Raw genomic sequence first — 144,179 nt, forward strand, 5'->3', positions numbered from 1 at the left:
GAAGTCTGGAGAGGCTACAAAATAACAACAGGTTGGCTTTCAGGGAGAAATTCCGTGAATTGTGTCTATCAAAAATCTGAGACCTTTTTTTATTGAGCAACTGGTCTAAGCCACATCTTGTACAGAATCTTGTCTGTAAAATCATAGTAATGTACTGAGAAAAAAAATACACAGAAAATTAAGACTAGAAAGATTTATCAGTGGCAAATGTAATGGAAATGGGAAATGGAAGAGCCCAGACTTTCATGCATCCCATTGGTAGGCTGCATGTTTTTAAAAGAAGTGAGCAAAATATGTAACCCTAAAATCTAGCCTGTCTTATTACACTGTGAACATTAACAAACATGAGTCATAGACTCAGGGGACACTATGCAATCATACTCTGCTTTCTGATGGTGTAAAGTATATTCAGAAATTTTTCCTCCTCTAGTATGAAATATTTACCTTAAAACAAATCCTAAGAACTCACTAAAAATAACATCAGTCTCTCCATAAATAATAGACTCTTGACTTCAGGGTTATTCTAAGGCTGAAAAATCAAGCTGAATGTTGGTACAAATACCAGCAGAGGCCATAGTAGGCCTTTTAGCCTATAGTAAGTCAGATTTTATCCAAAGGGTGCTGCAGAAGATTCAGCTTGTTAGGGTTGGATCATCCTTTTGTGTCCACCAAGGTTCTTGATGAAACACAGGGCAGCTGCCATAACAAATGGGAAAGGAACTGGCTTAGGCAGGAATCAAATGGATAAGACACTCAAATATGTGCAGTGAATAGGAAAAAAGCTCATTAGCTACAAGGAAAAAGAAATGTGCACACCAACTGCTCTTTAATGCCCTTCCTGAACTCATTTTGATCAAAAAGCAGTGTACAGACTTGGGATTTGAAAAACAGATGGTTGAATGGGAGACTTCTTTAAGCATTGTCACCACTTGCGTGAAGACACACGGGACTCTGGAAATAAAGTCATTCATTGTAAACCTTCTACCATTTATTGCTGTGATTCCCTGAACTAGTAACTGGAACAAAAATGAAAATACACTTCAGTCTTGTAAGAGGAATGAATAGACCAGGATGAAAGTTATCTCCAGGGAATCAGCTTATGAAGCTGAATCCTTTGATGGAACCTTCCTATTGGAATGTACTAGGAAACCTGTAGCAATGGGAGCATGGACTAAGAGAAACTGGAGCTAGTGTAGAGAAAACCTCTTCATTTACATAGCTTTAAAAAGGCAGGTTAAAAACCTCTAAACTCTTGTCAAATCCAGAAAGTGCTTTTCCATGCTCTTCCATTCTAATCGAACCAACACTGAGGAAAGCACTAGCAGCACAAAGCAGGCAGAGTTCATGCAGCTGATGTGTGCCTTGGCTATCCTGCATGGCAGAGCTTGCAGAAAGGGCCTGGAACAGCAATGCAGTCTCAAATGTGCCCGTCACAAGACAGAAGGTGTTTTCCTGCAAGTATGGGGAAATCTATAGAGAAAGCATCTCATATTTTGATTTATATGTGAGATTTCTAGCAAATTTGTGCTGGAGGTGTCCATGGAAAAACATGTCCTGTTGTTTACCTGGTGATTGGCACAGAATCAGATTCTTTCACCACTTCTGGTGCCTGTAAAGCATATCTGACATGTGGAGCATATGATCCCCTTTCCTCTCCTCCCTTCCTTCCTTTCAGGGTAATAGGAGTGAGGGCAGGCCTCCCATTAGCGTCTGTTAAAGGTTTTGGGAGGACTCCCATTAGCGTCTGTTAAAGGTTTTGGGAGGACTCCCATTAGCGTCTGTTAAAGGTTTTGGGAGGACTGGAAGGTCTTCCTGTAACCCCAGGCATAGAGAATATCTAAGTGGAAGGAGGAAGATTCCCTGCTAGAGACCTGGGATTCTGAAGATGCTTAGGTCCTACAAAACTCCACAGCTTCAGGCTGCAAGGTCCAGACCTTGTCAGCTAAATAAGATTAGTCCTAATCTGTGTATTGGGGACATGGCCACAGGGAATAAAATCATGTGGGAGGACAAAACTCTAAGTCCCTCCTGCTAATGGCTTGTGCAAGAGCCCCAAATTCTACCTTTGCTATTCATGTTTCAAATTCTGTGTGTCTGTGTCTTTGTTGCCATAGTGACAGAAGTCACTGAGAATATTTTGTGGGTTTTTCTTTGTCACGGATGCAAAACATCACTTGCCGTATATGTTTTCTGTCCCTTCCAGTTGCGTTTTTTCTTAGGCAAAACCTTCCCCCAGAGTTTCTTTAAAAATTGAATTAATTAATGGAGTTCACTGTACTTATGTTCAGTACCATCAGGCACTAAATACAAACATACAGAAATACATATTAAAGGACTCGGGCTGAATATCATGATTAAAAATATGTTTTAAGTACTATTTGTTTTTATTCTCAGTGACCAAAAGGGAATCTCCTGCACTGAACACAAACAGTTGTAAGTGCCTGAACCTGAACCTCACACTTGGTGTCCTTATGCAAGGAAGAGGCAGAAAGGGAGAGGAGAGTGGAAAAGTTCGTGGGACTGGAAGCATGGTGTGCTTTGATCTGCAGTATGTGAGGAGGGGAGTTCAGTCATAGGTGCTGCTGTCTTGTTCTGTGGGAAACACAGACTAGGTCAGTGTTTTGGGCTGTGCACCATGAAACAGCTGAAAAGTAACAATGACGATTCATAGTAAAGGAAAGAAATTGTTTGAGACTGAACAAAACCCATGGACTTCATTGAAAAATATTGCTAGAGCATATTAGTTTTGAGTATATCTGGTGTGGTGGAAAGAATAAATGGATTTGAAACCCATGAACTCTATTAGAAGAGTGGTGTAACATGGCAGTAAGATGAAATGTCTGTGAACGGTAATGTAAAAGGTGAGGTGCAGGCAAATGTACAAAACTCACATTCATCAGATTGATAGGTCAATTCGTGTGAGAGGATGCCTGAACTCTACTGTGGATCAGTGAAATGTATTATTTTTATGCCTCTCTAATTAACTTTCCTAATGTCCAAGCTGACATTTTAATATAACATCTGTAGTGTCCACATATAGATAAGACAAGCCATGACGGGAGTATCATGGGATCTATAGTGCCTGGCAGTTCCAAACATACTGTCTTGGCTCAATATCTGAATATAAAATAAATTATATATATTAATTATATATGCATCTCTGTGAAATGTAAAGGGAATGTAAATCTTCATAGACTGAAACAGTTAAAAAGTTAATAGTGTGGTTGGATATTAACCTTATGGAAAACACAAGTACCTTCTAGAAACCAATTATTTGCTGCTCTAAAATAGCCACAGCTCTCAAACAATGAGTAAGGGTGGAGACTTCTCAAATGAGAAGATTAGTTGCCAGTGAAATTAAGATATTATCTCAGCTTTCTGTATTTCAATGTTCATACACATTTGGAAATAAAGTGTTGACAGATGGTTCTCATGAACTACATCTGGAAATATAAGATGCCAAAGCTGAGTGCATGAATATCGTTCAGATAGGATATGATGGAAAGATTCATGGGCTCAGGATAATATCGTATTTCCCTAAGTTAATTGAAGGATATAATCATGTTTGATGCAGAACCAGATCAGTATGAGGGAAATGTATCTGTCAGATATGGGTAAGAATTTCCTTGATGGCAGTGATATTAGAATTTAAATAGGCCTTTGCCTTTCTATGTTAGCTTCAAATGTTTGGGTATGGATGAAAATGGACTTTTTCTCTTGTCTTACAAATACTCTCACTCTTAAATAAATTCTCCCTGGAGACCCTTCAACATGAGTGGTCAGGTAATGTGTCACTCAAGACAAAATTGCAGGATACAGGTAGTTTGCAATAAATTAGGTGGGTTAAAAAAAATCCTTGTTTTTTCCCCAATACTTTCAATTCACAAATTTTATAAGGAAAAAAAAAATCAAAAAGTCCCCTGAGACTATGTATCCTTTTATAACAGCTAGCATAAATGAACTCACTAGGGAGAAGGCTAATTTCTAAAATAGTTACAATTCCTGTAAAAAAAAGGACAGATAAGCTTACTTTGTTAATTTCCCAGGCCTCTGTCTAATCAAAAGCAACAGGAGGAAGGCAAGAGAAAGGTTATTTCCCACATGAGATGGGGTGGGGGGCGCAGTTTGTTGTGTTTATGTGCATGTGTTCAAGTATTTTCTGTATAGAAGCAACCAAGGTAAGTAACCTGTGGTGGTGACCACATTGCTTCCAGTCTGCTGGTTGGTCTGCTGGATGCTCCTCTGAGAGAGCATGAAAAAGTGAGATTGCTCTTGTTAACATGTATGGGACTATGTTGGCTCAAATGTAAAAGACATAGGTTTTTTTGCTTTCAGAATTAAGCTTGGTGTGCTACAATAGACCTCTGGGGGAAAGGGAGGTACTACAGCATGTCAGGTACTATATAAGAGGCAAGAAAGGGAAATGTAAACATATGTATCCTGTTTGCTACCTATAGGGAGAACAAGAGTTCAGTGGGCAATACAGTTTGAAGCTATAGTCAAACTCTAGATGAACAATTCAAGAAAGCTGGTTTCCAAATCATCTGTTGCAGACCATGTCCAAGAGAACAGAGGAGAAGCCTGACTCATGTTTCAGTACAATCGACAGTGGAAGGATCTCCAGCCTTTTTCCATCTGGACCACTACCTTTCACCACAATGATGCACAAACATTGCTTTTGTGCTAAACTAATACATAATTTGGACTATCTGAGAAGAGTCACTTAAAAGCCAAGTAAATCTTAAATGCTCTATCACTGCATCAGTGTTAAACTTTGTGGTCTTGTGCCTGAAACACCTCAGGAGGAGAGATATTTCTTTCTGAGCTATAATTTTATCAGAATAAAATTATACACAGTACCTCTTCATAGCTGGGCATAAGCAATTAAATCTCAACCTAATTAATAATGACAACTTTCTCTAGCTATGCAGTTATATTCATTCTAGAAGCAAGCTATTCAGGACTTCCTAGAAGAACGCTCTTCTATACTGGCTACTTGGTTGGAATTATTTTCTGAAATTAAAGTCAGTGTATACTACCTGCTGATCTTGATCCATAGACTAGGATTTGTTTTCCTTCTTTTCTAAAACTCTGTGTTTATTAGATTGCAAGATCCAGCTTTCAAATTTGGTTAACATTTCACTGTGAAGCATCTTTACAAAAGATGTTTGAAATCTCAAGGTAAGTTGTTGATGTGCTTTTTAACATTGCTGTCCTCATTAGGAAGCAGCAGCACATCAGTTTTTCCCAAATTAAATAAGGAGACTGGATGTTAACAGTTCTCCCTGATGCAATGCAAATAGCCTCTGAACCTAGCAGGACACTGCATGGTATGTATTTTTAAAAGCATAATGCACCATGGGATTTCTTAACCAAAATGAATAATGGAGAACAACAAGCAGCCTTTTAGTGGTTTCAAATTGAATACTACTCCTATTTTTCTCCTTTAAATGGAAAATAAACAATTAAATGATTAAGAATCACCATTATTAATTTACTGCAGACTTGCCAGTTAAAAAACAATAGATCACACAGTGTAATTTTCTGCTGCAAACAAATCTAAACCCAGATGGGGACATTAGGCATCTGATAAACTGATCTGTATAATAAAATGAGTTAATGGCTATATTTGATTTTATCCCCGTCTTATCACTTCACAGTGTAAATGAAGCCTTTGAATGGGTATGGGTTTTCATTTGAATGAAATTAAAATTAGGAGATCTGTAAGTATTTGCAATGGAAACACACAACAACAAAGCTTTAATGGAATGGTCAAATACTGCTTTTAAATTCCTGTAGAGTATTACCTGAGGAAATTGAAGTATTCAGAAAACAAAACTAAGGAACTTCAGTCTGTCTCCAACCTATCTCACTTCATGTCAAGATAACCTTTAGGAAAGATTTTATACACCAGTGTTGCATCTATAGCAGAAAAAAGTGTAGCCTCACTGTAAAATATAAGAAACAGTTTTCAATTAATTCTATAATGTAAATTACTAAAAAAAGCATAACTTAAGAGCTAATGGAAAGCACAGGGTATTGGATTTAGAATACTGTTTAGAACTTAAATTACTTTCTATCCTTTTTTAGTTTAAATAACTAAATGTATTTTTATATGCAAAATTAAAATTTATGTACTTATCAGGTAATTCATCCTTCTTGCTACCAAATTCCTCCTGAAATCAATACATGATTGTATTATTTTTTTCAAAACCAGTTTCAATGCAATGGTCCTATCTAATTGCAATTTATGCATTTTTTCTTCTTTGCATGAATACAGGGAAAAACATCTTCCCTATTCACTAGTACCTTCTCCAGAAGCTCATTGAGTAGAAACAAAATCATGGTCTTTCTGTGCACTCAGCCTCTTCTGTAAGAATCCACGAACATTGCTACCAACTCAGATGGCAAAGCACATTATTTTATAATTTAATTCAGTTTTCTGTAAATTGACAACATTGCAAAAGAGAAGAAATAGCTCTGGATACCTCACACAGCAGAACTGTAAGGAAATACAGATCTTCTCATGTGTAGCTTGTGAGTTTACTTTGGAAAGAACCTCAGCACTTACCCAGTCTGCACAGGAGGAACAAAGCTTTGCTGGAGTGGTACCAATTTCTATTAGCTTTGCAACAAATCCCCCACACAGCTCATGTTCCAGCCTTCTCTGAATTTCTTTTTGTTAGCTTGCTTTTTTAGCTGACTAAATACGCTTTCTGAAAATCACAGAATCAGAGAATTGTTAGGGTTGGAAAGGACCTCTGGACATCATCTGGTCCAACCTCCCCGCCAAGGCAGTGTCACCTAGATCAGCTGACGCAGAAACTCATCAAGGTGGGTTTGAAATGTTTCCAAAGAGAGAGACTCCACGACCTTCCAAGGCAGCCATTTCCAGGGCTCTGCCACACTCAGAATAAGAACTTCCTCATGCTGAAGTGAAACTTCTTGGGTTTTAGTTTGTGGACATTGTCCCTCGTCCTGTCACTGGGCCCCACTGAAAAGAGTCTGGCACCATCCTCTTGGCACCCACCTTTGAGATATTTGTATACATTAATGAGGTTCCCTCTCAGTCTTCTTTTCTCTGGACTAAACAGGCCCACCTCCCACGGTCTCTCCTCATAAAGAGATGCTCCAGACCCTTTATCATCTCTGTGGCCTCCGCTGGACACTCTCCAGAATAAGGAGAAATGAGGTTGACTACAAGCATATTCAATAACAGAATCAAACACTCATTTCGTTTTCTGTTATCTACTTACATTTTATTACAGACTAATATGAAACCATCTCATATTTATACTAGAATTACTGTAATTATTTGTGAGCAAACTTAAACCAGTCTTGGAAGTTTATATTTATTGCAAGCAGATTCACATCTCCTGCTTATATATTCTACATAAGGATCCAAACTGTGACTGAATATAAACAAATTATATTTGGTTGTCTACAGAAATTAAAGTTAAAAATAGCACTGAAAAGAAACTTTACAGTAATGTATTCACACACTGACTCTTCAAATCAAATAAATGAAGTAGTATAGAATAATCTAAACATTAGATTTGAAGGCTGATTTATTTTCAAATAAATGCACCTATAATTGTACAATTAAAAATGTCAGTATTTGGTGCTGATGACTACAGACATCTTTAATGTTTAATGCACAGATAACTACCCCCCAGCCCCCACACAGCAACTTTCGCAGATTCTACTTTACATCAAATCATGAAAGGACATCTAAAATGCAAAGAATAGCACGGAATTTATGTCCAAGACAACACAAATTGAAATCCTGTGAATCTTCATAAGGTAAAAAATTAAAGCTATATAAACTGATTTTTGATTATTCTGCAAAGTAGAATCACGTACGTTTTCACTTTTGTAATACTTTCACAAGTTTCCATTAAAGCATTTTTTAGCAGAGACAGTAGCATGAGCACAATGATCCCACTGGCTTCCAAAAGAAAAGTAGTGCACTTCCTCAATTAAACAATTTTTTCCTTTTATTTTTGCAAGCCAGTTGGGTAAAGACAAACAGGCTAATGCAAGCAAGAAAGTAAACTGTAAGCTTTTACAATAAGTGGCTGAACAAACAATTATTGTACATGGTAGAATGAAAAAGATCTTTTGCCACATGCCACTGCAGGTATATATGAACTTCAGTGGCCGAAAAGCTCGAAATACTTTCTAGGTCTTCACATACATTTGGTTAGCGCTTACCAGTTTCAAGACATTTATAGAAGCAGTTATGGAGACATTATGCTGTTAAAGCTGCAATAATTTAAACAAGGCAAGTTAGAAAGTTATATAGATTTTTAGACTTTTCCTCTTTAATTCTTTTTTTCTTGATACATACAAATTTGTCTCCTTTCCGTGTCCCATCCATAATAAACACTATAATGTGTTTTGTTCTAATATCTGCTTTTTCATCTTTGTATCATCTGATCCATTTACAGTGAAACTCCAAGTTAACACCTGCTGAAGTGGACTAAGTTTGCATGGCAATAGTAACAGGGACTGAAGCAAAAACACATCAAGTGAAGCTGAGTTGATGTTTTATGGTTTTTCCATTAAATGGTTCTATTTTAACAAACAAACAGCACCAACCTTTAAAGGGAAAAGTATTGCTAAATCAAACCATTCTTTCTCCTCCAAAAAATGTCATGTTTAACTGAATTTGTCAAGCACGTGTATAAGTGTTTAAGCCTGAACGATGTTGTCAATAATTTCTAAGCGCGGAGCTACACGAGGTTTGCAATGAACTGCTTTGTTAGTAGGCAGAACGGGAATGCAGCATTTCAAAAGCATCAAGCAAAAATATCCTTATTTAAGGCTAAAAGATAGAACTCATGAAGTAAAAAAGCAGGAGGCTTTATAGAGTAAAAAAGCTCACAATAATAGTATAGCACTGCAAGTACAGCGCTCTAATCGCGGCTACCACAAATCCCAACAAAACATCGATAATTTGGATGAATCTGACAGAGAAACAGAGTTGTACTTCTAAGTTGACATTCATTAGAATTTTAACATTCAGCCACAACTCCACTCTAGGCTAAATTTAAGTGGCCAAAACTCATAGGTATAAAAAAAGCCTTCAAAACATATACTTAAAAAAAATAGAAATGGTGTGTTAACAAATGTATGCGTAAAACAGATTTATAAATAGCTACAGTATGAAAAATATTTCAGTGCAAAGGCAATTTTAAGATTTCTAAAAAATACATTACAAATAATTTGTTAACTACACACAAGAAATTTGTCACTGCTACTGGTATAAAATTTATACCCATATTAACCTTTTAAAAATATATACACCAGTGTTTTATGCAGGGGACGGTTCTAACTGACCAACATTCAAGTCTGCAATGGCAAGTATATGTACATACACCCACACGTGTATGTATTTCAAAATGCTACTGCTATAAGGACATTCTTTGAAACTTAAAAGTGCTATATGTTAAATGATACAAAACATTTGTCTGTGGTGCTCACCATTAGACTTTGTAAAATTCTGTTATCTTTGGTATACTGAAGATTTCACAAATCACTTGACAATCTCTGCTTGACCCAGGACTTAAATAATAATAATAATAATTCCCTGTTTGTTTAATATGAGAATCACTCAGAATACTGTGAAGAAAATTTCCTAGTAAGTTGGTTTTTCTTTTATTAAAAATTAAATTAGGAAGTAAACTTATTTTGTCTGTTTTTTCTTGTTTAAACACAAAAAGGGAAAAAAAATTTCTCTGCCACTCTAGTCCATTTTAAAGACAACTAAAAATGTCTTTGCCAGGTCTTCCAATAAAGGCTGCAGGTCTGATTCCAAATATTTTGTTTTCACATTGAAATAAATTTTTAGCTAATGTCCTCACAGAGGTATTGAATGAGGATGGTTATTAACCAGTTCTAACCATCAGGCTGAAATTGTCTGAAATCGGATTGCTCCTTCAGATATTTCTGCACCCCAAAATAAAACACTGGACTAAAGAAACAAGACAAGGACACTGCTAAAAGTTGAATTAGTACAAGGTAACATAAACGTAGCAGAGAAAACAGAAGTGCAAGTTGGCTGCCATTCTTGAAGTAATTCAAACAGAATCCTTGCAGTCAAACTAGTTCCTATATCCCAACTATGGTTCAACTGTTCGTCAACAGCCGTGTGCCACCGTGTGGTTTGTTTGCAAAAGCTGCGTGCTTTGTAATACATCTACCAAGCCATTTAGCCAGTATTTAACCATACAAACACACACACACACAAAATCAAAATTAAGAGGATGAATCCAGATAGTAAAAGATGCTCATTTGGAAAAACAACTTTTCTTCTTTTAAAGAAAAAAAACCAACAAACTATGTCAAAAAAAAAGCTTAATATATAATACTTTCTGCTATGTATATTTTACAATTACAGGAAGTGGGAACACCAGGTAATCTGCATCTTTGACAAATTCAGAGATCTTTTAGGCAAAATGCTTACATTCAGTTTTTAAGTAGATACCAACACTGAGGATATTTACCAATTGAACAGCCAACTTGACTTCCTGTAGTGTGTGCATATTCCACACAAGGATTGTCTTGCCTATCTTTCTACAGGGGACAACCAACTGAAAACCAAACATAGCCCTGATTTGGCCACTTACAAGAAAGTGAATATTAGAGAGTGTTTCTTGAAAGCAGATTTGCACAGAGGAAACACCAGTTTGTTCTACAGGAAGAGCAAAGAAAGAAAAAGGACAGAGGAAAATCAGAAACAGCATTTGTTAAATACGCTTTAGGAGACTTTCATTTGAGATAACTGAGGTCATTGCTTCTGGCTGAAAATTAAAACTGTTGATCTCAAAATGTAGGTCACTGACTGAAACTATGCACTTCAAGTAACAAAGAAAATTACTAAAGGTGACAGAAGCAGTAAAAGCACAGAAGTCTTGACACAGGATGAAGAGAATTTTCAGTGCTACCAGTCTCACAGTACCAGACTGTGCAGATTGTTCATTGCTCCAGTAGTTCAAAACATAAAAAGAGGCCTATTGGCCTGGAAGGGTTCATACTTCTAGCTCTTGATCCTGTTTGTCTGAACACTACCTCAGACAGCAAAAGCCACATATAGTTTAATAGATTTCTGTGACATGTTTGTTTCTGAAAAAAGAAATAAACAAAAATACAGTTTTTAAAGGCTTGACTTGGTGTTCTGTCATATAGACGTTTCCAAACCTGACCCACTGTAGTGGTAGCCTGCACTGGAATGGCAATGCTTATTGGAATAGCCAAAGACAGATGGAAGTACTGAATAATCAACGCCTCTCCAGTGCGTAAACATCATTTTTTTAGAATGAGAATTAGACCTTCTTGCTGGGGAATTGCTGCAGTCACTGCTCCTGTATCTTGGGCTTTTCAGACAGGCAAGAGGTGTGAATTCTGAGATGTGCTCCTGACAGTGCCTCGATGCATTCTGTTAAAGGGGAAAAAAAGAAACAAATGCACAGTAAATAGACAATTTTGGAACCAAAAGTATATAATTGTGTTCTTTTATAGGGCCATTGTGCTCTTGGTACGATAATGGCTTTCACTAGAACACCACTCTGGCTATTTGTTTCATGTGAAAGTATAACCTCTCGTGTTATTTTGCCATCAACCACTTTCAACATCATCAATTTTAGATTCAGATGTACAGAACCAGGCATGATTTTACACTTAACCTCTAAACCTGATAATGGGCTCTTTGGAGAAGAGATGGAGACAACAGGACTGCTTTCATATCAAAGTGTTTCAAATGAAGTTTATATTCTCTCCTGGTACATCTTTTTATCTCTCAACTTCTTTAGTCAGGACTTTTTACGGGGAATTTTAAGACAAAATACTTTGCCCTGTACTTCCAAAGAGAGGGAATTCTTTACAGTTTGTGCTAACAGATGCAAGTTCCAGAGGTTTAGTGGACTTGCTTTGTACTTCTAAGCAGTACTGAATTTTAGACTGGCTTAGGTTACATGTAGCATCTATACTATAGGCAACTCATACTACACAGTCTAATTGTCCATTAAAATTTATCTCTATCACATAATCACTCCACATATGGCAAAATTGCCACTTCCCCTCAGGAAATGCTCAGGACTACAGTAACACCATGGCTGCATGACAAGAGCCTGGAACATGTGTACGAACAGAAAGAAAATTAGCACAGCCCTTTGCCCAGTGAGTTGATAAAATTCTTCTCACTAAATGCACATAAAATTTCCAGGCATAGAGGTTATATGATGGTATCTAAGACACAGATTCATTATAAGCATGATTGAAATCAGTGTTATCAATCACTCTCCATGAGCACTATATATGCCATTTAATCCTCTATTCTTAATTGTCCTCTTCCTTCTTCCCTGTTAACTGGAACACAGTAGTGAAAGGGACAAAATCACAAAATAAATATTAATGATGCAATTCATAGAACTTTGGCTGAGATTTCACATTACACTTCAATGCCAGCTACAAGCTTGAAACACTATTGCATAACCAAGAGCAATCAGAAAGCTCTCTTACAACAGACACTCTTGGAAAAGTCAAAAAACTATAATGAACTGCTCACCACCAGTGAGGTATGGGTTCTTTTAAACACATATATAGACCAAATATCAGTATGAATACAGAAAAATCAGATTAGCAGATTTTTTTGTCTGAAGCTACTCAAGAAAGCTGGGGTTCTCTACTACTACTTGTCTAACAGTCATTAAAGCAAATCAAAGAGCACCCATCAGCTATCTTGAAGTTCTACAGCCCACAGAGTACATGACATTTTCCCTCTTCACATACTGATGCTTTGCACCTTCACTAAATTCCTCATGTGCTGCTTTTGGGGTCAGGAGAGAATGTAGGAAAAAAACCAGACATGGCATCCAGATGGGAATATATTTGAGTAAAAAGTGTACTTTCTTACTTGTTCGTGTAGTCAGTGGCATGGCAAGGAGATGATGTAAAGCAGAGAACTTCATTCTGCTGGCCTAATGTTTGGGGAATTTAGGAGCTCACCACTCGTGTTGCTGTCTCATATATTTGGCAAAACTCTCTTGATTTGAGGCAGTGATGCAGCAATGCCCTGGTCTGTTCGGAACATGGTACTATGGTGGACACTGTCAGATGTACAGCCCCAGCCTTCTGACCCAAGGTCCCTTTCACAAGTAACTCACTGTGACAATCTTCATGTATTACTGTCTGCATTTGGTCTATATATGTATTTAAGAGCATGGATAAACTGGGTGAGAATTACCTCTGTCTTTATGTATTCGACACTATTGTTTTATCCCAAGAAAGATAACAGTTCATACGTGTAATGTGAGTTCTTATAGAAGAAATGTCCTATAACACCTATACATAACACAATGTATTTACAGGACAGGAGTAGGGGTATATTGATTTATTGTTTTGCCTTACACAATTAAGTTTCCAAGACAAAAAGATCTTACCTGTGGCATGGAACATCTCTTGCAAAAACTAGGCTCTCCAAGTAAAACACTGATTTTGTATCAATATTGATCAAGTACATCAAAAACTCTGGAGGAAACAGTTGATTTGTAAATAGCACAGTTCACCAATAGAAATTAATCCAAATTGGCAACACGTACAGTACTGTTACCTAGCTTTGATCTAATTATGGCTCGGAAGCTGAAATATTTCCTTCAAGAAGTGGCCCATCGTTGTTCGTCAGTGCATTTAGGGCTGTTTTATGTCTCACACTCCTCTGCAAGGATGAGGAAAAACAGTGAGACTTGCTGAATACAAGAGGGAAATGTGAATGAATTGTATAATTTCTAAGTAACTGTTATAGCAAACTGTAAAAATGATGGATTTTCTGATAGATTAAAAAAGGACAGGTTATCCAGTGTAAAACAAGGTTTGTACTTCTGGATCCTGAGGCTAATCCTTTGAGCCACTCTGAGGATGTTTTTAATTCCATTTCAAACTCTGTTAAAAATACTTAATTACTCTCTAAAGCACTAAACTGACTAAGTACCGTGGGCTGTGTGTCCTGCCCTTCTGACAATAACTCGTACTAAACAGGTGAGGTCCCCGTGATACAGTGAGGCCAAATCAAGTCCGAATTAAGGAGTGGACATCCTGCTTCACAACTCCCCAGAACAACTGGCTTGCTGAAGGGAGTGCCACACACCAAAGTGATGGGGCTGGTGCTAATGAAGGCTGACTTACAGCTCAGTCATTACACTGAGGGAAGAGAGGGCCAGGGAGTTGCCAAGGAAACTTCTTGCACAGGATTCAAATATCGCAACAGCGAGATCCATTGCCTTGTTTTCCATAGAGGAGCCTCACAAAGGCAGCAGTTTTCTGGTGACCAGTTTTCTAAGCACCCTGTGCAGCTGTTCAATAGCAGCTAAGCCCATTGAGGAACAGAAGAATGATGAATCTCCAGAAAGGCTTCCCCAGGCAAAAGTACCACTTCGGGTTTCCCCAAGCGCAGCAAGAGGTAGAGATCTCATAAGGTGGCTGATGGGCCAAGCTTGTGACTGAGTGAAAGCGAAGTAAAAAATCATCAAAAAATCATCAGTCAAAAACAAAGAGAAAAAAAGTATTTCTTAAAAAGGGATGGAAGCACAGAAGACATTTATGGCTCAGGAACTAAACACCTGGTATTTCAGCTACAAAATCCTTCTGATTGCTGAAACACTGTCAATCGAAGTGACAATTATAAAAATGGAAATAGGATAATTTAAAGTGAATTCATATTTTCCCTAAGACAGAAGTTGAGCTCCTGCTATTAATGAAAGAAGAAAAATGAAAAGGAAAATATAATCAATATAGACTGGATATATTAAAAAAAATACCCTAGTACTTTTCAAAAGTAAAGGCTGAAAGAAGCCTCACAGATGCACAGTTAAAGCCCAAAATTCAGCTTGTTTCATTGAGCCAGAGAGTTGCAGAGACTAAGCAGAATTTGACTGAAATAACCAAAAGGCAACAGATTCCTCCAAAGCTTTTGCAAAATTAATGTTTTAGCCCGGGAAAGACAACAGTTCATATGTGTGTGTATATATATAGTATACCAATATCAATATACATGCACATATATATACATACACTTGTATGTACATGTATGTATGTTTATACACATACATATATGTCTGTAGGTGTAAATGTATATATCCATATATCACTGGAAAGCTCTCTCTCAAAAAACAAACAAACAAAAAAATCTCAGAACCATATCTGGAGTATGTAAAAACACCTGAATGTCAATGATGGTAAACAGTCACTCACCACACACCAGAATGACTTGCAAATAAATGAAAAATAAGAATAGCTTCAAAGGCTTTAAGCATTCTTATTGCCTGAGGACAACTAATTTACAAGTCTGGAAGGTGGTTGTTAGTCCTATGTTAATCTTTTCAACTGTTCCAGAACATCTTTTTTTTTACAAAAGAAGAAATATAACTTATAGGAATACAGTAAATTTTAAAATAATTGTTTACAAGATCAGTTCAAACCAATCTTAAGGCACTTAAAAGCCACTTTTAGCCAGAATTTTCAATAGTGAAAAAACTGTATTTTCTCTGTGACTTATGTAATTACAGTACATTTTAATGACTACATATTTTTGAAGGGGGAAAAATAGGAAATATGTTTTTTATCTTAGCCAAGTTTTCTTGAAGACTGTAGGGTGTAAACAAGATTTACTTGCATTTCTTCTACTTTGATGTTATATTAAATAATGGCACATACTTCTGGGTCTTCTGAGCTGTTTTCTTTGTAGAAAGAGCACAGAATTTTATAGAAGTGAACACAAAAAAACCTCAGTTTCAAAATGCATGCTAGGAAAAAACTTTTTTAGTAATAAGTTGCATTTTCCTTTATCACAGTGGAGAAGATACATTGATGTATCCCAAGGATTGCTTAAATGGTTTCCAGTACCCCATTTTCTGTATGATGGTAGTAATATCAGCCTAATCAGAATTATCACTTCTTTGTGTGGCAACTATTCCATTTATTCAGGTACAATGGAAACACAACATGCATTCACCTACAGACAGACCAATGATTAAAATGGGAACACTAAAATTCTGGATTCTTGAGGCAGAAAGGTTCTGTAAAATGCAGTAACAATAGTGACAAAAAATGATAATGACACTGATGGACTGCGACAACAATTCATAAAATATTTGAGATAAACAGAAGAAGGAAAAATTGTACCAAAAAGTAGTCTTCAAAATATAGCTGAGATGAGTCACAAATGGAGACAATGAGTAAGGTAAATAACTTCTGATGATAAACATTTTACTGTCCTTTGAATGAAATGGCCAGGCATGCAGAAAGGCAGAAAAAAGTCACCTTTTGTTCCATTAGAAACTTAGACTGCTTGAAGTCTGAGAAAGCATAAAGATGGTGGACTGCTCAACAGAAAGGCACTGATGTTTAGTCTGATTTCCCCAGATGTAGGAAGCAACCGTGCACATCATTTATGTTTAAAGCAAGGTAGCAGTTATTTAGACAAAGCGGATTGGAAGACAGGAAGAAACAAAGAGAGGGAAGAAGAAACACAAGGCATATAACTGGTTAAAAGTCACAGATTTTCTACTAAATATTAAAAAGTGAATACTGCAAGCGTTGAGCCCAAAGTCTGCTTTACAATTGATTCATTTTCCAGCACTAATGCAAAGTGTCTCTAAGAAACGCTGCAATACCTTTGTTAGGGGCTTTTATTCACTAGCCTGTTTCTTTGCTTTAACCTATACTCATTCTTTCTCTTTAGACTTTTAAATTAAGCATGCAGAGCCTATACTGAGATTAACTTCTTCCAGAAGTAGCACATATGGCAAGGATGATGTATCAAAGATCTCAGAATGAAAAACCACTAAATACTGATGTGCCTGAGAATGCTTTTCTGCTATTCTTTATTCATTCCTGCCCTCCTGAAGTGAAGCATTATTACACCTCTACATTCTAGGAATACAAAACAATGGCAAGGGGTTTTACCTTTACCAAAGGGAAATTTTATTTTTCTTGGCAGTAAAGCTCCTTTATTCATCTCCTCTTAATGCAAAGTACCTTCTCAAATAAACATCAAAATGCTATCTAATCTCTACAGTTGCCAGTAACTCATTATTTTAACCTACCAATGGCAGCCAATGGACTGAAAAGGGCAAGGGCAGTAACATTAAGGTTCAACACCTCCAGTGTCCTTTACATTCTAATGTATGTATATATAAAAGCTTACTGGGGTTAAAATAGAGGTAACATTTTCTGTTGAGGCTGATTTAATGTCCCCAGCATAGCACCATGCTTCTGACAGAACCTGGCTTCCCCTCCAGCCTAACAGAGCAGGCCTGTATTTACACAGTGGTTCCTCTCTTTTGGCTGAGCAGATGAAAGGAGACAATAGACTTTAAAATCCTCTTCCCACTGGCATAGCAAGGTACATTTACGTAGAAATAATGGATCAGAACAGGTAAAATGTAAGTTGAAATATAAAAGAGGAACAGATTGTTAATACGATATTAATAAGTTTTAATGCATGTGGTTTTGTAAGAGGCATCAATCAGATGCCAATCAATCATATATTATCAGATGTAAGTGCCTTCTATCTACCCTCATAGAGATCCCAATCCCCTTGCCCTTATCTCTTCTAATCAGAAATCATGTTGAGCCATGCACCTCTCTCCCACCATCCTCATCAGCTGATTTTCCTGTGGTTTTTCATAAGGAGACACCAGGGTTGCCCCAGGATTCAGGTTAATACTACCATGTAAATAAAAGGCAGTGTCTTTCAACACACTGCTGAGACACCACAGATGGGGAACCCCTGTTCTAATCTTGTCTCTGACCTTGAAAGAGGACTAATTACTAGAGACTTGTGAGACAAAAAAAACTAACTTCACAAAGAAAAATATTTTTTACCTGGATTCTTTCTGTTGCTGTAGGCCACAACTCTCTGCATAAGACCTTCTTCAAAACATCTGGAAGAAGGCTGACAGTTATGAGCAGAATTATACCCAGCCACGCAGGACCACTAGACAGCATTTGCATGAACACATAATACATCCTCTGATAATTGAGAAAAGGCCTGGTAGGAAAAAAGAATAAATAAACATTACACTTCAATACACAAAAGAAAGACTGACAATGTTAAATATAAAAATTATGACAGTGTAAAATACTTCAGGTTCAACTTCCCAGTTTGTGGGATTTTATCAATCTCAGTTTTCTCAAAAGGAAAGCTAAACATGCACCGACTGGAAAAAACTACCTTTCTCTTGTCTTCTAGGCTGCAGAAAATAGCATGTCCCTGCCATATTGTCTCTCCCTTGCAAAGATAAACTAAGTTACACTCTTATTCTGTTTATGCCCTTCCATGTACTCTTATCGTGCCCCAGGTATTTTCCACCTTTCTTCTCAGTATCCCACCCACCATTTCCCTCTTTCCTAAGGCACACTTGTCTGTATGCATCTTTAGAGTAAGGTTCATTAACTGTACCTATTTTCATACCTCTCAGGCTCCCCTAAACATCTCTGATGGTTTCATGTTATGATCCCTAACCTCGTCACCACATTGTTATCTAACCACACTTTCAGTATCTTCATTTCCATGCCTCCCTGTATCCCACAGCAGTTGGATGGTTACTAAAATGCCAACACTACACCACTACTGGGAATCAGAGGCCATGATTACTGGGAGCAAAAATCAAGGGACAGTTTGCAGTAACAGTAAAGCCCTACCACTGGGGCAGTTTTCTGATAGTTTCCAAAATTTGATAGCTTTTGCCTTCTAAAAAGGTAATCCAGCTAAAATACATTGTTGCATGTAAATAGTACACTCTAATACACAGCAAAGCTGGCTGGAAAACCTAGCAGGGAAAATGTCGCTTCTGCAAACTGCTTTCCTCTTGCTGCTGAAGAAACTGAGATCTGATCTTACAAGGAAAAAAAAAGAGGCTGCTGAATATCCAGCGAGATAACAGGCAATTGCAAAAGATGCTCATTTGCAAAAGACACACTGAAATACAAATCCTTTCTCTAAAATTAAATGGCATCTTAATCACCAGGAAAGAGCTGGCCTCTGCCTTCTCTCTAGTCCCTTGAAATGCTATATTTATGTATACAAAGTAGAACAGTTCCAGACAAGTTATAAAAGATAGCCTTGTAACTGGGCTCTACACAGTAACATTTTGCTCTACAGCTGCAAAATGCAATTTCAAGTTCCTGACAGCAATCAGGCACAGTAAGGAGTTGAACTTGTTTCAACTTGATTTCCTTCCCAAAAATTTCAGTTTCAAGTACATAGGATTTTTAACAAGAAAAAAACCCCAACACTTTAAATCAGCTATGTACAAGAGTTACACTAATTTCTAAACAGCTTCTTTCCAACAGGAATAAGTAGGTGCTCAGACACCTACAGTAAATCTATTTTGCTCAGCAGGAGGCAAATAATGAGCTGAAACACAGGACTCCTGGCCACCCACATCACTTCCATGTGAGCTTCACTCCCTGACTCTAGTTTTGACGGCTACAGCTAGTTCCTTCCAAGACTGGCTGGCCACCAGCTGCATAGACATGACCTGCTCTGTGACATTTTGTCTCAGAGAGACAGCCTTGGCTCCTTGAACCAACTCTTGGGCTGCTTTTGACTGACACTACAGAGATAGACCCAGTGGTAGTCTGAGGTCTGATATTCTTCTTGTATTCTCCTTTAAAAAGATTTCAGCAGATACTCAGTGAATGAAGAGCTGAGAACTCTCCAATTAGCATTAATGATGTGATTAAAATGGAGTTCCCCAATGGATAAAGGCTAAATTTAAACTCTGTTTAGGACAAAAAACGTGAAATATAACAACTTTATGTTTCTGAAAAAACTTTTGCAATGCAATTTTGATTAGGGTTCATACCAAATAATTCCTCCCCAGAGCAGAGAAAAGATAATGTAGAATACCAGTGATCCCCAGATCACGAAGTGATTTATCCATGTCCAATAGTGTGTATCTAGTGCAAGCTTAAAAAAAAAAAAAAAAAGAAAAAAAGAGTTCATATGATGTTGTTACTCTCTAAAAGCAACAGAACACTCAGCAGGAAATAAAACAGAATTGTACTCTTTGAAAATAGGGATGAATTCAACACAGAATTAGCCAAAAACATTTTTAAGTTTTGAGCACAGTTAAGAAGGCACAGATAGAAAAATCTATATTTAAACTAATACAAGGCATGGTCATAAAGAGAAACAGATATAACTAAGCAGCAATTAGAAAACAAGCTCTAATAAAATTTCAATGGATAAAACACAGCACCCCTTACCTTCAATGTAACCGTGAATACAAGCACAGTAAACACCACTGTTCCAAAGGTCCAATTTCCAAACATCTATAAAAAATGGTCCAAAGCAGTTATAGGCAATATTGTCCCCTACTTTGTGAATTGTCCAGAATAAACATCTTAAAGCTATGCAGTGCTTTGTATCATGAACTGACACCTAAGCAAAAACACTGAATTCCCTACATGATCTATCCAGTGCAAAGCATTTTGGTTTCTTGCTCTTGTGTGTACACACCTCAGATTTCATATAGACAGAAAAAGATCACAACAAATCCTCTCAACCTGAAGTTCACAGGTACGTTTCTTAATAAAGATCAAGTGTAGCACAGTTAACAAATCCCTAAGATTGACAAATGAGCTGCAATAATTTCATCAATCTTCTTGGATGTCATCTTTTCTCTGATTTCCCTTCTCTGCTGTCCTTGGCATCCAGTAATTTCTCGGAGGTTGAACAGCATATTGAGCAGATGAGTAACAGTATACAAAAAGAATGCGATAACCATCTAAGCACATAAATGTCTACATACATTTAAAGATAAAACACTTCTAAATTGTGTTTGATTTTCTCCCCACCTGCATAACAAAATAAAAACACTTCAGCTTTTCAGGTGGGCAGCAATGACCATTAATGCTGATGGAGGGAAGAACTGGTCACAAAGGGTTGCTTAGACTGCAGTAGCTATTGGATGACCAGGTTCAGGATTCAGAGAAATGTTGGGAAAGTACGCAACAATTACGACACTGTATTTTAGAAGACACTTTGTTTGATTCAGAGTATTGCACCCATGGAAGAGAAGAGTGTCCAAGAGACCTGAATTATTTTGACAGAGAACTGCTGATATCTCATGAACTCCCTTCTGCAGGAAGACACGGAATTTCAGCAGAAGACCAAGTAGAATGTTTCTCAATGAACAAAAAGGCAAAATGAGAGCATACAAGAGATGACAATATGGGCAGGAAGCAAACAGGTAGCATAAAAGCATTACCTGGGTACAGAGGGAAAAAATTCACAGACAAAGGTCAGCTCTAACTAGGATTAGTGAGGGGTGTTGAGAGTGACAAAAATGATATTTAGAGACATCCTTGTTTCAAAGGGAAAATGAAAGTGGAGTGGTAAGCCAACCTAGTAGAAGGTGTCACAGAAAATGCTGAAATATGCAATACTCTGGATCGCAGTCTTCACAACCAAAACCTGCTTCTTGCATTTAACAGCAAAGAATGGGAAGGAAAGGAGCAGCCAACAGTGTGGGAGCAGCAGGTTAAGGAGATGTTAAGGAGTGAAAGCAGTGAATGCAATGTATTTTGAATTTAGCAAGGCATTTGACACTTGGACAATAACGAAGCAGGATACATGGACTACTACTAGAGTTCAAAATTGGCTGGACCACTGACTCAAGAGTCCTTGATGTCTGATTGGCTGCTGGTAATCAGTGAACCACACTAGAAACAGCTACTGGGGCAGATATTGTGGATCATTCCTGCCAGTGGCCTGGATGGTGACATAGAGAACATCATGAGCAAACTACCAGGTGATACAAAAATAGAGAGCAGCTGACATAATGAATGACAGTTTCAATCCAGAGGGACCTACCTCTGCTGATTTGAGAATCATGCCAACAGATATCTTATGAAATTAAATAAGGAAAAGTACAGAGATTTACATCTACGGATGAGTAGTGCCATATACTGGAACCGACTGGCTGAGTAATGGCCCTGCGGAAAAGGAAGTTGCATTGGGGTCACAAGGACTCCAGGCTGAATACAAGCCTATATTGTGCTCACTCTACACATAAGGGAAACTGCAAATGGAGCTGCACTGGGAGGAACAAGGCCACTGAAGAAAGGTTATTATTCTCATCTACTCAGCTACAGTGAGCTTGAACCTGGAACATGGTACTCAATGTTGGGTCCCTCAGTTCAGGAGCAATGTAAACAAAAACGGAAAGCATCAAATGGCAGGCAACCAAGATAGTTGGCAGCCCATGGTTCTTCTGCAAAGAGAGTCTGAAGGACTTATTTAGTCTGGTGGAAGGAAGGTTAAGGAACAACCTAGCAGTTGCCCACAAATATTTGAAGAAGAACTACAGAGACGAAGAACTGGAACAGACATCTCCTCAGCAACAAGAAATATTCTGCTTGGATACCGTGAGAAACTTCCTCCACCATGAAGGCAGGAAAACACTGGAACAGGTTGCCCAGGAAGGCTACAGAATTTCCATCCTCAGGGATATCCAAAACTTGAAAAAGACTAGGCAAAGTATTAAGCAATTTGATCTTAATTAGCCCTGCAAAAAGCAGGGATTTGAACTGGATCACATCCCATCTAAATTTTTGTGTATGAGCTAGCCCAGTATTACATCATAGGTGTGTGATCACACAAATGTGCTGCTGTGTGACAAATTCCGAATAGAGACCACAGCCAGCCACAAGAGAGAAATCTGTAGGAAACTAGGCTGAGAATGTCATCAACTGGGAATAGAAAATAAATTTAGAAATAAAGAAATGACTGGCTGAAAAATTATTTTTCTCAGTAACCATTTCACTGTTTTAAAATTATTTGATGTGTGACCAAGTGTTTAGACACGAAATGAAATTCAGGAAACTTTCAGCATTTTGACCTTTTACTTAGATATGTAATATAGTAATTTTATAGGCTCATGCCATCACTGTAATACTTCCTGCACCCTAAAAAACCCGTGCAATTAAAACTGGCCAGGAATCTGGATCAGAAGCTTCCAATTATGCCGTTTATCGACTTTCCTCTTTCAGTTAAATTTTACAACACACTCATGTCATATTTGGCATCTCTCAGAGAGCCTACTGTCAGTCTAAGTTTCTGCATTTTGAACACATTTTCAATATAAGCTGCTAGATGAAATAAAAGAGTTGAAACAACCTTTCTCTGTGTTCATCAGGCTAGATAGACAGCATTGGGCTGCAAACAAACCCTTTAACTACCCATCTTACTGGCTCAGAAAATGAGGTCATAGCACAGAGACACAAGACTCCATAAAGCTGCTGATCTGGCACAGAGAAAGGTAAATGGAACAGTATGGGAAGGTGTGAGTTTCAGCAACTCACAATGCCTTTTCAGCATTGAGTATCTCAAGATAGTACTCATGCCTTCAAGCCTGTTTGTTGCCACTAGTTTATTATCAAGGCTTTTTTATGTCCTGCTCCCAGCCTATCCAAGACCTCCCCTCCTCTTTCTGTGACTGTATTTGCTGCTCTTCCATGTTCTAATTCAGCATTCTACTCACCTACCTTCCTTCCTGTTGTATTGTATTTGCCATTCTGTTACTCCTTTTAACTTAAGTCTCTCTCAACCCAGCTTAACAATTCTACTTAATGTACTCCATATCAAATGTTAAAATAAAATTAAAAAAATCACACAGGAAATAAATTTTATTATATGGTTAAACTAAGATGATATTTGGCAATCTGCAATGACTTCTACGGTGCCTTCCTTTCCTCTTACTTTCTTATACAACACCAACCATCAGGTCATATCCAGAGTGGAACACCATACACACAAAGAAACACCACAAATTAATAACAATTAATAGGAGATAAATCTCCAGCACCCATTTTAACAATTTGGAACCTAACTGGAATCATTTTATAACATTTATGACATTGGTATTACCACCAGCTTTTTTATCTTCTTTCCCGCTTTCTACCTGTTCCATAATAACCTTGTTGCAGCAGCAAACCTTTCAAATCTTCAAATCCTTCACTGACTTTTTCCAGATGTAAGCATAATTTAAATACTGAGAAATAACCATCAACACCTACTAGCATCCACGTATGTATGAACTCACATAAGTACCACTATTTCTGAACACTTAACATTTTCAAGCCTGTAAATCTCAAATTGCAGCTCAGTATCTCTAAGTCTTATAATAAACACAGCTATGTGTGCTGAGTTAACAATGAATTTTCTAACAGTCAAGACACTCAGGACTCAGAATGCCTCCTAAAGCAACATATTTTATCATCAAATATTAACATGGGTATCTAGTTGTAGATATAAACATTCAAAATTTGAAAATTAGGCATTAGTCTGGCTTCAGAGCCTTAGAATTTGATTGAATGTGCACAGAAGATGACTAAAATTTCAAAAAGGAGCACAGTATGGAATATTTGTAATATATAAACTGTTTACAAAATCTGTACAGGTATGATAACTCCAATTTTCAGGACCAAAGATATAAGCTAATGCAGAATTTTGGACATCTAAAAGAAAGCACAATGGCACCAAGAAAAGATATACTGCAGTGTACAGTTCTGTCTGATGGAAATGCATTCTGTCCTTAGAAAAGCTCCTTTTAACAAGCATTCTCTCACACAGTAGAAGTTCATTTCCCTAACAGATGTCAAAAAGGTGGTTTTTAATAATATCTGAATATTGCATTTCTAGCAAATATTTATGTTGCCTGTAAGCAACAAAACTGTGTACAGTTAATTTTCTCTCTCACTTTGAGGGTCTTTTCTAAAGCCATTCAAGCACATTATAGCATCAAGTGTAACAGAAATTTCCGTAGCAGAGATAGTCAGCAACAAAACGCAGCTTAAAGAAAAGCACACAACAAAATAACAAAATGCAAGGAAGCAAAAAGCCTTTTTAAAGTTCATGGCTCTTTATCACACCTCATTTACATCAATATATTTTATATAAAGTTCCTTCTATTTTAAGTGCTTCTAAAGTAGCTATAAAGAACAATTCTAACTATAGGTTTAAGTGATATTTTATTGCTCTTTACCAGATTAATTAAAGAACAGTGAAAGATGAAATGGATATCATGACAAATCCACAATAGTCTTACCATGTGAGTGCTGGTTGTCATTAGCTGAGGATAGGAAGAGAAGCAAGTAGCAAAAAGAAAAAAAGCACACAAATAAAATAGACCAAAATATCAATGGATAAAATAAATAAAATGCAAAAGTTCTTAAGATTTGCATTCATGTGACTGCAAAGCAAGCAGAGATACATTATTTTAAGCTGCCATACGTAAAAAATAATTAAACTACTAAAAAGATTGTTATATTTAAGATCTTTTATGATCATTCATAACTACTCTACCAGAAGTCTTTTGATATGTTAAGCAGATATTCATCAGATTTATGGTAAGCATGAAACGGAAAAGTCACTATGTAAATTCAGAAGGAATACTTGGAATTTATGATATATATTTCTCCTAAGTTGTATCTAGTTCTATGTCTCTGCTTACTGATACACAGTGTGTCCCACTACATAGTTCAGACTTTGCCAAACAAATAACCCATCTATCTGACTGTAACTCATAAAACAGTTATCATCTTGCATGAAATATTGAAGAAAACAATTAAAACTATGTTCAATTCACAATCGACATTAAAAAAAAAATTGCCACTGGTTGACTGATCAAATCCAACACTAACCTGTCCATTGCTGGTCACAGCTGTGTTGTCAAACAATAAATAGGCACCAAAGAAAAATACCGCAGCATCAAACACTCCTAGGAATGTCCAATAAATAAATGCACGCCAGCGCAGCAAAGAATTCTTAGCAACATCTCTGTGTAAAATAAGATACATGTATTCATTATCAGCAGGTTTGAAAATCCCAGACAAACAATGTCATTCATACTGGTTTTTGAAACAAAAACAATTGAGATACTGCATGCAAAACCACATGACAACTGTCTACCACTTCACCAGTAAATTCTTCCTGAAAATGTCCTCTTCATTTATTTTCATTTCCTTCTGACTGAACTGTTTCAATTGCTGCCTGTAATTCTGCTTATTTCAACTGTATGGTACACTCCTCTGTGCTGCACCTGTTTACTTCTCAATATTTTTACAGAAGGTATCGCTATTCCAGTATTTGCTGAGCATGTGATGATCCACTGTAGATATGAAATGACAACACTAGAGGTCTCTGAAGACTTTGTTTTATTTCCCATGGCGTATTTATATACAGACTATTGCAACAAAACAAAACATTAATTTTATGTGGAACACGCAAAAGAAGCGGTTTGCAGTTGACTTGAAGCTTCAGGTCAAATAGTACTTCTTGAACATTTTCCCATAAAAAATACAGGAACTGGTCAACAGCATAACTCTTCATTGGCATGTATTTTCTTACAACAAAAAAATTTAAATGTTACAACTTTAGCTCTTGTCCACAGAATGTGTATGTATCAACTTGGCATACAGCATAAAACACATCAGAGTATATCAGAATACAGTTAAATGAAGACCCTGAATTACAGAAACATTTGCTACCAACCAATACTTTCACCATATGAACTTTAAAGACTGTCTGATGACCATACAAAGTAACTTCCCCCTGCAGATTAATACAGACTGCAAAGCCATATATGGCAAACAATAGGCTATCTGGCCTGGAACAACTGTACTATTGCCCCAAACACCTTAGCAATAGGTTCTGTTAAGTATCAAACCCCCAAAATTTCTGACAAATACCCTCTGCTAGCTTTCAAAAACCAAAAAAAGTCTTCTGATTTACTATTTTTAAACTAAAACCACTTAAAATATAAAAGGAAAAATAAAAATATAGGGGCTGAGTTTCAACCGTAATCTCTTGTATTCCTCTTCAATTTCATATCAGTGTACTGATTAAACTTTGGGCATCTAATATTCTTTCAAAAAAATGGTTTTCCTTTGATTACCTACTGTTAACTTTCCCTGACATGCACTGTGTTTGCAGCTACAAGGCTCAAAACTGGGCAATGTCCCTAATTTAGATGGCCAAATGCAGTTAATTGGCAAGAAGTGTATTTCAAGCGGCTAAGAACCTAAACAATCACAATTCCAATCCCCAGAAGTGAATCAACAATAAGCAGAGGACAATGCTGGACACCACACAAAATACATCCTCTGATACAACACTTTATCACTCAGTCCTCTTTTCTTTCAGAAGAAAACATGTATAGGAAAAGACCAGTATGTTTTCTTTTTAAAAAATACTTCTGTTCCCCATGGTTTGAGGAAATAAAGAGTGCTAAAATAAGTCATAATTCTATTTCTACAAAAATTTCTATTTTGCTCTCACTCACTTATAGAGCAAATGAGTGGTGTGGTTTCTAATTATACACGTAAAACTACACTACTGTACTTTGTAGACTATGCATGAGGCCTTCAACCCTTCTATCGCGGTGTATCTTGTGATACAGAATCCTGAGGACTTCAGTTGTAACAGAGATAGATCCCACAGCTGAGCAGTCAAGACTTTGGGGCACAGTGTATTAATTTTACCTGTACAGGGAAGGCTCTCTCTTGAGCGTGTCTGCGCTGACATGTTGTTCCATTAGACCATAGAAGAGGATAGGAAGGGAAGTGAAGCTGATATTGTACAGTGTTAGATACGCAGTATCGTATAAAGTCTGTAGATGGAAAATAAGGAAATCAGGTATTTTAATTTAAAATTAAATCTTCATTTAAAATTAAATCCTCCGCATGACACTTGATTTAAAATTAATGAGTCACTTTTTCAGGAAAACAAAGTGATATTCCTTCAGAATGGAGGTAGATATCCCTGAACAGTTCTTAACTGATATAAGACAACTCTGCACTTGTATCCCATTCATCTGGAGGAAAAAAGATAAGCTAAAAGATCCATACGATCCACATACTGGCCCCTCCTATTGCTTAAGCTGCAAGACCAACTCCAAACTACCCAAACTGAACAACAGTTGATTATCTTCTAGAGGAAGAAACTCCTCTCTGGCACATCCACACCCCCCTCCTCTTTTATCTCCTCTATATAACATGGAGACATGCAGAGAGATAGGGGGAGTACTCCAGAGGTTCCTCAGCTGTGGGTGACTGCAATGAGCCATACAAAGAAACATCACAATGTCTCTTTGGTTCTTCTCACTGAACTACCTTTTTACACATGTCACTGTAACTAGCCCTCAAACCTACCACATCACCTCATAAAAAGAGTTGTTTATTTCCCAAAACCTATCTGGCAATCATTTATGCTGGAAAAATTGCTGTCAAAACCCCCTTTTTGATTCAAAATTATATTTAGCACTTAAAAGAATAAAATCAATCTAAATTTTCATCAGCATATGCTTTCATATCTAAATCCTAATGATGCTTGATAAAAACCTACAAAGTTTTCAGCGGTCATTTGAAATTAAAACTAAAACAGACAAAAAATAGTTCTGTCATTTTTACTCCTCCTGGAGCCTTTGTTTTTACATATTTGACAAATTCAAAGCAACAGTACTATTTTCTCCCAATTAAATCCTATGCTTGCCCAATTTAATCCTGAAAATGTAAACCTTTTTGGTCTAAATTGGGTCATTCATTCCTTTGCTTTTTGGTCACTCACTCGGAAAAAAAAACAAGAGGTAGATATTTTCTGCACAAATTAGATGAGAGCAAGGAGAAGAGAAAATAAACAAAAATTTAGGAAGGAGGATACTGGATCCTATCCTGAGTGATGACACTTTTCTGGTCAGGAGCAGTTCACTTTTCCTCTATTTTTTCTGTTTTTATTTTTTCTTTTCTACTAATTGAATGCTGCTATTTGTCTGAAATTTGTAATTTATACTCATATACACAAGAGAAAATGAGTTTATTCCTCCATTTTCATTCTGGATTCTAAAAATGAACGACTAGTTCAAGTACTCACCTTTCAGGATTTCCTCTGTCCTTGTCCAATAAGCTTAAACCCAACTGACTCTACATTTCCATAGACATTGCACTTTGCATTGCCATTTCTAAATTTTGTGTTCCTGTATTCCTTGACTTGGAAAATAACATTGCTTTTTTGATAATTCATAAAATTGATTTCTGTAACTTAACTGCAATTGCCACTGAAAACCATCTGAATCAAAAGTGATGCTCTCCTTTTTAAAATGGGTAAACTAATACAAAAGTTTTCTCAGGAGGATCCATTTTTTAAAAAAAAGCAAGAGACAACATGACACTGATGGAAAAAGAAAAACTAACCTGTTGTGAAAACCCACAGAAGAACTGATATAAAAACTGAGGAAAAATGAAGCAGACATTCTGAAAGACAAAGTGACAGTCATCAACTGAAACGCAAGCACTAATTTATATGCTGTACAATGCTATAGCTATGTATATCTTAGTTTTATAACACTGGTAAAAGTGAACACTGCAGAACAGTAGAAAAAGCTGCATATATTAAACATCAACAGTCACATCTTGCAGTACCACCGCCAAGAAAAACACTGAAATGTTTTGAATGCAAACTTATAAGGCTACAGTTTCAAAACTCAAGGGCAATGGAATTTGTGATCCAGGAGCACAGTTCAGTTAAGGCAAGGCAAATAAAGGACAATCCACAGGAGGACACAAACCACAATAAGCAAGCGCAGGCATGGTTTCCAGCAAAGCAATTTAAAGGTGTTTCTAGCTGTGACCACAAACCTCATCCTCTCCTAATTAGACATACAGTCAATCACTAAAACTTTGGATTATCCTCTGACAGTTCCTTTATATCTTCCACTGCTTACTAAAGAATTTCAATTGGATCCCAACTGTCTAAAGAGGGGGATGCTCATTATAACCTTTCTCCACCTACATTATCCTAATGAATTCAGCATAACTTAATTTACATTAGTTTCTAAGTTCTCAAATACTATTTCCAATGTGATTTAGAGACAATCCACAAGGTACTGGAAATAAGAACTGTCTGAGATGAAATTTGTAGGAGACAAAAAAATAAGACAAGGCAAATTCTGGGTTTAAATATAACATACATTACAGAACATATCTATGTACAAGCTATTTATTTCACTTCATCTTCAGGATAGAAACAATAATCCCATTTCAGCATTGCATGTGGCACTCAACAAAATCCCTACATGGAATTACTGCTGTTTTGTACCATTGGCTGGGAAAACTGTATATAGTTAGGTATTACCATGTAAGCTTTTGAGATGTATGTAATTAGAATAAGCGTTCTCCTACCTTATAAAAGAAGTATTGCACAAGTTCAGATATCCTAACATAATAAAAATGCCCATGAACTAGCAACATCTTTTTCAAATGTTTAAATTTAGGTATTGCATAGTCACTGTTTCTTGCTGCTTGACGACCTTCTTTGCCAATGATTCCTTAAAAAAAAAAAAAAAAAAAAGATGAAGCTCTTTAATAACTGAAGGACTACTAAAAAGATACGATTACTTGAAAAATTATATAATAACGCTATGACACTGATCTCATGGGAGATCACCACTGTATTTCATACAATTTGTGGGATAAGTGCGTTGGAAATTGTCTATAAAATGTATAACCTGATTGAGACTGCCTGTTTTTAAGAAATAAATATTTCTTGTCATTTCACTTGAATTAATATTCTAAAATGTGTGCTTACCTATACCAACATGTGCTTCTAGAATCATACTGACATCGTTTGCTCCATCACCAATTGCTAATGTGATAGGATGCTCCTTTGATAACTTAATCAATTTCACAATCTGGAAAAAAAATAGTGTTAAAAACTCTTCTCTATAATGGTTTGCTTATTTTACATGAGTGTAAAATTAAATAAAAATTACCAAGGTGGTTGTATAAGAAATTCCCTGAAGGGACATAAAACCAACATTACCCAATGCAACTACTATGCATAAAGATCACAGTTTCTTCATATTACAAAGTATTTGTTCCAAACATTTTTCAAATACTTCCAAACTACTTTGAGAGTGATGGAAAAGGAGGAAGGAAGAGCAGAATAAAAGATGCTGTTGAGACTGCTTAACGCTGTGTAAGTGCATTAATAAATTAAGAGGGTTCCAGAGACAGAGTGTTCAATTTCAAAGAAATCCTGAAATTGAAGACTGAAAAATTCTGCTTCCTTAACTGTGAACTTTTTTCTTACTTATTTAAGAAAATATAATAGGACTCTCTATTTATCTAAACACTATTGACATAAAAACTGTCCAAAAATTTCACGTCAGATCTCTCCATTACAAACTGTCACCTCTGTAAATTTGGTACTGAGTCAGTGGCAACTAAAAACTTCTACAAACTTCCAGACAGCTGATGTGCTGGCTAAACACGTTTGTTAATGTGATTTAGGGCTACATAAGCTGTACCTGAGCACTGAGATAAAGACATGACCATTTGAAAAAAAACAAGGAGTGCATATTCCAATGTTTGTTTCCTTCAGAAGTTCTTCAGCTATCTTGAGATGTTTCAGTAATGGAAGGATATGTTTTTACTTGATACAAACAACAAATGCAACAGTCAGGAAGTACTTAAAAATTATAATGCACACATTTTTTTGTCTGGATTCTTCTTTAGTGGTTTTCCACTTACATGAAAAATAGAGAAAAAATATCACTCTACAGTAATAAATAATGCAGGTTCTTGTAGTGTCAACAGATAGTAGAATATTCAAAGCTTGTTAGGTTAAAAGGAGAGTAGTTAGTTCATTTATTAAATATGTTCATTTATCAGCATGTACCAACCATAAAATTTGCACAATATGTACATAAATCAAATTCAGGTGCACAGCTGGGTGCCATTTTAGCATATCATTATCTAAATTGCTTGCCAGTAGAAATTCTCCCCTCCCTTTTTTTTTTTGCCTTCTCCATTTTAGAAGACACAAAAATGAATGGTAACATCTTAAGTTATCATCATAAGTAATACAGAGTATTAACCTTCGATAATTATATATGTGCACAGCTAACAAGCAATTATGAAATCAAACACAAACCTGTGCTTTTTGCAGAGGTGCCATTCGACAGCATAACACTGCACTGCAATTCCTGCAAATTTCAAGAAAGAGCTCTCTGTAGTTACCAGAGCTCCCATCTTGTCTTGGTTTCATTATTAATGATAATGCTGCTCCATCAATAATTAAACCATAATCTTGCATATCAGTTGAAAGTCTGTTCAGGGATAAAATATAAACTAAGAGTCACTGTAGAATTCTCAGACATATTTAAAATCTGGCAACAGTTCTTATGAGAAAATGAATTAATGAAAAAATAATGAGTATTCAATACAGCAAAATTAATATACCACTAAAGGAAATTTCTAAGACCAATATTTATGACATTCTAAAATTCTAGATTATGTCGAAAATATTCAGTGCTTTACCAGTTCAAGTACAGAAATCTGATACCTCATTGACTTCACCAGTTAGTATGAGTGTATAATTAATGACCTTACAGTTTGGTTTGAAAGGGCTCCAAGAACTGCAGTGAGGTAAACCAAGTTGCAGGAATAAAGTTAATTTTGCGGACATTCCATAACATGGAGGAAAAAAGTTAGAGGGAAGGACCTTTTATACTCCTAAATCCACTCTGATGAGGAAAGTAGTAAACAATGCTTTGAAAGAAATGCTGGAGAGACCTCTTGGCCTGGATAGATAAGACCACTGTCCACATTTATAGCATGGGTACTTGGCATTCTGTGGTGGTTAAGTCTAATACAGGTATAAGATAATTTTAACCTTATAATATAATAATTATATATGTTACCTATAATATTACAATATACTATTATATACATAAAAATCTATTACCAGTATCCCTGCTAGAAGCCAACCACACTTACATGAAGCACTTTATCACAGTTAACAAATGCTGAACAATGCAGGGAGATGGTCTGTACTACAAGAGGCATTTTCTGCAGCATCTGAACAAGTTATTTCAGAGCGCCCTTGCTTTTGCCTGCATTACACAGCAGCCTCAGGCTTCAGCTCAACAGTGAACATTGTATAAACATACACTGAAGTTTATTTTTGCTCTCGGTGCTCCAAGGTTATACGACTGTGCATGGCATTTCAACAAATATGGTTTCATCAGGATCAGTGTTTGTGAGGAAAACACCACATTTATTAACAGCAATGTAGTTTAGGTGTCTCCATCTTCACTAGCAGAACACAAGCTACTTTTGGCAAATAATATCAGGTACCATAAGCTATGTTTAATAACAGTTCACAGATATGTTCAGCACTTTGCTACCACTGGCACAAATAGAGCAACTCCGTTAGTGTACAATGATACCAATTAAAAAGTTACCAAGTTCAGGCAGAGTACTGAATGTCTGGCATATTACCATGAAATAGTTTCAGCCTGAATTTGAATATAAAGGCAGAATCCTGCTGTTACTATCTTAGCAGATTCTCCAACTCAGGGGCCAAAGGCAAAAAAATTCTAAAGAGTTTTAACATTTAGAAAACTGGCAATGCACAAAAAGTTAAACAAACATGTTTAATCATACCTTGTAAGGTCTACGGAACTTAAGCTAAATGTGGTACAGATGACATAGAAATATTTGTTTAGCTGAATGAACAAATGTTCTTGATTAGACCAATGGGGTTTGAAGTGTAAGGAGAGTTAAGAAAAATGCTCTGGCCCAGAGATTTAAGCTGTAAGGCTAAGAGTTCTAGAAACTCTCTGCTAAACTAATATCACAAATGCTTGCTAGCTTGTTGCTCCTTTACTAGAAGCTGATTAAAAATGCATATTATAATGTATTTGCTGGGTGGTTCCATATTAAAAAGAGAAGCAAATAAAATATACACCATTATGTCTGGAAGCCCCGTAACTTCTTTATGTCTTAAGATGATAAAAATGCTTTAGAATTCAATTCTTGTTTTTACCAGGGGATGGGGAGGGGGGGCAGGGAAAGCAAGCAATGTGGATCAGCTATAAACCTTCAAATAAGCAGCCTAATTTACTGCCTGTATGAGACTTAATTACAGGATACCTATTTTTTTTCTTTTTAATGCTATTTTCTATCTTATTCCATGTTATTTTTCACTTCTATATACATGATACCTATCCTTCTACAAATATTCAAAATACACAGAAGTCAATGATTTCTTTACAATTTGGGTCACTTGAAGTATTTTTACGTAGACCAGAAGATTTGGTTCTTATCTGTTCTGTAAATGTAGCATAATCTTCCCTAGAAAGAGCCACATATTGCTGCTTTCTGTGGCCTTGGTCTTATCAAGAAAGTTATATCATATACAAACTCTGATTACATGAATGCATCATATCTACTTTCTTTTTAAAAGTTAGAAACAGTATTTTACTTTGTAACATTTTTTTTCCCCAAGAATAAACAGTTTTGCAGTGGAAAAATAAGTAATTGCAGTATCAGTTGTGATTTTTTTGAAATAATTAAAGCAATAACACAAGCAAGATAAAGAATCATGACTGAAAATTTAAATTTACGTAGAACAAACATACTTAATTGCCATACAATAATTCACAATTCAGCAGCAGAAATTGAAACATATTTTGTTGTTGTTCCTAAGGTAACTAGTCAACATTTAATTATGAAATGTAGAGCAGAGCATTCCTGGCTTGAAAATCCAACTTTTTCCTTACCCTGAGAAAGTATCCCTGGTTAAGCTGCCATTGTGTCTTAGGACAGTTTTGCTTAGGTCAAAAAGCACATCGTGTAAACTCTGTTCCTCAATTTTCTTTGTGGTTAGCTCAAGTATTTGGGTATTTCTTCGGAAGAGTTTGCAAGCATAGCAAGTAGCTGCAGCAGTCTCCATTTTGTCTCCTGTTAGAACCCAAACTTTAATTCCTGCTTTCTGGAGTGCTTCAATAGTGTCAGCAGCTTTTTCTTGTAGTCTGTAAAGTCAGTTGACAACATATATTAATGGATTGCTTGGAAATGAGAAATTCAGAAGGTCTTACTGAAAGAGTCCAAATAAAAAATTTCAATAGAAATTATCAGATAAAAGAATTTTCCCCTAACTGTGACTCCAAAAATGTCTAAGGGACTAGTACATGTTTTCAAATCTTTTAGAGATCTAATGATTCTTCCTTTATTTCCTCAATGGCCATATTGTAGTTCTTCCAAATCTTTCCCCTATAATTTTATCAGTGAAGTATTACATGAACTGCTTGCAAATGGCTCGAATACACTGATTTTTGTACACCTAACCACTGTTACTAGCTTACTAAATTATAAAGTTACCATGTGTAACTTTACTAAGCTAAGGGTGTGGACTTGATTCAAATAAAGGGTTTTTCAAATAAATCTCTAATGCAAAAAAGGCTCTTCAATTACTTTGATAACATCACTAAACATAAGAAATTAAGAGACATACTAACCGATCTTCAACAGCTGTAGCACCAAGTAAAATTAAATCTCTTTCTATCTTCTCATACACTTCTGCCAATTTCTTGTCCCGATCCTGGAGGGCCAACTTTGCATTCTGAAGCAGCTTCTGTACTTTGCTATATTCTTCTGCTGTGAGTTTTTTATACGCAACACACAATGTTCGCAGTCCCTCCTAAAGACCATAATCAAAAGAAAATGCATCTTATTGAGCACTTCTCAGACTTCTTGTTGTTTATGCTGGAATATTTGAAAAATGAAAATCATTTTACTACGAACACAGAACATCCCACTACTCACATTTATAGTGAAGTGAATATAGCACAGACTGCTACAGAACATGGTTCAGCTTGATTCTCTGCTGCCCTGGAAGCAGTTACAAACCTGAGAGACAAATCTCAATCTTCCAGAAGAGAAACAGCTCAGTGACACAAGTGGATGTATTAGATTACCAGGGAAGGGAGAGTCAAGATAAAGATTTCCTTCTCTATGTTTATAATTAGGCAGGATGAGTCAGAATAAATAACAATAATATAAATAGTAGCTCTGCAGAGTCTGATTTTCATGCTGTGTTGCAGCAGAGGCATGAACAGGGACAAAATATCACAGACAGCGTTGAAAGTGAAAATCCAACTGTACCATTTCAGTCAAGTGAAAACTAGAATTTAGCTGTAGGTGTTTCAGACTGCATTAGGCTTCTGGACTGTGTGATGAATAAGAAAGGGAGTATATAGACTGTGTAAGGTGGGGAAAAGCTGCACAGAAAAGAAGTTTTGACACTTCAAATATACATTGCCTCTCACAACAGCATTTAACTTGCACTTTATCTTCTTAAACTTTAATTCTGAAAGTTTTTCTATAGTTACTTATTACCAAATCAAAGATGGAGAATTATTAAAATAGCTCCCTGCTTCTTGTTATTGATAAGGGCAGGTGGTAGGTGTATTTTCGTTCAGAGGCCTATTTCCAATTATCCATGATGAAAAAATAGCTGTTGGTCTGACTTTCTTTCTTGTCAGACATGGGATAGATACGATACATAAACACTTCTTTCAATTTCATTAACCTCCTTCACTTGGAATTATCATTCCGCTGTTTCATATACTACAGCTTAGCAAAGCATTTGGAAAGTTTTGAAGTTTCCCTTCAAAATAAACGCAGGTGACACTGTGGGTTTTTTTCTCACATACATGTAACAACACTTTTTTTTAGTTTGAGTACTGGATGCCAGCAAATGTTACGCTATTCTTGAGACCAGCAGTCATATTGCATTGCAATGAGTTCTGTATATTTTTGGACACACAAAATCCAGTATTTCACAACTACCTTTTAGATAAAACTAAGTTCTCAATTTGTTTTAAAGGTGATCAGCCAGTTCACAGCAAATTTTTAGCATGCAAAAATCCAAGATAGGAATGATCACTGCACTGTTTCCCCAGAGCTTGTAAAGAAATCAAAGACAACAAATCACAGTTGCTAAGGTTGGGGACTGAAACTAGCAATGAGATTTACAGTTTTTCACTTTCCTTTCATTCAAAAATTATTTCGAACAACCACAACTGTGAAAGTGCCATACTAAAAAGCTAATTGATGACCTCTGGTTTGACACAGAGTTGTGCATATCTAATGCATTCATATTGCACCACAAGTACCATGTGGAAGATAAGATGAGGGACAGATGCAAATAAGGGAGTAACACAGACTGCTACCCACAAGGCATGAGTGAACCTTGGCACAGAATAACCTTGGTGCCTTGGAAGACAAATCTGTTAGCAGATAAAGCAGGAGGTCAGAACACTTGATTTCTATTTGATACTGATATCAAGTGAACATATCAATAAAATGCAATCTTACCACTGCATTGCGTTCTACTCGGGATCGTACTTGTTCAATTTTGCCTTCTTTAACCCTAGGAAATATGGAGGAATCTGCTCCCTTAGAGAACAGAAATATATCACCTAAAAGAGACAGCATATGGAATTCAAAATGACGAAATATACTTTCTTCAATAAACATCCAAATTAATTAGTTTTCAAAATGCTTTCTTTCAACTTTTCAATAACATTTGCACCCATGCTAGTACCTGGTCCCCTATTTTATAATGAAAGGTACACAGACTGTGATTAATGCCTAATTCTTTGATAAACCCGAAACAAATTCAAGTGAAACAAAAAATCTAAAAAGAAACAGAATGTGAAAGTCCTACCTGTTGAAGATTTAACAATTACACTCATTCGCCGTCTCACAGAATCAAAACTCAAAACCTCCAATAATTCAAACCTGAAACAGAAGTTGAATTAGTTTTTAAACAACTCTGTTTTTCCTGATCCCTAAACTGATTATTATGACTTGAAGCATTAAAACATGACTTCTAATGTGGAAAATTATTTTGAGTACTGTGGAATATGAAACTAGTACAGAATGAAACAGCAGGTTACAAATAATAAATAGAGGAGGCCCCCAAGATTCCCTGCATAGTCAGCAGAGTACCCATGCAGGAAGACCCAGATATAAACCAGACCTAACCAGTAGACGTCTATAGAAACATAAAGTAACATTTTCAAAAGTATGTACATCCCATGGAACAACTGTACTACTTAAATGTTATTGAAAATTTCACTCATATTATGGTCTGCAAAATTTATTCTACATGTCAAAGGAAAGAAACAAAAAAAAAGTACCTGTTTTAAATTTCTTTGAACTAGCTATAAAAAATTATTTTACAGATATTACCCTCCTATAAAATTCTACAGATTGTGAACAACAAATTGGGTAAACACCATTTTCTATTAAGAAAATATTATTTACGATATAAAAAAGAAAAAATACCCATAGCTTTTAAAACTATTAGGAACTATGAGATTAGTTCATAAACCCCACACCACATCTTTGCTGTTATATCAATATTTTTTACTGCATATAATATCAAACTACTAGACTAAGTGAAAATATAGAACTCCAGGGTTTATTAAAATTACCAATATTTTATTTTTCTACTAAAAGGTAAGGTTTCTGACTTTCCTGATTAAAAATTAATGTATAAAGAAGTATAATGGCCAGTCTCTTCGCGAACGAAGAACCGGGGAAGGTTTTTACACCTTCCAGCCTGCGCATTGGATTTTTTAGGTATTTATTAAACACATCAATAAGAAATCTTCATCAATTTCATTATATTTTTAACCACTTACTTTTCTATGTTATTTTCCCGATTTAATATCTCCATAAAATTGTCCTTCAGCCTTAGATAGGTGTACCCAAGTCTGTAAAATCAAACACACATCAAGAGAATGAATACAACAAATATCTAACTACCCGGTTAAAGCATGTCATAAGGTTTTAAGACCAAGCTTATATTCTGAAATAAACCCCCATAACAAACCAACACCAAAATCCCAAACTGTTTTTAGTTGGTTTTAGAATATGAATAATTATGACTGCATGTTAAGAAAATTATCAACTCTAGATTACTTGGTGCTTGTTATTACAATTTTTGTGCTCAAAGCAATTTTGAACTTCAGTGATTAGATCTACAGATTAAAAAAATTTAATACCTAATTACCCACATACCTCTGTATTCCTTCAACTAAAGCAACTTCATCAGGTGATGATGATATATATATACAAGGTCTTCTTGAGAGCTGGTTTTTCTTCAATCCATCCACGCTGTCATCATCTTTTACTTGAACAGTGTGACAAAGACAAAGAGCTCGGAAAAATAGTTCCTCTCTCTCCTAAAAAATAAAAAGAATGGTTGTCATTACGAGTTATCATTTTTAAGTATTGCTTTGAAAACTTTTCTCTTGGAAGGTGAACTGATTACTGCTGTTCTTTATCAAAGGCAGTGTCACAGGTTACCTTCTTTCCCCATGGTAACCACACAGCTGCTTCATAGCTTCTTGTACCACTAGTCTTGCCCTGCAAATCAAGCTTCTGGTGCCCAAAAGAAGACAGTGTGCAACTTCTGCCTCCTCTGAGCACCATGGTGTGGCTTAAAGTGTTTTTCTTTTACTTTTGTTTAAATTTTAATAACTTATATTAATTAAATACTGGTCAAGGTACAATTTAAGAGCCCTGAGTCCACACAGAAGGATGCAGCACCTGGAGCACAAGTCTTAACAGAGAGTACAGATTTCAGTCTCTTAAGCAGCTTAAACACCTCTCACAGCTACATAAATTACTGGAGCACACACATTTTGGCACCTGGAGCCAAATGCTTTCTAAAAAATTTCAGATTATTTGGTAATGACAGCTTCTGGCATCAGAAAGGTATTTCTATTTCATGGATACCTGGCTGCGTTATACCCTTATTTTCGTGCCTGAAACCTATCCTTGTGTACTCTTAAATACAAGCTGTCACTATAATTCCAAGATAAAAACACAGCTTACTTCAGACCACATTCTGAGCACTATGGGTGAAGGGTATGGCCAAAGTATTATATTATACTGTACTGATATATATAAAAATATATTCTCCTTTGGCTGTGATTATCCTACCCATTTACACACTGCTCACCTGCTGACATGTGAAGACTCCTTAACTCTCAACTAACTTTTATTTACATGGCAAAAGAGCCACAATGTATACATGCTGTGTGCAGCACACTTCAGATGTGGCTATATTAAATCACATTTTAAAGTCATTTAATTTGATCATAAACCATTCTTTGGCCACATCTTCGTTCAGTGATGACTAAGTAAGCGTTTGCATTGAGCACTCTTCCCCTTGGAGGAGTTTCCTGCCTTGCTTTCCCCTCTGTAGCTAATGTTAGACAGAAACCAGTTACTACATTTCTTTTATTAACCAAAGGAAGTTTTCTATTTTGGGGTTTTAATAACATCTGCAATAAGTTGAGAAACTTCTTATTAAGCCTTTATATCTCACTCTAAACTAGAAAAGGAAAAATGTCTATGAAGTTATCTACTTTGATTAGTGAAATTAATGGATGTTGTATTTCTAACATGCCCTTAATCAGTACAGTTCAATTTTCCTGTTTCATTGTAAAAAAACAAGAGCACAGAAAGAGTTATCATACCTTTCCACTTCCTCCTGGAGATGAATCAATCATATCAATGCCTGTACAATCATGGAGAATTTGGCCATTGCAGATAACATGTGGTACATAAACATGCCCTTCAATACAACATTCTATGAATTCCATGTTATTCTCAGTTAACGTTCCTGTTTTATCTGTGAAGACATACTCAATCTGCAAATGAGCACAAATTAAAACCAGCAGGAATATAAATAGAGATCTCCCATAATCTCTTAACAAAACTGAATTTATTACTGGGTTACACCTTCCTTTAAAGACCTTTCAGAAAAGGAACACAACCATTTCTTTCAGCAGTTATCTTCACAGAAATGGAAACAAAATGCACACAAATTTAATTTCAAGAGATTAGTATTTAATGCACATGCCTGGATTTGCATCAGTTACTACCCTAAAGAACAGTCTTTAGGGCAGCATCAGAATTCCATGTTACAATTATGTTAGATTAAATGAGGATTCTGGACACATAAAGTTGTACATATGGGCAAGGTTACCACTCTGGAAACACTCACTTTGACTCAATATTAAACCACCTAAAAAAACCCCACCTTTAAGTAACAACTTTAAAATAAACTACAGTAGAGACAGTTGGAAAAAAAAATTCTCATTCAATGAAATTTACCTGTCCCAATTCTTCATTGAGGTCAGAAGTATTCACTAGCGGTCCTAGACCTGTGTCCTCATCAAACATTTCCTCATCCCACGTAAGGAAGTAAGAACCAAGAAATTTCTGCATTTCCACAGTGACATACATGGATACAGGAATAATGTAGTTGAAAAGAACCATAAATGCAAGGAAGTCTGTAAAAGCTCGAAGAAACTGTCAAAAAAACAAGATGAAAATATTGATTTTTCATGTACCATCAAAACCAGAAAAATTACTAATATGTATTTACATATTATTTTTTTCAAATAACTTTAAAACAGTAAGCAATGCCTTTCACAGCTCACAGTTCAACATAGGATAGTTTATAACTATCACAACTAATTTGGCATGAAATTAAACTTTTTGACTTTAAATTTGCATTTTTCTTTAGACATACAGGTGTAGAATACACTTACATAGCATTGTGGTAAAGTTCTACAGCAACTAATGAGAGTGGTGAAGATGCATGTGAGAACAAGGAAAAAAATAACATGTACATTTACAGATAACCAGAAAAATACTGTAGAACTACAGCAACTCTTCCAAGGGTTACCAAATTACGTAACTTTCAGGCAGATTTCATTAAAAAAAAAAGGGATTCCTTTCCCTCTCTCAGCACAAGCAGAACATGTGCAGACACCCTGGCTCAGTTGTTTCAGTGGTGGAGCTGTAGTCGACCTGCTGAGCAGGTTGAAGTAGTGCTCCTGCTGGTAATGAGAAATCCAGAAAATGCCTGGTTTGCACGTGCATTTAGGGTAGGGAAGCAAATTTTCCCCTAGTCTGATGAGAAGGATTTAGTTAAATAATACTGTGCTTTCTGTAGTGCAGGGTTCAGTTCATTACTTTGGATCATCTGGGTATCCATTCTGGGCAATGACCTTGTTCCTGAAAGAACATCAGCCATTGGTAACTCCTGATGCTGGCCTCTAGCTCTCCTGAGGCAGCTATATGAAACCAAGCTTTTGAGAGATATTTTTATAAAGATTCCCACAGCAGATTCTTTTGAACAAGTCTGTTACAGGATTGCCAAAAGCTGTGGGACTCCTTCCAGTCTGTATTTTTCTGCAAGAGGTTAGTTCTTTAGTAATTTCCATAAATGACAGGCAACTCCAAAACAATTTCATGAAGCTTTTTATACTAAGCCAGACATTTTCTCATCAGTTAAATTCACCCACACAACTAAAGGGCAAAAATTTAATATACAAGCTTTCACAAATACACTATCACCATTATTATCAAAAAAAAGCGAAATTTATGTACGTATAAGTAAGCAAGCTGTATACACTTTTCAGTAAGATCCTTATAAATTAAGGGTTTGGAGAATTATTTTTTTGTATTTTACTTTACTTGCATACCAAATTTCTTTTCCTTTCTGGTTCTGTTTTCTGATTATACCATGGCTCATCACGAAATGGTTCACTCTGCCAGACATACTTCAGAACAGTATTTATTAGTGCTTTACTGATGAGAATACAGAGGTATACAATAAGAAATACATTCATTGATCTAAAAAAAAAAAAAAAATTCCATTAGCAAGCATATAAACTATAGAGTTTATTCAAAATGTACTTGTGCTTCAGCCTCATCTTTGCTGCAAGTTTACCAATACTAAGATGGTATATAACTTCTCTATGGTGTTTTTCCAATGAAGAAAAAGATTGAGAACTATTTTCTATTTTAAATGTTAACTGCTATAACTGTTTCCAAAATGTGACACATTACCAAAAATAGCATATTAGTGAAAATAATAGCACAGTTACAGAGTCATAACAGAATAACTGGGCTTGCCTCTGCAGACCTTTGTATGCCATTTCTCTGAATCAATATAAACTCTCTCACGTAAGTACTTTTATAGAAATATAAAACCATCAAGAACATTTTGCTCAGTAGCTGCAATGTTTTAACCCTACACAGATCTAAAAAAAGAATAAGAACATTTTGCATTTAAAATTATACTTTTATTAATGATGGGCCCAAACTAAAATCCATGGGTTACACATTAATAACAAAAGAAAGAGACACATCATCATCGCTTAGTCACTGCATAAGAGAAGGGCTGTCAGCTGGTCAGTACATGTTGCCTCAATAAATGACATCTTGTTTTTTACACGGTTGGACCCCTTACTCAGAGCTGATGATTTCAAATAGCAGGGTAGGACTAGAAAATAACCTAATTTAAAAACAGTAAGCAACCAGTGTCAGTTCGTTCCTTAAGGATAGCAGTGTCTTACTTTCCCATCACATATGTCTGTATGGAACTTGTTAATTTTAGCTAAACTATGAAAAACATGCCACAGAGAAGCACTGTTACTGCAGCTCACCAAAAGTGAAGTGCATTAAAAAAGATATTTTTACTGAATTCAAGACTTAATTGCAATGAAAAGCATTGAATGTCAGCATAATAAAACAGACAGCCTTGGAAAACTGTCAGTAGGCATGCTCTAATCCGTGAAAGAAAAGTCTTCTGGTACAGCAAAAAGTCATGTCTTAAAAAGCTAGGCAATAAATTGAAGTGGCTTTATTTTTTAAACATCTAACATTAATAATAATTCAATATTGAGAACATTTATATGACTGGTATTATAACTAAAAATATTCAAAAAGAAGCAAAATCGTAACTCTTACTTTTTTTTTTTAAAATTTAAGTCAATGAAACATACACTTAAAGAAAAAGAAATAAATCCCATTTTCACCATTCAAACATGCAGTTTTCAACCCCCAAAATAAATATTAGAAATTTTACTTTTCTACAGCAGATCGCTTCTGTGATTTTGCCTGGTAATTTAATGCCATCTTAGTTTCCATGCCAGTGTAGATAGCAACACCTGAAATGAGACAATTTGTTTAATAAAGACTGTACAGTACAATAACTTTAAAAGAGCACAATTCACTAGATTATTATACTCTGGCATTTCTTTATTTTCTTTAGTCTGAGGAAAAAAAAACAAATATTTTGATGATACCTCAAATTATAAATGGCTTTAATATCTTGGTTCTAAGCGGGAAATTTTAGGCAGCATTTAAATTACAATCCAGTCACAGTTTTCAGCTGCTACAGTGTTCCTGTGTAGCATCAGTACCCCTTATTAAGAAGCTGTAAATCAAGTGACTTAAATCATATGCCCAGTAGTAACTGCAGGGTTATAACCTTTTTTGATGTCTGGTTATTAATTTGGTGTCCATTCAAATAGTCAATACAAATATTTACCAAAGATTCTTTCTGTGTTCTTTAAAGTGGCTCCTCTAAGGAGCAGATTTTCAGATCCTAATGGCCTGCAAAACATAAGTATTACAAAATAAACAGTTAGTGCAAAACATCAGACCTTGGTGAAAGTCATGTAAACCAGGAAATTAGTTTTATTCAAATACTTTTTTTTTTTAAATAAACTTACTAGCAATATGTAAAATTTTAAAGTGAAAATAAAAAAAATAATAATCAGATGCCTAAAATTAAGCTCATAATTTCACAAGGTGAATCTTGAACCAATGCACCTGAAAACCATATGTGTAGGTACATAAATAAAGATTCTTCATCCTAATTGCACAGTTCTTGTTTTTAAAAATACTGATTCAAGTCTTTTTCAGGTTTATATAAACTACAGCGTTCTGTATGTTAAAATATTTATTAAGGACAATACACTTTAAGTATAAATGGCATATAAGATAGCTTTAGAGACTTCTTGGAAACACTTCAAAGCATGTTGATTTATATAGGTAAAATAATTTATTGAGGCATAAGGAAATTATTGTAAGGATATCCATGCAGTTTAAATAATATTTTTGGAGCATGATATGTAATAAATAAATCACCATAGGAGTTGAAAACCAAGGATTACTTTATAGACAGGCTGCATGAAGAATTATCAGATTCTATCTATACAGCAATGAAAAAAAACCACGAGAAGTAAGTCCAGTGTTTTTGAATGTTATTCACGGTGTTCTTGTGGTATAAAACTCACCCAAAATGACAAATTCTAAACAAACAGGAACTCCAGGGCCATAATTCTGATGTATAACCTGAAACTAGTTCCAGGAGACTACTGGAGTGACATTACATGAATGACACAAATCAGTTGACAATTTTTATGGCAGATTGTGACAGAAAATAAGGTATCTGCAGACACATTGAGGTTAGGAAGGCACTTAGGCAGAACTGAGGAACTCCCCCACATGCTGGGGTCTAGGATATCACCCGAGCAAACAGCTTTCCATCCTATTGCTTTGCCTCTATGTGGCAAGGACTCGAACAAAATCAGGTACAGCAAGCTGGATGTTGCCTTCCTTGCACACACAGCACTGTGGGCATTTTAGACAAATGTAACAACACCCTTAGTAAAATTAAACATGATTTGACAAATTCAAACTATTCAATATCTAAGAAGAAAAATGAGAGAAATAAACAAGTGATACTACTCATATTGTTATACTACTCATATTGTTATACACTACCAAGATCTCATGCTAATGAGGCAGTACTGTACAAGTGTTGTCGAGATCCTATCAACATTTATTTAAAAACTATTTACTATTTATTTACAACTATTTACAAACTAAATAAATTTCAATTAAAACTGAAGTGAACAAAAACAAAAATATAAAAGCAGAAAAATATGATTGGAAAATGAAATATTTATGATTTATGAAATAACAGTCGGGAATATTTTAAGGAAAAATATTCTATCATTAAGACAAGGCAGAACCAAAGTTAATTCTCATTATTGATACTTATTCAACTGTGAAAATGTTTAAATGTGTAGAAACTCTGGATTTCCCTACCTTGCAATAGGCTCATTCCTATCATGGTAAACATTTATTCGACCAACAAATCTGAAAGGGAAACATATAATTAGTTTAACAGCACTGCTAATAGATTGTTTGAGAAATTTTCTAGAAAGTATTTATCACAGTGAGCATTTTCCAATTGAACAAGCTCAAATTATCCAGAACATGAACAAGAACATAGAGATACATATTGATATACATTTAAAACATTTAAATATAGAAATATACAGAAGGGGAAGTCATTGTAAATTTTGCATATAAAAAAATATATGAGATTATAAAACTAGGGATAAATCTTCTAAGTAGACCCATGAGCAAGAAATAGCAAGAAGTCTTATTCTCTAAACTGCCTGAGATAAGTCAGTGTAATTACTATCCTTTACAACATCTAAAGCCTACAACTGAATTAAAACCAAAGCATAGAGCCAGTAAGTAATTTTCCCTCTGAATATCTCTAAGTACATCTTATCTGCATATGGTGGGTTGACACTGGATAGCTGCTAAGCACCCATTACCCTCTTGCTCCTTCCTTCTTCAGCAGGACAGGGAAGAGAATCAGAAGAGCAAAAGGAAGACTATAACAGTTTACTAAGTGAAGGGAAAAAAACAAGTGATAGAAGGACAACTACTCATCACCTCTCCCATCAGCACGCCCATTTTCAGCCAGTCTCCAACAACAGCTACTTTGGAGAATATCCCACCCCAGTTTTCTTGCTGAGCATGACACTACATGCCACAGAATATCCCTCTGGTAAACTGAGGTCAGCCATCCATCCCCAGCCTCTTGCCCACACCCAGCCTATTTGCTGGAGGGGCAAAAAGTTTGACACTCAACAAGAGTTTGTCAGCAGTAGCTAATACCCTGGTGTGCTATTAACACTGTTTTAAGAAAACTGACACAAAGAAAACTGACTCCATTCCAGCCAGACTCAGTACACTGTATTTGCAAGACCACTGTCCAAGTGTATAATCTCAAATCAAAGGTGATTAAGACTGACATTATGATTGGTAGACGGAACTGTGGGGAGCTGGTGGACCTGTTACCCTAAAGGGGAACCTCTGAAGTTCACTGGATTAAGGAGCTGTCTGCTCAGAGGACATACAACTCATTAGGGACACATCTAAAGACAATGTATGTCTGTTATGATACATCACACTATGTGCCTTTGGAAAGATTCACCATTGTAGTTTGTTGAAAGATAAAGTGCCAAGTAAAAATCAGCAGAGATATAAGTTTTCTACCAATAAGCATTTTCATTATTTATCTGTCAACAGCTGTCCCAACAAATTCCACCATCTAAGATAGCATAAGCTTCAACTTTCAATCATTTGCTTTATGAGTTAGGTATTTAAAAAAGGACCAAGCCTTTGATGGACTTCATTTTCTACAGAATCTGTTCCCATGCAGATTTTTAGACCAGTTCCTTGGTCACTGAGATCGCAGAAAAGAAGTGCCTTAACACCTCAGAAACAAGAAATGTTTTCTCTGCATCTTTTAACAACATTTACTGTCAAAAGAGAGCATTTTTGTTTGTCACCACATTGCTTTCTGTGTATTATTTCAGGTATTTTTACTGTGGCAGAAAAAGCAAGTGTTTTCCCAATGATATGGGGCTTTTTGTCTTTCACTATTAAGGAAGAATCCTGAAAAGAGGCTTCTAAATATTTATAAGTAGGTTTAGTGAAATTTTGTCAACACTTTTGAAAAATATTGAGTACTGCCTGACTTTAACAACTGTAGAGGTTTTTTTTCATGTTCTGCACATTTAGTTTTTAAGTGTCTTGCTAATCATGGTGGTTTCATGCTATAATTAGTTAATATAATTAGTTAATGTCTCAAGGCACGTGATCTGAGGTTAACAATAGCAAAAGTAAATCTGTATTTCAAATAGTCTTGACAATTTACATTTTTTTCTGACCAACTTCTTGTCAAATTTGATTAAATTAACAGTAGCTTAATCAGCCACATTACAAGGTAAAGTTCTCATACCAGAAGTGGAAGCATTTGCCATTTTCTTATTGTTCATCTGTGCTTGAATGTTATTATTAGTTTCATTCTGTAGTTTCTTTACAAGAATCTTTTTAAGCCACTTCAGCATTTTGAGAGTGTTACTTTACTTAAAACTAGATAACACAATCTGTAAATCCACTTAACTGGGCACACATAAACTACAATACTCCGCAATATGCTGAAAGCAAAGGAATGAGTGATGGTGCCATAAGCAACCTCTCTGCATCGTAGAACATCCTCTCTTTCCCTGGAGACTTCTTGCAAACTGCATGTGGCATGGGGCTCCCTCACATACAGACCGAGTAAGGGTGCCAACATCAAGAAATATATTAAGTATTAGTAAATCTTAATTTCTTTCTTATTTTTAGATTAACAAGGAATTGATGCTCTAAAATTTTCATCGCGCTCCCCAGTGGATCGTTTTGTGTGACCTCTGGAGACCACTACCCCTCAGCACACCTGAGGGTGAATGACGCCAGAAAAGAATATGGATGAAAGACTAACCTGACTTCCAGCTCCCTCTGGGGTTCCCTCTAACCAGACAGATGCACACAGCACCTTTTCACTATGACATTTTTTATAATTTATTGCTAGGGTACCTTAAATGAAACAGGTAAAAATTATTTTCTTACTTATAAAGATCAGGTTGAGGTTGTTCACATTCAATGGTAGCGTGTAGTGCATCCATTTCTTGTTCATTGTGAAATGCCTTCGTATCTTGAACAGCATAGTAAGTCTGGAGTGAATAAAATGGTGTAAATAAAATAAAAAAGGACAGATATACAAGACAGTAATTTGCACATGTACTTCAATTTGGCATGAAATAGATTTACTCACTTTTACATAAGAGTTCATAGTTCAAATAAGAGGCAGCGTTAAATGCTCCTACTTGGGCATCATCTTACACGGTCTTTTCCAACCTTAATGATTCTATGATTATGTGCCAGTACCTTGCACTGTACTCACAAATCAAGTCACAGTGAAAGCATTTAAGTACAAAAAAGTTAGTGCACTATCTCCGCAATCTACATTCCCAGACTGGACACAGAGAAAACCACAAATAAATACATTTAAAAACTTTTTATAAAATAATGTTACTTTTAGAGAAATGAAATCAACTGGTAGAAACACAGATTACACAATCTAGTGTATCTGCTCACACATATAAGCACAAAGTCATATTGTGATCTGTGTAAAAAATTAAATGCAAACTTTGCCTTAAAAAGAAAACGTAGAACATTGAATTACTTTATGGCTGGATTCACCATCCAAACTAGTTGTTGTAACAAAACATGTTCCATCTCCTCTACTACTTGATAGAAATATTAAATCACATGGGAATGTTTCATCTTCTTTTACCATTACAATATCCCCAACCTAAGGAAAAAAACAAAAGAAAATAAAATGCATTTTATATAGCAGCCCAAATTTCAGATTTCAAAACTAAAACCTAGATTCACACAAATATTTTGAAAATTCACCAACTTCTATTTACATTAGGATTTTGCCATAGAGCAAAAAATTACAGAAAAATCTCTGAAAACCAGAATTATACCTCGTGGAATGACTGAGGTCTACCTCTCCTCTCAGGATTAACCATTTTGCAAGTACTATCTTATTAAGTTTTGCAACACTGTTTGAGAGATGGAAGACATTATCCCTGTTTTAGGACTGAATACGACAAAATATTGTTTCAAAACAAGCTGGAGATGTGAGCTACTCTCATTGGCTCTTGAGGATAAACGTCTAGCTCCAAATATTACAGTAAGAGATAGAAAAAGCTAAGAATTCCAAGTCTGCCAATGAAAACAGGATACATTTTTAGAATTTGTGACAAGGTGTCCATCCTATTTTTATCCATGTTTACAGATGAGCAAATGAATTTTTATTCATGTAAACGTAGGCAGTATTTTGCAGCATGTTAAAGTGCCACAGAACAGTCAACCAACTACAAATTCAAAATATTCCTGCAAATCATTCATTTGAGAAAAAAGGCATTTGCTACATTTTTGTAGGTTACCTTTTTCAAATAATTATAAACAAATTAACAAGTGAAAAAGACATACTCCACATCTTAAGAACATCAGAGTTTCAATAAAAATACCATAAAAATATGTAATTCTTGCAACGTTTCATGTAGGTCAACATCTGTTCAATATACTTTTATGTTATAATTCATTACAATAAGACTCAGCTTAATCATTGTTCTTGTCATGTGCTCATTAAGTTAAATTCCAATATCCTCAGCAGTTGGCAGGAGTCAGTTAATTCTAGTTAAGCAAAATAGCCTGACAACAATCAGCAACATTAGCATCTAAAAATAAAATTTTAGAATTATGATAATAAATTAGATTTATCTATTTGTAGATATGCAAAAGGTGGTTTTTTTTCTTAACCAATAGTGATGAAAAATTGCAGATTGTACACCTGACAGAGGAGAACAGAAGCTATTTATCATACTTGCAACTATCAGGTATGAAATTCTCTTTTTCCGTAACCCAAAACAAATAAAAGTACTAGCCCACAGCATCATATTAAATGAGTGTTCCAACAACATTTGTCACTGTGTCAGCCAAAGATCCAAAGGGAGCAGAGACAGGTTCTTTTCAGTGGTGCCCAGTGACAGGACCAGAGGCAACGGGCACAAACTGAAACAAGGGAGGAATCCATCTCATTTTCACTCTGCACTGAAATAGGCTGCCCAAGGAGGTTTGGGAGTCTCCCTCCTTGGACATATTTAAAACCTGTCTAGACATGGTCCTGAGCAAACAGCTCTTGGTGGTCCCGCTTGAGCTGGGGTGTTCAATCAGACAACCTCCAGAGACGCCTGCCAACCTTAACCATTCTGTTTCTGTGAAAAAGAAACCTCATCTTTTATCAAATCTCTTCTTCCTTTCTTGAATCAAATGTCTAAAGGCTTTAGGTACAGAAAGGTTTACCTTTATACAATCTAGTTTGTTTTCTCATGTTATACAGATCAGAGAATTTTCCCCATATTTACGGATATCCCTTTCCAAGCAAATATTTCCTATGTCTGTCTCTCCTATCATTTCTTTGCTCAATATACAATCTCTGAGAGGCAAGGAATAGGGTTAAAATTAAGAAAACATGGGAAACAGATTAACTAATTGAATTCAAACTTTAGTTATGTAGTATTTTATTATTTTTGTTTGGAATATTTAACAGGTTAGTTACACACATAGAATTCTCAGCATGTGACATCTTAATCTAGGAAGCCCTAGACAGAAGCTACTACACTCAAATGAAGGTCACAGCAGAGAGGCTGTAAACACTCTTGATGCCTTTATGCCCAAACACAGCAGAGCAGAAAAAGATACCCCAAATAAACATATTAAAAATAAGAAAATTCCAAACACATACCTATCAAATTTTCTGAGTTCTAAAGAAAATAATGATAAAAAGTTAATCTACTCATGAAAATGGAAAAAAAAGAAGCAGCAAAAATTAATTTCTGAAAATAACCTTCAAAATCTCAAGAAGGGAACACATCAGCATTCAGAAGGTCAATGAAAAGACTGTGGTTTGACAGGTAATGAAGAAAGCATTCAGAATGTACTGTGTATATATGTACATCTGTACACAAAGCACTGAGCATCACAATCATAATTAATAAATTATTGATGTGCATGATAGTAGTTATGCCTCATCCCTGAGACTGGTCAAGATCAGTTTGGATGAGGCTCCAAATAACCTGGTTTAGTGAAAGCTATCCCTGCTCATGGTAGAGGGTTTGGAACTGGATGATCTTTAAGGTCCCTTCCAACCCAAGCCATTCTATAATTCAACGATAATCACAGATGACAGAAATGGAGTAAAGATAAATCATGAGATTATTTCAAGGTAAAAACTAGAAAATTATAGGAACATTTATAAAAGGAGTTTAACCAGGCAGAGAAAGCAGAAACATAATAGGTTATAAAAATACTTTATTCAGAGGCATTAAACTAAAAATCAGTATATTGTAGGTCTAATCTCCATTAAACGCAATAAATGTTACATCATCATACTACATTTCTGTATAATTTATTTTACATGTAAAGTGTGTAAAGCCTGACTCACAAAACCTGTTAGATCATAGTTACTTACTCTTAATTTTCGGCTTTGCTTTCTAACCAGTTTACCATGCTGAATGAAATGAACAGGGTATTGATTTATTGCATTGTCAGCTTTGTGTCGCAGCCAATCTTCGTAACCCTAGAAAACAGTGAAGTGGAATGATGCAGTGATGTACATTTGGCTACAAAGACACAGAATAGCTCTAGTTTGCAAGAAAAATCTTATAAATTATCCTTGATCAAGATAAGGAAAGAAATACTCTCACTAGAACAAATTGTGATACATGTCAGTACTACAGTCATGCTGGACATCTGTGAAAAAGAGCATTCACAGTTACAACTGTGGTTACCACTGGTCAACAACATTATGAAGACACTTTGACGAATAGGGATGTTTCCAATGTGTAGAACAGTTTCTGGTATTAAAGCGATCATCTCTTGCTCATGCTCTATTGACCCTTGAGTAAATGCAAGGTACTTATAAAAGCAGTTGCCAAGAAGATAGAAGTGTACAAAATATATCTGGGAAGACTGGGACTTGATCCTGCAAGATGATAAAGAGATGACCTGACTAGAGGTGCTTATATTTCCCAACTGTCATACAATTGAGTCAAACTTTTTAACCCTCTATTACAATATATACAGTCAGGAAGAATTTTTCAAAATGCTGTGCAGCGAAACCTATTTTTATTGTTCAATTATCCTATGAATTTGTGTTTCAGAAAAGCAGACAAAGTAAATAAAAGACAGGGAATCTGCAACTTTCCATTGAAAAGGTGCTGCCACACGATAAAGATTAGGACTGACAAAGTCACCAGTGGTTAAGAGACAGAAAATACCATTTGTAGTCCATAGCATTTTTACATATAATTCACTTGAGCACATTTGAAAATTCAGCATAGAACAAAAGTATCACTTCCTTAAATGCTCCCAGAGATAATCTGGGAACTCATAAGAGACTTTAAACTTTAGTGTATTATACTTCCAGGGGTTGGTACAGCTCCTCAAGCAGGTCCCAAAATCTACATCAGTCACTGGGAGAAAGACCCAAGGAGACAGATAAAACTGTAGTAGTGGCACAGTGTGCCGTAACCTGGGCTTTGGTAGGTCATTACTAAGAGTAAGACTTTAAAATTTAACATTTCAAATCTTCATAGCTGGAAAGCCACACTAAAATACTAGTTCTTGCATGTAGCACAACTTGTACTCAACAAGAAGAGTTGAATTCAACTACAGAATATACTCAACTATGTATAGTTAGCACTGTAAAGAAACAGAATCACAACTCGCCATAGTTTCTTTGAAAACTCACGAAGGAAAAGTCTGCATTTAGCACTAAGACTGCAAAGGTAATTGGTTATCTATTAAGGAACAGTCAAAATTATCCTCCATTTTGGGTCTGCCTAGAGTGGATCTTTGCAGCAGTCCACATGCTGCTGGATTTTGTACTTGGGGCTAAACCAGTCTTGGTTACACCCCAGTGCTTCAGCTACTGCTGAACAGCACCTGCACAGGATCAAAGCTTTCTCTTGAACTTTTCCCCACACAGACCAGCAGGCTGGGGGTGGGCAAGAAGCTGGGAGGGAGCATTGCCTGGACAGCAGACCCAAACTGACCTGACTGTTCTCTTTAATTTTACTTTTGCTCACTAAATTACTCACCTGTTTAATAGCTGTTACAGTGATGACAAATAAAAGTGGAAGTCCACTTGTAACTGGACTAGTTGGTGTATCAATAATTAACTGCAACAAAAGGAACATAAAGTTTCTGGTTATATTTTTGTGAATGTAAGCATTCAATCTTTCAAGTAAGATCTTTCAAGTAATCTTTTCACCAATATGTTACAAGGTAGCAAGGCCTTGAATTAAGAAGAAGAACACTTCAATACAACTTTAAGAATATATACTATAGTGACAAAAATTAAAAGTTAGATGCTATAAGGAGATACAGCACTGTAGTTAGACCACATTAACATTCAGATGTTAATGTCTCACAAAAATACCGGCTTGCAAGAGTTGAAGGAAGTATTAGACTGGAAAGCTGCAGCTTTGGAGGCAAAATTATGGAGCACCATTAGAAATTAGCACAGCACTGGCATTACACATTATACAATACAGCTGTTCTTATGCATGCAAAAAGTAAATCCTGAAACACTGAGCTGTGGTTTCTGCAATCATAAACAAAGAGGTAGAATTCAGAGAGGGAATGCAAATGACAAAACCTAAAGTGTCATGGGAATCCGCACCACTTTTCTTTCTACAGAATCTGGTATGCAAAGTAATACAGGTTTCACTTAGTAAGATTTTTATTGTTTCACACATTTAAGTGGTTGCAAAAGGTTCAGAATGAAGACACCTAGAAAGCAACACACTAGTTATTCATGGCACTAATTACAAAAACAAGTATTTATGTACCCCACCTAAGTAAACATCATACCAGTATCTACATTTAGATTTCTCTACAGACTCTAATGACACTACAACTGGAAAACTGATGCGAAGGCATTATTTTTGTTATAAAATATCCTATTTTGCAAAACTAACAAAACTTTATCATCAACATAATTTATAATACTAGTTTTACTGATCTAGATGTTTAATACAAAATAAAAATGACACTCATTCTTTTAAATTTTATCAAGACATGTCTTCCCATCAAACCACTGATGGTATCAAATTCTCATTAGATTAGATTAACATTAAAAACCTGGACATTAAATAACACTCCTTTTGTCACATCATCAGTGTAGAAGGCTGTCCGGGCTCAACCATTTACCTCCTTAGTCATCAAAACTGTACCATTTTTAAACCTTTTTCAACTCCTGTCTTTTTTAGAAAGAGTCCAGGAACTTATTGGAAAATGGAGATAGCTTACCTGAACAAGGAAAATGATGAGAAAATAGAAGTTAGCTATCCTTCTGAATTGCTCAAACAAATTTTTTGGTACGAAGTTCCAAAACGTGTACTGAAAACAAATGCACAGATTATGAGTCTTTGTGAGAAAATTTTATTCAAATTCTATGTAAAAAAAAAAAATAATCAAAAACTTCGTAATTTACATTTCAGGATTAGATTTTAAAGAAAGAAGGAGTATTTTTGTTAGTTTAATAATTTACTGAAATCTTAAATTGACAATCATGTATTACCAGAATCATACTGATTTTCTGAACTGTGATAATCTTTCTATTAGGGACTGTAATAATTTCTAAGTAGCAACAATGCCCATTCAGAGATTTAGTTATGGAACAGTTTATTTAAAGGCATCAATGGATTTTAAAAACATTAGTCTCTTCAAAGAGACTTTTAATTCATTCCTATGTTGTATGGATGACTTGAGGAGATAGGTGGCACTCTGAGAGTTAACTATTCAGTCATAGCAAAACAACCAAATAAGTTATCGGCCCCTCTTCTGTTCTTTGGCTAGGACACAAACATACTCCTTTAAGATAAACTACAGTGGTGAAGAAGAGTAAATGGCTGCATATTTCTCTACTGATCTTACAAATTATCAAAAGTTTTGTAAAATGACATAAGAAACAATATATAAAACTGCAAACAGAAAATGCTAAAACTTCAAAGGAAAAAATCATATAGAAGTGAGAAAGGACCTTACATAATATAGTCCCCTTCCCCTGCCCTAGCAGGTTCAACTACACTCTTTTCATACAGCTCACTCTGTAGCTCCAGAAAAACGTTGCAAGGATAGCTTATTGGAACACATGTAAAAATGTCAGTTAAAACTGTTTGAAAAGGTCTGAAAAATGGCTTGAGAAAACTAGCACTGCATAGTCTTATTATCTAAATTATCCTTTGACACATAATAAAATGACAATTCCAATAAAACTTTCATTTCAAAGGAGACGGGTTAAGAAGCTTATCCTAATTTATTTGCTCTGCTACAAATGTGCCTTGTCTCCTCATGGCAGATTGCACTTATACTTGCTGATAACCAAATTATTCCAGGAGCTAGACATCTTCTGAATTTGGCCCTGAAGGCAAAGACAGAATTCCAGAAGGAAAGTACTTCTATTACATCTGCAGACAAAAAGGCTCCTTGAGAAGCACCCCTTAATAGTATGTGAAACCCCTACTACACAGAATAATCTTTTTTCCTCTTGGGAGTTAAAGCCTGGATAAGTGTAAGACATGGGAATGAAATGTTCTTTCTCTATCGTGTGCCAAAAATCAGTATCTATTCTAAATATGCCTTAAGTTACCACTTATCCTGGATAAGTGGTAAAGTCACATGTGACCAAGCCAAAACTCAGGCAGGCAGACACTCAACAGCTAGAAAATCAAATGCTCTAGTTTTGCAATCAGAACACTTTTCCTCAACAGGAATGCAGCTTGCACTGCCCACTATTTGGCTAATTTATCTTGGAATTTTCGAGGAGAACCAGATAGATTTGATTATAATTCCTTGCATAACAATCAAAACTGCTTTGTGATAGACGACAATACAGATTTTATTCTACAATCATAATTTTATATTTTCATCATTATCTTTATTACGTAAATTATCTTTGTTTTCTAATTTTATCCCCTTATTTTTCAAGAATCTCTACCTGCCAAGAAAGAAAAAAAAATAGAGGTTTCAGTATAAAAAATTTTGTTAACATTTTTCTGTTTAGCTCTTTTGATAACACTAGTGTTTTTTCCACGGTAAATGGGTTTTTTGACCATTAAAAGTTTGATGATTTATACAAGTTCCCCAAAACACCTTCATTAAAAAAATGTAATCTCTTACGCAGTGGCTTCCTCTTTTAACCTCCTAGAGGGTTATTTGACTAAATGTATGGTAACAGCACATTACTGTCAGACTAGATATTTTAAAAATCTGACTGAAGAAGTAAATCAATTAAAATAACAAGGTTGAATGTTCACCTTTACCTAACTTAGTATCTGATCCTCCTCATATTGCAAACTCAGTTCACTGCTTTCTCTGTCAAGTTGTGGTCTTTCCCACAGCTCCACCTTTGGTCAGCAGTTCTCTTAGCTGAATAAAAGTGAATAACCCGGGAAAAGATTATTTTTATGGTCCGAGAAGCGATTCCTAAAATGGATGCTCCTTTAATATGGAAGGCTTCTTAAAACTTTATTTTCAAACAACTTGTCAGACTTTTAGCACTTTATTGCACTGGGTTTCAGACACACAAAGTATGTCTGTATTTCACCCATTTTTCTTCAAAGGAATATTTGAAGTTTAGTCAAGAAAGAAAGACCACTAAGATGTCTAGCAGACTTAGCCCTGTCCCAGCCATCAGTAGCTCAGAGAGAGTATGTACAAATGAGTAATTAGTGTTTAACAACCATAATTGTTCCCCAGAGAAGCAACAGAGTGGCTGCCACTCAGAACAAGATTTACCTCATGACTGCGTTCAAGGCAGTTTCTCTACCCTAGTTAGGCAGGAACAAAATAATCTTTAAAGGAAAGACATGAAAAATGATGATAATAAATGCATCAGATTACTGTGCCCAGAGTTAATACCATCTCTCATCTTCAGATACTAGTCGTGCTCTTTGTAAAATCTGAAAAGCAGTTTATGTATATTTAACTGTCTTTTTTCACTGTAATTCACTTAAAGGATATAAGGTTATCCCAATAGTTACATACTATTTGAATAAGCTTTTAAGTTGGGGAAGGCTTAATTGATCTGTTTTAATTGCTACAACAGAGGTCACAGCACATATATGTTTTTTTGCATATGGGAGCCAATACATCAAACAGCAAGAAGTAGCAGTTGCACATTTATCCAAGAGATGAACACATTGTGCGAACAGATGCGTCTCAACGACTGAGCAAGAAATTGTAAAATCACTCTGTCTGGCGTCAAATCAGCGTCATTCAAGTAAATGTTCTTCCCATCTATAATTGCAGTGCTGGTGTATTTCTGTAATCATGTGCTTGAACTACTCATGCACACCTGAACAGTATTCCTGCTTATGCCCCTGGTTCCATCTCATGAATGCACCAACTACTGATGCCATGTTGCTTTCAGCTCCGACACCTCCTTGTCACATGAATTCAAAACCACAAAATAGTGTTCTTGACAACAGTTTGATTTTTTTAAACACCGTATTTTGACCTTTTCATCTGATATCTACATGCTAGAATTCCGGCTCGTATTTCAAGCTTGTCTTTCCCTCTTAAGAGGCAGGTATTTCCTTAAGTACATGGAGAATTTCTTAAGTAATCACTTGACATCAAAAGCTGGAGTGGCAAGAAAAGCACTCCATAGTGCATTACTGAGTTCTGTCAACACCTCAATTTCTTACACATTATTTGTTTTAAACAGTCACCACCTCTCTTCCAACCCACTCTAATGTCACTCATTTCCCCTCAGTGTTTTTGACCATTTCTTGTAAACCCTTAAAATTATTATGGTTGCTTCACCTCTGGTTTACAGACATCTTGCTATGCTGGTTCCCATCCCTTCTGCAAAACAGAATCCATCCTGAGGACAGTAAATTCAGGTAAGTATAGAGGAAAGGTGAACAACAATTTTGCAGTCACTTTTGCCCTTAATGACTTCAGTATTTTTAATAAATGGATTTTTATGGTATCTATCAGTTACCAAGAAACAATGCATTCTTAAAGTTGAAGTTTAAAAACTAGATTGCAAGCACATGTATCATGGAATGGTTTGGGTGGAAAGGGATCTTCAAAAGACCATCTAATTCCAACCTGCCTTCCCTGGGCAGGCACACCTTCCACTAGACCAGGTTGCTCCAAGCCCCGTCCAACCTAGTCTTGGACGCTTCCAGAGATGCATTATCCACAGCTTCTCTGGGCAACCTCTTCCAGTGCCTCAGCACCTTGACAGTAAAGAATTTCTTACTAATATCCAACCTAAACCCACCATCTTCCAGTTTAAAGCCTGTTCCCCTTTATCGTTAAATGCCCTTGTAGAAAGTCCCCCTTCAGCTTTTTTGCAGGCCCCTTTTAGGTACTGGACCCACTCTATCTATAATATCACCTTACATAGTATTATGCTATTAAAAACCCCTAAGTATTTAGTATATTACATAGATATAATTATCCCCCTTCAACAGAATAGTTGAAAACGATCTGATCAAAAGTTTGACAATTTCTTTTAAATTAGTTTTATTTATAAAATTATTACTTTTTTTAAACAATATGCCTCACTCTGTTAGAGAACTCGCAACTAAAACTATAGCAAAGGGTATAAAAATATAGGAAGTCAATAATCATCTGAAATCATAAGAACTGAGTTGAGAGCATGGCTTATTTAACTCAAGTGACTCACTTATAAACATATAGGAAGTTTGTAGAAGAACTGATCTATATTCTTTAGTGTATTACTTTAGTGTCTTTAACTTGAGGCAAAAAAACTTCAGACTTCTGTGTTTATATGCTACTCAATAAAATTGGAATATTTTGAAAAATACTTCGCAATATTTTAAAAGTAGAAGGACAATTAACAATACTGTTAACAAGAGTATTAACACACATGGCATGTGCACAGTGTTTATCACTCCACTGAGGGAAGGACCTCTGTTTCCCCACATCACAAGATGTTCACATCACAGGGATCACTGGGGATCACTCTGCTACATGTAGGGCTTTTACAAGGGAATCAGAGCCACCAGTACATTCAGAGAAAGTGAAAAAATGAAGCTGATTTGGGGAAGTTAGATCAAACTGTGTCTACATATTTGAGGAACAAGCATACATATTTTGGCATAGGGTTTCTTAAAAACTGTTGCTCATTTCTGTTGAAACAAAGAAGCCCATCTTTAGTCATCCTTGTTCAGCAACTCGCAGTCTTATCAAGGCTATTAACTCCAGGAACTCCTCTGACAAGGAGACTCCTCAGCATCTGTAATTATCTAATTATAATTTTAACAAAAGAAAAATAAATCTTACAGCATAGATGACTGACTGAAGACAGAAGTCACAGAGAATATTAGGAAAACAGAAGAAAAAGTGTGCTTGTTTTCCTTCCTTCTTCTGATTCTCTCTTGCTACATGCAGACTCCATACTGACACAAAAAGCTTAAATTAAAGGCTCTGTTAGGGGTAGTACCAGCAGAGGATAAAATATTGCTAATAACTCTGGACTGAATCAGGGGAAGGGTAGATGGTTTCTCTTGGGAACACAAAGGAGGTTGCAGAGTGCTTTTGCCCTGGAAATCCCATCCTGAGCAGGATCATCAACAGGAAAAAAAAAAATAGCTCTTCCTTGCTCTCTCTAGGCACTGGCAGTTAATGGAAATTGTGTTATTGTGCCTGGAAGGAGCAGTGCACACCCGTGGACTCCCATCCCATCTCAGGTATTGTTATCCCTGAGCTGGCACCTTAGAGACTCCAATCGATTAAAAAGTATTTAAGCTCCTGCCTCACTCACTCTCTGGCACCGCTGGGCACATCTGACTCTTCAACCCTAGCAGCATGGGATCTGACCTCCTGCTTCAGCCTCTGTGGCTGTGAGTCAGTGGATTACCTGGGCACAAGGTGGGTGTTCCGTGTTACAGCTGCTTTTAAAGCAGAGCAGTATGTTCAAACTAGAAGGCACACACAGCACTCCCTGCATTGGTCCCTGTCCTACACACATTTGTGTATTATCACCCTCTCTTCCCACACAGAGTATTCTACACAATTATTTATCAGCTTCACACGGCAAGGCCTGTTCCCGCTGTGGGCTCTGGATGCTTTTTTGACTTTCAGATGTTACTGCTCAGGGCTGTGTTTGAACTCCTCACCTTGGAACTGCTATCTCATGGCCCTAGAGAAGCCAGACAAATCCTCCCAGTTATGAAGCATCGCCTTGGAGGAGTATAGGACAGCCTAGGTCTCTTCTGGGTTCCAAGTGCCTCATCCTGGTGGAGGCATTTTAGTATCTCCTTAAGCTTCAGTATTAACATTCCTTCTAAATATGGCAACAAAATGAGAAATCAGAGCACACCCATTTTTTGTGGTTTTACACTGGCACTATAAATGAGTGCTGCACAGAAGGGGTACAGCACAAGGGCATGAATTTCTGCTGAAAGAAAGGAATATTTCAGTATCTGCTAAAACATGTCAGAATTATTTAACTTTATTTAACTATTAGTCACTGCGATTAAGATGACTCACAATTAATCAGATTAGCACTGAAGGTAGCAAACATTTGTCTTGCAATGTATGGTACTCTCAAAATGCAGAATTACTGTTTTCGCATCCTAGAAATCAATGTTTGGATCAGTATTTGATGAGAAGTCCCAAGGAAAAAGGCAGAGAACAGAACACTGCAGTATTTGTGAAACAAAACCAGGATCACTTCAGGTCCATGAATATAGTATAGAACAATTCAAAGTAGGAGTTAATATTATTGTTTTCCCATCTGAGTTCACCTTATTGCTTCTTTATTTGAAGATCAGGAAATAAAGCTACAGTACAAGTGAGAATTTCGTAATTTCAAATAATAATTTAACTTCAGTGACATCTCTTTAGGCAAATTCTTCAACAGGTCTGCATCCACTGTAGGTTCAACCTTGCATTTCATTGAAGAGTTGTATCTCACTACTCCTCAGTAACATCTTCTGGGAGTTTAGGCCCTGCTGCCTCCAGTCCTGTTGGTGACCCAGGCACAAGTGAGTTCTGTAGGTGTAAAATTTCTCTTTATGAAACTACAACAGGATAAGTTTTCAGCTAGACAGGACCACGACAACAAAATACTATGTACCAATTACTCACAGACTGAAAGGAACAAACAGACTTTCTACATCTCTCTAACCCAGCTTTCTCTATGGGTGGTATGGAAAAAACAATTAGATCTCCTGTCTGAAGTTCCTGGGTTTTGTAAGTTTGTCAGCTGTCTCTGACACATGGGGAAGTCTCGATTTCTCTTATTCAACAGATATTCCTAAGTAGACATTTCTGATATTTTTGGTTCTTTCTTGTGCTTCATTCTTCAGGTTATCTGTCAAAACCCATAAGCAGCTGTAATTAAACATGTTCCGACTGAATTCCATATTGTTGCCTCAAAAGAACATTTTATTTTTGGTACACCTTTTCCCTTTGTTCAAGAGACAAATGTACAAATGCAGTTAGCGTTCAGAGCATCGATTCAGCTAGAACAGGAGATGCAAATCCCTACTTTCTCTACAGAATGAGATCTTTGAAGCATAGCAGTTCTATAAAAATATCAGATCAATTTCAGGAAAAGGGAACTCAGATGTTGAAAGATATTAACAAATTAATAACAAACGTAAAACGTCATCATGCCACTATATTAATTTATAGTTTGTTGTGTATTGAATGATCTGTACGTGTCCCAAAAACTCTACAGCTGGCGTGGGAGAAGTTAAAGAGCAAGTCTGAGCAAAAGCATGAACTAGCTTCCACACAAACAATTATTGAGCAGGTTAAGGTTACTCTGCCCTGGAAAGGAATATGGTGGAAAATCAACAGATTCAAATGGGATAACAGTAATTTTCAGATTCAAGGACTTGGAATATGAATTCAAATTAACACAAAGCTACAAAATGAAGGTTCACAGTTTCGTTTGGCAAACATTTCTACAGTTTAACCGTGACTGAACTACATACTCTGAGAATTTACATGGGCTTAAAAGGTATTGAAGTAAAGACAGTTAAAAACAAAATCATCACTTTTGGCTCACAAATGGCTAAGTCACAGAGCACCAAACACCTAGTGAGTATTCTGAGGAAATATCACTCTATACATACTTCCTCTTGCATACTGCCCTAGGGATCTACTGCTGGTGACAACGTACTGTGACAGAAGGATCCTGGCAATTCTTAGCTGATCAGGCACATCCCTGTACTACTACTCATGTACAGATACTCTGTTTAGCATACTGACTGGGATACTCCCAGCACAAAAAGGTTGGACCTTAAAGAAGTTTCATATTGAAAAGTTATTTTGTGATTTATTAGTCTTAAAAAAAAAAAAAAGACCCTTCTGTTATCCTATGCCAGAAGAAGGAACAAGCTTGTTTCCCACCCAGTTTTGCTAACTGGTATATGGTTTAACTTAGTTTCGTTTTGACCTTGCAGTTCTACAAAAAAGTAAATTTCAAAATGTGTATAATTTTTTTTAAGAATAAAAGCAAGCCACCTCCCTGTCAATTAAATTGCTTTCTTTCTTCTCATTTGAAGCAGATTTTTCTACCAGCTGATATTTTGCCATGCTGCATCACTGTCATGTGATAAATTCAATCAAGGGCACATAAGAACCACTTTAAAGGCTAACACCCTAAGCAGCTGAAGTAGCTAAAAGTCAGATCAACATAAGGATCCACATTACAAAGGTCACTATCTCTAGAATATAAACGAACTGCTTGCACAATCCAAAAGACGTAAGTTTTTTGCCTCTATTGTTTCAACACAGCCCTTCTGCAATACACTGTTAAAATCCTAATTGAACTAACACATCAAACCAATAGAACACTCATGTCTTGCCCAGGTCTGTCTCTATAATTTTTCATGACCAGGAACGTGTCATTAAGTAGACAGAGTATTAACCACGTTCCACTGTGACTTTGCAATAGACAAGAAATATCTCTCTGTACTCGAATCAAATTATTATCTTGCTGACACCAGGAAGCCTCTGCTGAAGCACAGTTAAGTATACCTTTGGAAGGACTAGGACAGTTTAAGTTTCATATTATTGCCAGCTGCTGTCTTTTTCAGGGCATTACGACATGACATTCGTTAGTACAGCAGCACACAGACAGACTAATTGATGAGGTTTCCTCATGGTTTTAAACTACCCTTTTTAAAAATTCAATTTGTCTTAAATTAGTAAAATCTGTACAGGAAAGTCCAGAGTTCCTCATCCTTGAAGAGCAATCATATACCTTCTTACATAAGCACTAAAGACCTATAAGAGCACAGTCTGTCTCACTGATGAAGTAAGTACCCTTCATGGCTCAAGTAACATTACACAGCTTGCTTGCATGTATCTTTATTCTACTCTGACAATTATGGATTTGCCATCTTTATGTGGTACATTTGGTAATTTTTCAGGAAGCTTACGTCTGTGCTTCCTACATTGTCACAGATGCCCCTGAAGCAAGTAAGCGACAAGGACGGGGTGAAAGGTTAAGATCATCTAGCTTACAGAACCAGAATGAATGCAAGTCAAATCACCACGGTGCTCTTTATTCAGGCTGTTTGGGAAGGAGCATATAAATAAGAGTTTTCTTGAAAGGGGCAGCACAGAAGCTTCTCATATACAGGCAACTGCCAATAAAACAGCTTTTAGCAGTCTAAAGAACTGTTCAATATTATAAAGCATTTATGTGAGCTCTGTCCCCTCCTGAAATATCAGCACGTACTTTCAAACACAACCCATATTTTGTTTTTTGAGTGAGAAATTTGATCAATAAACAGAGAAACTGAGAAACATTGTATATATATAAAAAATGTATATATTTTCACTAATATCTTTGTTCATGAAAAACTATTTACAGACACAGCCCACAACTAAAGAGTTTCACATTAAAAACACTCAACTAAATATGCTTTATATCCAATTAAAATACAGTGAAGTCTCCTTCCTGAAGTACTTGAAGTCATACATATTTACTAATTGCTGCCAGGGATTCCTCAACTCCATCCAGGTCTAAGTCATACTTAAAAATCTCACTCTGCAAAGCACAGTAACTGGAAAACTTCCACTAATTTAATAATCACAACAAAGTGTCAAAACACCTTGCAGAGTTGAGCAGGATGGTTTTATTTCAAGAAGTATCAACCATAACTTCAATGGCTTTATTTACATAAATCCCACATAAAACATATGAGATAAAAAATAAGAAAAGTGTCACGAGAGTACCAAAATTTGCATAAAATGTGTTTGCTCTTCCATAATTCAAAAGCCAATACAAATCAACGTGTAGAGCACAGGATTTACTACTGTATTAGTATGGCTGTACTTCATCTGGATTATTTACTGCACTACCTTTTCAACATTCTATCTAATTAAACACAGTTAGATACTACGCTGCTTGTCATTATACTGTTTTTGAATGAAGTACAGAGAGAAGGTACTAAAAATAGCAGTAAAAGAAAGCAGTAAAATGCAAAATATCACATGAGATATCACTTTGTGAAAAGTGTGGGTTTCATTACAGCTTTGCCATTACGTTAATGGACGGCAAGTGTTCGGATCCACAAGAGTAAGCACTCAGTTCCTTGAGATCACAATGCTACTTAGGTTCTTAAAATGTCTTGCGATTTGAGACACTGTTCAAAAAGGAATTCTCTCAGTAAAGGAGCTATTCTTTTGAATTCATTATTTCATAATTGGTTGGAGATGTGTGCTCACAAAGATGGAAATCTAAACACCATAATAACTTGGACTTCTTGAGTTGTCAGCCATACAATCAGCTGCAAATGGCCAATCTTCCATGCCACTGCAACAAAAACCTTTGGCTAAAGCAAGCCACCTGGAGAGTACCAACATCCCAACTGCTCACAGAAAGCTGCTGAAACTTATGGAAGTTAAAGCTTATCAGTTGAAGTGGGGAACGACTGGAAGGTTTTTAAGGGCACAAATGTATCAGAATAACAAGACTAATAATTCACACTTGCATGTGTATAACAAAAATTATCATTTCTATGGGGTTTTGTCAATATGAGTTCTTGAAGGGAATGACACTTAGGCTGGAGATAGTACGATGAATGTAAGTGATCCACAAATGATGTCATTTCTAGAACTTTGAGGTATTGCTTAGTATTATAAAGGATGCAGTCTTTCCTTGGAGCCTTTACTCCAGGACTACCTCAAATGAAAAGTGCTTTCTTACTTTCTTTCTTACTTTTCCTTTGTGGAAAAGCACATTACGCAAAATTGTACTATACTACGTACCACAGTAAACATTAGAGAAGTAATTTTATTTCTATTCATATTAGAGGCGATTTGGCTGTTTAGGAATAAGATACCTTCATTCTACCTTTGCTGGTCAGTGGAAAGAAAAAATATGCTGGAAGTAAGTGAATGAAAGAAAATATTACTACCTTTGATGAGACTATTCGGTTATCTGGAAATCTCTGTGGAATGTAGGCTTCAGTGCCTGGAGGTGGTTCACGATGCCCAACGTAAATAGTCCGACTGTCCACCCAATTCTCTTCTCCAGCACACTGTTGGGGAGAAAAGTTATGATGTCAGTTCATTCAGTATTTCTGCAGTGAGATAAGTCACACATTGAATTAACTAATCATGTGCTTGATCATTAACACATATATACAGCCACCAGTGCTGTAGTATGGTACAGAAAACGTTCTTAATACTTAAGAGAAGCCCAGGCACCAGCAATTTCAACATCTTCACATGGTCAAGTCGGGACTAATTTAAATATTTAAATAGTCATAATATTAAACTCAAACCCTCTGATTTATGTTTTAATGATGCACTTACATATACTTTTGTTAAGCATGTTAGAGAGAAGATTCTTTTCTGCATCTTCAACAGCTACATTTATTTAGTATGGTAAATATGTTCTGAAAGTGCTCCTGGGCACCGGTGCTTGGTTGTCTGTCTCTATGGGTAAACTGTCAGACTGCTACCAAGCAAACTAACCCCACACAAAGAGATTGGTAGTTAATGCAGCCAAAGCACCATTCCCCAAAGCAGTTGGATGTAGCTGAGCAGTTCCTGACAATTAGAGTTTAATCATATAGACAAGGTACCCTCTTTTCTAGCTAGTCTTGCTGTCAATAGGAATGGGTCCATTTACTTTACTAGTACACACTTGAATAATAAGTCTGAAACAAAGTTTAGTTCTCAAACTTAAAAACCATTGATCCTAACATTTCCTTCATTAGTTCATTTCTTTATGATTTTTCCACTGCCTTACGTGCAACACAGGCGAAGATCAAACTTTCAACATTATTGTTGAAATACACACATGAAATCTTGCAATGCTCTGCAAATCTGGAGCAGTTAAGCTAATAAAACAATTATTTATGTGATGCACATGACTTCCTTGGGGGAGGGAGGGAAGGAACATGACTACAAAGAGAAAACCTATTGGACTCAGACTATTAACCAAAGAATAGCTGAGTAGTCATCAAGTAAAATGTAAAGCCAAGTAGGAGGCTTAAAGAAAAGCAAATTCTGCCATCCCACAGACTTAAACTAGAAGTAGATACAAAGGACCCTAAATTATTACTATTTCTTGCACGTGACAAAAATGAAGGCATTATGCTCAGAAGATACCAAAGGGCAAAATTACAAGACTAGGTATAAAACTAAAACCAAAAGTAAATCCAAAGTTTTCCTTGGCCATTTTAATGTGTTATTAATTTTTCAATAATTTGAAAGAGTCACTTAACATACCACATGAAGACAAGCTGCTCATAAAGGAAGTAAAAGTGACAGCCATTCATAAGACACACCAAAGGCTTAGCAGGAGCTTATGCTAAACTCTAACTGTCCCTGTCTCAGTGGGAGTCCACATACTAAATTTCTCACATGGCAGGCATAGCATGACTGGAAATCAGGATGGGGGTTAGTTTAAAAATTACACTGAGTTTTCCAGCTAGACAGCTCTTCCCATATCACTCACTGGACTTCTCACAATCCAAAGTAAAGCACCACTTCTGAAGACAGGAAGGATGCTTTTGAGCAAACCAAAATAATTTGGAAGAAAGTAAAACAATGAAAGTGTTTCTATATTCCATCTTACTGCTATGAAATAAAAAAAAAAAAAGTTATCTTTTACCATTTTATAGACCATATTTTTCATCTTGTCATTGCATTGAATGTAAAATGCACACAAATTCTCTCTTAACACTTGTGCCAAGTAATACTCCTAGAAATGCAAGGGAATGTGGGATATTCCTGTATAATACATTAAACTGTACAATGTTTTTAAATTTTTCATTAGGAGGGACATTACAGACATAAAAGCAACACAAAGATTACTCCTGATAAGTGCCCAAGTTCAGAGATGATTACATAAATGGCTAATGGGAATTCCACACATGAAACTTTAAACATCAAGAAGAAATCCCTTGGCTTCTCCTTCCCTCTACACAGGTCCAGTCTGACAATTTATTTCTTGTATTTATTATGAACCAGTCCAAGACAGCTTGACAAGGCTGTTAGTTCAGAAAAGCATTTTTTTTTTTAAATTTCACTGTACAAATTGAATCTTTAACACAACTCAGTAAAAATGGGCCTCTGAAATGACCTATGAAGCTGGGAAGTACAAAAGACAGAGATCTAAACAGCATTCTCCTGGCATCACTACCAGTTTTTACAGGTCTAGTGGCCCTGGGGTACTGTGTCAACACTAAGTAAACCAATTTAATGTTGAACTCTGGAATTTATATCCCTAAAAAAAGGCTCTACAAAATTTACTTTAAGCATGGATATAAAACCAAGACAATATCTTCTCTTACCTTAATTGGATCTGGTTTTATCACAAATTGATAAATTCACCACAGATGTACAAAGCTGGATCTAACCGAATTTTAACCGTCTGCTAGCACAGAAATTTTTAACTTTTCAATATGTTAATGGAAGATACAAAATAAATGCACTTTACTAAACTAATTCAACATCTTCAAGCCTCCAAACCACTCACAATTCAAGTGTAAAAATCTAGCAGGAAGAGTAAGGCTCTGTTTTCCAGTGAGGTACAAGCTCAGTGCACAAAGCAGATGACACCATGCACAATGACCACCAGGAAACTCACGTGTGTGAAGAGAAAGATGGTTTTAGAAAAGCAGCACTAAGTCAGGACACAGGACACTTAGAGAAATCAAAGGACACCAACTGAACGTCTGGTAATGCCAACCTACAAAGACAGCCACGCTGATGCGATGATTCCTAGAATGCTCAGGTATTGTACACGAGAGACGACTTGAAGAATGACAAACAACAACTGAAAAAAGCAACCTGACACTGCTGCCAGAACAATGAACTATATTCACTTCTTTTTTTTAAGTTCTATTACTTAAGCACATTAAGAATATGTTCAAGAAACCATAAATAAACCTTAGCATTACCTACTTCTATTTATAATGTAAAGTTCAGTGTACCGAGACCTAATTTCATTGGCACATCAATGAAGAAATGTTACTTAGCTTTTACTCTTTCAAGCAGTGTCAGCAATACTGAAAGCAAAAATCAGAAAAAGACTAAGGCATCTTTACATAACACTAAATAGAGACAACTAATAGGATTGTACCTTAAGAGTTAAAATATTAATGCATCTTATTTTTTGTCTGATTTAAAAAATCAAACAAAACCTAGAGATTCACCTTCATGCTACTCTACTAATTTTTATCTAAATTAAATAAAAATATATTACCTGAAAAGACAAGGGGGTTGATATTCAACAAGCAACAGCATTAATATGATAGGAAGGTACTAATGGTAGCTGCTGGAAAAGTAACTGACTTTAAAAGATCCAAAGTTTTTCCAAGTATTTTATAGTAACCAGATTGGACTTACAGTTTGAAACTCAAGGGAAACATTGAATTTATTTTCCTGACTCTCCACTTGAACTATTAATTTGGGCATAATTAGCAGTAACAATCTCTGGTTTCAAATTATATTTTCTCTCCAAATAATGTAAATATAAACACTACTCAATTAAATTAGTATACATTAAATACAGTTGAAAACCAAGCTACAATCTGCTCTGGCCAGGCTGTAAGTACACTTCATTGAACAATATTCTCTCCCACTTTTTTGCTAAACACTTTCTTATTAAAATAAACAGTACACTCTAAGCACAGATTCGACAGCAACAAATTCTGATCATCAGCTATTGCTGTGTTCACCCAGGCTGTAACTCCAGTTCTTACACACAAATACTTTACACCTATAGAGGGGGGCTTCACCAACAGCCTGGTGTTTTATTCAAATGCTACTATTTGATGTTAGTTAAGCAATTAGCACCACTGTTAAAACAATCACTTCGAAGTTTTAGGATGACAGAGATAAGCCATTATCACTTAGAAACTGCAGGAAGAACTAATGGTGCAGTGTGAGAAAACCTTCACACATAAAATGTTTTGCTGATATCTATTGGAATATGTTACAACAGCTCTACACTAAATGCCCCTGGTTTCTAATATTTTATTCAGTGAAGAGTAAAATCTTCGATATCTCAGAGAGCTGTATTTTAAAAAAAATCAACTTTTTATAATATTGTAAGGAAACCATCATCTTCATCATACGCTATATACTAAACCATGAGATTGTATAATCTCATCTTCATCTTCACTTGTCAGATGTACTGAGTACCTCTTCTTTTACACTTGAAGCCATTTTGCAGGTCAATGTGCAGCCCTCTACCTATGCAAACAATGGTGGTGTGCAAATTTTTAACTAACCTTTAAAAATCCCATCAAATCCACAGTCCTTTCAAAGATAAATTTGATCTATAAATCACAAAAAGTAGAATCCCTCTAAAGAAATGATAATTTTTAAAATATCTGTGTTTCTTATAATTGCTAGTCAAATATATTAGGAATTCAAATAACTCACTTAGAAAAAAAAAAGTCAATAATTACCATATATTTCTTTGTGAAGATAAAGGGTAAAATTCTCATCCACTTAAAGGATCTTAGTAAGAATTAAAATGGTAGGAAAACTCACTTATAACTATATAGGGAGCACTTAAGATTTACATTTTGATCAAAGCATTACATTGGCCCTCCATATGAATAGACCAAACTCAGAACAAAGAATAAGTAAAACTTGAAAAGCTGTTCTTATATTTCATATGAATGTAGAAGGGCACAAAAAATAATTCATATAATCATCAGACAACATCCCTACCAGGTTTTATAATTATAAAAAGGGCTACCTCAACATGATGCTCTGTAAACGAATTCCTTCAGGCACCTATAAGTCATATGGACATTTGCCATTACATCTATAATTTAATGAAAGACCAAAATGCAACATTTCAGAGGCAACCACAAAAAAAAGCCAGAACAACTCTCTCCCAGCAACTCCTATGACTAATTAACACATTTCCTATGAAATATGTCACCCATAATAGGATCTGTTGCCACAGAATATTTACTACTGCGTTTCTTTTCAGTAAATAAATTAAATTCTCGGATGATGACTATCATCACAAATAATCAAAAACTCTCCCAAATCAATTGCCTACATATGACACTGACACAATGTTGTACTTAAGTATATGCAGAGGGTTAAGAAAGAGTAGATAAACAGTCTTTGACTACAAATAGGATATTTTATTTATGACTCTCAGGAAAAACATGTGATTAGAAGTAAAAGTGGGTATATTTTAACTACAGAAAATGGCGCCAGGCACACAAATTTTCCAACCAAGCCATATGTATCCTATTTGGTGGATCCTGATTTTCCGATCTATCTTTCCACCTCCTGCAAGGGTCTGCACATGCAGGCAGAAGGGGAAATGAATTCATAGTATTGTAATTCACAACTGTCAAAACAAGTATTCTGTCACAATAGCAAATATTCCAGTTTCTGTAAAATACCTATAACTTCTGTATATGTACTTAATATAAACTTGATCTCTGCCTTCCACTTTATGCCTCCTTCAGTACAATACTTAGAAAAAAAGGTTTCTGAAGCCATCCTAACACAGCTATATTCCAACCATGTCACATGAGCTGGCATGGGATATTGCAGCACAGTACTTTGTAGACAGTTAAATTCTCCTTCCTGATTTCCAGCTTTGAATCTCATCTTTAAATGAATTCCACATACTCTATACTCTGAATGGTTGAATCACTTGACTTCCTGGATGACAAGGCCAGTCATCTGTGGTCCTCAAAGAGTTACAGAAATTCTTTGTTTCACATACCTAAAAAATAACCCCAGTTATTAGAGCAGAATTATGATCTTTTCTAAGTGGTCAATTTAAATTCCAGATATTGCTGACGTACGGGCCCAAATAGCTATTTGTGATGCTTGTGCTTTCTCTTCAGGTGAGAGAGACTTGCTCAGTTTCCCTGTTTATTTCAATGAAAAGTAGCACTAAAAGTAATACAAATTAAAGTCTCCTATTGCATTCACTACACAATCTTCAGCCAATTTGAAGGAATCACTGCAATGAGAGCAAAAAGGTTCATCTGTGAAATATGTGAATTCCTGGATAGGTGGGAAAATACTTTTGCTTCATGCCTTTTCCTTCCTCTCACTGTAGTGGTTCTGACACATTTTGCTCCTTGTTGCCAGTGAGATAGGAACACAGTTTCCCTCTTTGCATGTCTTCCCAGTCCCAGTCCAGAACCTCCACTACATGGAAATCCCTTCAAGAGTGTCTCATTTGCAATTAGAAAGGCAAATGAGAAATAAACTATACTGCAAATGGAAGTGATAAGAGAAACTGTAAGGGAAAGTGTCACATAAGACACATGATATTTGACAGCCTTAGCACTTAATTTAATTAAAAATCAAGTTTATATCTAAGTAGCTCCAGACCAATGGCTGAAATTTTTGAAGGTTTGTGGAGAAAATTTACAGCTTCCTTAGGTGCTAACAAAAGCCGCAAAACAACCAGAGCCATAAGAGATTAAAATTTTCAGGTTAAAATTAATTGAAATTTTAAAAAAAATATTATTTTTACAGATTCTAAAGAAACACGAGAATGAAGGGAAGCAAGCAGCAGGTTGTTTTCATTCATTTAGAAAAAGTAATAAAATCAGATACACCATAATATTTGTGGTTTTTTCCAATGAAGATACTAAAAAGAAAAAAATCAAGAAAAAATACCTACTGTGAATCTTTTCAAAAGAACAAGTTAATGCATATGGAAACAACAGGCACTGGCAAGACTGAAAAGATGCAACTGAAGTCATTCCTAAGTGGTGTTCTTATAGGAGCTTTGGGTTATTCAAAAGGTTATTCAGGTTATTTAAAAATTCTAAAAATATGCCCTAAATTTAGAATAGGAATTATTCTACCATCAGGCTTCAAGTAAACACAATCAGAACTGGTCACAGTGACAACACCTACAAGGATTTTATCAAACAAAAAGGGAAGAATCAAATTACCAGCCTGGATTCCACAAAGGCAATTAAAAGATATGGGCTTCCATATGCTTCTTTATACTTAGTACAAGGGCTGTCAAAATACCTCATCTACATGTTTGCCAGTTTCTAAATTGTTCAAGTAAGTTACAGCTGAAAAAAATGAGTAGTTAACTATTGCACTCTGCAGTCCACCAACACACAGCTGAGCAAACCTCTGTTCCTACTTTCACTAGAGAAATATAATGCAGTGTTGCTCACAAGAAAACACTTTCCTTTACTGTTAACCCTCTTCATCATGCTGAAATCTGTAACACAAGTTCACTGCAAGTAGTAACAACTACTCACTGTCCTGATGGTCAGTTCTTGTTAGACTCCAAAAGGATTTTCATTCCTAAGTGGATACAGAGCTAGTGAAGCTGTGACTCCAGCAGACAGAAGGTGGTACAACTTTGTGGTATTATCATATAACACAACAAATCCAACAATTTGTAAAATGCTGGTCTTGCAGATCACTGAGTCAGTGACCAAAGAACGTCCAAACATTGTTATACGAACTGTTCCATCCATATTATCCAGATCTTATGTTACATATTTGTAGTGGGGAGTCACAAAAATATTTACTGTAAACTCATGCCTCTCTGTCTATACATATTTAACTATTTATACTTGCCTGATGCTGAACTACAGTTTCTTAATGTGCAGTGACTTCTTATGTAAGACGTTTTTGGGGGTTTTTTGCTACACCAAGACTACTTAAAAAAATTAGTTTCCCAGTGTATATCTGTACCTATGCTACCATACATACTCGAGGTCAGACTGCAACCTTATCAGAAGCAATTAACCCAAGGAAAAAAAAAGAGAAAAAACTACCACATGAGTGTTGCTGAAAGCTGTACAACTCATGCCATTACTACCTGTTAGTTTTCCACACCTATAAGGAGAAGCCTAAATCCTCAGCAAAATTAGCAGGTGTCATGTTTTGACAATTTTTCAAATGAAGGTTTTGCTCAAGTGGTCCAGTCCTGTAGTCACTCCCCTGACTAAGGCCAGACTGTATTGGTCTACAGAACTACCCCAAGAAGTAAAAAAGGTATAGTACAAGTGACAAGCTTTCCCTGCATTACTGGTACATTTATCAACAGCCTGGAAGCCCTGGCATTAGTCAAAATGACAATATTAATAGCCAAATTTCTACCATGAGTAATTATATTTTGCCATACTTCCTGCAGTGTAACCTGCAAATTATCTCTCTCTTCTATCAGCAACTGGGTTTGAATGTTGTTTAAAAAACATAACCCTAGCATCCCTATACTTCATCTTGAAGAAATCTTGAATTTATAGCTCAAAAATAACTTTGCTGCTTGGAATAATAAATTCTATAGCATTAAAAGCTCCATAGAATTTCCCTTCATCTCCATGTTTTTTGCTGCACATCAGGGCCAGATCTCATGTTATGCAAATTCAGTTTGGTGAACACACAGATAGATATACCTTGATACAAGGAAGGACCATAATTACAGATGATTATAAAGTTGATGAAACATTTATTTGGAGATATTTGAAAAACTTTCAACATACTTCAAACCCTTAAATGATAATACAGTAGTATTCTGGACAGTAGAACAATAGTTCTGGAACATGAAAGGAATATAAAATTTTAACTTATTATTTCTTCCAGTACTGCAAAGCAATACTGTATGTTCAAGTATTTGAAGGGGAAAAAGTCATAGGCTGATTCAGGTAAGAGTCCACAAACAAAAATTTTACAGTTTTACCTACTATCCCACAGGTGTTACTCATGAAATGCCACATTCAATCCTCATGCATAACAGTGAAGAACTTTTAAATTTCCAAAATTTGCAGGCATCAGGATCATAAATCTACACTGATGAAAGACAAGAATTGTAAAATTATAAAATGGCATGAAGGACATTTGCTACCTTTGAGTGTTCACGTCAGGAGTGTGAGGAAACTTACTCATGATGCATAAAATGCTTTATGACACGAATAACCACAAGATTTTTTAATCCTTTTTGTTTTCACTGCACTTGAAGAACGTGAATTCCATTAAGATTAAATATTACTTGACAATTCCTTTGATGCAGTGAGCTTTTTAATATTTACTTTTACTTTCAAAAACACATTTAGGGATTTACAACTGAACAATATGAAGTGCAATAAATATTTCACAACTTAGTACTTTCATAAACATCAAAAGAATTATTTCAAGAACTCCTAGAGTAACCAATCAAATATTTATCAAAAGTAAACTATCAGCATTTGCTATTAGTTGTATTTTTAAAGTTAGATATTCATACAAAATCATTATTTTATATTAGAGCTATTTCCTTTGTCATATATAGTCACATACAGGAAAATATAAGTTACATTTCAAAATAATTAGTCATGATATAAAATATTAAGGTGACTGCTCAGTTAGAAGTTAGTGCCAGTTGCTATTATAAAAAGAAAAGTCTACAAAGTCCAGAACATCTATTTTACAATTAATTAAATCACAAACTTGCAAAATCAAAACAGCCAAAGCTTAGTATTTAAAACCATGAAGTTTTGTAACTAAACCCTTTGGTAACTAAAGTCAGACAAACTCTAATACTTTACTAATCCCTGAAACAAGCAGGACATTGGAAATCAAGGACAGACTTCTAACTTTCACCATCCTAAGTAGTTCAGTGAAGACTGGATGAAGTTTAAACTAAAATATCATTAGTAATACAAAGAGAACTTCTGATATAGCAAAAGTGAGGAACACTTAAATAAAACACTTTTTTCAACATATAGTCAGTGGCCTGTAAGGTACTAGAAGCTGATCCACAATGACTGACCCCCCTGAGTAAATATTTCATACTTTTAAAATACTAATAAGATACTAACAAAAGCATTGATGATAGTCATGGAATTCATAGTAAAATCAACACAGTACATCAAGCACATCTGAAGTCAAGCTCCAGTACACCAAGTACAGCGTGAAAGACCATCTCTTGTTCAGAGCAGAGAAGGTTCAAATTATTTTATTTTAGTAAAAACTGTAGCTACTTCCCCCTTTAAAACGTATATCACACACTCCAGCATTTATCTATAGCTGAACAAGCAAGGTCCTAAATAACACTATGAGACTTGTATCAGTGTAATTATACAATACTGGGGACATGTTTTTTAAAGCTTTCAATGATCCATGTACCTTCTTTTATTTATATGTGGAAGAAGAAACGTCCACATTGCACCTTGATAAATTAAAACTGTTCTGAGACCTTCATGTAGAAAAGCAAAGCTATTTTTAAAGAAAGATTTGTCTATCAAGTCTAGAACTGTACTGTACACTGAGATTAATATACTCTGAGCTGCAATGATTTTGATAATAAAGGCAAAGGAGATAATGCAGGTTTGTCTGGGATGGGACGATAAGTGTAATCTCAACCTCCCCATGTCTGCCATTCAGTGATACAGAGAAGAGGTCTGACAACCTTTTGATGCTGCAGGTTTCCATTCAGCAGCAAAAGCATACATGAGAACACAAGAGAAGCCATCTACTTCCAGGCTTGGATTTACTGCTGTGATTTCTTTGATGTGGGGAGGGATGGAGGCAAGTATTCACAATACATCAGCCTCTAAAAACAACTTGTGATGAGATTGTCTAGGGAAAAAAGGGTGGTGTTTTTTCTTGCTGTTGTTTTGGTTTTGTAGATTCTAGAGTCCTGAGAGAGCGTTTTATGGCAAAAAGAAACAAATACACTCCACAACATCAACTCACATCTCAAAAAAACTCACATCTTTAAAAATCTCCCTAAAGAAATGCTTCTCAGACTTCAGTGGCTGATCTGCCAGCCCTGTCCTTTGTCAATGACAAGCAAAGGAAAAAAACAAGGGGAAAAAAAACCCCTAACCACATTTTCTCCTCAACAGAAGACCAAAAAGGAAACCAACATAAGCTAAGAGTAGCTTACAGAAGGTTGACAGTCACCCACACCCCATATTTTGAGAAACATTACTCTAAGTAAACTCCCAGTACATGCTGGCAGGAAACATCTCTATTTAGCAAATTTGAAAAAACCTAAGGATATCACAGGCCCAAGAGATCCTTCAGGAACCAAGTTGAATATACCAGGTTTTTGAATAGCCTCTATAACAGATTATCTTAGAAAAAGAAAAGCCAAACAATTCATTTTTAAATGGAAGAATGATACCTGAGAGGTATTACTTGAACTGAACAAGTATCAAAAAACCTTTGAACCAGAATCATCAAGATTATCTGTCTTAATGTACTGTGTATGACAAGCTAAAGGACCTACAAACAAACAGCTAGGTAAGCATAAAAAGCACATTTAGTAACATTTTGCTGTTTAAAATAAATACACAGAGGTAACAAATGTAATTACAATAGTGAAGAAAATATTTTTGAAAACAGTCCAATAGATAGGTTTTCTTTTAAAGGTTTTAGATTTTATGATCAACTCAAAAACATGCCCAGAAAACAGTGTGCCCCCCAATCTGTCTCTGCCTGTTGGACTAGGAATTCCTGGAATCAGTACAAGCAAAAAAATCCAAAAGTGCAAATCCTCAGTTGCTGTAAAATTGGGTGAGGAGAAGCAATATGGAATTTTTAACTAGTTTGTCATACTATGTTGGTTTTTTACATTTCTTTGTGCAGAGAATAAATCAAAGTTAAGTCTAAAAGTCAATATCCAATACTCTTGTTATACTCTAATATATATTCCAAATAATGTTTATTTCAAAAATACACAACAATTCTGTACTTTGTAATGATTTGATAATATCTGTGAATAAGGAAGTGCAAAACAGATTTACCGAGCAATATAATCGACTTCAAAGTTCAATGAACATAAAACTGCCCATATTCTGAGCAGAGGCTTAGACCAAACAACTTCCACATGTAAGTGATTTTAGGAGAGGCTATTACATGCTCTCTCTACAACCAGCTAACATGAGTTTATTGACTACCAAGCCAATTTCAGCACAACAGAGTTTGTAAACAAAAGTCTATGCATGTAAGATTTATCAGGTAATTTATCAGGTAATTCTTTACCTTAAATCTTTAAAAACACTGAAAGTCAAAGGCAACACCTAAAGCAAGTCAGAAATCATTGTTTTAGACTCACTTCTTTGTTCCCCCAAAAATGCTGTAACTTAAGATTCTACTTCACCCACATACACAAATATACACTCCTAATGAATGAGGTATGTTTGAGTCTCACAGGAGAGCATATTATTGGTTTTGTAAAATCTGCATGTTTCCACATGGTTTTGACAACACGCTGCACACTTGAGGACATGTATCCTACTGGCAGGATCAGCTGTTCTGCAGGCTAAGAAAGTGGGGAAAGATAACAAAATTATAGGACCAAAAATCAAACTTCAGGTGATAGTCCAAGGAGTATTACTTCAAATGAGATAAGTAATCCTTGGCTGTGCTCTGGTTGGTAGCACAATGTCTTACAGGAGTTATTTCTGTCTACTTCCTAATACTTTCCTTTTTTTCCCCTCCTCTAAATATAAGAGGATTTAATCCACTAGTAAGAGAGAATTTCAGGAGGGGAAAGTAATTTACTCTTGCCTTGTAGGAAAAAATGCTCTTCCTTGGTTTTATGGCAGCATTTTATTGGACAATTCCTTAGAAATAAAATACAACTACATTTAATAAAGACAGAGGGAATATCAGGCACAGATCCTGACCTGAACTGTCTTAGGAGACACAGTACAAACAAAAAAGGAAATTCACCATTTCATCTTATAAATAAGCAGCCACGTCTAAAACCATCTAAAACCAAGGAAAGGCGAAAGTATTTTCACACTTATTTTACTTTTTAGAATGCGACTATATCTGAGGCAGTACCATTCTCAACAACTATGTCTCTGGAAGCAGATAGCTACTGTTAGTCCCGTGCAGAGCAGGACTGGGAATCTACCAGTTATCCTGTTAATGGTTTTTTTCTATACAGGTTACTCCTAAGGGATCAATTATACATTGTAAGTTGCATTCAAACATAGTAAGTATTCTGATAGTAAGAGATAATTACTTACTTTGTTTCTTAATGTAAGTTGATTATGTGCTTATGCAAGAGGCTATCCGGTGGCAGCTGGAACGTTTTACTTCAGCTGAGCCACAGCCTCTAGTCAATAAGGCACTGAGAGGTAGAAATGGCACTGGAGCTGCCATTAGAAGGAAAGTAATGTTCACGCCAGTCTGACAAAGTTCCGGCACATATAAGAAGTAAGGATATTTTGTGGCAGGTTCTATCACAAGTGAGTTAAATTTGCTATTGTTTTGAATTAAAGTCCAGTGCAGTTTTCATCTGCACGTACATACACACCTTACACATTCACAGCATCCTCTCTTGACTCGTACCTTTGAAACAGAGCTACATACTAACTGCCAAAGAGCACACACAATTTAATTTGTATATAATTAGGTGAAATCTTGAGTGAAAACAAAGCAAATCCTATAAAACCTCAGTAAATTACTCATGTCAAATCATCTATATTACAACCTATGTCACTCCTCCCATATACTCTATAAAAAGGCTATAAAGTGATGCCTTAGCTCTAGATAAAATCAAGGAGCAATGCTTACATTGGACTGCTAATTGGGAGGAAAGACAAAGCAATAAACTGCATGCTTTCACTTATTCCATAGTGTCACTGTTGAAAGATCTGGAGACATTGTGAAAAGGAAGACTTGTTAAGTCCCAAATCTAAAAGTTACCTGTTGGCTCTGTAAGAACTGCAGTATTTTTCTTTGAAAGGTGCTTAGATTTCCATAGTAGTAATTACTCTTCGAAGTCACTTTGCTACAAGTCTATAAATTCAGTATCAAAATCGGCTGATTTGGAAAACATCTCAATTTTGAGTACTTGAGAAATACCTGGAGTTTCACTCATGACCAACAAACAATAAAAAAATCATGTCTCTACAACAATTTGTGCCCAACTGATGAAGCTTCTTGCTTCAGATCTACTGAAAGTCCATAGAGGTTACAACCATATTTGTTATTTTGTCTCACTGCAGAGAACCCCACAGAGTATCCCTCTTGAGAGAAATCAGCATTTGGTCAGGGAGCTGAAATAAGATGAACTTTTTTTGAAAGAGTGTTCTCTTCATGTGTGCATGAAAAGGCAAGTGGGCTAGACAACAGAGGTGGAAAGGACAAGGCATCATGAAGCAGCTCATGCTGGAAAAACTCGTATCATCTAACAGATAACTATGCCATCTGATCAATGCCTAAGCAAAGAATTTTAAGTTATATGCTGCTGGCCATTTTAAGGGTCTTCACACAGAATTACAGAATATGTTGAGTTGGAAGGGACCCATCAGGATCACAGTTCAACTGCAGGCCCTGCACAGGTTACCCCAAGAATCACACCGTGTGCCTGAAAGCATTGTCCAAATGTTTCTGGAACTCACACAACCAAAGTGTATTGATACTGTACAGCAATGGCCACTGGGTACTGCATTTTACTTTAAAACACTATGCATCTAACTGTGGACAGCATCTTGAACCATCTTTCAAAATTCTCAACAGCTCTGCCATTTTATATAGAGTCAATATTAGCCAGCTTTCTGGTTTGGTCTCTTCAACATTAGTTAAGTAGTTCCTGTGTCTCTGAAATAATCACATGCCAAAAGATCTAAGAACATTGTTATTCTTTTGAAATCTCTCCAAAAAGGCTATTCCTCTTTTATTGCTAGCTTGTCATTATCGGCTGGTGCCATTTCCTTCAAAAATGAGTGGCTCTAAAGCCTATTGATTTGAGAAGTTTCACTCCAGGGAGCTCACATTAAATTCAGTCAAATGATGAAATTTATTGGATTGTCCCACCACTTTAGTTCAAAAATTCTCTAGGTTATAGAATAAGGCTAGGCTAAGAAAAGAAGTCACCTTGGCAACTCCTTGAAATTAATAAATAAATGAGAGGGCCCATATAAAACACTTTCTTTCAAGTTACAGCAAGTAATAAATCAATACACATCAAATCTATTACTTCATTTTTTTTCCCATTCCCCTGTATTGAAATAAGAGAACATATAACAGCTTTTGCAAGTTAATTCTAATTGCAACAATCACTTTTAGTGATGCAAATAAGATCAAACCAAAGTTACGCAAGGCTGGTTTAAAGAGATTATTACTACTTTTCCAAGACCTGGAGTTGAAAAATTGATTAGTAGATGCCCATTTTACAGCATTTTGAAACTCACAGACACTTTCCCTGTTCAAGCTTTCTTTTCAAACATACCTAGATGGACATTCAATACCAATACACCAGGATTAAAGGTCAGCACTGTGTCTCGTAGGCCAAATAAGATAAAATGAAGGTGCTTACACACATGACCTGTTGGTGCTTCTTCCTTTCAAAAGAACGGAACAGGAAAAAAAAAAAAAAACAAAACAAAACAAAACCCAGAAAACAAAACAAAACAAAAAAAGGCACTAAAAGGTACTTTAGTTTGCTTAGAATTACACCAATAAACACAGTAATTCTTTACAGGTGTTTTCTACAGATCATTTAAACTATGATTCAATACTATTTCTGAGCTTTAATAATTACTGTGAGAAGGGCGAACAAACATGATACATTTTTTTACCCTAGAAATAAACAATTTCATCATCACTTACATCTAGTTAAATGTACTTCCCTGTGTTTCTCCCACTACCAGACATAGCCAAGAACCAACAGTGCATATCCAGTTTCTGGCATTTAAAACAAAATAACTTGTTCAGCTCAGCCTATTACATGTGTTTTGTTAGCTACACACAATATAAAACCAAACACCTAAACTAAGAGAAATGAAAAGTCAAAAGAAAACAAGAAAAGAACTACACATGATAAGTAAACCTCAGAGTAGGACCTAAAGGTTCCCTAGCTCAGGCTCTAGGGAATTCAAGTGGACCAATTTCCAAGGTCAGAGAACCTTCAATATCCAACTTTAAAGCATAAACAGAAGTTCATCAGAAAACAGCAAAGGGGGAAAGGTTGTTTGGCCACAGATTTGTAGAAAAACACTGCTAACCTTATAAATTCAGAAGGCTGATGGACTTTGCCAAACTATGTTCTGTGACATCAGATAAATCCTGTTTGCTCAGTGTGACTATTTCTATGGGAAGTTTTGAAGGTTCTGAAGCATACTAGCCATAGCAAACATACTTGAAGTTGACAAAAATGTGGGTAACTTCTTCTACATTATACATCAAGAATAAAGACCAACCACACACAGACGGAAGGACGTTAGTTCATGCTTCCATGAAGTCCTTGGATTTATGTTTCCATAATCCCAGAAAAAAACAACAGCAAAGTCTAAACCACAAATAGCCTCAAGCACTGATGAAACACCTCAGTCTTATGAAGGTCCTTCCACTTATCAGCATCACTTTTACTATACCACTAGAAAAAATTAAATCTGATACCATTCTTCACCTAAAGTTACTGTAAAGTCAGTCAATGACACAATATTAACACTCATTCCTGAACCAGAGGTCATCAGAACAAGTTACCTACGCAGCACCATTTCCACAAATCAAATCTGCATAAAACTTTCCACTGCACATCACTGAAGGCATAAAACAAGCCATGTAACTTGATGTGTTTTTCATATCATATCTAAGTTGATAAGCTAAAGAGACAGAAATCAAGTCATTTTAGGATAAGCAGTGACTTGACAACCACTTTATCATCACCAAAACCTTCCTTCCACATAAGACACATACATTCAGCAGAAATACTTCATTCTCCAAATCATGTATTCAAGGTCTTCAGAAATCTTATACATCTCAATTTGTTTATACAGAATTTAAAAAAAACCTTCAACTTCACCCCTCCATCACTGGTTCTCTCTGCATAACACATCATCACTCCTAATTGTAACAATCATCCCTTAAACATGGCATGAATTAGCAAAAAAACCCCCAAAATATCTATAAAAGACTCTCTCAGTGTGCCTAACCTTACCTGTACCCATGGAAAACAATCTGCATCTCAGATTTCTGGTTTTAACTCATTATATACATTAATAAATTCCTTCCTCCCTCAACAGTTAAACTACTATTAACTCTGAAACAGTAAAGAAGATACAGTCCATAAGAAAAGATTTTTTACAGTGTAACAACTGATTTTCCTAAATATATGATGATACTCAGAAATAGCAATGCTTTTTCTCTGACAAGCTTTGTTACCTTTCCATACAACACCATCCTTCACTCATAAGACTCGTCCACATGGCGCTGTAGTTGCTTCCTTTATAGTTAAAAGGCACAAGCCTGTGTCCTCTCTATTTCAAGATACATTCGTGTTGTTTTATTATGTATAGACTATTTCCTAAATAATGCTTTAGAAATCTAATAGATGTTTTCTGCCCTTTCCCTCTATGATAACACAAACAAAAATGTTTTGTTACAGGACTATGCTGGCTTTTTTCTTCTTCAGAAAGTACTTAGAATTTCAAGCTTCAGTTTCTGCGCTCTTCTAATAATAGCATAATAAGAGATTAAAAGTTAACAATGCACCAACTGTTACAGAAAATAAGACTTAGTTGTTGGAACAGACAAGATTTCTAGTCATATTAAAGCATAAATCCTTAGAAAACATTTGCAAAAGGACAAAAAGCAATCTATTTATCTGAAAAAGCAAATTGCAAATACTGCAGATTTTACTCTAGGCATCAAAACGGAAAAGTTTTGAATCAGATCACATTAAATATAGTGTCGAATTAAAAACAAGGGTTTCAAATTTCCTATACAGCTTCATTCCTAATTGTATTCAAAATAACATGAGCTAAACAGCTATTGTGGGAATGATTCAGGATTACTCTAGATGAAAAAGCTCTAATTAATAAAAATGGTCCCTCTTCCACAAAGGAAAAGGAAGCCATAGCATAAGCTGTTAACTCACCCAGACATAATAAAACAAGTAGCATCCTCTTATGCAATGCATCCCCTACTCAATGTATTATAGTTTAAACTGCCACAACCTAGATACAGGAAAAGGGAAATAAAGCAAATACCAAAACCTGAACAGAAAGGTTCGTGGCTTCTTTTGTAAGACATGAAAAGATCTCTAAACACAAATTGCAGTTCCATCTCTACGTTTTTCTTCTCTCAAGGCTGCCATGCATGAGAACTCTTTTTCCCTAAAAAGTATCAATATTTTAATAAAATCCTTCTCTACTGTTCTACTGTTCATATTACCCATTTTATCTGGTAAAAGTTTCTTTCTATTGTCTTCCTCTTGTGAAAGCATTTTTCTGCATTCATACTGACAAAAGGCTTCCACTGAAAAGTTTCACACTGTTCTTGCAACAAAGACGGCTCATCCTGTTCTTTGCTGACATGTAATTCTAACAAAAGACCAAAAAATATCTGATCATAAGCACAACTTACCTTGAGAACCCTCCCACTAGAGATCAGAGTAAGTCAACACAAAGAAGTAGCTTTTACTAAAGTAACAGAACCACAAAGCAAGATCAACCCAGCAGCAGGACCACACAGAGCATTGCAGTATGATGTGTTATTTCTGTATCAGCCTCCCAAAAATGATAGTGTTACATGAACTGTTTTGTTTGTGTGCATGGGGGGTGTGTTTCATATTCCACAAATAGAGAATCTCAAGTCTTATCTTTTCTTCTGAACCAGAACAAAAGAAATATAGTCTGTTATGCAGTGCTGGGTTAACAGTTGGACTTTATGATCTTAGAGGTCTTTTTCAACTTAATCGGTTTTCTGATTCTATTTTCCTGTGTTTTACTGCAGTGAACCAAATGAAATTCAGATAGAACAACAAATCCAGTCTTTTGTAGAGAACTGACAGATAATGAAAGTCGGGTTGACACTCAGCAGGGCAGCCACAAAGCACTTCTACAGCAGTGGACTAAACAGGACTGGGACCTGGGTGAAGGGAAGATCATCATACACAAATAACTGTGGAAATGTTTTACAGAACAGTGGTAAATTCTGATGACAACACAAAGGTGGGCACCAAAAGAGGACTGGGATATTTTATTAGAACACCTTGAAAACTGTAGTAAAAAAAGCAGCAAAATTTAATTGTGCAGAGTATAAGCTGAAGGACTTACAAGGACTAACAGCAAAAGCTGTGGCTATAAACTGGCAGTTCATTAGCTGGGAGAGCACCAGATGATGGGATGCTGCCTGTAGAGAAAGTATTGATAGTATCATACAAGGCATGGGTGGCATCTAAAAAAAATGTATGATTCTGGCCTTCTTTACTCAAAAAAAGATCAACTCAAATTAAAGCAAGCATACAGCAGGACTGTATCAATAATCAGAGAGCCTTTTTGATGAAAAGAAACTAACCCATCAAGGAAAATCGAGTAATCTATGAAATTAAAACGTGAAAAAAGGTGTGGTTGTCCTCTAAAATATAAAAGAATAAAAAGGACTCAATATTTAATAACAACTTGTTTTACCAGCAGACACACATTAATTGTCTGTAAAGTTTAACTAAAAATTATAATAATGTTTCCAAATTAAGAAGCAAAATTTTGGTTGTTTGTAGGGGTTCTTTTGAAGAGAGATAAAAAAAAGTTCTAGCAGCTCTTCCGCTTGGTATAAATTGATGACACAAATGCTGGCTGCCTGAAATACGGAACTCTATGTGAAAGAATAAAAGCCAAAAAGCACTGCTAATCATTCACTCACAGACACATGACTCTCACCAAGAATTTTAAGTCACCACCAATCTGCTGAAAAAATGTTAAGCTCCTAAAATATTTTTCATTACAGAAACACATTCACTTAAAATAATATGGCACTATTTTATGAAATGAAACTCTATGAGATTTCAAAACAAGGCTTAGGGGAAAAAAGTCACCTGACATCTACTTCACTAGAAAATGTCTACCAATCATAACACCTCTAATTGATTATCTAGTTTATACTTAAAATGTTCTTCCATCCCAGAAGACTTTTTGCTAACACATGTGACTAGACAGACGACTACACTTATACATCTGTATTTATTGGATATATGTATTGTGCAGAGATGGCAATAAGTCAGAATTAAAAACTAATGCACTTGTCAAACAAATGGAACAAGCTCAGATTTTGCTTATTTCAATTATCTAAGCCTATGGCCTCAAAGATGAAGATTAGCACACTTACATTATCAAAAACATCTCAACACAACTCAAGTAGTGCAGCCTTTTCTAATTGCTATGGAACAGCTTTGGAACCAAGAGAAACAGAAAAATACATTAAGATAATACTAAAATCCTAAAATTTTCAAGTCTTCAAGCTGCAGAACAATATCTGTAGTTATTAAAATATCAATAGCTACCTTTGAAAATACTCCATTGGGATAAGGGCCACCACAGCTAAATTTAACCTTTTTACAGTAATTATTTTAAAGTTCCCGGGTCAGTGGCAGTATTCAACTGAACAAGAAAGCCTAGAGTTAAAAACCAAGTCCAAGTGGCATGGCCTTTGTTTAAACAAAAATCTGTCCACAAAGTATACCAGTGGACTCCTGACCAAGACAACAGCGCCTGAGACTGGGAGTATCCCCATATTATCATATGGGGACGATGTATGATGTCAGAAGTCTCAAACATTTTCCTGTAATTATACTTGCATTGTAATTACCTTTGTTTTGCAATAGGATTTCTGAAAAATATTTTCAGTGCCAAGAGGGTGATGAATTAAGAGTGATAACTATGAACAGTCATCACTATCTGTAAGGCAACCTGTTCTTCCTTCCCAGTTCCCTGTTAAGAGCATTCATAGCCTGCAACACATAAATGAGGCAACTTCTGTTCTCACTTCTATATCATCAAATCAACGCTGTCATGGTGTCACTCCAGACAGAATAATCTTCTGTCTCAGAAGGTGATGGTGCCTTTTGGAGGAGACACTGTGTGTGCTATAGCTGCTGAATTTTCTAGGTATAACAAGTTATTCTAGTGAAGGAAACCACAGCAAAAAAACCTGTCTAAACTTGCTAAGGTATGGCTAATGGAAAGATAGCTACTTCAGCCTTTGAAAGACCCATAAATAATGTTTTTGGGGGGTTGCTTATTAACACACAACCTCCCACAAAAGTCTCCCCTATAATAATGGTTTACCCATGAGAGATATAGCCAGTGTGCTTGAAATATTTATAGCTGGCTTTGAATAACAGAACCATTAAGGTTGGAAAGGACCTCCAAGATCATCAAGTCCAACCTTTGACTGATCACCATCTTGTGCCATGTCCAGTCACTTCTTGGTTTCTAACAGTACTTCACTCACAGGTCACCACATGCCAGTTATCTCTTGGCTGCAGGCAACATTAGCTGAAGTTTTAGTGACTCCTAAACTTTAACAATTACCAAACATGATACTAATGGTATCACAGCCAGCCATCCTGTATCTTGATTTTAAAAATGGCCCTTAGAAGTTATCACAAAATAATATGAAACCACATTCTTTCCACACATTAGAGAATAGTGACTTCAGCTTTGCGAGGATATTCTCTGTGAAATACTAAACCTTCTGTGAACCATATGATTCTCCGTAATTCTCCACATTTCTGCACTGGCATGACCAGAAAGCCATGCAAATCTACTTCTCCCATAACAGTACAGCTACCTAAACTGACAGAATCACCAAGGCTTATTCTGAGTTATTAAAAAAACAAAACAAAAAACAACCAACCCACAAGCAAAAAAACCAAACCAAACAAAAACAGTCTGACCCCTCTCTCTACAGGAAGGTATTTTGAGTTTAAATCTCAACTGTTCCATGTATGCAATGCCTTCAAGTAAGGAAAAAAATCCCAAGCAAAAACTGTCAAAAACCTACTTTTCAGAAAGTATATCAATCTTTCCCTCTTCATAGCATTCCTTCCATTCAGATAATTAAACTGGATACATCATTGTAGCCAGTGACCCACATTACACAGCATTAGCCGATTTAACAACACTTAAGTAGGAAAAGGCCTTAAGTAGTTTACTATGTACATGGTAAACCACAAAAAAAACCCCCAACAAAATAAACAGAAGCAATTTAGAGGTCATGTTTCAGTATACTGTCAGACTTAGCAAACAAAAAAATAGGAATTCTAAGAATTTGAACAGACGTTTTGACATTTCAAACAAAAGAATTATCAGGGGTTGATTTCATGAAGCATTTTGCTTAGAGACCAGACTGATGCACACAAACTGCAAATGAAGCCTAAGATGTTAACCTTTAAATAAACTATTTCCAACTGTCATAGTCCCTAAAGGCAAACCTGCTCCTGCCCTCTGCAATCTTAGTCCTATCATAGCTTATTTCCACACAAATTCTTGCACAAACTAACATCTTCATGTAAGAACAATTTTTGAAGTTGTAACTGCAGAATAGCAATGAATATTTGAACTTACACCAGAGAAGTTTGTAAATCACTTCTGCAGTAAACACAAGACAACGATTGCAAAACTTAATTTTTATTCAAAAAAATCTGGATCTGGTACAGATTAGGCTGTGTTTTAAGCTGGAGTTTAATTCCTCTCTACAGAAAGCCTTGAAGAAATTCTATACCTACAAAGGCTTAAGAGCAGTGCTGGGGCAGTCCTGTTCTTGAAATTGCAAGTCTAGCAATGACTACTAACAGAGGAAAGATTTGATAGGCTTTTGTAAAAGCTGAGTTTTCTTTATTTAGATACAAATAAATCTTCACAAGTGTTCACAAAAATTTTAACTTGAGATAGCTGTATTTAGCTTGCTTAATATTTGGGTGATTTTCATTATTAAGATATAGAGTCCAGTGCATCAGTTGTTAATAGGAGAGGGTGGTCAATTCTCATCTCCATATGCAAAAATTGACTATTGTCTTAGTTCAACAAAAATTCGAGTGAAAAAATAATTTTACAACATTAAACGGACACTAATTCAACAAAGTTAGACCAGAAAATCATACTAAGATTTTAAAAAACACAAAATCAAAATCCAGTTTAAATAATTACATTTTATTACTAAGTAATTTACTCCACATGGAAAAAAGCTAGTATGATGATCCTCAGTTCTAATAGATTCAAGCATACCAGAAGTCTCTCAACTACAATTTTTTTCCACAGATTTTAATTTGAGAACCACAATATTTCAACAGCAGTTCTCTTGTGATACTATTTATAATGCAGTAAATATAAAAATCCTCAATTTGTATCAATTTCCCTTTCTGAGTTTGTAGTATGTCTCAGCATAAAGTTTTATTGACAACAAAAACCAAACCAACCCATATGCAAAAGCTGCATAATGTTTTAAGCAGACTATCCCTGATTATATCAAACTTAATTTAGAGTTGTTTCTCTCTCTCAAACACACATTTAAAAGTGATCCCCATTTTATCTCCCTTCACACATTTCACTAAAAACTGTTCAGAAATCTGTTAGTAATTTGTAGAAAGGAAAAGAAGGGTTAATAATCTCACTTTTTTACATCAAATTTAAAATGGAAAGTAGTTTGTGGCTGCTTATACTGGATGATGAGCTTTTACTTCTGCTACCCACAATATCTGACAGCGGTCTGCAGTAGGTGGTCATCAACCACCATAACTTACAGGGAGGAGACTATGCTGCTTATCCATTCAGTGAGTCATTCAAGGTGACACACAAATATTTTCATAAGTGAAGTTGTAACACCTGTATTTCTCTTCACAAAAGGGTGCTTCAGCCATTAACCTGACTCAGAACACTCACCAAGGTGTCTGAAGAGGAAACACAATCCTCCCCTTTGTGAAGGTGAGAGTTGTGGCCAAAGTTGTCACTTCAGGCCTGAAGGAAGGTGATTATATTAAAGCTCTTCTAGTTTTGAAGAGGTTTCACTACAGCTTCTCCTGTTGTGGGTAATCAGGGCTGTAAGGTGATTAATACCTCTACTAAGAATGCTGTTTTTCTGGTTTCAAAGTTCACATGCCCAAGTTAATCCACATTTGTATTCCTATATGTAGGTAATGGAAACCAAAATTTTCAAAGTTTTACACAGGTCACAACAGACAGCAGAACTACTGATACCCTACATCAAAGCCTAGAAAATTCATCTATATTTGCAGTGCTTTATTTAGCATTAATTCTTAAACCGATTGGGACTCTTCTCTAATATCTGTGACCCTCTCCATGAAATCCCCTCTGCAAAGTACCTTCCAGTACTCATACGGTAATCGATGCAATGGAAACTACCTTGCAATAAAGTGGTAGGACTTGCTGTGGGGGATGGAGGGGGAAGAGGCACACCCTTAGGATCCCTTTTGCAGAACAACCTCCTGCTTAAGTGTAATCCACAGACTTTCATCTCACCACTCAGTCCTGTTTAGCCTTTTCTCGACTGGGAGCTGTGCCGTAACAATTATCCCAGTCACCATTACTAGTTTTACTCAGTCTGAGGCAGTGACCAAAGATGGATACAGCATACAGTACACCAAGGAATAACGACATTTTCTGTTCCACCTTCTATTCCTTTCCTACACACCACTACCTTTGTTTTCTTGTTTTGTTTTGTTTTTTTTTTTTTACAACTACTGAGCACAAAGATTATACCTTCAAAGAATTACCCACAACAGCAACAAAACTTCTGCCAAAAGATCACAATTAACTAAGACTCTGTTAAAGCAGACAAAATCAGAATTGTTTTCATCCTGCTCCCACAGTCGGCATTACAACCAGCAAATGTTGAATCCCAGCTTACTGTCCAGTTTCGGTCTATTTTGAAATTCTTCTTGAATTTCTCACAATTAATTTTGACTTGTGTAATTTTGTATTCCTAGTTGAATGTCAGCATACTTTGTTCCTTTTTCTAGAATATGCATGAATTTGCTGAGGGCACATATCCTTGAAGATCCCACTGGAAAGACCTCTGTGGAAATTCGTCATTTAGTCCTATCATTTTCCCATCTTCTGGTCAGTTATTAATACAACAGGAGGTGGTTCCTCTTAATCCACAGCAGCTGATTTCCTTTAAAAGCCTTTGGCAGGAGGTCTTGTCAAATGCTTTTTATAAATCGAAGTGCATTATACCAGCCATATACTTATTCCTCTACTCCCTGCCCCCTCCAAGGATTCTAACTGGTTTGCAAAGCATGACTTCTAGCTATAAATTACCTTTTTTTTTTTTTACACTTTATTTGGGCATTTAAAGAATTTTTATGGTACTTCACTTTCTTGAAATGCCTAGTTCTACTTCTCTCCTAGGTCACTATGGTATCGCACTTGCATCTTCCACTCCTCCAGTACACACAGCCTGATGTAAGGGATGGATTATGTATGTCTGACAAAAAAAATCTGACATTACCATATCTGAGGTATTTTACAACTTGAGCAAATTTTAACTGGTTTGCATCAAGTCCTCCTATTCTTTAACACCGATTTACTCTTGACACATTAATTAAAAAGACAGATCCAATTGTCCACACCTGTGAGAAATTTTGAGAATTCATCTGCAGTCCTCCACAGTGAACACTTTTGCAAAAAACTCCTGTGGCTTGTTTGCTGTAACAGCACCTTCCAGAAGAACTCCCTAATGTTCTGGTCACTTAATGACCTACAGAATTCCTCACATGCTTCCCACTGTCAGTGATAATGTCAGTAATTATCTTAGGGTTTTAATTTTAAATCTGTCACTCTTCAAACAGTTCTACTCTTGGAAAGATTACTATCATCACGTTTTGTCACTTGATTTAACCTGTAGATTCTTTCAGTTTTGTGTTTTTTCAAGTTTTTTTGACACATGTTACTTCCACGTCTCCAATCTGCTGTCTTGACATATGCAAGACTCACAGTCACAGCTTCACCTCCTCATTGCTTCTTAGTTGGCTTCACTGTGTCTGTGAGGTTCTATTTAGTATTCTGGAAAGGAGAAAAAGTCTTATTAATAATTTTGAGGATATTTTTCTTCATACAGGAATGTCATATAATAATATAAACACAGGTAATGCTTACAAGATGATTGCCAAGCAATGTCTTGAACCAGACCTCCTCCGTTGCTTAAGATTAAAATGTCATCTTTGTGCAAAGGCAGATGATCAAAGGAGATCCTTGACAGTTGAAATAAATGTTGTCTCTTCATCACATTCAGTAGTCAGATTTGGCCCTCCTCCTCCCTCTTGAGAGTTAATGATCTGTACTACTTTTACCAAAACTTGCCTTTTTCGTGTCTTCAGGCATTTTACAGAATTATCAGTATTCTGATTATGTAAGCATCAGCTACACTATTTAACAGCCAATAGAACAGCTACAATATCCTTCATCTCCTTTTAAGGTATATTTCAAGCCACATAAACACATTTTATTTTATCCCACCTTCCTACTAAAGGAACTCATCTGTAATGCAATTCCTACATATTTGCACCCAGATACTGCAGTCTCATTGATTATCTGTCTTGCATCAAGTTTCTCAAAATGCTCATAACATCAGTACGCTCTTTTTAAGTTATTTCAAAAGGCATGTAGCACTTTGATAAAGGCATACAAGATTCCACACTTAATCAGCTCGTCTATTTTTATATGCACTATTTAAGAGGACTTAATGTGGTGATAAAATTCAGGAAAGAGGCAACAAGGAAAAAAAGGACTTAAGTGTTTTCCTTGGCCTTCCATCACTCAGTGAAATATTATCCAAGAAAACCCTTTTCTACATCTTTCAGTTTAAGGAATATTGAAAACATTATTACCATAAAGCTAATACTCTTTTTAAATTTAATTATAGCAGATTTTGACACCAGACAGAGTACACCTCCAAACCCCAGACTACAAAGGAATCCTCCTATTTTTAATTCACCTGCCCATTCACTGCTCATTCCTATACTTTCCAGTAGCTCTTTATTGAAAAACTGTTTAGCTCCTTTGCCATTTTCTGGGATGTGTAACCACCTTCATTCAGCAATTCTGCTTTCTCAAATACTGCCTCATGACGGTTTCAGCCATACTTTTCCATGAACCATTTCAGTGTCTCCACCAGATCAGTATACTGAAGCACTCGCATTCATCTTCTCCAATACTACTAAGCTGTTTTTGAGGATGCCCAAAAAGCCCTACTACAGTTTGGCAGTGGACTTGGTAGTGTTAGTGTAATGATCTTTTCCAACCTTATGTCTAATCATAACAGTCCAGTGAAAATGAGATTTGGTTAAAACAAAACAGCAGACAAAGCTACCTACAACAACAGCAGGTGCTAAAAAATCTCCAGGGTTCACCAAGAATATGGAAGACGCCAATCCTCACTTATGATCTCAAATTAATTTCAGCTCAGATGCTCTCTGGGTGGGATATGTTAACATACAGCAAAACTACTGTCATTCCGTTTATTAACACATCAAGTTGAACTACAGTGCAGCACTTCAATTCTGTTAGCTATTTCTGATGTAGTTCACTGGCTGTCAAAGTCTCTTGGTGCCTTTTGTTGCATCCTCTTGAAATGTCAAAGTTTCATAACCTGCAGCTACTCTGTCACTTCATCTGACTTTGTACATGAAATAAATGTAGTGGGCATCAGATCACTGAATCTGGCCTGCTTGAAGGGTGAAAAATATAAGTCACAGCTCAGGAACAAAGTAATATAATGTGGCAGCCTTTTATTAATAGCATGAAAGCAAGTAGAGCATGGAATAGCTTTCTTATTACACCAAAACTGACATATTAGATTACAGTATGCTCACTTTTTGTCAGATTATACAGTCACTGCTTCTAGAAGTACAGAGAAGAGTCTTTGTCTAGGTTTTCAAACATAATTTCTTCCAAGAGTTTGGAGGCTTGTTGGTTTTGCTGTTGTAAACACTATCAGGAGTAGCAAACTACCTCTCACAAATATGCTGTTCAACAGAACTCCATTTTTTAATTACAATTTTTCATTCTTGTTCTATTTCAACCTTCTATTCTGACTAGAAGAGATACTTGAGTATTAAAAGGTTTAGCAGTATTAAAAAGTTTAGGAAGCAATCAAGCAGAACCCTCAACTTCAAAATTAGAAAAGTTTAAATGTTTTTGTGACACAGTTCAATCTTGCTAGTTTCTTCTTTGCTCAAAGTATTGTCTTTCCCCGCCTCTCTATGGAAAAAAACACCTTTGCAAGCATAGATGGTGATATAGCATGCCCCAGCATATAACACCTGCACCTGAGCCAGTGAAATCATGAACAGTCACAAGAGAAAAGGTGAAGTCTGAAAAGCACTACCTAGCAGGTGAGTAAGGCTGGAGACTGCTCACAGGCAGCAAAGGACTACTCTCCCATCCACCACAGGCTCCTTTTTTGTAGACAGTACAGTAAGAATAACAAATCAGATGACTCTCAGGCACTCACCCTGCTTGGAGGTCTTTTAGGAAACCCATAAGCCAAAAGATATGCCACTCCCTAACATAAGAACAGCTAAAAAAAAACAGCTTGAATTTGCTTTAATTTGTTCAGTTAAATCAGCTCCTTGATTTTAGAGAAGGGAAAACTTAAGTTATTTTCCATACAAGCATTCTCTGCTTTTTCCAGTTTCTTTTTCTGCATCAAGCTATAGTTGAGCTGATGAGACTTTGCTCTGTGCATTACCACACCACCAAGCACAATAGGTATCACATGCAAGTATCCAGGTACAGTGTAAGCAGGCAGACAAATCATGCATGAGATTAGAATGGTGTAGTGGTTTTAATACACCAATGCAAGTGCAATAAGCAACTAGAGAACTTTGCAAACCTTGCAATTCAAAGGCATCCTAAGCTTCAGTTGTGTCACTTGTCCGAACCTTTTAAAGTAAGTGATAATGGTGAACACGAGAAATTAAGATACTTGCAGCTAATCTGAAATCTCAGCCTGAACACACTTGAAGTCACTTTAAAACATCAGGCAGATGCGTATTTTTTCTTAACTTGTCTTTGAAGTACAGACTTCCCAGTACTAACACCTGGATAGTGGTTAAATGGAAATCAGGTAGGGTGAAAGGGATAGCAGGCAAACAGCTCTACTACCATCACTGCTCCACCCACCCTGCAGCACACCCAGCCACTTCTGTCAGTCCTGTCCACGGACAGACCACCTGCTGCTGCCCAGCACAACAGATGGTGCCGAAAGATTAAAACCTTTATTTTAGTTTATCAGTTTTATCAAAAAGCCCAGCCTATAAAGAGCATTTATTAGGGAAATTCTAGCTTTCACTACTGTCACTAGGTTTGAGGGACCCTAAGTAAGTTGCTTATCCTGTCTAGGACCCAGTGTTTGCACTGCCTATAAAATCAACTTATCCAGCTCACCCAGATCTGGATACAGACAGCAATTCACTTGCACTTACTTCCTTGCTAAGTCTTCAAGCGTGCCCAGTACTGGCCTAACTAATCTCCCAAGCTCAAAATTACAGGAATTCTTGAAGGTATTAAACGATTTACATTTTGGACCAGGGGTAGGGGGAGGCCAATACACATCTGTTTCTAAAAAGCTTTAATTCATCTGATACCAACTGTATCAGATGGTTTATCCTCCTAAGAACTGGGCACATGAATAGCTAAATAGCTGCCATCTTACAGCTCAATCTACACACTGACACAGAACAGTAAACTGAAGATTATTAATCTTGTTTTATAATAAAATTACTTGCTTTGGAATTGCTACCTAAATGTCTAACAATTTATTCCTTTAGTCATTCTATTCACCAGGTTTTCTTGGCAATGTAGAACTATCAGTCACATGCTATTTGCAGCTTTAAGGTGACCTGATGTGATACCTCAAGCTTTGCTTTTGCCATTTACTTTTAAGGCTTCAACCAGTATAAGTTTGTTCTTGAGAGGTCTAAACTGCATGCCAGACCCCACTGAGTGTTCTTCGGTTTTGGTGTCTTAGACCTCTCTTAGCAAAAAATAAAATAAAATTCAACAACTATTCTGATACAAATAAAAAAATTTCAAATGTCTACTTGCCACTGGGAGATATTTGTCAAGCTCCACTTTCCCAGTAACAGGCCTGATGATGGGAAAAATGAGAGCAACACTTTTCCCTTGAAGCAGACTCAGATAGTGTACAATGCTAGTTAAAAGGAAGGATGCTTCACAGACAGTATCAGTGCTGGAGAATACAGAAAGGGAAGGCCATTCTGTAAGATATTAGAAAGCTGTGCCAGTAACGAAGAGAATGAAGTTACTTATCCACAATGCATAACAGCAGTATGCATTATATTGTATACAGGATGCATTACAATGTAAAAGCTTCAAACATGCACACACAAGGAACAGACATTACATTAGAGGCATATCCTAAAATATCTCTACAGTAAAAAGGGATTTTTTTTCTTTAATACACAGAAGTAGGCCAACATCTATATGTACCATCACAATACATTGCGAGGGATTTATCCTCTAAGATTAAAAGATAGAGGGTTTTGAGAGTGCAATAAAGGGCAGTAACTGCCAAGAAAATTAACAAAGCTTTAGTCTGAGTTCAAATAATTTACTTAACCATAATTGAGTAAATTTACCTTTTATTAAATGACATGGTAGTATGCAATGCCATCAGACTAAAAAACTACAGAGATGGAAACATTGTATTGATCTTAGAAAATATTTTCTAATTCTTTATGCAGGCAACACCTTCTTTCTTCCCCATCTATTTCCATCTCTACTGCAGCAATATCAGTTCAAGAGTCACATTACTCTAGGTCATCAGTGTTATAAATATGGCACTGAAGGAAAGAGTCATTACTATCTGAGCAGTTGCTTCTACTGATTAGGCTTTTATCATATATCGCTGTAGTAGTAGATGAGTCTAATGTTAGCACTGCAGTACCCAGCAATATTGCTAATCAAGAGAACAAAACATACTTTACAGTGTATTCATCAGGGAGGCATCCTTCAAACTAAATGTGCTGCAACAGAAGCCTTCAGGGACTTCTGCAGAAACAACCAGAAAAACAATACTTCTCTTAGTTTCTCACACTTGGACTTCCTGATACCCAGCAGATTCCTGTGTTCCAGAAAGGGCTCTCTTCATGCAGGGAACAGCACCTCTCAGTAAGGGTCCTAACGAACAACCTGAGGAAGTGGGTCTAAGCATTCTCTTGGGTTTAATTTTTAAATTTACACTTAAGCTGATTTACAGTGACAAGTGTTTAATTCTTTAAATATTTTAAATAGTTCAAGTATGAAATTTAAGTCCCAGTCTGCAACACAATATACTCTGGATCACTTTTAAAGCTTCACTCCCTCCCTGCCTCTCCTCCACACCAAATTGCAGCTCTTCCCTTGCTTACCACTTTCACATAAGAATTGTTTTTATTATATCAGAATTGGTAAAGTACGTGACCCACAGCAATATTAGAACATGGAAAGCATGGAGAGAACAACACAGAATGTGTTGCCTGCATGCACCTGCAACCAGTCAACCAAAAATATATAGGAGTATTAAGACCTTCCACAAGAAAAGCATTTGCTATATGGATAATATGTTTATAGCTTAACTTTCTGTTGAAACCATAGCTAGCTGATCATTAATCATTTTGGAAGAATCTACTTTATCACCCTTTCTCTAGGTCACTTTTTTAATCAGAAAGCTATCTAAGCTACTATTTTTCCCCTCTACTTATTTCATTGAGTTAACCCTCTAGGAAGAGGTCCCAAAATGCAGACAGGAAAGGACAGCAGAGAACTGCAAACATTTGCTTATAAAAGGCTCTTGAGCATGAAACACAGGATAGAAACAGGTTTCTCAGAAGCTCACATAGAGAGGCAGAAAAACCCAAATAAGGATTAAGTCAGACATGAGTCAGAAATTGGCTGTTTGTTTCATTAAGCCACTTGCTTTTCTGCAGAAGACATGGGAGACAGCATTTAAAAAAAATACAAGCAAAACAAAACCAAACACATTTATTTATTTGGCTCACCCAGTCACATTTAGTTTTCATCTATCAACATCTATATCCTTGGTATCTACAACACACAATTTGTATCCACAAAAGGAGCTTTACATACATATGTTCGTACACACACACATAAACTCACAGTATGCAGTTATACCTTCACTGACCCAAAAAGAAATGGCTTAAAATAATCAGGTCTATTCCATGGAATGTTTCAGAACACAAAAATAAGTCCTGTAACTCTTTCCAGATCCAGCAATATTAACATGCACACTCTTTCAATAACGATATAGCATGCACAACTCCTAGAAAGTTAACAGGCAGGCTCTACTTCAGTCTCCCAAGAGAAATCAAGAGTTGGCAGAAAGATTTTATACCACTGGCAAAAGTTCCTTTCATGCCTCTTATACTGAAGGATTATCACTGTGAAAAAGGTGAGCTCAATTTCATCCTAGCTCTTGCATTCGACATGTCCATCACTTAAATACACATCACCACATTCTGAAGCAAACCAGAGTAGATTTAGGTCAAACTTAGTGTTCTATTAAAAAACCATACATCATTAAAATATTTTTAATGTTGCAGTAAAGTATTTGATAATATTCATGTGTATTTATTAAGACCAGCTTATATTCAAAAAAGTAAAAAACCTCAGTCTCAATAACAAGGATTTCATCTTCCTGTCTTGCCAAACTAAATTATAACAGACTCATAAAACAGAGTAACTATCAGCATTTTCAGAGGTGGCATTGAACTACTGCTCTGAAAGCTCATCTTCTACAGAAATGCACAACAGACAGACAGATATAAGCATAGTCAATGTTTTCAGAATGGGTTTATTTCAATGGAAAATAAATGAAGAGAGAACTATAATCCCACTGAGATACAGTGTAAAAGCAAGAAGTCGATTTTTTTACGGAGTTTAACTTCCATGGGTGCTACTTTGAATCTGTCTTCCCTCATTTGCAAAGTAAATTTGGATAACTGAAGTTAATAGTTGCTGGACACATTCATGTATTTTAAAATATAACAATGTGTTTTCACACCAGATACACTCTAACTTATGAAAGGCAACTTATTTTCTGTTTGGAGGATAATAAGAAAGAAATTAACACTAGTAAGTAAAATAAATCCCAACATCAAAGTAAACTGCAGAGTTGAGGCATGAAAGAAAGCATGTTTGAGCTTTTTACTTAAAAAAAAAAAAAAAAAAAAAGGATTATTCCTCTCATGCACAGCCCTTATTTGTCTGCCAGGTGTGAGAAACAGTTTCTAAATATTCCCCAATTTGTGAGAAACAGAGTCTCAGGATATAATCAGTTTTCAAATTGGAATTTATCATATGATAAAAGCAAACAGCATGCTGGGCAACAGAAAGATTCTGCGCAGCTGACGAAGTATTTGGCTAATATTTATTCTAGCTACTTCATGTATATTTATTACATGATATACATATACATTTACCATATGTTTATTTTCACAACTAGAGCTAGGTTATCTCTACAACAGTGATAGTTCTCCTATAATTCATACATTTTTAGACTACAAGACCCCTAAAAGATCACATAATTCATTTTAAGAAAAGCAGAGATGATCTATAGCTTTTGACCTTGATGGCCTTACAAATGGTCTGCTTTATTTCTTTATGGGGGTGTAATTAAGTTTTACAATCTGTTTGCTTCATTCTTTTACTGACACAAATTTATGGCAATGTATATGACGCAGGCAATCTTGCTCATTCTCTTTTTTCATGCTATAGAAACTACAGTGGCTTCTTACCAGACCAGGATTACATGTAAAGGTCTACAGTGAGCTGGGTAAAGGCAATCTCAGTACATGTCTCCCATCGGTAGCACACTTAGTTTTGAAATAAATATTTATTATCCCTGAAGAGAGCTGTGATCCCCGAAAGAAAAACAAAACAAACACACAAAAAACCCCAAACACTCAAACAACAAAACAAAAACCCCAACCCACAAAACAAACAAACAAACCCCAAAAACACAAAACAAAAAGAGCCCAACAACCCAACACACACAGAAACCCCAAACACTTATGAAAATAGTAATGCTGAAAGCCTATTCTCAGCAGAGAGCTAACCCCTCAAATACTTGGCCCTTGTTGTGAAAAGCAGAGAAGCACTTTTTCAGAAGTTTTCACATTTCCCCTCTGTTTTAACACCCTTCACTCTACACAACAGAAATTAAACATTAATAGTGAGAAAGGCAGAGGGGGGCAGGTACAGAGCATCTCAACTGACTAAACATCCCAGAGCTTGTGTTTAAGTTTTATATTTCAGGACAGAGGGATATCCACACTGTTGGGTTTTTTCTTTCATCTCCTTTACTTTCCACACCTCACCACTTCTGTACACCCCTTCCCTAGTCTCTTTTGGATTTGAGGAAAGAGGGAAGAGTACTTTTGCATATTTAGTTAGATCCTCAAAGCATTAACCACACCTGCTTCACTTTTTTCCCCCTTACACTGAAGTAAAAGATATACCAATAATCACTGTCTCCTAAATACTAGTATATCACAAGAGAAATTCATGTTCCCATAAAATTCGATAACCATGTCTACCATCTTAAAAAATATTTTTTTAAGACAAGTCCTCTTATTAAGACTTTCAAGCAAACACTTCATGCTTTTCAGATAAGGGATAACAAAGCGAGCTCTCCTAAAACTGAGTCAGCTGAAACATGGAGCAATAGGAGAATTTCCATCATCCAACCTGTACTACACCATCTTGGATTCCTCAGCCATAAAAGTGGGATTACTTAGATTTTTATTATGCTTAAAACCCACCAACACTATTTATGTCTTAACTAAACTGAAACCTTTACTCTTGCCATCTATGTATCATAAAGCAAACAAACCCTGTCTCCTTATGTGCAGCATTTCATAAATAATTTAAAATGGCCATTTCACTTCCTTTAGATCAGGACTTAGCCGGTTGAGAACAAGAAATCTTTACTACTCTTATTAAATATTTACTATATGGCTGTTCTGGCATCCTCACAAGAAGCACTGCATACAAACGTTATGCATTAGAAAAATACAAAAGCTACATTTAAAACATTTAAAAGATGCTGGCAAGTGCACAATAGCTGGGAAATGCAAACAAAGCTGACAGCCTAACTTTCACTGCTGATTCTTTCCAGGACAAAAAGGAGCCACATGAGACAGCTTAACCTTTTGCTTTAAGGTCAACATGCGTCAAATAGTTTTCCATAAAAAGAACATTTGTCACTACCTGAAAAAAAATATGGGAAAACATTTTTAGTGAAACAAAAAAGACAATCAATTTGTTTCCAAGTTTTTCATCAGTGTATGTTACAAAACCTAGAAAGGTCATAAGTGTTTACCAATTTCATATATGCAATGAAATTATAGCTATCCCCCTCTGTCAGCAACACTTCTGTATTCAAAACAGTAAACTTAAAGAATCTAAGTAGGAGTGTAACATCTACAAAACAAGTTGTAAGATGAAGAAGGCAGGAGCCTTAACATAACAGTCTTCAATAGCCCATCCCCTGTCACCAAAGGGAAGTTTCAGTCTTACACTACATCTATTTTTTCCCCAAGCTTTTTAGATAATTGCCCTGGCAGTACTCATAGAATCATATCTCAAGGCAACAGGCACACAGAACAAGGATGAGACTCAGCAATCCCATTTCAACTTTCAGATTTGAAAGTACAAGTGCTTATCCCAATCAATGAGCTACACTTGCACAGCAGCAATAACCACCACAATTGCTGGGTTTTGGCAGGCCTCAGCACACACTGCATTTTCCCCCATGAGTCTCTAGTACAAGGCCAAAGGAACAAGCTTCCCTCAGCCTCTTGCTCTCTATACAGAACTGCTACAAGACAGTACTAAGTATTATAATCTCCTGCAAACCATGTGCCTGTGAGAACAAGCTTCCAGATTTTAACTTATATTTGAAGTGGTCTCACAAAAACTTCCAAGCCTGAGAATCAGAGTATTATTTAAATAAAGAAAAATCTGAAACAGACCTGGACAAATCAAAACAATGCTGGTTGGGAATGTTTTCAGGTGGCTCTCCCAGGTACAAAACTTGGTTTATAGCTAGTAGGCCAGTTTCAAGACCTTCAGCCTCAAGACAGCAAGGCACCTATTTCAAAAAAAAAAACCTTTATTTTCCAACCCCCTTCTAGTAACAAGCAGCCAGGCTACAACACTGACCATTCTGCAATCCATTTCTCTGAGGGCAGAGGGTGAGCACACTAACATCTACCCCTTGTACAGAATGAAGGAGCCCTGAACTACCATAAGTTAAACACTACTGTGCTCAGCAGCAGCTTTCAGTCCTCTTTTGCTGCCAGTCTGAATTGCCACTTACAAATGCATCAATCAGATGCACACTAAATTAGGAACTGCACTTCTTCCTAGCATGCCCTGCCAAGACAGCTGCTCTGTTTTCTGTACTAATGACTTGGAAGGTACTAAAATAAAGCCCTGGCACTGATGTCCACCAAGAGAAGGTACTCCCATCATAATGGGAAATGACTATCATTGTGTTTTTCTTTTTAGTATAAGAGTGTCATGCAAAAATATATTTAGTAACCTAGTGTGGCACAATCCTTTCAGTCATACACTTCATCTCAGTTTGAGGGAGATAACAACAGCATGTTTTGTTGGTTGTAATTCTCCAAACACCCAAGGCAGTGAGGTCTTCAAAGGAAGTAAGGGTCAATTTATCCTTCCTGTATAAGGCCACCACACAACAACAGCTGATCTGGTCAGCTGGGAATCAGATGACACAGATCAGACTGTGGGAAGGAGGGAGGCAATGTCTCAGTTGGGAGAACTCATCTGGAGTTCACTATTGCTGTTTTCTGTAACTTCTCAAAAGGGATGCATACAAAAAGATAGGCAAGTTAGGGCAAACAACTGCAAAGACACCCTACTGACATAACAATACAGGCTAAAGGAAAATAACTGTGGAACAATGAATCAGGAGACCTGAGCAGGCTTTTCAGAAGAAACAGAATTCATAGTAAGATTAGCAGAGGTGGCACCAAAAGGAAATTGAGGCACTGGGCTTAAAGACCCATATAGTATTCTGAGATAAGGGAAAATGGAGCATCCTGAACCACCTGCAGAGGAAGCAAAGCTGGACAAACAGTGCTTAGCAAGCCACGTGAAGCTGTTAGATGTCATCCAGAGCAAGGGTTGTATAATTTCTGGTATGTATTACAGCTAGAGCTCAAGCTCAGAAATTAAGTCTTTTCAAGAATAGTCTCTGGTGTTTTAAAGGCTGCTGGGAACAGACTACACACTCATGAACAGTGCAAAGACCAGATGTTTTAACACATTTTCTAATGAAAACAATATTTTTTAGCAAAGATTATTTTATGTAAATGGATTGAAAGGCTGAGCCTAGTACAGAAGGAGTATCATTAATTCTTCAGAAGTCTACTTCAAAGAGATGAAGAAAAAAAATCTTTCTCATGGAGAATTCTGTCAAAGCTTGCAGATCCTCTTTTAAAACATGGCTCTTTTAAGAGTGCATCCCAGTTTAAACCACTTAAGCAGGTAGATTCACTTTGCCTTTTTTTGTTTTTTTAAGAGCAAACTCAAATCAGGAAGAAAGCCAGCTCAATTTGCCGATTTAGTGGTCAAGTTCCAAATAAAAAGTTCCACCAAGCTTCAACTGACCACATAAGTAGAGAACAGAGAAGTGTTTATAGCTTCTTCTCCCTCAGCCACCAGCTCAGAAACCACAAAAAGGCCCATTACAACACATGACTTCAAGCATATGATATCAAGCACTCAAGCTTCTCTTTCAGTCAAGGACTCCTTCTCTTCCATCAAATATTCTTTCACCATCCTTCTCTCTGTTTTAAAACAGACATAGAAACCCATTGCATTAATATGCCCCAAACTATTTTAAGAAAACTTAAGTCAAGTACACTGAGATCAAGGAGGTTTTACTTCCATATTTTCCTTCCTCACATTATGGTAATGGCATTTAATAGTAACTCTGTTTACACTGACACTAGAGTGGCTGCTATTTGCTATCTTCTTTCTACCATTCCCATACTCCCCAAACTAAACACACATGCAGTTTCAGCACCCAAATGCAACTCCACAATAACTCCTCAGAGCACTTGCACCCACAGTCAATGCTCCATGGTGACACAACAATCTTGTCATGAAAGCTGAGACGGGCCAGCTTAAGTCTCAAGGGCACAAGCATTTTCACACTATTTGTTACTAATTAAAGTCTAGTAGCTTTTCTCTTCCAGCCTCTCAGATCACACACAACAGCAGCTTCCAAATTCAGTTCTAGGCATGTAGCTTCTTCAGGATCTCGAAGAGTTTCTCCACCCTTCCCCACCTAGCTACTCACTACCATCCACTTTCAGGCTAGGACTTGCTTAGATACTATGAACATCTGAATAAAGGAACATGAATCAGACAGTTTAATGACGGAAAAATGTTTTGGAATAGCCACATGAGCAGTTAAAGCAAGTAGGGAATGATGGCTATAACCATGTATAGGCTGACTGCAACAATTTTTCTTTAACTGGAACACAAACCAGAAGACATACTTTAACCTTGTCAGGTCCACATCTATTAAAGCCTCAGTGCCACCTATAGTAGTTTTTACTGAGTGATGAACACAGGGAAGTTGTTGTGAACCTCTATTATGGCAATCCTAAAGCATGAATGAACAAACACACCAAGCAGTATTAATTACTGCTCGCAATAACAACCTGTGGACTCTGTGGGTTATCACTTAAAGATGTTATATAGCTTTACCCATAGAGCCTGTTTTAAAGTAGGATGTCTTCTTCTACTACCATCTCCCCAGAGATGAAAACCAAGATGGCTGCAAAAGAAGCAAGAGTATTTTAAGTTAACATTAAGCAGAAGTCAGTGGTTCTTACTTTAGAATCAAAACAATGCTGGTTAGAAGGCATCTCTCAAGATCATCTAGTTACATTTTATGGAAAGAGTTAAAAAGCATGAAGCTTTTTCATACTCATCTGATATTACCGAATACTTTTTGTTGCTTTAGAAATACTGAGAATAATTATTTTTAGAATTAATTCATTCCAAATATCACTAGTGAATCAGTTCATGCACACCTTGTCTTCATGTAAAAAAAACCCTTGATTTTTAAGCACTTGACACTGACCTTCACGCTAAACCAAAAATACCAGTCTCCCACAGTTGCCTGTGAAAGGGTTAAAGGTTCTATAGACTTTCACAATCTTAAAGTACTCCTGTGCTGGCTACCATCCTTATTTCAATAAAATATGTTCTAAAAAACACAGGAGAAAACCTTAAGCCTATAATGGCTGTTCCATCCCCCTCCACCCCATCATTATATTTTGACTGCAACAGAAAGGAAGGTCAAGCCATATGACAAGAGCACGCACAGCAGAGTTAGTTTGGGGAGGAAAAGCTGGAGTTAGTTCCTGATTGGTTTATTCTTAAGTAACATTCTTTCTAGTATGTAGTCCCCCCAAATACTATCCTTCATTTCATAAATCATAAAGCTTCTTGACATTTACACAAAGTGTTAACTCATATCCCTCCCCCAACTACTTTTCTGATGCCAGATACTACTCACAAAACAAGACAGTGTTCCATGGATGTCACCAACTTGTCAAGTCAGCCCCTGACCTATATTTCATTGCTCTGGTATGTCACTTCATCCCAGTCAGAAGCACAATCTAGAACCCTGGCACTTGGCAGCACTCACAATCAAACTTGCCACTACATCACCCATTTCAGCTTCAAATTCAGAGGCTTGAAAAACCTAGAGTTGCCTCTCTAGGAAGGCACCCACATATAGTCACTACCCAATTGTTTGCCACTCAGCACAGTGAAACACTTCTCTATCAACAGTCCAACAGCACATCCCAAACAGAAGACAAAAGAAAGCACAAACCCCTCTGTACAGCCAGAATCCCTTCTGACAGCTCTTACAAGACTACAAGAGCTATATGCCACTGCATCAGCTCACTTAACACTTCTGCTTTGGTCTTTTCTACATACTACAAGAAAACAAAAAGAGAAGTCCAGACCACACCTTTCATCAGTTTAAAGAAGTACTAACAAGATGCAGCTGCCTCCAATCAGCAGCAGCACCGCAAACATGTTTTTCCACTCCTGTGCTGATCTAACTGCCCAATGCCGGGTGGGAAGCTCCTTATGTTTGAGTCCACAGGGCTGTAAAGACGACATTTCTCCTTTTCCCTCCACATCTCCAAGACACAGACATGAATCTGACAGTGCCACAGCACTTTTTCCCTTTATCAAAATACTTTCAAAAATCAGCAAAAAGTCGCATAACCAAACAGCTGCTATTTTGCAGCAAGAAGCAGTCATTACAAACAGAATTAAGTGGTCTGACTGCAGGCAGTTGGAAAAGGCAAGAAAAGCCAATGCTACTATCTTACTAGCCTTAAAGGTCTGCAAGTATGTGCAGTAGTCTCACTTTATAACTCAACTATAACCACAACTCAAACAAACTTTGTTTGGCTTTTGTCACCATTTTTAACATGCCAGAAAGCAAATGCACATGTAAAAGCATTATTATTTTCAGTTTAAAATACCTTATAATTTGCAAGAAAATAGTAAAGGAATACTGATATTTTAATTTTACATGCCCAGCAGATATCTAGGCTCAAGTAATTTTTCAGTGTATTTTTCAAAAACCTTATATTATATATATACTGACATAAAAGCTCTTTGAACAAGTTAGAGCAGATACCATTAACAGAGTGAAAACGTTCAACCTCTTCATGTCTTAATCTTTCTTACTTCCTAAGAACTTTCCTTTAAGAAAAAAGACAAGCCTTTCAAATTTGAGATCTCCTGTGCTGAAGGAGACAGGAGATGCAAAACCACAACCAGTTGTCCTCTATAAACCTGTGTTTATACCTGCCCATATGCACTATTCACTGCTTCACAAAAGCATGTGAAGCTTTCCTATTGCTTCTGTGCCGTTACAGCCAATAAGTATGGAAACTTAATCTCCTTATGTCAGACAAAAGCTTACAGAATCAAGAAGTCAACATATTCATACTCATGAATCATCTCAAAGCAATCATGCAGTTCTGCGCTGAGGAAGAGCTTTTTCCCATTTTCCCTTCACTTCTTCCCTCCTACTGTCAATACATAGGCACCTCCCAACAGATTAGGCCATCTGGTCACTTAACTGTTAATAGCAAGCAGTCAGTTAACACTGTTCAAGAGATGAACAAAACTACAATATTTTCAGGTGAAGTTACAATGTTTTGCAAGTTAGTTTTCAGGAGGGGAGGTCCATTTTAGAAGGTGAAATAATGTTGTAGTTGTGCTCAACAATTGTCATTTAAAAAAAATTCTTGGCTTAGCTTTAACCTACCTGCCTCCATTCTCCTCCTATGATATCAACAACCAGCCATATATTTAACTGGCTATATATCTGTTGTACAGAGGATATACAAAGAGCTTCAAGTCAACAAGAAATGGGATTAGAACCCTTGGAACTGCTTTAGTTTAAGGTAGTCAGGAATTGAAAGCCTGGTACAAAAGGATAAAAATACTAACATTTATTTAAAATGAGAGGGCATAAGACATTATAAAAGCTTTATATTGGATTTTAAACATTAAATTAACTTGACAATGTTTATAATACTTGATGTTACCTGAGAAGTCTTTCTATTTTTTTTAGCCTAAGTGAACAGAACGTTCTTATTAGTTAAATTTTCCAAAGTTCATACTGTTGGTCAGGAGGCTAGAATGTGAAAGATGAGAGTAGCTCTTAACATCACACTTACTGTTAATGCAATTCCACTGAAAAATCAAATAAAAAAGAACTACATATAATTTACTAGAAAGTAGTTACAGCTCTTCTGTAACACACAACACACCAATGAATAACAGCATTCATTACATCCCATGTTTACACAGAAAGTGCTGAGTATTAAACTAAAGGACTAACATTAATCTATCAAAATCTGCTTATAGTGTAAGGAGCCTTTTTGACCAAAGCAAAATGTCTAGCCTGAACTTAGTTACATTATACTTCTGCTAATATCAGCATAAGTTTATTGACTAAGTCATAACTAAAACAATAAACAGTTTTAAGCCTATATTTGTAGTACTGTCATATATATTGTATTTCACATAATGCATATATATTATATTTCACATAATGAAAGACTATTTATACACAGGCACATTTTATAGCACAATTAAAGAGTGGCCTGTTTAAGAACTTTCATGCAGGTAAATTTTAAATAATGTCTTCTCCCTCTGAAAAAAAAAAAAAAAAAATCACTGAATAAGCAGGATGTCAGATTCCCCAAACATGTTTCCTCAACATTTGTTATATTCTACCCAAAACTCATGCAGTGATTGGTATGCTCTTTTATTACTCACCATAGCCTCAAACCCAAGCAGAGGGCAAAGACACCAGATACATTTTAACAGAAGACCACAACTCTCCTTGAAGTCAGAGTTGGGATCCCAGAGCCACACATTCCACTCATTCTGGAACTGCAGTTAATGCCAGTCTGAAAAATTACAGTTTATGTGACTCCAAGTTTCCTCAAGAATAAGATGAAATAAATAGACTTCATCTTTTTCTGGACAACTCTTCTGCGGGTATATTATCATCTAAAAAATAAGATGAGATTAAACCCTCTAGACTAGTGTTCTGCAGGAAACAAAGCTAAAGAAGCCATGAGTTTCAGTAGCCTATTTACAACTGCTAGTATTGAAATTAAGACCACAAAAGCAATTTCTCAGAGGTAAGTGTCATTGAACTATCTTCTCTGTAGCTTCACAGCATACTACTATCCCAGCTTCATGGAAGGCAGTCAGTTCTATCATTTACAGGGTGGATTCCATAACCAGACCTTCTCCAAAATACACACTTTTTTCCTTTCCATTAATCACTATACTGTCTTATGCACATCATGTATCTTCCAATAATAGTGGTATTTTTCAGTTTTTTTAATGACCTCCTCAGAAGTACAGCAGTTTCATATTAGCTATCTAATGTCACTGCTGATTCAGATTCATTTCAAGAGATGCCACTCATAATAAGTGACATAAAATAGTTATACAACCACAGATTATGGACAGTGTTTGTACTTCATTATTATAATTTGTGCAAACAACTCATTAACAGTACTTTGAAAAGGAGTGAAGGACTATGTATAATGCTAAGCATGAACTGCAAGTTACTAACACAATTCAGGTAACACAAGATTCATTTCAGTTCATCTACAATTCCAATCCACAATGTAATTTAGAAGCATTAGAGACAAAAACTACTGGGCAAACAGTTCAGTATCCTTTCCCTCTCCCCAGATCATTCACACAATTATCTCCAGGAAAGTACTTTATACACAAAGTTTTTCTGCATATAACTATTTTGATCATTAACATTAGTTTTGCAAAACTTTAATGGCGCATCAGCAGATGTTCTTTTCAGAGGATTTCACAACATCCCATCTTAATGGTAAAGTAGAGGAAGAGCCTAATTGCCCTTAATCCTCTATTCAAAATAGGTTAGATGAAATCCTCTTTTGACTGAAGCAGAGATTAGTCAGTGTCACCAGGAAAAAGAAACTCTATTTCCCCCTCACCCTGCCCTGTATCTAGATGAGTTTAATGATTAATGAAGGAAACATTTTCCTATTTCAAAAAGGGAAATAAGTCTACAAGGAAGAGCAGAAAAAATGGAAAAATGTCTCTATGAAATCTCCAAATACAAGCATGAAAGCTTAAGAATTAACAACCTCAATGATCCAAGTAAGAAGCCTCCCAGAACACACTTTCATGGTACACTTCAGTAATCAGACACAAGAGCTCATTTAAGGACCTTTTTTTTTTTTCTTAATACCAACACACATCTGGATCTCTGGTAAATCCTGGTATAACTCTTCACATTACCAAATGAACAGCATCCAATTTAAGGAAGTATATGTTCATTCATCTGCACATGAATGCATGCAGATGGAGGAATCAAGAGGGAAATCAGAGTTTGCAAGACAAGTAGTGTGGAACACTGAAATAACAAAAGAACCCAACCCTAAGACACAGCTATTAAAGGCTTATGTTCACACCCAATTTTCTTCCCAGGACATCATAATTTTTTAAGAAAAGATACATGCACAATGAAATTAACATCCAGATCTGCAAAGATATTTAGGTGATTTATCAGCCTGTGGTTTTCTGTGATGTTCCAAACAAACTCCCCAGCCACTGGCTCATCTCAGTCTCCTACAACAATCCAGGCTGGGCTGCCAGTTTCTTCTTAAAGAGTGCATTTTTAATATAGTACCACAAATACTCAACACTTCGAAAATTAAAATCAAAGTTAAACTGAAAAAAAACCCAAAACAACCCAAAACAAAACACTTTTCATGATGACTCAGTGTGTTTGTGCCACAGGCTTCTCAGAGTCATTACTGAGAGGGAAGAAAAACAGCTGGTGTACATACGATATAGAAAAAGAATCCTCAACTTGCCTTGTCTACCTGCAGCTGTTGCCATGGCAATTACAGCACAGAAGATAATAGCATTCCAGTGTCATTCTGCTTCATAGCTCAGGATGAACTTTAACTGAAATGTCCCTCAACAATTATACAAACAGAAATATTACATTATCCTGTGTAATGGTAAGCCATTAGAATAAGCAGCATTATTCTGGAAAAAATATAATCTGCCTAAAAGACTTACATGAGGAGAGGCAGGCTATTTTGCTTAAAATAAAAATAAAAAAAACCCACTGTAAAGTTGAATCCAGTTGCATAACAGGTGCTAAAACATCTGCTCAGGCTTCTGTGACACAGTTTTCTCTTGGTTTCTGCTCCCTGACACACCTGCACATGACATGCAGCAAGCAGCTCACTGTCAATCACGTTGGAGCTCCTTAGAAACCACAATGGTTTTCTAATCACACTTAAACCTAGTTAGATGGGACAGTTTTTATTATCCCCATCTCAACACCACAAAGAGCAGCCAGCTATGGTATTTGTGGAACGCTTTACTTGTCAGCCCAGTTACTATGTTCCAAGTGTTTGGAGTTTAGAAAGTAGACTCACTAGAAAATCCCATTCCATCTTGACCCTTTTCTTGTTTCAACTACTACTGTATGGCAGGAGAAAAGAATCAACGAAAAATGATTATCAGAGATGTTAAGCTATAAATGTGCTATGTCGTACTTGGTCCTCTTTCATTCCCAAAAATAATTTTGAAAAGGTTTCCTGCTTGCAGAACTGATATGCTGCGATGCTTGAGAAAAGACAAACAGAATATTAAACTTCTTTTAATCAAACAACACATTATCAAATGACAAAAGCAACCATGCAGTTCTCACCTCTGAAGAGACAAGTATTTTGATGCTAAACAAAAGCAGGATTAAAAGTTCTTATCTATTTTTAGTCACTGAAATATTTCTACAGTTTAAATGCTCCAAAACCAATGTTTTCTACTATCAGAGAGCATCTGATGAGTGCAAATGAGCAATATTTTGTAGTCAATAGCAACCAGCTTGTACACTGACTTCCTGTAAGTGAAATGTTTTACATATGCAATGTCCTATTTTCATTTGTTTATTCTCAAAAGAAAAAGGAAATTATATTTTTCTTGTGTAAATTAGCTAATTGATGGGGTAGGGGAAAGGGAAAAAACAAAGCCCATGCAATTCTTCATGTTTATTGCCTTTCAGCAGTAAATAATTGATGGAGGAAGGGAGATTGTCTGCAGGGTTTTTTGAGCCTCAGATAATCCTGAAATATCTTAAAGAGAACATTACAAACCAGAATGAACACTAGAGTCATTACGAGTATGAAAAGCTACTTAGATTTGCAGAAGGACTAAATCCTGTCAGCCACAAGTCAACATTTAACAGAATTAACTTATAATTAATTATAATTTATGACTTTCAAACTTTGCTTTTTTTAAATAGCTTCCTGAAAAGTATTAAGGCAGCACTCCACACAGACACCCACCCCCCAAAAAAATAAAAGAAAAATGCACTTAGGAGAGTAAAAAAAGCAATGGTGCTTGGGGAAACAGGAATTCAGAACGTACTCATGCAGTTCAACCCACTCATCATGCCTTCCACAGCAGGAAGAACTGGTCCCTGCAGTGAAGCAAAGCTGTGAGATGGGAAGCATCTCAGGTTTCAAGAAAACATTATGACACACGGCTCAAGAGATAACAAAAATGCATTACATACCTGGGATATTCACCTAAGAGCTACAAGTTACTAATTCTTGACACATGAATACACACATAGCTCCTACAGAGAACATCTTTCGTACTATCAGGACAGTTAGTAGATGAACAGTCTGTGTACAAACATATTTATTACATTTAAAACAGCTTAAGATTTTTGTCAGATCATATCCCTGGAATTAAACACCAAACCCAGCACAAACCTTTTGACTTATTTTAAGTGATAGCTAGGAAGAAAACTGTGCTTATGTTAGCAAGCACCCTGACTAAGAAACACCTAGACAGCAGTAGTTTAACACTCATCTCTCAGGGTGCAGAGAGAGCTGAATAAACACAAGCAAAAGCAAGAACTGACCACAGGGGTACCCTCAAATGTATTAACTGAACTCATCTGAAACACATGATAAATGGATTGTCCTTTAAGAAAAATACTGAGCACTTTCAAGTCAAAGTAGTTACCAAACTTTACTGTATCAAAGCTAGGTATATAAATAAACTGAAGCTTAATATTGATTTATGTCTACTAAGACTACATATACAGGCAAAATACTTAGGAAAAACCATATAAACCATGACCAAAAGCCAGAGACTGCCATGAAACTTAGTTTTAGGGGCTAGAAACCCCTAATGTAACTTCCTGGTTAGACTAGTCAATCATCTTCTCAGACTATGATTAAAGTTGACCCACTTCTACAATAATGAAAAATAGAGCATCAGTTTGTAAGCTCATTTATTCCAATCTCCCCCTAAAAAAGGTGTTTTCAGAAATACCTGCACAATTAATAGGCCAGCAGCTTCCCATAGTCCAGAGCTATAGTAAATCCCTGTTCCTTCTGAAAACAAATCTTATCTGCTACTATGTGCATTTGGACATATTTACATAGACAACAAATACTTCAGAATTACAGTTCTGGATATTAAGTACCAGCAGAATCCGAAAGAGGAGAAGTAGTAAAGTAGCAAGATATCTAAATATACTACATAATACTGGCAAAACTGTTCAGTAATACAGACCTTTGACCCAGTAGCATTTACTGTACAGCCCAAAGTCATCAACGTGCACAGGAACTTTTAGTGATGAGGGCCAGCTGTCTTACAAACACAGAACAGACTGCCACGATAGGCTGCAAGCCGTTTAGCAACCATTTAGTATCCAAACAAACATATGCTAAAGAGCAGCATCTTCCCAGACTGCCCAGACATATTCAAATCCACATTCAGTCATAAACAGCTACCATGAATACAAAAAAGACACATGCACATGTTTTATTAAGAAAAGTGTTCATTTTATGAAAGATAAGAAGTCATCAAGACTCATTTTAATATTATTAGCCATCTTTTGACTGTGAGGAGGAGGGACTTCAGCAGTCCTAAGATCAGCAAGAAATAAGTCACCAGAGAAAACTAATGCAGCTGCAGTTATACAGGCAGAACAGTGTCCCAAATAATCTAACTATAAAACGAAAGCTAATCTTGTATGGAGACAGTTTCAATTGCCATTGTCTGCTTGTTTTTTCCCTAAATAGTGTACTGCTGAGCACACAGCAGGTTTTGCATGACACTTACAGGACAGCACATGCTAATTCTGTATTCCCTGGCTGTGACACTGCCATCCCTGGGGTAGCCCACATCCTCTAGGGAATACATAAACAATCCAAGGAGAAGACAGAGGAACATATTGTCTGATGTAAAAGCAACATCCACAGAAAGAGGTAATATTTTTATAGAGTGACAAAAAGTATAGCCCACCCAAGGCAACTTTCACACTACCCCCATAAAACCATTAATTCCATTATTCGGGAAAGTAAATTAAACAACAGAGTTGTAAAAAATTATCCTATTTACCTTGCTGTAGAAAGCTTACTTAGTTCCTATGGTTCCACGAGGTGGAAAAGCTGTATAGAAAGGTGTTTATATTTTGTGATTTAAAGATGCCTCCACTATAGCTCACACATATTTTAAAGAAGCAAAATATACAGAATAACCTCATTAGACACAATTAAGAAAAGTTGCATTGCTGTATATCAGCTTGAGGGATCACAAAGGATTTGGAAAACTACAATGAACTTAATGTCAGCTGTACTGCAGCGAAGCAAGCACCTTTTCCAGAGAAATCTATTCTTCCCCATCAGTTCTGTGTATTGTGTATGGCTGCAGTAATGGTAACAGGAAGCAAGAGTTGAAGTGAAACACCTCGAAGTTTGCAGGATTTAAAGAGGCAGAACAACAATGTCAATTTAAAAATTTATTAAGATAAAGACATAATTCCCTCTGTCCATCTAAGAGACTACACCATCTCTTGGTGAAGAGATATGAACTACAGTATGACAAGCATGATGAACATCTATTTTATTCAACTCACACGGCTAAAGTGTTCAATGCCTGGACGACATAAACATGATACTCAATGCAGGTAAAACAGCAGACAAATATTTGAAAATGCTAACCAGGAAACTGGCAGCACCCAGGCATTGCTATTCTTCCACAGGGCCTTGGAAACATGTATGATTTTGCACTGCTTCAGGACAGCAACTGTGCAGTAACAGAAAGGGGAATGGGGAGGATCTTCACAATAACAAGAACCCTTGTATTTAACTTATGCCTTTATGTCCAGTACCAGGAAAGAAAAGAAATAACACAGAAGAAATTATGTTAGAAACGTTAGAAACCATTCTAATAGGAGTCTCCATTAGTACATCACATAGCAACTTTTTGTTATCCCAAGATCGTACCATAAGAGCTCCCAGCTACCCGAACAACATCTCTAGTTTGCATCAGCCAAGGTTCTCAGGATAATCCAGAGACCAGCCTGCTCTGGGAAGAACCTGCAGCTGAACAAGACCAGGACACAACTTGCAGGACAAAGATCTGTACCTCTAGGCCCTTGATCACTGAAAAGTTTCCTCACAAATTTTAACTAAACCAAAGCTTGAGCTTACTTTGAAATAAACACAAAATGTAAGTATCCACTCCAACTCTCCCTTGGAAGAGTCACCTAATTAAAAAGCAGTTTGGGAAGTGGCAAGCACTTCTACACCTGTGCGGTCTGGCTGGTGTGTATAGAGCTTTGGTGAAAAACTCTGGAGTGATACTGCTGACGTGTGCATCTGCTACTTATGCACAGCAGCCAGTTTCAGGCCCAGCATTCCAACTACTACTTTTCATTTTCACTGCTGTAGATGTACAAAAGTGTTGAAATGTGGAGATAAAAAAAAAGACCAAAAAGAAAACATGCAACACAGGCATCAGCTTGCCAGGTATTAATGGCCTTAATGAAATGATGAGCACAAATTTACTTACAGCAGCTTTTTTCAAAATTACTTTTCTTTGGAAGAAAGAATTCAAAAGTAAGACACTGGAGGCATGAAAAGAACAAGAAGCAACAGGTGAAAATATACAAGGCAGCCTGGAACAGCTGAGCCACTACTTAGGCATAGCCTATTGGCATATATACCATACAGAAAGTAGTGTGACCCAAGAAATAGGAACCCTTCCTCGCATGGGATTTAATAATGTTTCATTTATCTTTTTAGATTGGTGAATTAGTCTCATCAACAATGCAGGAGAGTGGTGACAGTTCACAACTTAAAAGCTCAAATCCCTTATTTTCAACATACTGTCTTCTCATCCACACCTACTCTGTTTCCTTTATATCTGATGCTTAAGCCTAGTTAGGAAGAGGTTAGCAACAATGTTGTGCAGACGAGATTTAACAATATGCTTGCTCTGTGCACAATGAAGGCACCTTTTGTATAGGTTCCACATGGGAGCACACATAAAAAAAGAAATCTTAAACTAAATCCAAAGTTAGATCAGCACTGACAAATCTCTACACCCCAAGTGATCCCACCTGCTTCAGACCTCAGCACAACTCACCTGAGCTTTATATATCTACAGAGACTACTGCTTCTCTTATACCTCATTATTAATAAGCATATTAGTTTGAGTATTCTCCCTCAGGGCCACTTTCTAAGGATCCATATACGCACAGTTACTTTCAGTATTCACCTCTCCATTCTCTCCTCATTCCACATAATAATCTATTGTAAACAGGAGTAAAGAATCCAACCATTTTCCACCTCTTCTATTTTTCTTCATTTCTACTTCAAAAAGACAGACTTCAGCCTGTACTATGTGGAGACAGCTCTTGACACACACAAAACTAAATGTATTTATTTTTGCTTGGTCAGAGCACCAAAGTTTCCTTAATTACAGTACTCCCTGCATAGGACAAAAAGTCACATGTATTTGAAAATTCAAATTATCCCTCTCCCCCTTCTAAAAGTTTCTTCTACACCCAAAAGCAGAAATTTGCAGTTTCCTGGTATTGGTGGTCCCCATCCCTTTTATCGCACAACCCCACACTTATAGGTATTCTACCAATCTACTTAAATCACTATCCTGAGCATTTGTTTAGGGTTCAATGGAACCGGACTCGCACTCACTGACGCACTTCAACCTACACTTGGGTCCACCCTAATGCGCTACTGAGCTGTTCTTTCAGGGGATACGGGTGGGCTTTCACTTGCGAGAGGAACTCTCACCGCTGTACTCTCAAGTCTGGCGTGTTTGAATCTCTACTACGCACAGATACAAAAACTTGGGACTACTCCGAGCATTGTTCAGTGCATTTAAATTGGGCATTTCCACAAAAACGCCGCTTGACTGAGACAATGTAGCAAGGAGAAAAGGGGGAAAAAACCTAAACAAAAATAAACAAACAAAAATCCCCCACAACCACTGGACATTTCCTCTGCCCCGATAACTACGTATCGCAGCACATTGTAAATTAAAGTGCTCTGAACTTAAGTCAAGCCCCTCTGGTTCAGCAAAGGACAGTCCCGTGGGGCGGGCGGGCTGCAGGGAGCGCATCGACACCCGCCGCTGCATCCTCCGCTGGCACCGGGTATCACGTGTGGCAGCCCCCCGGGCTCCCCTGGCCGCTAAGCCGGTCATGGGACTGCCCAGCTCCCGACCGAGCCCTTCCCGAGAGCGCGGGGCCACGGCGGGGCCGCGCCCTCCCCCGCGCGGGTGCGAGGGGCACGGGCGGTACTCACGTATCGGCTCACGAGGGTCCGCAGGAGGCTGCAATCCATGGCGGGCGGGCGGCTCAGGACCGCGCCGCCGGGTGCTCGCCGCTGCCGCCGGGCTCCCTGGCTCGCCTCCTCCCTTCCCACATGCAGGGAGCCGCGCTCGCCCCGCCGGACCCGCTGTGACGCCGGCCCGGCGCTCGCTGCCGGTCCCGGCTATGCCATGTGCTCGCCGCCGCCGCTGCGGCGCGGCGCCCCGCGGCCCCGCATACCCTCCGTCGCTGCTCCTGGTGCCGCTGCTAGTGCCGCTGCTAGTGCCGCCGCCACTAACACTTTCGGGGAGAGAGGAGAGGAGAGAGGAGCCGCCGCCGCCAGCCACAGCCCGGATCGGCTCTCCCGCCCCCCGCCCGCTCCGGGGCTTTATCCGGCGGGCGGGGCCGGGGCCGCCCCCGCGCCGCTCCCCCCGCACCTCCCCGCGCGCGCGCCCGCCCGGTACCGGCCCGGCCCGCGCCCGGCTCGCGCCGCTCTGATCTCGCCGGGCGCCCCCGGCCGCGCGCACGTCACGCGGGGCGGGCGCGCGGGCATGCGCGCGCCGGCGCTCGTGCCCGCGCCCTATCCGTCTTCCCCTCCCCCTCCTGTCCCGCACGCGAGGGGCGACCGGTAACGGCTGCGCGCGGGGCTCGCGAGCGAGCGGGTTCGGGAGCGCTGAGGGGACACAAGGAGTGATACCTGGAGGGAACTGAAAGCATAGGGACAAACCAGAGAGTGACGCTGGGTGCACTGGGAGGGAACTGGGAAAGCCGGGGAGTGACAGTGGGTTCAGTGGGGGAGAAGTGGGAACACTCGTAGGAGCCAAGAAGCGATACTGGAAGAGCTTGGATGGAATGGGAGCACGGCGTGGGAGCCAGATAGTGATACTGGGAATACTGAGATGGCATGGGAGCATAGGAGGGAAGGGGAGTGGAGGGGGGGCGGGGTCGTGAGGAGCCAGGGAGTCATAGTGGGAGCACCAAGAGGAAACCGAGAGCACTGGGGCGAGCCAGGGAGAGACAGTGGGAGCAATGAGGGGGAGACAGTGAATGATACTGGGAGCGCTGGAGCGAGCCAGAGAATCGTACTTGGACAACTGGGAGTACGGGGGGGGGGGGGGGGGGGGGGGGGGGGGGAGATAGGAAGTGATACTGCACACTCCCTCCGCCCCGCCTTCCCCCGCGCTCCCGCCCGGCCCGGAGCGAGGGGAAGGTGGAAGGTGGAAGGTGAGGCGCAAAGCAGGAGGGAGCGGCCGCCGCGCCCTTCCGGGGCGGGGGTGCGGGCGGTGGGACGGCGCCGATGCCCCGCCGGGGCCGGAGGCGTTTGCCCGGGTGTGCCCGGGGCGGGGGCTGCTGGCTTCGCGGTGCCGCTCCGCCGGAGCCTGGCCTGCTTCTCGTTGGACCGTGAAATAGGTTTCGATCAGCGCTGCCGGTGCTGCGCGGCGGGTCCGAATTGTGGTGAAGGCAAACTCCGCTCCGCCCGTCCCGGCGGCCGAGGAGCGGCAGCGCTGGGGCGCAGCGCGGCGGGAGCCGACAGGTGGGACCTTCCCGCGTCTAAAACGCGGCACAAAAGGATAAAGAAAGTTCTGTGACTAAAGGCCAAAAATTACTGTCCTGATAAGCCCGCAAACGATAGAAATGACTTGGTATTAGGTGAAGGGATAAGCAGAACTCAGCAAAAACGTGCACAAAACAGAACTAAGAGCATATCAGTATTCCATTTCTTTTTAAATACCGGAAAGAACACCTTTAAAGGCATTTATTTTACTCAGCTGTTGGATTTTCATGCTATTCATACCGAAGACTAGCTCAAGTTTGCCAGATTCTTGTAGGTAGTCTCAGATGACTTCTAAACCAAATACTTTCTCAAAATAATTTGGAACTTCTCAATTTTATAAGATTCAATCTTTTACTGAAATGATTATTTTTGTCAAAAGCATTTTATCGTTATGAAAATCTATTCTCTTCTTTTGCAGCAACCACATAAACTGTCATTTATTGCCTAGCTTATGGCCAGAACTAAGCAATTTTTGCTTCTTTGGCTTTTGTGTTGTCTCAATTAAAAAGTTCTCTGGACACCATTAAAGATGCTAACCCAAAGAGTACCTGAATTTCTAATACAACTAACACATGGAAAAATAGAAATTACGCTTTTTGAGATCATTACATAAATAGTAAGAGAAAGAACATAAAAATTGCGTCTTTATAGGTCATCTTTAATGTAGATGCATTATATACATTTGGCATTTATTGCTGGTTAGATTGCAAAATGTATAATTTAATGCACACTGAATGCACTGTGGTCAAGGTAACGCTGCTATTCAGAGTCTAAAGTGATGTTGGTCTAAACCCTAATTTTCTTCATCTTGGTTACCACTAATAACTTGTATGCATTTTATAGCACCTCCCCTTTTCATGCTCCTGTTTACAGACCAAACACTTTGTAACACAGGTTTCTGTACTTGCATTTCCCTTTCGAGAAATCATCACTGAAGCTGAAAGGAGAAAATTATTAGACTTATGAAACAAGGAATTTTTCTCAAAAGTAGCAATTCTGCGTGATTAAAAAAGAAACTATTATCTGTTTATTTACATGAAAAATTACATATTACAGAAAAATTATGTGCATATCAGTCTTTAGGAAACTAGTTTATTACAAGAAAAACACAGAAGAACGTAATTCGTGAGCATAAAGGGATAATTTCAAAATATGCAGTTCACAAAGCTGAAACAGGAAATTCTTTGGATTAGTTTTTAGGACACTTCTCTGTCTAGCCATTCCATTTTCAAAGAATCTATGGAATACTTCTATTTTGTAATTTTTTTAAAGTTATTCCACTTTTATTTAAGCTGTGCCATTTAATCAATCCGTGTTTTCAATGACATTACTCCTTACCAGGATCTGGAATAAAAGCAGATTTTAAAAATATGCAGAAAGTTGTTTTTTTAAGTTTTCTTTCTGTTAATTCGTTTGGTAGTTTCTTCCATCCAAATGCTTCAATATATTTTTCCACTTAATGAAGTGTCTTGTGTGTGATGCACACCCTACTTGGTGCACTTTGTGGAGCGTCACTGAAGGGAAGGAAGTTTGCTTGAGGAGCTGGGAACAGTTATCAACAGCTCAGTGCTGAGGATGATCATCATGGGGATATTTCTGAACTCCTTGCTGTCTCCTCAGCTTAGGTAACCAAGATGGGGCTGCAAGAAACATTTTCCTTGCATCCAGAGCCTGGACCCGCTTGTGCCTTTAGGTTCTGCAAAGGTTGGCTGTATTCCCTTAGGTGAAAATGGAACCAAGGCTCCTGTTCTTACTGACTCTTTCAGTCAAGGGCAGGTGACACACACATGCTTGGTTACAGCCATTTCCCAGCTACTGCTCAAGCAAAGCTGAGCCATTTTTCTGCCCTTCCCTATGCTGCCAAGAAAAAGAGAGAAAAGGAGCACAGCTGGATTCTGGGCACATATTGAGGTGAAATGCCAGCCTGCGTTAACTGTCTCTTGTACCCACATTTCCCCAAAATGACACCTAAATGTGCAGCCCAGAAGAGAGTACCCACCAGTAGGACACTGAAAGTTAACACAGCACACCCTTGCCAACTGAGCCATGTTGGTGTAGGGAGGACTGAACAGATAAATCTGACATTTTGGAGGTAAAAGTTTCTCCAGGGGCAGTGTGCAACTGAGGAGGGTGTTTAGGTCATACTTCTAGACTTAGGTACCTCAAATCTGCCTAAGTCAGGCTTAAGGTGCCTGAGTCCTTTATTGGATCTGTCCTTAAGGGACCTGCTAAAGGTCACGTTGTGACTCAGTAGTCAAGCCAAAAGAGGAGCCTTGATCATACTGGTCATGGATCTGTTCTGCCTATTATGCAATGTTTCACTTTTAAGCAATTTTTTAAATTAATCGTCTTTGAATATGCCATCACATTTATTTCACTCCTCATTTCTCATTTTAAAAATAAACTCCCAAAATTACCTGTATGCTGTCTCTACCTTGTGTGACCTAGATGTCTTTTCTAAATTTCTTGCTGCTTCTCTGACTGCAGATTAGTCTTCCTGTTCCATTGCTCTCCAGTTCTCCTTCCTGTTATTACTGAATAACTTCTTGTGATCCATTACTGGCCTCTCAGCCTCCTCCTACCTGCCCAGCTGAATCACCAAATGCTCTAGATACTTAGCACAGAATCTCACACCCCAGTGAGATGCTGAGAGACTGGTCCAAGGGCAACAGTTCACGTCATGCTGGAGTCTCTTCTTAAGGCAGTGATAGATATCCTGCAGTTTAGTCCACCTCAACTTTGGAAGGTGGGAAGGCAGGATTTAAAGTTCCACAGTTACTACAGGCACAATGGTGATACAGCATACATGGATAACATGGCAGACATGGGAGAATTTTTATTCTAGATTTTAGGATGTTTAACATCTGTTTATATTCCTGCTTCCTATTATGTTAGTGACTATGTACCTCTAGTAGTTCTGGCCAAAGTGGCTAAATACTTCTCGAAAAAACTCTGTGTAGGTGGTAAGAGTTGACTTGTGCATATGTGAGAACAGTGTGAGGGACGGGAAATGGTAGAGATTGAGAAGCCATTAACTGTATGAGGCTCATCTGCTTGAGAAACTGGTGTATGCTTTGAGTGCAGTTGCTTATCCTGCAGTGTTCCTGGCTTTTCCTCTACAAATATATCACTTTTTAATTTGTGCCTCTCCCTCTATTATATTTCTGGAAAGCTAAGGAAAAGAATTACCTCATCTTTTTCTTGGATTTGCACCATATATGTAAACTAGTTAATTTGTATTAACAAGGGAAATTATTCCCTCAGTGGAACAGATGTTTGTGCTTTGATCTATTGAAATAGTATTTCTCAGATCCTTCTGAATATTGTTTGTGAAAAGAGATACCAACAATAATTTTTAAGTCTTTGCTTTATGTTAAGAACATTTCACTGCTGGGTGTTTGTGACAGATTAATTTGAAAAAGAACATAATTAACAGTTACTGGGGTACTCTGAGAACTTACCTGCTCAGGACAGGTAACAAAATGAAGGTGAAGATGAAACAAGTAAAATGGCCAGCATTAAACTGCTCTGCTGATGATTTTAATAGGAGTGGCCCAAAGGACAGAAGATTGAGCACTGGAGATTGAAGATCACTCTTACTTGACTTTCTTTGTCTAGATCAGGTTTTTTTTCCAGAAAGCATCTATGTGAAAATGAGACATTTCTGACTCTGACCTCTTTGTTTATATCCTCTGGCAATAATGCATAACTTCTGTTATACTCAAAAGCTAAATGCACTGTCATTATGACGAAATGTAATTCCCACATCCTTGCTAGCAAAGGTGACCTTTGTTATATAGGTTCTTAACAAAATCCTCTAAAAGAGCAGAGTTTGGCTTCTAAATATCCAACACAATCAAACAAATCCACATCAGTTAAAATAATTTGGCTGCAATCTTCTGCCAGGTCAGGCCATTAACTGCAATTACAACCAAGATTTGTTCATCTGCTTTACCTGATGCAAGAGATCCAGTCCCTGGCTGCTGCAAAGCAGTCCTGTTCATCAGGAAGGTCTTACTAGTGTCACAGAACAGTCACATGAACCCTTTGGAAGACTTGCCCCATCACGGTGAAACAGTGTATGAAACTCATTGAGAGGAAGCCCAGCCTCCACCAGAGGAAGCTTCTCCTGGGATGAAATGCTGTTGGCTGCCATGGTTACTAATGTGATTTTCTGTTTACTTCCTTGTTCACTCACCTGCTCTCCCATTCAAACACCACACACAAGTACCTTCACAGATATTTGTTGCTGGAATAGTGACAAACCTCATTAGTGACAACCATTCACAATCAAAGAGAAAAAAAGATACAAATGAGCAGCGAATAAACAAAAGAAAGGAAAATGCTGGAATCTATAGGTATTGTGAATAATATTCTGTCCTTGCTGCTTTGTGAACTTTGTGTTCTCTTTGCTTTGGATTTGCATTAATGTTAGTCTTGCCTTATGTCTCTATTTTACACCTCAGTGCCTCGATCCGGCAGTCAGACTCCTGTGACTGTAGAGCTGAGTGCAGCATCAGGATCTGGATGGGGAAAGTATTGTGGTTTATTTTTGGTATCTTAAAGGGACAAGAACATTATTTTACTATTTCATTTTATTTTTGATAGCACTTCACAGGTCTGGTTTCCACTTTTACAAACATTTTTTTCAGCTTTTACATTTTTCTTATCAGACTACCTCTAACTGTGTAATCATTCTACACTGTGAAACTGTCAAATTCCAAATAAATGTGTTCAGGCTGCTTCCCCCCCCCCAAGTATCAAGAAAAAATAGATTACTTTCTAAGAAGTGTATGAAAATTCCTGTCATATTTCATTTTAATAACCAGATGTACTAGTTAGTCCAGTTAATATAATATACTTCCAGCTTAGGAAGTACTTTTTGACGATATTTTTTAGCAATAAAAGCCAGGAGCTGATCCTCCAAAAAGATAGTAAATAATGAGGATATCACTTTCTGGCTACTTTAATGTCATGTGTTAAATTACTTTTGTTCTGATGTAGCATTCAATCGAAGCTGGAAGAAATCTTTTAGTGGTTTGTTCTTTCTCACCAAATAAGGCACTAAATATAGCAGTATCAGCATTATAGGCTTCAAAAAAGCTGTGGTTCAGGTTTCTCAAGAATATCTGCTTTTTCTCCTGATTATGTTCAATTTGTTTTATAACTGTTTATTTAGGAAGCATGAGAAGCTGCAAATCAATACCTAAGTACCAGAAATATTAAGCACTGCAAAACCGAACCATTTGCTTAGATAAAAGTGATGCAGTGATACAGTCATCAGATTTTCCAGTTTGAAAGTTACAGCCAGCTGGAGGACAAATTCCTAATAAAGGGACACAGCACTGCAGTCAAGGCAATCTGACTTGTTCTACAGAGAACTGCCCATGTACCTTTGCATCGTTCTCTCTTCCCTTCCCTCTTTGTTATTGTTGGAAGCTGCTTGCTCACGGACTGGAGTGGACACAGCAGTGGACTGATGGTGGCAGGAGGGTGTCTGAAAGATGGTCCTTTCTTCACCCCTTCCCACATCCCGATGACCCCCCACAGGCAGTAGGATGGAAGTAGGATGGATATGGTCCTTTATTTTTTTTTCCTGCAGCTAGATCCCAGGTCACAGTGACACAGACTGAACCTCTTTCATTTCCGTTGTCCAAAAGGCATCAGCATTTTCTCTCAGGTTAACAAAACTACCAGTATTTCAATAAGTATTTTCAAAATAATTTTTGGCCATGTTTTCAGTAGTAATGCTCTATACATGGTTTTCTCATCTGCATGTAGCAAGTGTCAAAACCTGCTTTTATGACCACAGCTTATTCAATTAAGAAGTAGTTCTTTAAGGCTCTGCTACGTTTTCCCTTAGTGCAGCTATGTCTGGCTCATCTTCTTGAGAACTGCAGAGGCTTGGCAAGATGAGCATTGTGTGGACTGGGAATCTAGCTGTGAGGGAACATGGTGAGACTTAGCATTTTATAGACGGATTCAGTGAAGTGTGTGAGATCCCATGACAACATTCAATTCCATGTCACTCGCTGTGAAATGTGTAATGGCCACAGTCATTGCTTTTTTTTTCCCTGCAGGAGTTTGCCTGTATTTTCATTAAAGTTGCTGTTATAAGTTTGTTCCAATTCTCATTTGTATATTATGAGAAATTGCTTTAGTTAAGTAGGCAGTAATTCTAGGAAGAATGTTTTCTCCTGACAGAGATGTATTATCACCAACCTTTGCATCTTTACAAAAGGGCTTATAAAGATACAAATTATAATTGCATAAAAAGACAAAAATAAAAAGTATATTAGCATTTCCATTGTCTTTCCAGAGCACAGCCTGTTGTCATGCCATATATCTCTGCATTATATATAATCACAGAAGTTTGAATTTTGTATTGTCCTATAACATTCCACTCATTTAAATCCTCTAGAGGGGAGAAGGAAGAGGACCCAGACTGTTATAGAGGCTGGTATTCTCTGTGGACAGAAGTATTAATGGGCAAATCTAGTTCTACAAATTTTATAAGGAAGAGAAAATTTGTGTAGCTTGCTGAGAGTGTGGAGGTAGATTTGGGTGACTATGAAGTAACTTGCTTCCAGACGCTATGTGTGCTTTTGCTGTACTGGAAGACTGGAATTTTTTGTGTCTTTATTTCATGTTTTCACGTGCTAAATAGAAAAGGGTTAATAAATGGTAGTGACGGCATCCATGCCTTTTCATGATACTTCCCAAAGCTGTCAGTTCTGAAGGGAAACCCGTCTGACTTAACAGCTGAGTAGGAAGGAGAGCTGGTCAACAACAACAACTACATAGGATGAAAAGTCTGGTGAGGGAGAGATTTTATCAAAAGGCTGTAGTTTGCAAAGCAGCAGTTCCTTCTGAGATGTTAAGTCTATGCAGACTAAGGTCAGTTGTTCTGAGAAGGCTCATATTTCCTTGTAACTTTGGTTAGGCAAACCAAAGCTTTTCTTGATTTTGTGTTTACAGTGATTCTAACCCGGGACATCTGTTTGCTGGAACAGCCTGTCCTGGTGCAAGGGACATCGGTGACCATCCTGTCAATAGGTGAAAGTCTCTGCTGGACCCAGGCAGAGGCTGCTAAGAGGAGATTTGACTTTCTAGTGTCCAGAAATTGTGGGACAGAAAAAAATATTCTTAGCTGAGAAGTTTGTGGGGAACTGATGCTCAATAGTAATGAACTTACAGTGGAGGTAGATAATACTACTAGAAACTATTGAAGAGAAATGTATGGTAGTAAGCTAAATACTGTGATTAAGTGCCACCAACACTATTTGGTGCCCTATAAATAGACATGTCTAGCAGGGCAGTCCCGCAGCAGCCATCCAGTGTTTACTGAATTTAAGACAGTTAAGGTTACTGTTGGTTTGCCCCATTTTGATGCTACTGCTTCTGCAAAGCTGGCTGGTGATGGAAAGGAAGGGCCGAGGTGTGTGATTTGTATCCTCCACAACTAGTGCTTTAACATCCCCAGGTGAAAGGAGAGAATGCAAACTATCTTTATTCTTGACTATACTTCTTTCTTTTGCTTCCTAAAATAATTGTTTACTGGCAGTTTAGGGCAGTAAAATTCGGCCACCGTTACAAGTGATCTTCAGTGTTACTGCAGAAAGATGAATGTAGCTGAATTTTCCTATACATGGAGATGCAGCTGGGATTCAGAGCCGCATGAAGTAGGAGTGCTGTCCTGAGTTGCACAGGCCTGCCCTGACACATCTGACACATCTGAACTAGGGAGTGTATGTGCATGTATGACATTTCCAGAACTAATCATCCTGGCAGAATGACTCCTTTATAGCTGGATGTGGGAGAGTTTTTTCATGTTATCATAGAGCTGTCAAAATTGCGTTCTATCAATTAGCAACCAATTTGCCTCCTCTATACTGAGAAGTATATGAACAAAGAGGAATTTCAAATTTTTGCCTTAGTTTTCCACATTGCTTAGAGAAAGGAGTAAGGGAAATGTCAGCTTTTTCCACTCTTCCTTGCTGAGCCCTTCTTCCACCTTTGGAAAGAATGGCTTGGGTTAATCATCAAAGGTAAGATATTAAGGAAAGAATCCAGTAGTGAGAGAAGTGATTTATATTGGCTTCCGTGCTTTAAGGTCATGAGTCAGGGATTCCTTCCTTGAAATAATTAGCCCTTATGCTGCCTTCCCATCTTTGCCTGCTACTGTGTAGTCCTGTTGAGGTTAGTGGACTGGCATGTGGGTAACTGAATTGCTCCTAACGATCTTCACATATTATGAATCCTAATGGCTTCTTGGATTTCTGCAGAGCTGCTTCGAGGGTGCAGGGTGGTGACTGTGAAGACAGAAACAAAATCTTATGAAAAAATCTGACCAAGTCTTGAGCAACTGCTAGCCAGAGAGAAGAGAGGTGAGGGGAAGGGAGTGGACAAAGAGAGAACAAAGGTGGGATGGATAGCTCTTATCCATTAATTCATGGCATAATTATTTATAAATGTGTACACAGCCACATGCATACAAACTCCTTTTTTCTATTTAACATTTTGATTACAGTGGGGCCCTTTAGTACTAGTCACTGTATATACACACACACACAGAGTGACATGAAATCAAGGCACCTTTCTGATAATGCATAACCCAGTGGCTGATGCATTACATATATGTATATATAGCATACCTGTGAAATGATGCAATGCATATACATATGAATTACAGTATTTGTAAAGATGAACTTGCTGCTAAAAAAATTGGAATACAGTAGCTGAAACTGTATTACTGCAGTGTATTATATATCCCTTAAGGGTTACAGTTATGGGACATAAAAGCTAATTTTAGTCAAGAAGCGGCATATGTTGTCTGAGTTCCATGAGTAGACTGCTGCCAGTATCCTTTATGGTACTGAGCCTAAAGAGAATTTGGATGGCCCCATTACAGCTCTGCAGTTTTTAGACAAGCTCTTAATGGCACTGAAACCCTGGATAATAAAAGCATTTGTTAAGTCATAGGCTTTCTAATCAGTCCCATACTCAGCAAGCAGAAGAAGGCTGTGGGAATACTATGTTACATTCAGAAAAATTTTAAAAGCAAACAAACAAATTTTTATCTCACGATTGTGCATCTGCTGGTATCAGGATATATTTAGCTGTGTTTATACAGAAAGTAAACAGGTAATTGGATTGCAGCAAGAATCAGTGAAGTACTCTGATGGGATTTTTTTTTTAAGAAACATTTATTTTAGAGTGGAAGCATGGCTGGACATTTTTACTGCATGAAATTGGAAACTGCATGAGTATTGAGTTGGTTTATTTTTGTATTCATCACATAAACAAAATACCATAAAAATAACTTTACTGAATAAAGCAAGAAAAGAACATTTAGTAATAAAACTATAGTCATGTTCAAAGGTCTAAAGAACTTGGGAGATGCTGTATATGCATATAATGTTATTGAAATGCACTATAAACCTAGTCTAGAAGCCCGGATTTTTATTTTATACTAATGGCTGGACAAATAGCAAAGAGCAGATAGTGAGACAACCCTACTTTCATTACACCTTTAAAGATGCTCTTATTCTAAATACACAAATATTACTTGAAATAGATACTACTTATTGCTGCTTTCACTTACTATTTTTGCTGAGAACATAACTGTGCTTCCTTTTTGCTTAGCAATTTTCCTTTTGTGATATAGTGATACAGTTCTGCATAACCTCCTGCACTGTACACGGTTTCCAGGTATTCCAGCCACTACTGACAAAACCTAACATATCTCTTTTTTATGTAGCCTGTTATGTGTATCAGGAAAAGGTGAGGACAGTGAATTTTCTTCCATGACTAAGGTCAAAAAAGTGCTTTTTGATGAAATATCCTTTCCCTTTTCAGTAAGCTTACACGTTACTCTTCCTGTGCTGATAGGCTGCTAAGGCTTTTTTATTAACAGCTAGAAATTTTGGCATGGTTTCCTCTCAGATCTGAGTGGATTGTTAATACATCTGATGCAGGCACATGAGGCAACCGATTTATCATGCTTGAGTTTTTTGTGTCCTTGAAATTTATATTTTAAAAATCAAAGCAGCCTGGAACTGCACAGCACTTCATTGCAAACAGTAATTGGAATTACAACAGCAGTTGGAAATCTGTGTCCCTATAAACTTCAGTTATTTAGCATGGGGTTAGTGGTAAGGGGCAAATATCTGTAAAGCAGCATGCATGCTTTTCACTTATCTGTCATATTTAGAACTCTGAAGATGTATTCTTTCTGAGAGGGAGGTATCAACAATATCATAATATGATGTCTGTCACATTCAGATTACTTTTGTATGATCCATTTCAGGGCAGGATTCAGTACCAACCTGTCAAGTGGCAGGCAGGGTACTCCAGATATAGCAGCTGCAGAAAATATCAAATGCCATGCTAATTATTTTTTAGCTTCTATTCAACAGGTGAGGAAATTCTTAGACTCTCCTAAACTACACTGGTGAACTGAAATGGAAGGTGAAGGGGAAGTAGGGGCAATCAGATATGTCAGAAGGGCTTGACTTCTCTAAATCTGTCCAGTAAAAGTCATCTTTTGTATCAGCAAAATAATCTGAAATGTTAGGTAGCAAGAAAGGAGCCCCCACAAATGCCTCAAAAGACCATTTTGGTCCTATTTGTGGAAAAGGATTATTAAAAAAATCTTTCTCCACAGCAGACAGAAGAATGGGGTGACTTTCTAGGATGCTCTTAGTTTGAGATCACAGCCCTGAGAAGCATTACAGAGCCAGGAATACAAGCTCAATGAAACTTTTGGCCAGATTTACAGAATCACTTACCAAATGTAACTCTGATGGAAAGAAACAGGAAGAAGGGAAGAACAGCCTCCTGGCATCTAGTAGGCACTCCAGTCCCTGGAAAAATCATTCTTTTTGTTAATATGATTTATAGGATGCAGTCAGGATTGGTTATGCTAGAAAATCTCATACTAAAGCTGTGAAGATTCTCATGTGACAGAAGGAGGCTCAAATGAATCTATATATTGGGGCCAATAAAAAGGGAAGGAGTCAGTTCTATAATAATATTCTAGGAATACAGATGGAATTTTATTAATCCTGCATGGTGTTGCCAGTGCAGAAAGATCACTGGAAAAGGTGTGGCGCTTGGGGACATGGTTTAGTGGTGAAGTTGGCAGTGCTGGGTTAATGGTTGGACTCAGTGATCCTAAAGGCATATTCCAACCTAAACAACTCTACGATTCTATGATTATTAGGGAGCCATTTTGTTGAAGGTAACTTATTTTGTAGTGTTTCATGTTGAGTCCATGAGACCAGATGTACCAAACCCATAAATTTTGCTTGTGTTTCATGTATATCGCATCAGCTATGTTTGACTAAAATTAGATCACTGAATACAGTTCAGAAATTTCTGCTTGTTCACCCAAACTACAGTTTAATGAAGCTGATTTAAAAATATGCTGGTAGTGCCAGCAAAATCAGAGTATCCTCACTGCTTTGCATATTACTGAGATTTTTCCCTTCTTTTTTTTTTTTTTTCTGTAATTTAAACTTTTGTCACTTTTCCACATCAATCCTCTCTCAGTTGAGTATGATTTGATATGTTTACCAGGTTTCTACTGATGTTATACAGGACAGACACTCTTCAAGAAAGTCAGGGTAATAATCCTTGCATGGAATTTCACCAGATTTGTATGTCTCTTTGCATTTTGGCTTAAGCAAGTAAAAATTTAACAAATATTCTTTTTCATAACTACATATGCCTGGTTTTAATAAAGAAAAACAAGAATGCTACTAATGCAATTACTAACTTTGTTGTGGTTAATGCTCTTCCAGTGCCCTGTTGGTCTACATTGAGAGGGAGATAATTGGTTTATGTGTAAGAAAGCTGATTATGCTGCCCAGACAGAGCAGGGGGAGGGTCTGAAAGACGTAGAAAATGTGTAGACCACAAGGATCGCCACGTGGGAAAATACCTATGACCTATGCAAAATCTTCATTAGTTTAAAATCAGTTTAAAATTAGTTTAAAATCTTCATTAGTTTGAAATCTTGCATAATTCCTTGCCCACCATGCTTCATCACTTATAAATGCTACAGATGATGTGCACTGCTGTGTTATCTTCAAAGAAAAGGGCACTGGAGGAATTAGATTTGTATTAGAGGGGCTGAAGTCACTGGGACTGAGCGTGGAACACAGCAGCCTGAAGCAATGACAGAGAGAGGGAAAATCATGGACTGGAGCTAATGAAGCTACAGGTAATGAAGAGAGGTCAGAATTGTAATTAAATTAGTATTTGTGAGAGCCAGAGTCTCTCCTTTTCTTGAGCTTTGTTCCCTTACTTCTCTTACAGCCAATTCAGAAAAGAGTAATTCTGTAAATGATTGCCTGAACAAGCAGGACCAGGAACTGCTATTCACGGTAAAGTTCTAGTGTAACACAGAAGGAAATCAGACACACCTCTGCACCCTAATTGAGGTTAGGCCCCACAGGAAGGAATTCTTAAATCAGACCAGACGCTCCACAAAGAAGAAGAGGTCTAATACATTTATATCTTAACCATTGCCCTTCTGTGACTAAATTTAGTCAGTTCACATCTAGTTAACTATGAAAGAAAATCAAACACTGTTGCTTCAAAGGCAGAGTGAGCTTGATACTGCCTGATATGTCAAGCCAGAATAGCTGACATGCAAATTAGGATCCAAAACATTCACTCTTTTATGCTTAGCCAGGTGCAGGCAAGATCAAAGGGGCCTCCAAAACCTTTGAATTTATTGAAGGGAAAATGGGAAATTTTTCTAGAGCTTATAGAAGGGCAGAGAGGACCCTGAGTAGAGACATGGGCAAAACTGCAAAAGACACGGTGATAAAAAAAATCCAGACACCTTTTTCCTCACCCAAATGAAATTTCATAGTCAACATTCCATTATGAATGTACAATCTTTGATTCATATTCCATGAAGAATCTTTGACATCTTTGATATGGTCTTTGATGAGGTCTCTCACAATTCATCTTCAAAATTATTCAGGGTATAAAGGACTGGGATATGAGGGTCTTTGGATACCATAGGCCATAGGCTCTTTCTTTTGGTTGATACTAGCTGTCCTAGAGAATTGAATAATAAGTCTGAAAGTTGCCTAAAAGACTTTTTAAAAATTGATAGCCCATCAAGAGAAGGACCCAAGGAAGTAAGATAAATATTTTTGTGTTACAAAATATCCAAATTTTTAACCACCTCTATTGTTATAGAGCTCAGAATAGGTATCACAGAACCACAGAATATGCCAAGTTGGAAGGGACACACAAGGATCAGTTTCCTCTAAACAAGATTTTCAGTCTTTAAATAAACCTCGTCTGGAGCAAACCACTTATATCATACTCTTGCATTTTGAATTTACAAGTAGAACAGTTTCAGGAGTGAAATAGCACTAAATTTCTAACAGGGTTAGACCTTAAAAGATTAAATCTTAAATCCAAATCCTCGGGTGCTAAACCTCGGTGTCTTCCACTTGGCGTTAGGCAAGAAAGCAGTAGACAAAAAAGTGCTTTCTCTTCAGTATCTTGTTACAAGAGCATGGGCTTAAGGGCCTAAATAAAGGTTTAACCAGCACTAACAGAGGATATTATACTAAAAACACTTTCAAGAATATACTGAAATTTGCTAGACTGCTTAGCTTTGTCTCTCCTAGCAGTGTCAAAAAGAGCACCAGAACTGTTCAGCCTTGAGAACAGATGACTGAGAGGGCACCTCATCAATGTCTGAAGGGAGGGTGCCAAGAGGATGTAGCCAGGCTCTTCTCAGTGGTGCCAAGCAAGAGGACAAGAGGCAATGGGCAGAAAATGGAACACAAGAAGATTCACCTGAACATGAGAAAGAACTTTTTTACTGTGTGGGTACCATTGCCTGGAATGTATTTTGTCTTTTTTGCCTTTGAACAACAGTGTGAGGCAGAAGAAGTACTTTTCTCCTCACTTGCCAAAGGAAACTGAGAACAAACATTTGTGGTGCATTTTATGTGGTGTTCTAAGTCTTGATTTTAGCTCAGTCTTTCCAAATGCATGAAATCTAGAAGTGCAATATCACAGTGTCTGCAGTGTAAGAATATTGATGTGAACAGTGAACTCCTACTATAACCAGTGAAGAACTACTCAGGGCAGGCAGGGAATTCAGGGAGGCTTTCAGTTGACCAGATGTTTTTCCCTGTAGACACCTGTCAATATGCAGACATTTCTATTGTAGACACCTGCTGGGGGAGAAACCAGAACTAGGCAACCTCAAGTGCAGCTGGATATGCTGGTTTCTGCATCCTGGCTGAGTCCATCACAATATTCAGCAACAGCCCTTCTTGGTGTGTCCTGTGGCTGACGGAGAACAGATGTCAGCCAACGAGTTCGTGACTAGTGTGGAAGTTGCAGTGGCCCTACATCACATGTGGCACAGACAGCTGGGGTCTGTAGGTAACCAGAGCTCAGGCAGCCTCATCCTTTGAACAAGGCGGTCACAGACTAAGTAGTAAGCGAGGCAGATAAAGGAACAAAACTCTGTCAGGAAATATTCTGGCTATTACCCCACCCTCTGTCCTGCAGGATAATACAGATATAAACAGAGTGATTCCTACCAGATCCCATGGGAGTCAGGCTGTGAACTCCTTTGGGATATTGTCTCCACATGAACTATTACATGTTATAGGAAGTCTTTGCGGCAGAATATAAACAAACTGCAGCGTCTCAAATCTTAGGCTAATGTTTTGATGATGGTTTTTTTGTGAGTTGGCTCGTGAATATTTTTATTTTTCTGAAGTACTTTAAAACACTTCTATGAGATTTAGAAATAAATTTGAACTGGCTGTTAACTCTTTACCTCTGTTTTAATTGAATCAGGAATCATTTTGTATTCTGCCATTTTATTTAGGAGCACTGACACGTCACAAAAGAATAGACAGAGTCGTGTTATATGCACTTGTGCCTCTGAGTAAAAGTGCTAAATTTGCTCATTCTAGGAAAAAAAATGCAACATGTTCTATGCTGGTTGTAGCACAGTTATACAGAAAGACTGTATGCCTCTGGCTTAGGCTGGAATGGGCATGGAAAGATGACTGTGAACGGAAGGTGTGAATTCAGTGCAGTCAAGGATGACATGGTTTGTGAAGTTTGTATATATTATATCATGTAAGGCAGATTTAAAAAAAGTTTAATGCTCATCACCTTAGAATGTGGAGCAATGGGCAGATAGATTGTGATTTTACATAATCTGTGTTCCCCAGTGTTGCACAGTACCTTAGGTGCCTTCCCCCTTCTATTGCCAAAGGTCTCCTGTTGGTCCCTCTGGACCCTGCTTTTCCCTCCCAGATGGGTGCTCCTGACCCCAAGCTGTCAGTTCTTTTCCCTTGGTGCCCCTACATGGTTGTTCTCATGCTGTTATTCCCATGGCCTCACCCCAGCAAACCAGCTGCTGTGGTGGTGGTGGGTTCTCCTGGGAAGTGACCAGCATTGGCCAAGACTGACCCCCTCACACTGCTGTCTCCCACCCTTGGCTGTAGGGACTGGCTGGCCTGGGGAGACCCATGATGGACTGCACAAAGCTTTCCAACTGATCAGCACACAGCACTCCGGGCACGTCCTGATCAGCACTGACATTATACACGGACACAACAAACACGACAGGGCCTGGGGCAGGTCCTGAGGTCACCCCGGGCACTGCTGCAGGGAAAGCAGGATGGTGGGTGGCACCAGCTGTCCAGGGCAGGATGCTCTTCAGAGGATCTGCCATCCTTCCTTTTCTCAGCTGTCCACTAAGAGCTGTTATTCTCTCTCTCCTCCACTTCCCATCCCAAAAAGGAACATTCAATACGAGAGGTACTGTGAGCCACCAGCTGTGAATAATTGTCCCTGACAATAACACTTTGTGCATGTGAACCTGTCTCAGCATCCTCTGTGCAACAAACTTAATCTTTGTCAGTTTAAGGGCTTTTGAGGTCAACGTTCTTTGATCAGAATACATGTAGTGATACATTGATGGCCTAACTATTGAGAGTGAAAACTATTGCTTTTAAACTTCTTATAATGTCCTTTTTTTTCCTCCTGAACCTTTACATAAATGCATCCCTGCTCTCATAATGTCTAACGGATTTCTGATTTTGGTACAGGAGAAAAAATACCATCTTCACTTAGCACTAGGAACATGTAGTTCCCTGTTTTCAGTTATGGAAGAAATGTATATATAGAATATGTAAAAACTATTCTTTCCTGGGTTACTTGCCTGGCTGATATTAGAAGATAGGGAGCCCCTGGTGGTCAAGTGGTTAAGGACGCGGCACTGTCTCCACCGAGGCCCGAGTTCGATTCCTGGTCAGGGACACTTCCTGGGCAGATGGAGCTCATTAGCCCTGTAAGGCAATCCATCTACGTCCTGAGGACCTTGCTGCCACCAAGCTGCGCACACTGTGTCTCACCTAAAAAATCCAATGCACAGGCTGGAAGGTGGAAAGACCTTCCCCGGATCTTCGTTCGCGAAGACTGGCCATTATTATTATTATTATTATAAAGCTGCAGGGTAAGTATAGGTTAAATCCATTTTCAAAGTAACTTCATCCCATCAGTACTGATTTTTCTATTTACTTCAGAAGTCAGTAGATATTTAGATCACTGGAGACTGGATTTAAAATCAGTTTCTTATGATAGAAGCTCTAGAATATGCATAAGAGGGTATCGTCAAAGAGTCTTAGACCAAGGCATCTTCTTTATTAATTCTGAATTTTTTTATAGGAAGAACATTCATATTGTTGCTATAGGCATGCGTAATCTGGGTCATTGTAAAGGCTGAGACCAACCATATTTCAGATGGATAAGATTGTTTTCCTAATATTTGAAAAGTATTGTATTAAAAAATATGTAATAGACAATATGTAATATGGTAGGAAATAATCACATCTATTGTTTTGTAAAGTGAAATTAGTCTTGTATCTATTATCAAATATAATTATTCATTCAAGTCAGATCAGTCCTGTACTATGAAATATAAAATGACGTTTGTGAGACTATGGGGTTTTTGAGAACAAATAGCATGGTCATTTGAAATACTGTTTTTAAGAAGATAAAAAAGATGGAATTTCTCATCCATGAGAAAATTTTTCTTCTATTGGATTTATTTTTTAAAACTTGTCATACTCATTGAAGACACTTGAAATCCAACACAATGACAATTGCAACAAAAGTAATTAATCATTTTACTTTAATAAAGTAAAATTATTCAAGTTTTTTATTCTGTCCACTACAGCTGATATGCAGCTGCCTAGCATGACTAATATTCTACAGACATCTGTGGCAGTTAAAAAAATGTAGGAATTATGAAAGCTATGTGTGAGAGTCTGGAAAAAAGATATTACCGGCTGGAAATAACTGTGTGCGGGGAAGGGGTCAGATTGGGTTCTGCCAAGGTGGAATAGAGCTCTGCCCTCATAACTCCACCTCCCTGGGAGCCTTTAGTGCAGCTGCCAGTCACTGGCACGCTGAGAGTGCTGCCCCACAGCCCACTCCCTGGAGCCCTTGCCCCAGATTCCCAAATGGCTGGCAGAGCCGAAGCCCCACTTGGGCAGGGGGTGGCAACAGGAGTGCAAAGCAAATAAAACCAGCAACAAAAGGTCTCCACATGGTCACTGCCCCATTGTCCTTGGATTTGTGGTAGATGGTTCTACTCTGGATCTAAGGTGGGAGGTATAATTCTCTCTTTCTCTTGCTTTCACTCTCTTCTTCACTTCTTCTTCTCCTAATTCCCTTTTCTTGATATTTGGATAACTTACAGCCTGGGTGGGTTGGAATTTGCTAAGTCAGTGCTTTGTGAAATACTTTATGTTGGTTGGATGTGTGCTTTGAACTTTTGCCAAGTTCCCTTATTTTCCAAAGTTTGCCAGTAAAGGTGTGTTATTTTGACCCCTTGAGAAGCATCATAGCATTTTTCCTGTTCATGGCCTCAAGGTATAAAACAACCAAAGGCTCCCTTAATAAATCAATCAGGCGGATTTTTGGGGCCTTACATCCTTTTTGGCATAAAACCCCTTCAGTGAGCCCGTGAGGCGAGCCTGGGGTTTTTCACTATGCCAAGATAGTGAAACTAATGGAGCCTGCTAATTCATGTTATATAATGATGCAATGACAAGTGACAATTTGACCATTCATTTAAACTGAGTACTCATTTTTACTTGTAATTCATATGAATATCCAATTATGTCTTTAAAGGAGCGTACTATATAGAGCAGACTTTCAAATATTTGCTCTGATTTAACTGTATTTTAAGGAGTTTTTTTATCTTCCATTTTAATTTATGCTAAATGTCAACGTATTGCCTGATGTTTTAGCTGATTTAGCGTTTTTTCTAATATGAATTTTGTTTTCCTGTGTATCATATAGATATATGTTCTGTATCTCTGAGCTGCATACAATCTTACAGATTTCTGTTCTAGACTTTTGTATGTCACATACATAAAAGTTGTTTATGGATCAAACAGCTTCAAGTTATTCCCTGATTTAAGGTATTCTACTTATTCTGCAAGTTAATGCACCTTCATGACATCCCAGGGCAACTTTTCTTCCTTTGCACCAAGAAACTCTTCCAATCTTGGTCAGCTTAAACAGTAACACAATCCAAGAAAATTACTGTAAATCCTTGTAACTCCTAGAGGTAAAGCTGTACTACCCCAGAATGCTCCTTGCTGTATCAACTCATAGAACGACAGAATCATTGAGGTTGGAAGACACTTAAGTTCACGAAGTCCAACTGTTAACCCAGCACAGCCAAGTTCACCACTAAACCATCTCCCCCACATCTACACGTCGTTTAAGTTCAAGTGATTGAAATCGTGATTTAAATTGGAATACAAACTATGTTAGAATTATAATAGCATACCTGTTCTATACACAGCAAGTCACAGAAGCATCTTAACTGACCTCTGCAATGCCTTTGTATGAAGGTCATTAGGAAATCATAAATTTAATGTAGAAGAGGAATTAAATTAAGTGTTCAAGACACAGCTCTGCTTAAAATAATTTAACACATGCTACTAATGAAAGCCACCACTAATCTTGATATTAATTTTTTATTCACATAATATGGTTCTCTTTTCCCCTCTTAGACATTTTCTCTGTTTAGTACATGAATAAATCCAATTAACATAATATTAGCACTCAGATAGCACTTTGCGGGATCAGAAGTCCTTTGCAAGAAACGTAGATTTTCTATGGCAACAGGGCCAGAATGGGTTCCCCCTCTTTGTTAGAACTTTTAGGCACAAAAAATTACCATAGTAACAGTTATGGCCATCCTCGTTTCAGTTCAATAAATTCAGTGGCATGCATTCAATTTGCTGACATGGAACAGTAGGACAATAAATTAATCGTGTATATTGAATTTGTAGATTTTCTTCTTTGAAATACAGCTGCTTTGCTACTGTCTATTGACAATTGGATCCAATATAAATCACTGAATCTCCAGATACTATGAAGGACTAACTGGACAAGAATTGCATAAGTGACTAAATGTAGTTTTTCAAAGTCTAAATTAACTCATTGAACTGCTCTCTATTTGGCAAAATATTTTATCATTATAATATCGTTTTAGAGGAGAAATAGAATGTGCTTTACCTTTTTCCTGCTACACGGTGGAGAACAGTATGTAAAATTACCATATGCTGTATTTTTTTCCTTTGATATCTTTTCCACACTGGGAATTTTTTAAAGGCATGCAGTTATGCAGATATCTGTAGTGGAGAGCTGGTACTATTAACTGTGTTTCTAGGTAGGAAGGAGTAGAAGAGCAACAAGAAGGCACATAACTCTTATAAAAGTGCAGGATCTCCTTGGGGTTCCACAGGCTCCTGTGGAAACTGAGCTAGAACCTGCAGTACTGCTATTCCATCAAAAAAGGGTATAAAGTATTTAACCTGGGGAAACTCCTGCAGGGACTTACTCCCGTGACAGAAATTTTCCTTTAGTGGAAAAGAACAACACGGTCCTTTGGGGAATTTCCACCTTGTCTTACGAGACATCTGTGCTGAGTTGACAACTTGTTTCACCACATTTACGGTGATCTTAAAAAAGGTCATTCAGAAAGTGTAATTGTACCAGTGTTAAGCTAAGTTAACCTTGATGCACTGCAATTTTAAAATATTCCAAATTTAAGAATTGTTAGTTTACATTTTAGGACAGAAAACTAAAATTTCTGCCAGGTTATGCAGAAGAACTGTGTAATATGCATTACATTTTTCTCTAATAATAAAATACAGTTATTCTCACTGACAGATTTTGTTCTGTGTGATTTCAGACTGAGGTATTTCTGAGTAATGTAACTGCCCTAGAGTTGTGTGTGTGTGTGTGCGTGCACTCACGTGGAGCCAAGGCAGAAAGGAATACATATTTCAGAAGAGGAGGATTTAATATGTTGTATTCCAAAATATATAAAATAGATATATGTTCTTCCAAAGTACTCTCATAATAGTCACAGGAAGATGTTCAAAATTAATTTAATGCAGAATTTTTCTTATTAGTTTCAGACTTGAAGCAGCTGGAGCAGGACATTTTCATTTTGTATGAGCAATTCTCATTCTAAATTAATGGAATTTGGATCAGTGTTTCCATATTAAGAGATGGTTCTGCCACAGCTCATCCTTTCCATCAATAATAGGTACCTGTCACCCCTGCCAGTTAAGAAATCTTAACTGGTACTGACTGTTTTCAGATATATTTCAAAATGAGACTTAAGCAAACATTCTTCTGCTGGCAATTTGAGTAATTATTTGACTTACATCAGTTTGTAGATGCAAATAGACATGTCATAAATACACAAGCATTTTTACAGTATGCTTTGTTAATTCTTTAAGTCAGAGATTGTTCATCATCTGTCAGAGGCAGATTTACTGAAAAGGGCTAAAGGACTTTTAAGTCCTTTCTTCTCACAGCCTACCCCATTAGTGTACTTCATCACAATGGTGAAAAAAAACCCCTTAACAACACTTCTCCCATAACCACATCATGACAGTTAAAACCTATCCAAAGCAATGCCTCAATTTACTCAAAACACTTCTAATTTTCAATTAAAGCTGAATGATACTTCTCCAGTCTTGTCTTAGCTCTGACAAGACAAAAGCAGGACTGTAGTTTACCAGCTAAGCACTTTCTAGGAATCTCAGAAAGACAATGTCTCAAATGTGGTTGATATTGTGTGTTGCTGTTTTCATAAAGCTGGGGTGATGGGGATGTCTTTCTGTCTGCTCCAAGTTTGTTTTCTAAAGAATTCCCAGAAAATGCAAGCATATAATTCAGAATCAGTTTTGCAAGGATTCCCACTCTACCAAGGCCTAATCAGTACTGTCAGGGAGCAGCAAGGGCCAAGCTGCAGAAGACAAACATCTGTAAGGACAGGAATGGAAGTGGAGACTCCATGACACTTGCATATCTTCAGAGGTATTCATTACAGGACTAGGTCACAGCAGAATTTTAATCAAGCAAAATTACCCATATCCTTCATTTGCATAAGGGATAAAACCTATGCTGAAGTACATGGAGTTGATTTAGGATTGAATGAAGATTGTGAAACAACATGAGGAAGAATCTCAGTGCCATAAAAACTTGAAATCAACTTGTGTGATATGCACCTAGAGTCTTTGTGACAGCAGTTGTACGTCCCCAGGAAAATGGCCAAGGATTTTATTAAGATGGCTCTCAAATGTGTGAAAAAAATGAGAAGCTCTCCCTAGAAGTAAATAAACTTCCTCATCTTATGTTTGAGTCATCAAAACTAGTCTGTCCATGACCTCTAATTAAAGGTCTTTTAATTTTTCGTCCATATTCTTGCCTACTTTTCCTGTTAGTGAAACCCATCAAATATATAAAAAACCCTAAAATAATACATAACTCTAGAGATTAGGGAGAAACCATAAATCTTGTGATAGAGAAGCTGATGGTCTTAAAGGGCATATTCTTCAACTACTTTGCAGATCTCAAGACTAACATAAGGACACAGTATTTTACAAAAGGGAATTAAAATGTTCCTCTTTCCTGCCTACTTCTCCAGTTGGAAGCCAGGGAAGTTTTTCAGCCAGTAAGTCTTTGCCTGCAGGGGGACATAAGATTATGGATCTGTTTTGTCATGAAAAGCCAAAGCAAAAACGTTTGCTAAAATTTTTGAAAATAAACAGTAATGGATTATTGTAAATATTAATTTAATTTTGTTTTGTCCTGATTGCATCAGGAACAACAGAATGTTGCAACAGATTGTCTAGAGATGTATAGCAGGCTCACTGAATGTAAAGGAAGTTTGCTGTCAGGAGTCCTCAGCTGTATCAGCAGTTTGGGATGTGCCCAGCACTTAGCCTGTGGGGAGTGCTGCTGCCGAATCTCCCTGTGCTGATGCCTGTGCTGTCTCGATACAAACCACCTGCACGTTTCTGTGAACTCCACTGGGGTGCACGTAGCTGCAATGCCTTCTCTGCCTTGCGCAGTTCTCCTAGCACAGAGCTAAACCTGGCAGCATTGCTACACATGATTTTCTGGCCAGAATTCCTGGCATGAATTTTAAGGAAGGGTTTGCTTGCAATCAGCTGATAGAAGAATATAGTAAATGATTACTTGCAGCAGAGAGCACAGTAATCCATTGTCAAACTGTAATGGGGGAAAAAAAAGATGGTATTTGTGAAGAGAAAGTAAGTATTACATTGTGATAGACTTTTATTATCATATGTTTGAAAAAGTAAAGTACCAATGCTGTGATCAATGGTGTTGCATTTGACTTGTTTTGTTTTGTTTTCAATTGGCATTAAGCTATGTCTTTTAAGTATAGAAATATCATAAAAAATTTGTTTAAAATTATTATAAATGTAGTTTTGTGCATCACTGGTGAAACTCTGGTTTGTTCTATCCTCTTAGGCAGTTTTTTGGTAAAGATTCCTGGTATGAAAGTAGTTGCTTCCGAATACATAATTTTTAAAAAGTGCTTGGCAAACCAGACATCACAGAGAGCTACAGAATGAGTAATTAGTGGGGCTGTGGTGTGGTCTGGGCTGTATTGGAAGCATGTGTCCACTCTGGAGCTCCGAGTTCAGATAACACTGAATGTGGGCAGATTATGGTAAGATAGAGAAATAGTTTCTCTTCTGTCTGTTCTACTTCTTTCCTTAGAGCTTGTATTTCCATGATAAGAGGAAGTAAAGAGCCTAAAAATGCCTTTAAAATTTCATGGGCTGAAGGTGGAGAAGGTGTCTGAGGTGTCTGTATTCCTTTGTGAAATGTGTGTCACTAGACAAAAGGGAGGAAGCAACCGAAAACCAAACGAGTTCTGAAGTTCTGCACAACCTTTGTTTCCACTCTGGTACACGCCATACAGATCCTATTTCATTTATTATTAAAACTCCTACTGAACTTTTGGAAATTAACACCAGGGAAGAATGCATTTTGTGTGGAAAAGTGCTGTAGAATACCAGTGAGGACAACGTGATGGTGAATGACAGTGGGAGTGTTTTTATTTCATCTAAGTTTGAAATAGGAGAACTGGATAGACTGCTGAAAGCAACTCTAGCAATGCAATATCCAGTATCGGGAGAACAAAATCCTTTTGTTTCCTGACCTCGGCCTCATCAAACAAACTAAGAGAAAAGTGTTATTGAGCCAGAGGAATCTGTTTACTGGAATGAACACCGAAGCTCTACAATGGCATCTTACAGCACAGAAAACACTGGAACAGAACAGACCTATTCTGGAAAAGAGAAGCAGCAACCATGCACAGATGGCAACAAAGTCAATGGAAAATGAACTTGCATGACCTACAAAGTAAACTGTCAATAATTTTGATTGCTTTGTTTAGCTGACAGCTGTACCTAAAATGGATCTCAGTTATACTGACAGTAGATATTTCAAGGACTCTTTAACTGACATGTACGTTTAATTCTATGTGAAACGTTCAAGTTAAATATGCTTGTGTCTTCAAAAATGTATGATCTGGTTGAGCTGAATAATGGTGAAAAATATCAAAAATTAATGTTAATTTTTTATATTGTAGAGTTAATGAAGCTGTTTCTTAGTGCATTCCTGTAATGATCTCTGGAAATTCTTCATCATCTTGCTGTAATATCAAAGACTTCCTTTAATATTTGGTTTTTTGTGTTCTGTACCAAACATGCTTCAGTATGTGAATATTCTTTTATTCTATAGCTTGATATGCATTCTCTTGCATAAGCCACTAACCATCTAAGTGATGTACTTTGCCTCCTGACTGGATGATATACTTGCAAACTAGGAAAAATACAGTGTATCATAAATAATGTGTTTTTATGTTAGATATTTGTATAAAGCTTTATAATTTTTCTAGAATTTATGAGCATTTTTGAATAGAGATTAGTGTAAGTAACAGCAGCCAACTGAATTCTCTACTATTTACTCAAAATCACTTCTATTATTAATAAAAATATGGATATAATTTAAGTATGATCCCACCCATTATATTCCAATAAATTATTGAGATTTTTCCACAAGTGTATTAATGTTTCTAAGAAGTATGTACAAAAAGACAAAGATATAAATTTTTGTATAATAGCCCAAAAATTATTAGAAAAGTCATAGACCCGCTTCATCCAGTGAGTGAACTACACACTCCAAAAAATCACTAACTTCAGCAAAACATATTCAATAAATCATAAGACCCTTCCTCACACCTGCAGAAAAGGTTTGGGTAAGCAGCTGAATCTTGCAGGGTGTCCCGAAGGTCATCATCTCAACCTCAGGCTCTCGTGCACCACAGCAGTGAGAGCAGGTGTGTCCTGCACACCTCGTCTTGTTCTCCCTAGTGTGACATTGCGCCTTTTTGATTCCACATAGTTCCTTTGGCATGCCTGGCAGCGTCATGGCCTCGAGCACTTGTCAATTTTATTTATCCAGGAGAAAAAAAAATTAAAATCAATTATCTGTAGCTCCTCTGCAGCTCCCCAAAGGACTAGGACAAGATGTGCTGATAGACTCAAGGGATCAACCCAGTTTAAGCAGCACGTCATTTTATCAGGCATGAAAGAGATGAAGGTGTGTAGTTTTGTGTTTTCTGTAGTTATATCTAACTTCTGCAATCCCTTTTTTAGCGTCTGAAACTAAACATCCTCTTGATACTGAAATTCTGAATGTTATTGTCTCTCCTGACCAGCACTGATACCACAAGCTGAAATCTCAGATACCTGCTGAAACAGCACTGACAGCTTGTTTGATTCTGAACAAATTTTAATCCTATGTAATTTATTTTCGTGTTTGTTCTCTTTTCACAACCTGTTCTCCTCCCCCACTGCTACTGAGTCCTGTTATTCTGGATTATATGTGGCAAAAGAATGGAATGGCAGATGGGGCTGCTCCATATTTAATGCCTTCAGGGAGAAGAAGAACACAAGGACGTGCAGAGCACATGTGTGGTCCAACAGCAGTTTGTCAAGGCAAACCTTCAGAAATGTGGAAAGCTAGGGCCCCAAGAGTGACTCTCCTGGTGCAAGAAAGCTCAATATTGTCTTATGAATTTATAAAGCATTCAGTCTGATATTTTGTAAATCAGAGATTTGCTGAGAAGGCTGGGGAAGATTTGGAAGAGAAGGCAATACTGTGATACTGTGTACAAAAACTAATCATAGTTATACTG

General features: G+C 37.1%; 1 protein-coding gene across 4 annotated transcripts; it reads right to left on the reverse strand.

The window, feature by feature from the left end:
• Positions 1-7,232: 7,232 nt before the first annotated feature.
• On the reverse strand, positions 7,233-117,297 carry ATP11A (ATPase phospholipid transporting 11A). 4 transcript variants are annotated; one of them, XM_027884631.1, is made up of 30 exons: positions 116,996-117,297; positions 65,928-66,050; positions 54,814-54,903; positions 53,601-53,681; positions 51,971-52,078; positions 49,112-49,240; positions 48,496-48,599; positions 45,847-45,897; positions 44,279-44,343; positions 43,814-43,895; positions 42,426-42,576; positions 41,047-41,244; positions 40,407-40,580; positions 38,941-39,104; positions 38,562-38,633; positions 37,580-37,653; positions 37,228-37,331; positions 35,367-35,548; positions 34,629-34,880; positions 31,997-32,171; positions 30,650-30,752; positions 30,244-30,389; positions 29,257-29,316; positions 27,550-27,677; positions 25,711-25,846; positions 20,272-20,337; positions 19,869-19,972; positions 17,884-18,049; positions 13,602-13,717; positions 11,325-11,440 (listed from the first exon to the last, which is right to left on the reverse strand). In XM_027884631.1, the coding sequence occupies exons 1-29, from the start codon at positions 117,032-117,034 to the stop codon at positions 13,628-13,630; spliced, it is 3,417 nt and encodes a 1,138-aa protein (XP_027740432.1). In that variant the 5' UTR covers positions 117,035-117,297; the 3' UTR covers positions 11,325-11,440; positions 13,602-13,627. The 4 variants fall into 4 exon arrangements, with proteins under 4 accessions (XP_027740431.1, XP_027740432.1, XP_027740433.1 ...); XM_027884632.1 differs by having other exon boundaries at positions 11,329-11,440; positions 13,613-13,717; XM_027884633.1 differs by lacking the exon at positions 13,602-13,717 and adding an exon at positions 16,318-16,406 and having other exon boundaries at positions 11,330-11,440.
• Between the last annotated feature and the right edge of the window lie 26,882 nt (positions 117,298-144,179).

The sequence above is a fragment of the Empidonax traillii genome, unplaced genomic scaffold (assembly GCF_003031625.1).
Source record: "Empidonax traillii isolate 1590-97213 ecotype Southwest subspecies unplaced genomic scaffold, ASM303162v1 scaffold151:size923898, whole genome shotgun sequence".
Lineage (NCBI taxonomy): Eukaryota > Metazoa > Chordata > Aves > Passeriformes > Tyrannidae > Empidonax > Empidonax traillii.

Coding starts and splice junctions, on each gene's coding strand:
- ATP11A (XM_027884630.1), bottom strand. CDS start 117,034: ATGGATTGCAGCCTCCTGCGGACCCTCGTGAGCCGATAC. Junction 52,079..53,600: donor CTGTAACAGCTATTAAACAG/GTGAGTAATTTA, acceptor ACTGTTTTCTAG/GGTTACGAAGATTGGCTGCG. Junction 43,896..44,278: donor GAACACAGAAAGAATCTTTG/GTAAATATTTGT, acceptor GTCTCATTTCAG/GTGTTGCTATCTACACTGGC.